General features: G+C 42.2%; 5 protein-coding genes and 1 long non-coding RNA gene across 7 annotated transcripts; all 6 read right to left on the bottom strand.

The window, feature by feature from the left end:
* Nucleotides 1-3,980: 3,980 nt before the first annotated feature.
* On the bottom strand, nucleotides 3,981-5,003 carry LOC130127308 (gastrula zinc finger protein XlCGF7.1-like). Its single transcript, XM_056296910.1, has one exon. It carries the CDS (start codon nucleotides 4,928-4,930, stop codon nucleotides 4,190-4,192), a length of 741 nt encoding a protein of 246 aa, XP_056152885.1. The 5' UTR covers nucleotides 4,931-5,003; the 3' UTR covers nucleotides 3,981-4,189.
* A 50,091-nt stretch (nucleotides 5,004-55,094) lies between these two features.
* Nucleotides 55,095-65,725, bottom strand: LOC130127302 (zinc finger protein 660-like). The gene is made up of 2 exons (XM_056296902.1): nucleotides 65,288-65,725; nucleotides 55,095-56,582 (listed from the first exon to the last, which is right to left on the bottom strand). The coding sequence occupies exons 1-2, from the start codon at nucleotides 65,454-65,456 to the stop codon at nucleotides 55,366-55,368; spliced, it is 1,386 nt and encodes a 461-aa protein (XP_056152877.1). The 5' UTR covers nucleotides 65,457-65,725; the 3' UTR covers nucleotides 55,095-55,365.
* A 2,369-nt stretch (nucleotides 65,726-68,094) lies between these two features.
* Nucleotides 68,095-72,864, bottom strand: LOC130127310 (uncharacterized). The gene is made up of 3 exons (XR_008811803.1): nucleotides 72,634-72,864; nucleotides 70,466-70,737; nucleotides 68,095-68,813 (listed from the first exon to the last, which is right to left on the bottom strand). It is a non-coding gene; the product is annotated as an uncharacterized LOC130127310 (long non-coding RNA).
* Nucleotides 72,865-74,804: 1,940 nt separating this feature from the next.
* Nucleotides 74,805-91,831, bottom strand: LOC130127108 (gastrula zinc finger protein XlCGF7.1-like). Its single transcript, XM_056296684.1, has 4 exons — nucleotides 91,828-91,831; nucleotides 91,461-91,664; nucleotides 83,399-83,563; nucleotides 74,805-75,385 (listed from the first exon to the last, which is right to left on the bottom strand). The coding sequence occupies exons 1-4, from the start codon at nucleotides 91,829-91,831 to the stop codon at nucleotides 74,805-74,807; spliced, it is 954 nt and encodes a 317-aa protein (XP_056152659.1).
* A 1,285-nt stretch (nucleotides 91,832-93,116) lies between these two features.
* On the bottom strand, nucleotides 93,117-102,696 carry si:dkey-172k15.5 (protein diaphanous homolog 1). Of its 2 annotated transcripts, none has more exons than XM_056296907.1 (6): nucleotides 102,467-102,696; nucleotides 95,885-95,987; nucleotides 94,401-94,615; nucleotides 93,879-94,078; nucleotides 93,608-93,767; nucleotides 93,117-93,321 (listed from the first exon to the last, which is right to left on the bottom strand). In XM_056296907.1, exons 1-6 carry the CDS (start codon nucleotides 102,645-102,647, stop codon nucleotides 93,206-93,208), a joined length of 975 nt encoding a protein of 324 aa, XP_056152882.1. In that variant the 5' UTR covers nucleotides 102,648-102,696; the 3' UTR covers nucleotides 93,117-93,205. The 2 variants fall into 2 exon arrangements, with proteins under 2 accessions (XP_056152882.1, XP_056152883.1); XM_056296908.1 differs by having other exon boundaries at nucleotides 95,885-95,984.
* Nucleotides 102,697-109,008: 6,312 nt separating this feature from the next.
* On the bottom strand, nucleotides 109,009-118,700 carry LOC130127305 (zinc finger protein OZF-like). The gene is made up of 2 exons (XM_056296906.1): nucleotides 118,482-118,700; nucleotides 109,009-111,200 (listed from the first exon to the last, which is right to left on the bottom strand). Exons 1-2 carry the CDS (start codon nucleotides 118,648-118,650, stop codon nucleotides 110,149-110,151), a joined length of 1,221 nt encoding a protein of 406 aa, XP_056152881.1. The 5' UTR covers nucleotides 118,651-118,700; the 3' UTR covers nucleotides 109,009-110,148.
* Nucleotides 118,701-129,939: the final 11,239 nt, after the last annotated feature.

Raw genomic sequence — 129,939 nt, 5'->3', positions numbered from 1 at the left:
TAATTTCAGTGATCTTTTCTGGGCTCTGAAAGTACCACCATTACATTACCTGTCCCATCATCTGGGCTCTGAATTTACTTCCGGGGCAGGAGGTTGTCTCTTCTTCTTCTTCTTCTTCTTCTTCTTCTTCTTCTTCTTCTTCTTCTTCTTCTTCTTCTTCTTCTTCTTCTTCTTCTTCTTCTCGTACTGTTCTTAGCCTACTCTGTTGTTTGAGGTATACTGGCTTTGTTTGACGTGTTTGTATATTTGAAGTCTTGATTAAAAAAAAAACTCTTCTTCTTCTTCTTCTTCCTGTTCGTCTTCTTCTCCTTCTCCTCCTCCTCCTAGAGGCTTTGGGCAACAAAGTTGCGGATGACGCCACACTTTTCTTAAAAAATGCCTCCCAGATCCCCTTGGCCCTTAAATCAGTTGAGCTCTTCACTAAAGCATCAGGTTTAACTCTAAATATTACCAAATGTGAACTTCTGGCTGTACATAAGCATCATTCTAGGTCTCTATTTGGTGTCCCTGTTAAAACAGGTTAAATATTTAGGCATCAACTTAAGTAAAAACTATGAATCAAGAGAAGAGACGAATATTCAGAATAATATTACAAAATGTAAAGCTATATTAAACAGCTGTTTACAGAGGGACTTTACTCTGTTTGGGAGGACTCTTCTCACCAAGATGGAGAGTCTTTCTAGATTTATTTATCCTGCTTACTCATTGGCTATTTCATCAAGATTCATTAAATCCATAAACCAAACTAATTTCAATTTTATTTGGAAAAAAGGGGTGTCATTATATCAGAAAAAGTGACTTCTTGAAAAGTTATGAAAATGGTGGGTTGAATGCCACTGAAGACATGATAGATAGATAGATAGATAGATAGATAGATAGATAGATAGATAGATAGATAGATAGATAGATAGATTATTTTATTAGCCACACGACCAAGGCTGGTGGGATTTGTTTTTGGTACATTTTACACTGTGCAGCACAATACATACATGGACAACAGCAGACACCCTGTGGGAGTGCAGGAATGAGAAGATGGAGAGATCGAGTCGAGTCAATTCCGTTTACTCGCCACACAAAACAACACCGATACAGCTCAATCTCTCGTAGCAACCTGCTAACCGCTAGGCTGCTGCAAACATCACTAACCCCGGAAACCCTCTGCAGTGCCTACGTCAGCACTCCGAATGTCTGCCTTAAAGGAGCAGCAGCCCCTGGTGAATCTACCCTCATTTGTGTATCACCACAACCCCACATATTATCACGAACAATACAGTTACACAATAACAGAAATAAACATATCAGGCAAACCAGGTGAATGGTGGTATTTATGCCAATGGTGTGTGAGGAGGGGACTACTATAGTGAGGAATTCGGAGTCCTTACCCAGCAAACATGCCTTTGGGGCCCATGTGGGGCCACTGCGGGCAGGAACAGAGGGCCCACTGTGGGCAGCCAACTGTGGGCCCTGTTATTGGCATGAAATGCGGGGCACGTGTGGGCCCCACACTAAAGGCCCCTGGTGGCGTGGGGCCCCAGTGGGCGAAGAGTGGTGTAATGGACTACATGCCCACAGAGGTGCTAACATATCGGGGAGAAAAAGATAGCAAGCAAGTAAGCAAGCAAAATTTTATTTAAACAGCACTTTTAAAAACATACAGTTACAAAATGCTTTACACACATAACACAAAATACGAATAAACACATAAAATAAATTGAATGATTATAAAACATGGCATAGGGAGTAACAGACCAAGTTAATAACGAAACAAAACAGGGTGGGGCTCTATAAAAAGGCTTGCCTGAAAAGATGTCCCCCCCCCCCCAAAAAAAAAAATTGGTGATGGCTGCTAAACCCACCACTTGCATACATGTCCCCTTCCTCGCTGAACTTGTTAGGCCTTTGGCTGTTTTTTAGGAGTCCCTATATTACATTTGATTAACTCGCTAATGACATTTTCCTACTACCTTTAAGAACCACTATTAAAACCCTAACTGTGAACCATGGGTAATTAATAACTAGACTGATTTCCAGCCTTAATTTCTGTTTGAAAATACTTGCCAAAAAAATAAAAAATAAAAATCAAGGCTTAAAAATATACTTCCTTGATGCACATTTTTTCTAATGGAAGTGAATACTTAATTTTTTTTAAAAAACAATTTAATTTTGTTTATGTAATTCAAATTAGTTTCTTCTTTTACACAAAATCTCAAGTCAAAAGTTCCATTTCTTGGACACAAGTGTAACTTTTCCATTTCACAGACAATATCAAACAGGGGGTTTTGGATTTTATTGGCGATAATGCATTCTATAAAACAAAATTAAGTAAATCATCATGTTGGTGACATGCAAATGAATCAGGTTTCCTAGAAATAGCAAATCTCATTGGAGCTGTTTCATTTATTTTTTTATTGTTATGGCTTCAAACTCTCAGCTACTGACTGGATGAAAAGCTACCTATTCAACAGACAACAATGTGTCATGTTTAATGGAGCTTTTTCAAGTATTAAGACACTACAATGCGGCGTTCCTCAAGGAAGTTGTCTATTATACTCAATATTTGTAAATTATATGCCGCATATTTTAAAAAATGCTCGCACTGCCATTTACACAGACGACACTACAATATATGCTTCCGCAAAGAATGCCACAGACCTGAGCAGTCTAATTCAAGATGAGTTAATGCAGATTTCTGAATGGGTCACTGAAAATAATCTGAAACGGAATATATCCAAAATGAAATGTCCTGTTATTTGCTCAAAGCATGCTCAAAGAAAGGAACACAGACTATGTATTTCTATGCAAGGTGCTGATATTGAACAAGTTAGGGATGTCAGATTGCTGGGGGTTACAATAGATGAAACACTCTCTTGGGCTACTCACATTAATAATATTGTAACAAAAACGAGCAGAAGTATTTCAAACATTAGAAGGAGTGCCTACTTTCTAACTAACACAACTACTAAGCAAGTCCTACAATCCCTATACTATACTGCCCAGCAATCTGGTCAAATACATCTAAACAAGAACTAAATAAGATCCAGCTTACACAAAATAGAGCTGCGAGACTCGCTCTGCATTGCTCAATTGGAAACAGTGTTGAAAGAATGCCTACTGAATTGTCATGGATAAGAGTACATGAGAGACTAGCTTGTAGCCTGATTCTGTTTAGGAAAAACATTTATACGTTACGTAAACCTGCTTGCCTCTTCTTTCAGCTGTTGCTTACTAGTGATGGTCATGACTATGGCACTAGACATGCCTTGAGGGGTCATTTCACCATGCCTAAACCCAGAACTGATGCCTTAAAAAAGATTGTAATGTACAGGGCAATTACCTACAGGAACGGACTTCCACAACATTTGATTCCAATTACTAGCAGAATTTGATTCAAGAAGAAGCAGAGAGAATATGTAATGCAGGGAGAGACTGTTCTAGATTAGGTCTAATTTTTATGTTTGTTTACTGTATTCTGTTATGAGTTATCTCTGCTTTAATTAATATTTTTTTCTCATTTACGGTAATTGTTTTTGTCTAATTGGGTATGATGGAATTTTGTGTAGTGCTCAAAGCTGTTTGATAAGTTTAGCTTTGTGTGAAGTTTCTGGTTATTGCTGTTATATTGATATATGTTCTGTTTTTGCTTGTTGACATTTAAATTGTTGCTGTTGTACTGTTTGACCCCAGGGAGAATAGTCGCTGCTGAGGCAGTGATTAATAGGGATCAGAAATAAATAAATAAATAAATAAATAAATACATAAATATTCATACTGGATTTGACATGAACATTTTAGGTTGATTTAATGAGAATAGAGTAACTTTAATTCACTTGAAGAAATGATCAAAAATTGAGTAGATACTTGACTATTATACACCAATTGGCATCGAAGAGAAGTTTGCTGTCAAGAACAGAACTCATGTTAAAGTGAATGAATTCATTGCAGTATCCTCCTAATTAACTGTAAAATATTCTATGCCCCAACAATTTTTTAAACGTTTATTGGGAAGGGACAATATACATTAATCAACTTTCGAAACAAATGTAGAGATTCATATGATGATCTGATCATGGAGCGTGAACAAATTATTTTTTTTGTTTCCACAAGAAGAGACAAGTAATCTCGTATTGTTCTCTGTGATATGTCATGTTTCCTCTGACTGACCTTCTGACTAAAACCTTCGCCAGATTCATCAAGGCTTCTTCTCTGTATGTATTCTCATGTGTAAATTCATATATGATTTTCTAGCAAAATTTTTACCACAGACTGGACAACTAAAAGGTTTTTCTCCTGTATGTATGCTCAGGTGATTCTGCATATTTTCTCTTGAAGAAAAGCTCTTCCCACAGACAAAGCAACAAAATGGTTTATTCCCTGTATGTATTATCATGTGTTTATTAATGTGTGCTCTTCTAGTAAAAGATTTACCACAGTCTGAGCATCTAAAAGGTTTCTCCCTTGTATGTATTCTCATATGTGTGCGTAAATTAGCTGTTTGAGAGAACCTTTTGCCGCAGTCTGAGCATGAAAAAGGCTTCTCCCCTGTATGAATTCTCATATGTGATTGCACATACTCTTTTCGAGAAAACGCTTTACCACAGACTGAGCAACTAAAGGGTTTCTCCCCTGTATGTTCATTCATGTGTATCAGCATACGTCCTCTTCTAGAAAACCCTTTACCACAGACAAAGCAATTGATGGTTTTCTTCTGAAGAGATCTTTGATGATTTATTTCAGTGTTGTCTGTTGTGTCCAAACTTGACTGTGGTTCTCTAGTCTTGCTACAGCCATCATCACTGTCTTCAGCCTCACTTTGATAGGAGTCTGAAGAAAGGGGCTGACCATAACTAGATGTTTCTAAATCACCATCTTGATCTCGGTTTCTAACTAGTTCTGATAGTCCACATTTCTCTCCATCAGGTTCTGTTTTCATCTCTTCAGTTAGGGTGCTGGCTGGAGGCTCCACCACTCCGTACTTCTCTGGTTGGCTTTCATGAAGCTGTATGGACAAAGGTTTTTCGTCATCATCATCATCATCATCATCTTCAATCTTCACAGAGACAACGGTGAATGGGAAGTCGGTTACACGATCCTCCTCTGGTTGCTGAAGCTGCTCTTCCTCCTGACTGGTCCAAAGTTCCTCCTCTTCCTCTTTGATGCATGGGGCCTCTGGTGCCTCCTGGCCCCAAATGGGGCTCCATTCCTGATTCACCATGGGATCCTCCTTTTCAGAAGCTAACAGCTGCTGGAGGTCTAGAGATGAGAGACAAAATACATATGTTACAGAAAAATATTACTGTATGAGTTTAATTGTACGCTTTAAATTGAGTTATGAGCCACGATATAGTAAGTGATATCTTTTTTATTCAGAAACAACTACTTTGCCTGTTAATCTAAATCTTGTGACAAAACCAAAAAAACCCTATCTGTAGCATCGATACTTTGAGCATTTCTTTAAAGCAGGGGCACTTTTTTCAATTTATAAGATTTAGAGAGTTGTTGAGCACAACAACTGGCTGGCTGGTGTGACAGAGGAAGATGCAGAGGACAGAAAAAGATGGAAATGGATGATCCGCTGTGGTGACCTCTAACGGGAGCAGCCGAAAATAGTAGTAGTAGTAGTAGTAGTAGTAGCGGAGAGTTGTTGAGCACAAATCAACAGTCCAACTACGTGGAATAGAGGAGTGTTCAGTTTTATCAAACAAACTGAAGACTGCATCAGGTCCTGACCATGGAACAGATGAGCCCTCCTCTCTGTAGACATTTGATCAGGGAATAGCTTAATAGCGTAAACCCTCTTGGTGTTGGAGGTATTCCAGTAAATGTGTCTCTCAAATGAGCTCCTCCTCTGGAGCTCTGAAGAAAAAGAGGAATAGAGGTGTTTTGAAAGACACTGTACAAGTTTCACTATGGATCATTCTTTTATGGAGATGTATGGGTAACCTACTTTAGGGTGGCAGGGTCTTGGTGGGTCTGGATAGGGATGGGTATCGTTAAGATTCTTTTTTAAATGGAATTTCCCCCCTTTTTCTCTCCGGCATTTTACCCCACTCTTCTGAGCCGTTCTGGTTGCTGCCCCACCCCCTCTGCCGATCCAGGGAGGGCTGCAGACTACCACATGCCTCCCCCGATACATGTGAAGTTTCCAGCCGTTTTTGACCTGACAGTGAAGCGTTTTGCCAGGGGAACGTAGCACATGGGAGGAACACGCTATTCCCCTCAGTTCCCCTATCCACAGAACAGGTGCCCTAACTGTCCAGAGGAGGCGCAGTTGAGACTGAAGAGGTCACTTAGATGAGTGATGAAACATTTCTCTCAATAAACATGTCCAGATGCTGTAAAAAAAGTTAAACCATGGCAATGCTAATCGCGCTAGCTTGTCTACGTGTTTTCAAATGTTAAGTTAGCATTCATGCTAATCACTAGTTAACTGTTATAGTTAATGACGACTTATAGTGCTTGTTGGTGTGAGCAAGAGGGAAACATTAAAACTGTGAATTTGTACTTTTATTTCTGTATTTCAGTTTCATAGTGTTTCTGACAGTAATTCTAAACGTACCTGCTGTCTCCTGGATGTTTATTAAGGAACCTGTTTAGCTATCTGCCAAGTGTTAGAAGTGATAGGGGTTATATTTGCCTTTTTCCTTCTTCCTTTTCTTACATACTTGGACTGGTTTTCATTGGGAAATGATTGGAGGTGTGGTTAAACAGTGTTTATAAGAGGACGTCACTGTGAGGCACAGGTGCATCCCCTGGAGTTAGTTAATGGCGGCAGTTTGCATAAATACCTCAGGATATGCCACTTTGAAAACGCTGTTCAGGACAATACAGGTTCACACCATTCTAGCTCAAGGACTTTGAAGAAAACCAACTTTCTTTTATTTTTGAGGATCCATACACCATCAACCTAAACTGAACTAAAATACCAAGACGCAGTCTGCCGCTTACGGCAGCTGCGACCCACGGTCGAGGCCTTGTCGGAGGAACCTGCTAACTGCTAGCCTGCTACCTCGGTAAGGTAGCCCACCTCCCGGCTATTTCTCTAGTCTTGGAAATCAGTTCTTCTTTCTGTTTCTTCCCTCATTTCAATCTTTTCGACACTCTCCAGGTTAGGACTAGTATTGCGTGTTTAACCCTTAACCCCTAGACCCAACTAGTCCATAACACAAGCTAGCAATCATGTCTACATTCTAGTAAGGGCAAAATAGTGAAAAGTCAGATGCCTAACAGGTTACCTACAGAAAAGTGGATCTTCACAGAAATACACAGCATTCTTCTGCCAATCACAATGCTCCAACACCTCACGTACCAGTCAGTTGTCCTCAGCCAGTGCCATTGCAGCAAGAGCACATGCAAAAGCGGAAGCAGCACATGCGCAAGCATCATTTGTGCATAGAGAAGCAGACATGATTAAAGCGCAAGCATACACTGAAGTGGAACAACAAAAGGCTGCAGCGGAGGCTGCCAGAAAGAAAGCAGAGCTTCAAGACAGTCTGCACACACTGCAGCGAGAGAGTGCAGCTGCAGCTGTCATCGCTGAAGCCGAAGTTCTGGAAGCAGCTGCTGAGGATGAATTTGGGGTCTAGATCGTGCAAGCCTAAAGACTGAATATGCTTAGCATAAGTACATATTGAATTCAGTACCCGAATCTCACCAAATCCAAGACTCAAAGCTACGAGAACCCACATCCACACCAATGCACCAGCTAGCAAATGACGATGGTGAGGCACCTGAAAGCTACATGGGGAAAAGTAATGTGCAATCAAGTGAGATCGGCGACCATTAATATCAGGAATTACTTGCTCAGCATGCATTCAGACAGAAGGTTTATGCCCCTCCGAATTATCTTCATGCTCAAAGCTCATCCAGGAACACCCACTTCGAGTTACAGTGTCAGTGCCGTCCAAGTCTATACAAAGACAACTACAGCCACTAAGACCGGTCACACAATACAAGACCATACAGCAGTGGTTACCAACCTCCTTAGCCACATCCCAGTGTTGCACCCAGAGCTAAAGAGTCCAGTTCGTCAGTTACAACAGATTTGGCCAAGTATCTAATACATCGTGAAATGGTAACCTCCGGGCTATTATAGTTTGACGACCAACCAGAAAATTATTGGGCCTGGAAAGCATCTTTCCACAGCTCTACGGAGGGCTTAAACCTGACATAAAGAGAAGAACTCCATTCTCTGTGTAAAGGGTTTGGGCCAAAATCATCTGAGCACGCAAAGAGAATTCGAGCAGTCCACATCCACAATGCATCAGCAGGTGTGAGCATGATCTGATGTTTGAGCAATGATCTGATTCTTGAACATAGTTTTGATATGATTGGGTTACGTGAAACATGGCTGAGACCAAATGTTTTCCTTCCCTTAAAAGAAGCTTCCCCACCTGACTATACGTATGCCCATGTAGCTCTGGCAAATAAACAAGGTGGGGTGTTGGCTTAATATATAAATCTATTTTCAATCTGACTTCTAGACTTGAATCTAAATTCCAGTCTTTTGAGGCTCTTGTTCTTGGTCCATCTCCCTCAGCCATGAATAGACTCGGCTCAGTCCAAATTGTGATAATCTACTGGCTTCCTGGCTGTTACTCACTGTTTCTTGTAGAATTTGGAGAATTTGTCTCAGGCATTGTTACTCATTCTGATGAAATTCTAAATCTTGGTGATTTCAATATTCATCTGAATAAGTTTGCTGATTCTCTAAGTAAAGCCTTTCTGGCACTAGCTGATACTTTTGGGTTCGCTCAGTTTTTTCAGGAGTCGACTCATTGTAGTGGTAACACCCTTGATTTGGTTTTATCTAAAGGGATAGATGTTTCTGATCTGAATGTCTAGCCAACCACATCTGCTATGTCAGATAATTTTCTCATCAGAGTTGAAGCATTATTTGCCTGTCCAGTTAATATCGGCATGGATGTAATTGCCACTCACCACATTGGTCCCTCCACCATAGCTGCATTTGGCCAGCAGTTGCCAGAAGTCTTTGATCCTTTCACTGACTGACTCTGTTGAAAATTTTACAAGTGACTTAAATGTGGCCCTCTCTATTCTCCTCGATTCAGTTGTACCTCTAACTATCAGAGCTAGGAGACTAAAGAGGCCTACACCCTTGTTTAACGATGAGACATGTGCTCTTAAGCAGGCCTGCAGGAGACTGGCATGTAAATGGCGAGAATCAAAATTGGAAGTTTTTTTACCTATCATGGCATGAGTGTTTATTGAAATACAAGTGTGCTTTATCTGCTGCAAAAGCAGCGTATCTCTCTCACTTAATCAATATTAATAAACATAACTCCAGATTTTTTTTGACACTGTCTAAACTTACTAAAAAGCAGCTGTCTATTAGCTGCTCACCATTCACGGCCCATATGAGTTTCTAGACTTTTTCTGCAATAAGGTTGATGAGATCTTAAACAAATTAGTTCTTCATCTCCAGCTACTCCTGCAGATCCCGTCTTACCAAATTCATATCTATACAATGAGTCACTGATAGTCCCTATTATTACAGCTTTTGAGACTATCTCTCCTGATACTCTGACTAAGCTCGTGTCAGCTTCTAAACCAACTACTTGCCAACTTGACCCCTTATCAGCAAAACTTTTTCAAGACCTCTGGCCTTTTCTGGGACCTACAATGCTAGAAATTGTTAATTTGTCGCTTACTTCTGGCATTGTTCCCAGTAGTTTTAAGACAGCTGTGGTTAAACCATCCATCTATCCACTGTCTTATCGGCTTATCCTGCTCTCAGGGTCGCGGGGATGCTAGAGCCTATTCCGGCAGTCATTGAGAGGCAGGTGGGGAGACACCCTGGACAGACCACCAGGCCATCACAGGGCTGTGGTTAAACCTCTACTTAAAAAAACTGCACCTCAAGCCATAGTCTCTTAATAACTATAGACCAGTCTCTAATCTTCCATTCTTTTCTAAAGTACTAGAGAGAGTTGTGTATCAACAACTTCCGACCCATATAAAAGAAAACCATCTATATGAACCCTTTCAGTTGGCTTTCAGGCCTGTCACACAACTGAAACTGCTCTGACCAGAGTGGTGAACGATCTTTTACTAGCTATGGACCCTGATTCCACTTCTGTGCTTCTGATACTGGAGCTCAGTGCAGCCTTTGACACTACTGATCATTGTATACTATTAGACAGATCAAATCGAAATTTTGGTGTCTCTGGCTTAGCTCTCTCTTGGCTTAAGTCCTACTTATCTGGAAGAACACATTGTTCCTGCTATAGTAATATTATATCAAAATTCTCTGACATTAAATGTGGTGTACCTTAGGACCCAGTTCTTGGCTCTCTACTTTTCTCTCTTTATATTTCACCTCTTGGCCAAATTATACGCAGTTATGGAATAAATTTCCATTGCTATGCTGATGATCATATTCAAATGGCTAATTTAGAGGCCTGCTTGGCTGCTGTGAAAAATTGGATGTCAATAAACTTTCTGCTTTTAAATTTGGATAAAACGGAGATGCTGGTCATTGGCCCTGCTCGACACAGACACAATTTGATCAAGTAACGGCAACAATCGACAACTCTGTGATTTCACAAAGTGTGCCAGCCAAAAACCTTGGGTGTTATCTTTGATCCCAGCCTTTCCTTTGATAAGCACTTTAAAGAAATCACCAAGACTCCCTTTTTTCATTTACGTAACATAGCTAAAATTCAGTCTTTTCTGTCCACGGCTGATGCAGAGACTCTAATACACGCATTTGTTTCATCCAGATTTGCTACTGTAATGTTCTGTTTTCAGGTCTGGCACATTCTAGTACTAAAAGTCTTCAGACGATTCAGAATGCTGCTGTTAGAACCCTAACTAAATCTAGGAAAATTGACCATATTACACCAATTCTTGCCCCCCTTCATTGGCTTCCTATCCATGTTAGATCAGAATTCAAGGTGCTTCTGCTGACTTATAAAATCCTAAATGGGCTTGCATCATCTTACATTGAAAAAAGGGGAGAGGTGGGGTTGCACAATTTACAAAAATGCATTTCGTATAAATGACGATTAATTTATGTTACTTCTCTGATCATATTTCAGTCATGTAGAATTCTTTTAATTTTGATGGATGTAAAATCTAAAAGTTTCAGTCATGTTAAGGACGAATGAAAAAGTTATGTTTTGTCTGGAAACTCTGCCCCCTCCGAACAGCAAAAACTTCTGCAGTGGTATATTGTTAAGATATCAGTGGTTACTACTCACTATGCTATTTCATGAAGAACATGTGCATCAACATGCGTCCAAACAGCATCTGTAAATGCGAGCAGCTTTTATAAACTTTTTTTTAGCATTTGCTAAAATGACCCCAGCTCTACCAAATGACAGAAACTAAGGAGATATGGGCTTGGCTATTACTTGGATGGGAGACCTTCTGAGAAACTACTAAAGTGGTATATAGTATATTAAAAATAAATTATTTTTAGAAAACATAATTTTAATATGTGCAACCGATGTACATACATTTTTTTATGCAAATCCAACAGACTTTTTTTTCAGTGTACCTGTCTGATCTCCTTAAACTGTACATTCCATCTCGAGCTCTTCACTCTCAAAATCCAGGGCTCCTGTGTGTACCCAAAGTTAAAAAGAAGTCAGCTGGTGGCAAGGCCTTTTCCATTGGGCCCCGTTCTTGTTGAATAACTTGCCTGCTGCCACCAGACAATCAGAGTCTGTTGAATCCTTTAAACTCAAACTTAAAACTCATCTTTTTGCCTTAGCCTACAATTAGTTGCCTTTAAGTTGAGTGCTTCACAACCTGTACTGCATGGCGGGTCGGTTTCTGTCTCAATGATTTTACCAACCACTGTTCTGTCACCACCTGAACGCTGCTTGGCATTCCCCTCATCACGTTTTCTTTTTTATATATCTTTTAATTTTGTTATCCTTTTTCAATGTTATATCCTTCTTTCACTAAGATCTGTGACTTAATTTTAAAAAAAACGTTTTTTAACATGGTGATGCTGGTCACGTGGCTTGGGTCCTGGGCTGTTCCGGTGGCAATACAGGTTGCTTACTGAATGTTATCTTTACTATCTTATTACAATACATAGTGCCTGCGGTAATTTCTTAATAATCATAATCCCAGTGTGTGTCGGCCCTGTGATCGCCTGGTGGCCTGTCCAGGGTGTCTCTTCTCCTGCCGCCCAATGACTGCTGGGATAGGCTCCAGCATCCCTGTGACCTTGAGAGCAGGATAAGCGGTTTGGATAATGGATGGATGAATTCTGTTATCCTCTTTCAATGTTGTATTCCATAAATTGTGTAAACACAACATCAATTGCACATTGTCCATCTTGGAAGAGAGATCCTTCCTCTGTTGCACTCCCTGAGGTTTCTTCCTATTTTTTTCTCCCTGTTAAAGTTTCTTTTTTTTTGGGAGTTGTTCCTTATTCGAAGCGAGGGGCTAAGGACAGGGTGTTGCGTTGCTGTAAAGCCCCTTGAGGCAAATTTGTAATTTGTGATATTGGGCTATACAAATAAAATTGACTTGACTTGACTTGATCTTAACTACCTGGATACATGTCGTGGCATCACTCCAATTGTCCAAAAGTTGCCATACCACCTGCATGACAAATGGGTCTCTCTGGCATCTTGTTACAAAGAAAACCACGAAATATCTTACCCACCATTCTTTTTCTTTGCAAAGTTTGTTTGTGACCAAGCCAAGACACTCAATTATCCAAGCTTTGCCCTACTCACAGGTGGTTTCAGTACAAGTAAGATGGAGAAACCTTTTAAACACAACATGAAAACGCGTCTTTCTGTCAGAAGGACGGAGGTCTCAACAGACTCTGACGGTAGCCATGACAACCCCTCAGAAAAAGGGGTGGCCGACCCACACAAGCAATGCCCACTTCACAACAAACCACATCCCCTTAGGAAATGTCATGGTTTTAGGAATAAATCCTTGGATGATAGGAAAGCGTACCTTCCATCCATTTCATTCATCCATTATCCAAACCGCTCACCCTGCTCTCCGGGTCACGGGGATGCTGGAGCCTATCCCAGCAGTCACTGGACTGCAGGCGAGGAGGCACCCTGGACAGGCCGCCAGGCCATCACAGGGCCAACACACACTGGGATTATGTTTATTAAGAAATTACTGCAAACACTACTCGTTGTAATAAAATAGTAAAGATAACATTCAGTAAGCAACCTGTGCATCAATCAGTCACCTAGCCAAAAACTTTGACAAAAATTTTCAGTGCAGAGAGTGCAACAGTGAGAGCCACCCTACTGCACTACATCCAGGGTCAGCTCCATGGGTAACTAGGGCCTCTGTAACCACAAGAGATCAAGGCGGGGAGCAGAAAGATGGCACCCCTCTAGCCATCACATTAAAATGCACCGACATCTGTGGGACTGCATTCAGGTCAAGGTCATGCTCCAAAATCTGTCTGGTCAGAGTTTATTCAGCAGGAGAGAGAGAGAGAGAGCGAGAGCGAGGGAGAGAGAGCACACCTTGCGGCACAATATGTGTCAGAATACCATAGCCTAAAGGTCAGTGAGTGACCAAAACACTGTCAATTACTGTCAGTTGCTGTTCAAGTGCTGTTCTATGTTTCTGCCAGATCTATGTATTGCTCTTTTTTTTGCTTAGTACTCTGTTGACCTGTTTTGCTTTTGCAACATTATAATTAATGTCGTCACACCAAAAAAGCATCATGAATTGAATTGAAACTGAAAGAGAGAGAGAGAGAGAGAGAGAGAGAGAGAGAGAGAGAGAGAGAGAGAGAGAGAGAGAGAGAGAGAGAGATGTTAAAACCATGTTAAAACCTATGCTGTCTTTGATGATGAGAGCAACAAGTCCCTGGCTTTTGAGCTCATTGGTATTAAGGAGGGCTCAGCACCATACACCCTGAAGACATGCTCAGGATTCACCGAAACTATAGGACGGCGAGCTAACAATTTCATTATGGAGTCATTCGATGGCAAAGGAGTCATTTGATGGCAAAGCTCACATTCCACTCCCCACTCTGATCGAATGTGATATGCTCCCAGATGACAAATCTGAAATCCCCATGCCTGAGATTGCCAGACACTATAAACACCTGAAGCGGGTAGTGGACAAGATCTCAACTCTAGATCACACAGCAGCCATCCTTATCCTGCTTGGCCGAGACATACCATGAGTGCACAAAGTTTGAGAACAACGCAATGGACTCAACAACCCGCCCTACGCCCAGCGTTTCGACCTTGGCTGGGTGATTATAGGAGAAGTCTGTCTCAGAAGAGCCCACAAGCCAGACTGTGTCAATGTCTACCGCACTAACATGCCAAGTATTCACACCCCTTCACTTTCCCCACATTTTGTTGTTACAGCCTTATTCCAAAATGGATTAAATTCCTTTTATTTCTCATCAATCTGCATACAATACCCCATAATGACAAAGTGAAAAAGGTTTTGTAGAAATTTTAGCAAATTTATTAAAAATAAAAAACTGAAATATTGCAGGTACATAAGTATTCACACCCTTTGCTATGAAACTCAAAATTGAGCTCAGGTTCATCCTGTTTCCACTGACCCTCCTTGAGATGTTCCTACATCTTGATTGGAGTCCACCTGTAGTAAATGCAATTGATCGAACATGATTTGGAAAGGCACACACCTGTCTATATAAGGTCCCACTGTTGACAGTGCATGTCAAAGCAGAAACCAAGCCATGAAGTCAAAGGAATTGTCTTCGGATCTCCAAGACAGGATTGTATCGAGGCACAGATCTGGGGGAAGGGTACAAAAACATTTCTACAGCTTTGAAGGTCCCGAAGAGCACAGTGGTCCCCATCATTCATAAATGGAAGAAGTTTGAATCCACCAGGACTCTTCCTAGAGCTGGTCGCCCAGCCAAACTGAGCAATTGGGGGAGAAGGGCCTTGGTCAGGGAGGTGACCAAGAACCCGATGGTCACTCTGACAGAGCTCCAGCGTTCCTCTGTGGAGATGGGCGAACCTTCCAGAAGGACAACCATCTCTGCAGCACTCCACCAATCAGGGCTTTATGGTAGAGTGGCCAGACAGAAGTCTCTGCTCAGTAAAAGGCACATGACAGCCCGCTTGGAGTCTGCCAGAAAGCACCTAAAGGACTCTCAGACCATGAGAAACAAGATTCTCTGGTCTGATGAAACCAAGATTGAACTCTTTGGCCTGAATGCCAAACGTCACGTCTGGAGGAAACCAGGCACCTCTCATCACCTTGCTAATACCATCCCTATAGTGAAGCATGGTGGTGGCAGCATCATGCTGTGGGGATGTTTTTCAGCGGCAGGAACTGGGAGACCAGTCAGGATCGAGGGAAAGATGAATGGAGCAAAGTACAGAGAGATCCTTGATGAAAACCTGCTCCAGAGCGCTCAGGACCTCAGACTGGGGCAAAGGTTTACCTTTCAACATGAAAACGACCCTAAGCACACAGCCAAGACAACGGAGTGGCTTCGGGACAAGTCTGTGAATGTCCTTGAGTGGCTCAGCCAGAGCCCAGACTTGAACCCCATTGAACATCTCTGGAAAGACCTGAAAATAGCTGTGCAGCGACGCTCCCCATCTAACCTTACACAGCTCGAGAGGATCTGCAGAAAAGAATGGGAGAAATACCCCAAATATAGGTGTGCCAAGCTTGTAGCTTCATACCCAAGAAGACTTGAGGCTGTAATCGCTGCCAAGGGTGCCTCAACCAAGTACTGAGTAAAGGGTGTGAATACTTATGTACATGCAATATTTCAGTATTTTATTTTTAATAAATTTGCAAAAATTTCTACAAAATCTTTTCTGCTTTGTCATTATGGGGTATTGTATGTAGATTGATGAGAAAAAAAAGGAATTTAATCCATTTTGGAATAAGGCTGTAACATAACAAAATGTGGGGAAAGTGAAGGGGTGTCCGGATGCGTTGTTCATCTCTTTTTGACCCTTGCACTAATAGTCTCCATGTCAATAAGAAGTTTGACACTCCAGTGCTTCACCATTTTTCCAAAGACCACTGAGACGAACGACCCGTTTGATGAAACTGGTAGTCTTGGTAAGGGAGTTTTTCAGCGAACACCACATGACAACAAGCCTGCCATGTCTGTGGAAGACAAACCCTTCCTGGAAATAATGGACAGGGAGGTCTTCATGAATGACTCAAACAGCTGGGTGGCACGACTACCCTTAAGAGAACCAAGGTGAAAACTCCCCAACAATAGAGCACAAGTAGTCAAGCGTCTTATGATGTTACGCCACATGCTTGAAAAAAGGCCAGACATGAAGGAACACATGGTTAAGGTCATGCAGAAGATCTTTGAGTCAGGTCACACTGAACCAGCCCCACCACTCAATGGAGAACAAGAGTGTTGGTACTTACCAATCTTTGGAGTTTATCATCCGCGTGAGCCTGGCCAGATATGAGCAGTGTTCAACTTCAGCACCAAGCATGATGCTGTCTCCCTTAATGACATCCTGTTGAGTGGCCCTGATCTAAACAACAAACTCCATGAAGTCCTCACTCACTTGCATAAGGAACCTGTTGCTGTGGCAGTGGACATAGAGCAAATGTTCTACTGCTTCAAAGTCTGTGATGAACACCGCAATTTCTTACGCTTCCTCTGGTTTGAGGATAATGACCCTGCCAAAATGATCGTAGAGTACTGCATGACCATCCATGTGTTTGGCAATATCCCCTCTCCAGCTGTTGTAACATACGGCTTGAAAAGAGCTGCCTTGCAAGGACAGGAAGAGCATTGCATGAAGGCAAAGCAGTTCATCCTAAGGAACTTTTATGTTGACGATGGACTTACTTCATTCTCCACCGACAATGATGTCATTCACTTCCTGAAAAAGAAAAAGAAATGTTAGCTGACTCAAACATTCGACTGCACAAGATAGTCTCCAACCATAATTCAGTGATGGAAGTGTTTCTGGTTGAGGAACACGCTAAAGAGCTGAAAGACCCAGAGCTAGGTGTAGATCCCTTACTCCTGCAGAGAAGCTTGGGGCTCAACTGGAACCTTCAAACTGACAGCTTTACCTTCCTTGTCTCTAGACAGGAGAAGCCATTCACTCATAGGGGTATTCTCTCAACAGTCAACAGGCTATTCGACCCGTTGTGTTTTGTGGCTCCAATAACAGTACAAGGCAAGGATGCCCAATTGCCTGCTGAAAAAGAGACACATTGGAAGTCTTGGAAAGACTCACTCATGGCACTTAAGCAACTTCTGATTCCAAGACCATACAGTACTTACCTGTTTCCTTGATCTCCACACAGCACAGGGAACTATGTATGTTTTCCAACGCATCCACTATGGCCATTTCCACAGTGGCCTACCTCAGAGCAGTCGATGACAAGGGACATATTCATGTTGGATTCTGCATGGGGAAATCCAAATTGGCACCACGCCACTACCATACTGTGCCCCGTCTGGAGCTTTGTACAGCCGTGCTGGCAGTTGAAGTAGCCAACATGTTAGTGGATGAGCTAGATATCAAAATTAACACAGTGACATTCTACACTGACAGTAGAATTGTGTTGGGCTATATTTACAACACCAACCGGAGGTTCTGTGTACATTTCTAACAGTCACACACATCTGGAAGTCAACACATCCTGAACAGTGGCACTTCATCAGCACAGAACCCAATCCTGCAAACCATGGTACATGGCCTGTACCAGCTACACTTCTGGGAGATACGAATTGGTTTTCAGGACCCTCCTTTCTGAAAAAGGATGATGGAGCTACACCTCCTCAGCAAAAGTCCTTTGAGCTAGTTGAACCAGACTTGGATGCAGACGTGCGTCCGCTAATTACAACTTTAGTTACAAAAATTTCAGAACCCTTGTTTGGTTCACACAGATTCGAGCGTTTTTCCAGTTGGAAGCTACTTACGCATGGATTAGCCAAACTCATTCAGAAAGTCAGATCCTGTTCTGGAGCTCTGGAGGGAGATATGCCAAAAGCAGATGAGCTCATGCAGGCGAGAACAGTAATCGTCCAGAGTGTTCAGCATGAGGCCTTCAAAATAGAAATCAAGAGCCTGTCCAAAGGAGAGATTGTCTCAAAACACAGCCCTCTCAGAAAGCTGGATGCCATCCTGGATGCAGATGGTGTGGTGATGATTGTTGGCTGCATGTCATCAGCTGCAATTTCTTGGGAAGAGAAACATCCAACAATCATCCCTAAAAACCACCACATTGCTACACTGTTGGTACAGTATTACCATGAACGAGTTGCACACCACTGGCACATCACTGAAGGCACATCACTGAAGGGGCCGTCAGGTCTGCTGGGTTGTGAATCTTGGGAGGAAAGGGACTGGTATGGAGCATCATACACAAGTGTGTCACATGTCGGAGGTTAAGAGGAAACATGGAGAAACAAAAAATGTCCAACTTACATGCTGATCATCTCACCCCAGCCCCTCCATTCACACACTTCGGATTAGATATATTTGGGTCATGGACCATCTGTGCTCGTCGTACCGGGGAGGCCTCTTAGAAAGCAAGGCTGTTTGGTCACAAGAGCAGTACTTAAAGAGGTAGTTGAATCTCTACCTACATCAAGCTTCATAAATGTGCGCAGAAGAATCACTGCAATCAGGGGTCCAGCAAAGCTCTTTCGTTCAGACCGTGGGACAATCTTTGTTGGTGCATGCAAAGAACACCAGAAAATGCAGAGCTTCAGTCTTACCTCAAAGAACAGGGCTATATTTAGGATTTCAATCTGCTACACTCTTCCCACATAAGAGTGTGGGAAAGAATGATAAGGGTTGCTTGCTGCATTTCAGATGCTATGTTGCTCAAGGTGCACTCACCTAGTCTTTCACATCAAGTCCTCATCACGCTAATGGCAGAAGTCACTGGCATAATGAATGCATGGCGAACAGCTCCTGTGTCATTGGATCCAGACATGCCCACTGTACTCACTCCTGCCATGCTTTTAACACAGAAAATCAACTCAGTGTCCACTCTTACGGGTGACCTTGACCTTAATGATCTCTACCGGAGTCAGTGGAAGCAAGTCCAGAGCCTTGCTGACTCTTTCTGGGGACGATGGTGTCAAGAGTACCTTGAACACTACAGTCAAAGAGGAAATGACAAGCAGACCAATCTAACCTGCAAATTGGAGATGTCCTCCTGAAGGTCAGACAGGCCAAAAGGAATGAATGGCCTATGAGACATAGAAAAATACCACTCCTGGTCAAGATAATAGGGTCCATAAAGTGGAGGTAAGGGTGATTAAGGGGGGCTCCCCCAGGGTGTATACAAGACCCAACCCAGAAGTTTTGCTACTAGGGTGTCCGGGTAGTGTAGCAGTCTATTCCGTTGCCTACCAACACGGGATTGCCGGATCAAATCCCCGTGTTACCTCTGGCTTGGTCGGGCATCCCTAAAGACACAATTGGCTGTGTCTGAGGGTGGGAAGCCAGATGTGGGTATGTGCCCTGGTCGCTGCACTAGCGCCTCCTCTGGTAGGTCACAGCACCTGTTCGGGGGGGACGGAGAACTGGGGGGGGGTAGCGTGATCCTCCCATGTGCTATGTCCCCCTGGTGAAACTCCTGACAGGTAAAAGGAATCGGCTGGTGACTCCACATGTATTGGAGAAGGCACGTGGTAGTCTGCAGCCCTCCCTGGATTGGCAGAGGGGGTGGAGCAGAGACCGAGACAGCTGGGAAGAGTGGGGCAATTGGCCAAGTACAACTGGGGAGAAAAAGGGGAAAAAAAGGTGTTGCTACTTCTTAAAGTGACATAGTGGTATAGTACATTATACCAGGCGGGGAGTGTGCTGCCCCTTTAAGATAGTTGGCAGAGTGTTCACTGTGTGACACTGTTTGTCTTATTAGCTTGCTGTAGTTTGATTTGTACTTGAAGATCTTTGCAAGCTGTTGTTCTTTCTCCTCTGTTCATTTTTCTCTACCTGAACCCTAGATAGCATATGTCTGTAAGTAATCAGTGTTATTTTTTTTAAGTTCTTACCTTTTCGTGACAATCACCTGTGATGGTTATTTGTAGCAGTTATTAGTTCCTGTAAAAAAGTTAAACCACGGTGATGCTAATCGCACTAGCTTGTCTGTGTTTTCTAATGTTACGTTAGCATTAATGCTAATCGCTACATAGCTGTTATAGCTAATTAATGATGACTTAGTGTTTGTTGGTGTGAGAGCAAGACAGAAACACATAATTGTGAATTTGTATTTTTATTTCTGTATTTCAGTTTCACAGTGCTTCTGACAATAAACATCCTAAACTTACCTGCTGTTTCCTGGATGTTTATTAAGGAACATATTCTGCCAAGCTAGCAATCATGTCTACACTCTACTAAGGGCAGTATAATGGTATGCTTGATTGCGACATGTGAGTGACGTAGGGCAGAGCGGTATAGCCGTAAAGTGGGTTGGAGGGGGCAGAACGACAACTGTGATATGTGAATGTAGTGCTTGAGTTACACTGAGTAAAGGTTAACAAAATGAACATCCTAATACTGGACATTGGATTATTTTAACAATAAACACCAAAAGGGTTTTTAACATTGGTGTCAGAAGTGGTGGAAAGAAGATGGCAAAGTTTAATCCACCGGACAATTTCTGCTTCAAAAAACCAGCGGAGTGGGCAGACTGGAAGAAATGCTTCACGCACTATTGAACAGCTATAAAGCTAGATAAAGACGATGGAAGTGTGCAAGTAAGCACTCTTATCTATGCATTAGGTAGCAAGGCAGAAAATATATGTACTTCGTTCACTTTTGAGGACGGTGAGGACACGGACTATGGGGTGGTTATGGAGAAGTTTGACACCTACTTCATACCGAAGTGTAACGTCATTCACAAGAGAGCCTGTTTTTACCAGCGGGTGCTGCGTGCAGGGGAGAGAGTGGAGACATTTATTCGCGCTCTTTATGAGCTTTCGGAGCACTGTGATTTTGGAGCACAACGTGAGGAACACATTAGGGACCAAATCGTGGTAGGAATCCAGGATAAGGAACTGTCTCACAAGCTACAATGCATCTCAAACCTCACCCTGGAGTTGACGGTGCAGGAAGCGTGTCAACTGGAGGAGGTGAAAGCCCAGGTTAACCAGCAAGGGGAGGGGACATGCGCCATACAGGAGGTAGCGCAGGGGCACACAAAGCACAGAAATTGGCAGAAAAAAAAAGACAGGGAGAGGCGCTTCAAAGACAATGACCAAGGCAAAATGTGCAGTAGATGTGGTAAAGCAATGCAGAAGAAGCAAGATAAATGGCCTGCAGCCACATCCACATGCCACAGGTGCAAGAAAACAGGACATTGGGAAACGATGTGCAAAAGCAAACTGGTGAGTGAAGTCACAGAGGGTGAAGGCGATGCATCTTACTTTCTGGGCTCAATCAATAGCACACTCTCAATCAACAAACAGTGGACTGTATAACTGGACATAGGTAGCACACCTGTTACGTTCAAAACAGACACTGGGGCCGATGTGTCTGTCATGAGTGAGGGGACTTTCAAAACACCAAAACCAGAGAGAAAATTACATCAGGCTAAGCCTGTACTGTGTGGCCCAGGCGGCTGGTTGAATTGTGTAGGCCAATTCAAAGCACACACGGTGCACAAGGACAACAACTATACGTTTGAGGTCTATGTTGTCAGAGGAGAGAGCTTGAGCAATTTACTCAGCCAACCAGTAACACAGAAAATGGGCCTAGTGAGCAGAGTTTATGCAGTTCACAGCACAGCAGAGTTTGGCCTGCTCAAGACACAGCCAGTAAAAATAGTGCTAAGGGAGGACGCACAACCCTACGCAGTCCACACAGCACGCAGGGTGTCCATCCCTCTTATGAAGCCAGTCAAGGAGGAGCCGGAAAGGATGGAGGCCAACTGCATCATTGAGAAGGTAAGGGAGCCCACGGAGTGGTGCGCCCCCATGGTGCCAGCCCCAAAGAAGTCAGGCAAGGTGCGTATCTGCGTAGACCTTAAAAGACTAAATAAAGCCGTTAAGAGGGAGAGATTCGTCCTGCCAACGACAGAGGAGATCACAGCTGAAGAGACTAACAACTTTTATCACCCCTTTTGCCAGATATTGCTTTAAACAGCTCCCTTTTGGTGCCCAGGTAGTGTAGCAGTCTATTCCTTTGCCTACCAACACAGGGATCGCCAATTCAAATCCCTGTGTTACCTCCGGCTTGGTCGGGCATCCCTAAAGACACAATTGGCCATGTCTGCGGGTGGGAAGCCGGATGTGGGTATGTTTCCTGGTTGCTGCACTAGCGTCTCCTCTGATCAGTCAGGGCGTCTGTTCGGGGGGGAGGGGGAACTGAGGGGAATAGCGTGATTTCCCACATGCTACGTCCCCCTGGTGAATCTTCTCACTTTCTGGTGAAAAGAAGCGGCTGGCGACTCCACATGTATCGGAGGAGGCATGTGGTAGTCTGCAGCCCTCCCCAGATTGGCAGAGGGGATGCAGCAGTGACCGGGACGGCTCGACAGAGTGGGGTAATTGGCCAAGTACAATCGGGGAGAAAAAGCCCCCCCACACACACACACACACAAAAACGGCTCCCTTTCGGCATTAGCAGTGCCCCAGAAACATTCCAGACTGGAAGGCAAGCAGGGGACGGCTGTGTACATAGATGACATCATCGTTCATGGGAGGGACACGGCAGAGCATGACCAGCGCCTACAGAGGATTGATGCAGATGGTGTGCGGCCTGACCCAGCCGAAGTGTCAGCCATAAATGAGCTCTCCCCACCCGAGAATGTTCAGGAGCTCAAGAGGGTCCTTAGCAATACATCCCCAACCTGACCACTGTGGGCCAACCACTCTATGAACTGCTGAAGTCTAAGTCAGCGAGGACGTGAGATCCAGCGCAACAGTCACCATTCCAACAGATCAAAGTGCTCCTCACAACCTCACCTACCCTGACATATTACAATGTCCACAAGCCCACGGCAGTCTCTGCAGATGTGAGCAGCTATGGGGTCAGGGGTGTGCGGATGCAGTTCCACGGCAAGGACTGGAAGCCGTGGTATACTGCTCCCGACGTCTGAGCGAAGCAGAAACCAGGTATGCTCAGATTGAGAAAAAGTGTCTGGCGAGTGTCTGGGCCTGTGAAAGGTTTGTAAAATATCTGAACAGCCTAGAGGGATTCAAGTTGATCACAGATCACAAACCCCTAGTCCCGCTGATGAACTCCAAGGATCTGGACAACGTACCCATCCGCTGCCTAAGGTTGCTAATACGGCTGATGAGGTTTAACCCCACAGCGGAGTGCACACCCGGGAAGACCCTGGTTGTGGCAGACACCCTGTCCAAGAGCCCCTTTAGAGACAACAGCCAAGACAACACGGATGTCAAGTGCTATGTCACATCCATCATCGACGGCATGCCAGCTACAGAGCAGAAGATGGACAGAATCAGAGCAGCCACAGCAGCAGCTGACAAGCTACTAGCCCTAATCAGGTACATACAGTCTGGATGGCCAGAACACATGTCAAACACATCCGACTGTTAGAGAGTTTTTCCCCATGAGAAATGAACTGTCACTACACAATGGGTTGGTGACGAGGGGTAACAGAATAGTCATTCTGGAAACGTTGAGGGCAGACGTAGTATCAGACAGAATACATGATGGCCATCAGGGCTTGACTAAACCTCCAGCCCACACTATCCTCAAGGAAACGGGCACACTGAAAGGACTGTGCAAACAGCGAAGAGGATCTTAAAACAAAAAGACCCTCTTCTAGCACTCGTGCTATAGATCCACTCCATGCAACAGCATAGGTGCTAGCCCTGCAGAACTCTTCATGGGCCAGAAGATCCGAACAACCCTGCCTACCCTTGACAGCAACCTGCTACCCAAGTGGCCAAGTAGGCAGCACATCAAGGCCAAGGATGCTGCAGAAAAAGAAAAACAAGCACATTACTACAACCAATGTTACGGGGTGAGATGCCTACCTTCCTTGCAGCCAGGGGACCATGTCCTCACCAAGCTGGACAACCAAAAGTCTTGGCGTACACCCGCAGTAGTGACCAACAAGAGTGTCACACCGAGGTCCTACCTCATTGAGACGGAGCAGGGATCTACACTTCACCGTAACAGGCGCCACCTCCAGGTGGTGCCCACTGCAGGATCACCGGTGCCAGAGACCACACCCATACTTACCCCAGACCAGTCACCGGACACACCTGTAAGGCCAAAGAGTGGTCATCCTGTCCTGAGCAGGAGTAAACCCAAAGACACTGATGGACTGATACAGACCAGATCTGGCAGAGACAGTAAACCAGTCAAGAGACTGGACTTGTGAAAAAAAAAAAAACTAATGAGAAAAAGGGGCCTGTCTAGGGTGCTCCCCACCTGCTGGAATAGGCTCCAGCATCCCTGCGACCCTGAGAGCAGGATAAGTGGTTATAGATAATGGAATGGAATGGATGGAGAAAAAGGGGGTGGGGGATATGGGGCAAGAAATTGGCTGTTGAAAATACTGGTTATGTAATGTAAAAAAAAAAAGAGTTCCAGAGAAAACTGTAAACTAATGAATGGTTACTTATTATTCCTGTAATGAGAGAAAGAGTTCCAGCAACAAGTTGTAAACTAATGCTCATTTACGTACTGGATAGAAAAGTAAAAAAAAAAGTAAAAGTAGCCCAACTGGAACAGTAAAACTCAGTAACAGAAATGAAATGTTCTTGTTCAGGTTATTTAATGTTTTGTAGTGAACCAGAATATGCTTTATTGTTACTTAAATGTTGAGCAGTTGCACTATGGTGAGAGGGGAAAGAGTTAAAGGCGGAGACATAATGGTATGCTTGATTGCGACCGTGTGAGTGACGTAGAGCAGGCGGTATAGCCGTAAAGGGGATTGGACGGGGGCAGAACCACGACTGTGATACGTGGATGCAGTGTTTGAGTTATGCTAAGTAAAGGTTAACAAAACGAACATCCTAAGACTGGACATTGGATTATTTTAACAATAAACACCAAAAGGGTTTATTACAGGCAGAATAATGGGCACAATGTTTTCATCCATCCATCCATCCATCCAAACTGCTCTCAGGGTCGCGGGGATGCTGGATCCTATCTCAGCAGTCATTGGATAGGCTCCAGCATCCCCGCGACCCTGAGAGCAGGATAAGCGGTTTGGATAATGGATGGATGGATGAAAACATTGTGTCGGTTATTCTGCCCTTACTAGAACGTAGACATGACTGCTAGCTTGGCCGAACATTGTGCTAAATAAATGATATCGATGATGTGAATAAGAATAATTTAAACGTTTTAATTGTACATACCTAATCTGTATACCCGTACTTCAGGTTTATAAATAGCGTCCAGTTTTTTCCTTTGTCGATAATTTTCCATTTTGAGACGCGAAATTTCATCCTCATACTCTGCGATCCTTCTCTCAAACGCCTCAGATATTGCACTGATCAAATGATTAATAATCGATCTCGGTGGTTTGATAAAAGACATTTCCTGTCAATAGTAATTTCTGTTATCTCAGTTACCGGGCTCTGACTGAATCGGCATTACATTGCCTGTCCATCGTCTGGGATATGAATATACTTCTGGGACAGGGGTCTTGTTTTTTTTTCTTTTCTTTTTTTCTTGGGTTTAGCCTTTTCTTCTTTTTGGTGTTTATAGCGGCATTACCGCCACAAAGAAAATGAAAAAAGACATAATATTAAGAAAATAAAGTTATATTGTCTTAAAATATCTCCACTCACTGTAATCATACAACTCGGGCTGCTCGTGTACAATGATGAATCCATTTACTTTTTGCATACAACAAAAAGATATGCGGTATTTGGTTACTGCTTGACAATCCTTCATACTTGAGGAAAATGGTGCATTACAAAGCCACATATGAGCAACAGCAATATTCAATGTTTGTTGCACATGAAGAAAAAAAAAACAAACAAACAAAAAACCCAGACTATCAGCCTACAGTTTACCCGTTGCGTTTGTACATTTTTTCCTTCCATTTTTATTTCATATCCTTAAACAACGATTAATACCAACGTCAGATGACATCACTGGTGGTCTCTGGCGGGGGGGGGGGGTGAAATTGAATGCTCACATGTTCGAAAAAACACCGCAAACGTGCCCTCTTGGATGCTCCTATGGTAGATAAAACGTGGTAAAGTGCCCTCCAGGGTGCCCTTCCAGTGTAGAGAACATGATCCAGTGCATTAATGGGTATCCTTCCAGTGGACCATAAATGCATTGCCGCTCTCTGTGCACTGGTGCCCCACCGCATACAGGTGTTGTCCTTTACCTTTTTTGCCCCTCAAGGTCTGGATGACTTTTTGCTCCTTTATAAGTCTCTTCTTTGTGAACTTGGGTATCATATTATAAAGAAAAGAAAAGAAAAAAATTGTGCCGTGCATGTGGAGTCAGTAGATGCCAGGGAAAAACCAAAATCATAGAGAAATGGCGTTATTCTCATTTGCATTAGAATAAACACATTCATCATTCGTATTCATAAGATAAATCTATTCCTCTCTACCACATTGGAAAATACTCCACTTTAGGGCATTTTTTTCTGTACCATGGTAGCACACCAAACACATCCAGCACTAGTTTGTCATCTCTTTATTTTTCAAATACATTTTCCATCGGCAGTCCCTTTGCCTGATGTTGTTAGGCAAAAAAATAAATAAATAAATTCAACATCCACTTTTAGGCTGCACTTTGACCATTCGGTAAGTCCAATGTAGAGATTCATATGAGCTGATTGTGGCACATGAACAAATGATTTTTGCCCCCTTCATTTCCACAAGAAGAGCCAAGTAATCTTGTTTTGTTCTCTGTGATACGTCATATTTCTTCTGACTGACTTTTTGACTAAAACCTTCACCAAAGACTCATCAAGGTTTCTTCTCTGTATGTTTTCTCACGTGTGTATTCATATATGCTTTTCTAGCAAAAGCTTCACCACAGATTGAACAACTAAAAGGTTTTTCTCCTGTATGTATGCTCATGTGATTCTGCATATTTTCTCTTGAAGCAAAGTTCTTCCCACAGACCGAGCAACAAAAAAGCTTCTTCCCTGTATGTATTCTCATATGTCTATTCACATGTGTTTTTCTAGTAAAAGCTTTTCCGCAGTCTGAACATCTAAAAGGTTTCTTCCCTGTATGTATTCTCATATGTGTGTGTAAATTACTTGTTTGAGAAAACCTTTTACCGCAGTTTGAGCATCTAAAAGGTTTCTCCCCTGTATGGATTCTCATATGTGAGTGCACATACTCCTTTCGAGAAAACGCTTTACCACAGACCGAGCAACTAAAGGGTTTCTCTCCTGTATGTTCACTCATGTGTATCTGCATACGTTCTCGTCTAGAAAACCCTTTACCACAGACAGGGCAATTGACGGTTTTCTTCTGAAGAGATCTCTGATGATTTATTTCAGTTTTGTCTGTTGTGTCCAAACTTGACTGTGGTTCACTAGTCTTGCTACAACCATCATCACTGTCTTCAGCCTCACTTTGATAGGAGTCTGAGGAAAGGGGCTGACCATAACTGGTCGTTTCTAAGTCACCATCTTGATCTCGATGACTAACTAATTCTGACAGTCCACATCTCTCTCCATCAGGTTCTGTTTTCATCTCTTCAGTTAGGGTGCTGGCTGGAGGCTCCACCACTCCGTACTTCACTGTTTGGCTTTGATGAGGCAGTATGGACAGAGGTTTCAATTCATAATTTTCACTCTTCACAGGGACAGGGGTGAATGGGAACTTGGTTGTACACGCCTCCTCTGGTCGCTGGAGCTGCTCTTCCTCCCGACTGGTCCAAAGTTCCTCCTCTTCGTCTTTGATGCATGGGGCCTCTGGCGCCTCCTGGCCCCAAATGGGGCTCCACTCCTGATTCACCATGGGAACCTCCCTCTCAGAAGTTAAGAGCTGCTGGAGGTCTAGCAATAAGAGACAAAATACATATGTTACAGAAAACTATTACTGTATGTTTTAAATTGTATGCTTTAAATTGAGTTATGAGCCATGGTAGACTAAGTGATGTCTGTTTTACTCAGAAACAACTACTTTGCATGTTAATATAAACCTTGTGACAAAACCAAAAACCCCTATCTGTAGCATCGATACTTTGAGCACTTCTTTAAAGCAGGAACACTTTTTTCATTTTATAGGATTTAGAGTCGTTGAGCAGAAATCAACAGTCCCGCCACGTGGAATAGAGTAGTGGTCAATTTTATCAAATAGACTGAAGACTGCATCCGGTCCTGACCATGGAACAGATGAGTCCTCCTCTCTGTAGACATTTAATCAGGGAATAGCTTAATAGCCTAAATGCTTTTGGTGTTTGAGGCACTCTAGTAAATGTGTCTCTCACATGGGCTCCTCCTCTGGAACTCTGAGAAAAAAGAGGAACATAGGCGTTTTGAAAGACATAGAGCCTTTATAAGTTTCACTATGGATCATTCTGTCATGTGGAGATGTATGGGTAACCTTATTTAGGGTGGCAGTGTCTTGTTGGGTCTGGTTAGGGTTGAGTATCGTTTTGTTTTTTTTTTAATTTTCCCCCTTTTTCTCCCCAATTGTTTCTGGCTAATTACCCCACTCTTCCGAGCCATTCCGGTCGCTGCTCCACCCCCTCTGCTAATCCGGGGAGGGCTGCAGACTAACATACGCCTCTTCCAATACATGTGGAGTTGCCAGCCGCTTCTTTTCACCTGACAGTGACAAATTTTGTCAGGGGGACATAGTGCATGGGAAGATCCCGCTATTCCCCCCCAGTTCCCCCTCGCCCTGAACAGGCACCCACACTGACTGTCCAGTGCCTGTTCAGTGACCTCTTCAATTGATACTGAAGAGGTCACTTAGATCTGGGGTCCCCAACCTTTTTTGTACCGCAGCGTGGTTTACTATTGGCAATAGTCTGGCGGACCAGGGGAGGGGCAGCGGGTAGGTTAATAACAACCGGAATATAGGTTAGGCTTATAAACAATAGAATCATAACATTTAAAGTAACGTTTGGATATTAAACACACAGCACATATTTTCCTCGCATTAACATAACATACATATAACAACATTGCAACTCACCAATTTCATCAATTCTCCTGTGGTAGCTGAAAGAGGAACCTTTGCCACCTGTTAGCTGCAGCTTCCCCCAACAGTTCACGGCACATGTCCTTGGCAGCGGGCACAATCAATTCTTCGTCGATAGTGAAAGGCTTCTTAGCCTTAGCAATACGACTAAGTACTACGCTCTCAGAGCAGCAGCATTTGTAGAGGTGGTGGCTCTCAGCACGTGCTTTTGTCCCGCTTGCTCGCGTTGTTTTCGATCAAAGAACTCCATGGGTTTGTCTTTAAGTGCAGGGTGCTTGGACTCAAGGTGCCGAAGCAGTTTTGAGGGCTTCATTGTCTCATTAGACAGCTTATCTCCACATATCACACACAGCAGACTCGGAGCATGCGAGTCAGCGGGCGCAATAAAGCCGTATTTTAGGTACGACTCGTCGTGTTTCCTATTGGCCTCTGCTGTCTCTGTGTTATCATCGTCATTAGACCTTTTATCTTCCCTGCCTCTTCTGAAAAAACTCCTTTTAATCGGTACTCGTGGTAACCGAGTGATTTTCTCGCCCGGTGCGGGATTTGATCCAATGTGTACTGCACCACGATGCGACATCAATCAATCAATCAATCAATCAATCAATCAATCAATCAATCAAGTTGCATTTTTGACATCGCTAACCGCTCAACTAAAGGGGCCGACCCCCCCAATCCCCATCCCCATTGGTCAGCGAGTCTTTTGTAGTTTACAGTAGTCACCTTCTCCCAGAAGTGCCCTTCGTTATTCCCGCGCTCCAAAGAGACTTCTGAGGATCTGCATGCTTCCTGATCCCACAGCTGTCACTGATAAATTTTCTCGCCCGGTGCGGGATTCAATCCGCGGTGTACCACACCACGAGGCGACATCGCTAACCGCCCGACTAAAGGAACCGATCGGCCAGTGAGTCTTTTGTAGTTTATAGTAGCCAACTAGCTGCTAGTAGCGAGTTGAATGAGTGCGTCTCTGAGTTAGTTACCATTAGTCTGCCGAAAGCTACTTGAATGAGTGATAAAATTACATCATTGTACACAATTCAAGTATCAGTTTCAAATTAAAAGCCCTGGTGCATTACACAGTCTAGCCGCTGGATCGGGCTTTTATTTGAATATTGTATATCATATTGCTTCCTTGCGGCCCGGTAGCAAATGCTTTGTGCCCCGGTGGTAGGGGCCCCCTGACTTAGATGAGTGATGAAACATTTCTCTCAATAAACGTGTCCATATGAGGTAAATCAGTTTTCCTTTTATTTTCTTACCTGGATTATTGAACATGCATAAAGATACCTGATTGGGGGTTACACGGTCCCAACTGACCTTTCACAAAGTACCGCCCCAGAACGGTGCTCGTCCAATCCTACCTTAGCAACGGTTTCTATGTTAGGGAGGTCCGTCAAGCTTTCAAACAGACAGCAAAATGCTGAAACGGTGTGCCTATGGGATCTGCAAATCGGATTCTAGATATCTGAAAAGTCTGGAGGGGGTGTAATTTTCTTTCCCTTCCCGAAACCCAGAACGCAAGAAGCACAATGTCGGCAATGGATTTCGGAGTATAGCACACCCCATGGCCAGCTTAATCCATCCAAAATCAACAAAAATACCTGTCTGCTCCAAGCTAAGCTTGCTACTAGCTATTATTGATAGCTAATACAGCTAACGTATTATTACTGTTACTTTTACCCACACAATGATTATTACCATTATCAACATATCAGCATATTACTGACTACCAAAATAACATTATTAATGTACCCGTTGAACGTAACCAGCTTAGTCTGTGGCCAGAGATACATAATTTAATAATAGCTAATGATAGCTAGCCCACTAACATAACTTTGTTATGCTAGTCACAAGTTAGCCAGGTTCCACCTTTCATTTCAGAGCATAAAGACCCGCGGGGAGGTTCGGCTGGGATGGTCTCTGGCCAGTCTGACCTCACCATATCTGGCCTATTTTAAACATTTCTCTCCCTCTGTGAGCTCCAGGTGAGGACCGGCCATTCGATAAAGTCATCCTGCCCACGGAGGCATCTCGTTTGCCTTATTTTGTTGAAAATACCAGTGCTGGTCCAAAGGTAAAATTTTTTTTACAAAAATGTAAAAAATCATGAGGCGGTTCCCCCGGCCCCGGGTCATGTCCCTGGTCACCCTGCGACCCCACAGGACCAGGGACAGAACCCCCGAAAAAGCCTGGATAAAAGAACGCCATGGGGAACCTTGGCCAAAATCAAAACTATAATACGGTGATGTTGACAATGGATTATTAAAAATATACCAATAATAGCTGAAATATTTAACTTACCCTACAGTGCAATAGCACAATTGGTTCACAATGTGTTACAGAATTAGATGGTGGGGTTTCTCATTCTTTGATTGCGACCGGTAAGCTTTACCCTCAATTACATTCGCACCCGGCAGCCCGGAGTCCACGCAAGTCAGTTTTACTTTTAATATTCTGAACGTATCCCTCCTGCATACTGTAACCCCTTCTGCTTTTCACGGGATGATATTAAGGATGAATTACTCCAAAATACATCACTTATTTTCTCTGGGAATGCACTGTTTTCTTCGTTCATGTTTTGGTTTTCCGGCTACTTCCTGGATGGTTCTGATAAGCTTGATGGGCATAGCAACAGTAACTAATGGGGGGGGGGGGGGGCGAAAGGTCTAACTATATTGTAAGGCAGGTGCTGGAAGTGCTACCCTCACCCTCCCCCATCAATTCAAGTGGATGCGCCCATCCATGTAAGAGGTCAAGCGGGACATAATCAAATCAAGAGAGAATGAATGAAAACTAAAAGCTAAAAGTTTAATCAAAATAAAGCTAGCCTCAAATGGATAAAGGTCCCAAAAAGCGAAAAAGGCACCAATGTATCTCTCAACGAGCACTTGACAAAGAAAAACGAGGACATTGCAAGACAAGCACACATCTTGAAGAAGCAAAACAGGATTCAATCAACACGGACAACAAACTAAAGTGTTCCTAAAACTGAATGGATCTCCAGAGGAAGCTAAAGTACTGGCCATCAAGGACACTGCAGAGCTGAACAAGTATCAGATGACAACCCTTGGAGAACAGCAAAGGTAATAATTCTGACACCCATGACAATTACAACCCATGACAAGCCTCATTGACACATGTCATTTATCTCCAACTGGAGATATTAATCAACAAGTACTAATCTCAGAATATGAAACAGTTGGACTGAAAACCTTTGAATTCACTGAAGATAAAGGACATGATATGGAGAATGATATTGATCCTGAGAACAATTTCTACATCAACACACACAATCATTGTGAATACTATACTGAAGAACGGTTTAACAGAAATTCAAAAATGAATGGAGTAATATCAATAATACTTTTCAACAGTAGGAGCCTGAATTCAAACCTTTCAAAGATCCAACACTGTTTAAGACAGCTGAAGAACCAATTCACTGCAATAGCAATCTCTGAGACTTGGCTTAATGAGGAACAAACTGCCATGGTCGACATTGAGGGATATGAGATGTATTCTATGAATAGGAATCAAAAAAAGGGTGGAGGAGTTGCTTTATACATTGACAAAAACTATAATTGTAAATCTATCAATAGTATGTCACAAGTAGTAGACAATATCATGGAATGTATTACCGCAGAAATAGAACTAGAGAAATCAAAAAACATACTAATAAGCTGCGTATATAGAACTCCAGGATCATGTATTGATACATTTAGGGAAATGTTATTGGAGATGTATGAGAACATAAATAATAAGAAAATGGTTTTTGTTTGTGGGGACTTTAATATTGATTTGTTAAACCCACTTGAACACAGTACCACTACAGAATTAATTAATTCAATGCACAGTATGAGCCTGTATCCCTCGATCACACGCCCGACCAGAATAACAACTCACAGTGCTACACTAATTGATAATATATTTACTAATGTAACTGATAGGAAAATAATACGTGGGTTAATAATAAATGACACAAGTGACCATCTGCCAATGTTTGCAGTCATTCAGAGCTGTACTGGGGCAAATAAGGATGTTACAACACACAAAATAATTAGACAAAAAACAAAAGGGACAATTAATTCTTTTAAAAACGATCTGATTGTACAAGACTGGAATAAAATATATGTGGAAGATGTAGACGAAGCCTATGACAAATTTTTGTCAATAACAACGGCTCTTTATGAAGAAAAAAAAACTGTCCTCTTGTTAAGAAAGTAGTAAAAGAGAAAATTACTGAAAAGTCAAGGTTAACTAAGGGATTATAAAACTTATGTAAGAAGAAAAATGTATTATATAAAGACTTTTTTTAAAGAAGAGAACAAAAGAATCGGAACACAAATACAAGACATATAAAAACAAATTGACAAAAATTATGAGAAACAGCAGAAGGGATTACCACAGCAAATAACTAGAGGACAATAAAAACAACATAAAAGATACATGGATGGTATTGATTGATAGTATCAAAAAATAAAAAAGGAAAAACTGGATAACCAAATTGCTTCCTAACCAAAAATAATAAAACTATCAACAATATGGCCTTAATTGTTAATGAATTCAATGAATTTTTTTGTTGGTGTTGGTCCTGATGTGGCTGGGGAGATTGCAAGCACTGGCTGTAGAAATGACATGGCAAGTAAAGATGTACAGCCAAAAGAATCTTTGTTTTTAAAGGGAACAGATGAAAAAGAAATTACTGACATTGTCAAAAGATTTAAGAGTAAGAAGTCAACAGACTCCAATGGTATTCAAATGTCACTAGTTAAAGATATTATTGCATGTGTGGTGAAACCTCTTATATATACGTATATGCAAGCAATCTCTGAAAACTGGTTTTTTTCCATGTAAAATGAAAACGGCTAAAGTCATACCCATATACAAGGCTGGCGATAGACACACACTCAAATTACTGATCTGTTTCTTTGCTTTCACAATTCTCTAAAATACTAGAAAAAATATTCTACTCAAGGTTGGATGACTTTATCACAAAACATAATGTACAGCGTGAACAACAATATGGATTTAGAACCAATAGGACTACATCATCTGCACTCACTGATTTTGTGGAAGAGATAACTGCTATAGAAAAGAAAGACTATGCTGTAGGAGTATTCTTAGATCTAAAAAAAGCATTTGATACGGTTGACCATGACTTATTGTTAATAAAACTACAAAAATATGGAATCAGAGGAGTATCTCTTTCTTGGCTATCCAGTTACCTAAATAATAGGAACCAATATGTGCAAATTAATAATTACAAATCACAATTAATGAAGGTTAAGTGTGGAGTTCCTCAAGGCTCAGTGTTGGGGCCATTGTTGTTTATTTTGTACATTAATAATATATGTGAGGTTTCAAAAACACTAAAAAGGATTTTATTTGCAGATGACACAAACCTACTTTGCAGTGGGGGCAACTTGGAACAACTTTTGGATACAGTAGGAAATGAATTGAAGAAACTAAAGAGTTGGTTTGATTCAAATAAACTAACACTAAATCTAAGCAAAACGAAATTCATAATATTTGGGAATCGGTCAACAAACTCAAACAAGAATCTCATGATAAATGATGTAGAAATCAAAAAAGTGTCAGAAATCCAATTTCTTGGAGTAACAATAGACAATAAATTATGTTGGAAACCACACATAAAGTATATTAAAGCAAAAATATCAAAGTCAATTACAATACTATATAAAGTCAAAGATCTCCTGCATCAACCAGCACTATACACCTTGTACTGCTCCTTCATACTTCCATACATCACCTACTGTGTGAAGTGTGGGGGAACACATACAAAACAAACACAGATTCAATTTTCATCCTTCGAAAAACAGCCATAAGAATTGTAAACAAAACCACTCTTTATCAAACTGAAAGCACTAAAATGTAAGGATTTGGTTGACTTCAAAACAATTCAAATCATGTACAGAGTAAAAAATCAGCAGTTACCAAACAGTGTTCAAAGGTTGTTCCAAAGGAAGGAAAGTAAACACGATCTCAGAGGAATATGTATATTCAAAAAACAACTAGTGAGGACAAATGCAAAGCTTCATTATATGTATATCCATCAAAGGAGTCAATCTATGGAACAACTGTAAAAAAGAAATTAAGATGTGTACATCAATAATTAAGCTTAAACAACTCTTTAAAAATAACATACTGAATAGATATAGGATGGATGAACAAAGAGGTGGACTGGGATAACATGACATGATACATGACGTGTAAGGTGCCTTGTTTGACTTTTAATGTTTTGTTTATTTTTATCTCTATGCATTGGCATTTCTTTTCTTTTTTTTCCATTTTTGTTTTGTCTTGAAAGTTTTGGTTTGGTTTGATTTGATTGATAACGTATAAGAAAGGGGGGTAGGGCCAGAAAAGTTCTTTACTTCACCCTACCAGTTATTACTTGTGTTGTTACAGAGAGTTTGCAAAATATGTTTACTGTTGTTTCCTTTTGTTCTTGTATTCCTGCCTGTGTATTTTATTTTGTTATTTTAGCATGCTCGAAATAAAATCAATCTGAATCTGAAAAGGCGGCGCGGAAAAGGTCAGAGAGATAAAGAAGAAAAAAAATCCGAGGCTGATGCTGCAAAATGTTTTAAGTTAACACATTTATTAAAAAATACTAAGGCCACTGGTGAGCGCATGGACGGGATGTTTTCTCACCACCTAGTTGCTGCTTAAGGCCACAGCGCTGTGTTGTTTTTCTAAATGCTGTCAAGGCAGGAGTGCTATTACGGCTCAGCTGATGAGTCACTGTGGGTGCAGGCTTGCTGCTTGTCACAGCCTGACAACAGCGGTGAAAGAACCCCATAAGAGTACCGTTAACGTACCGGATCGATAAGTAGTATCGGCGCGAGTAGTAGCACAATTAAAATCTTAACGATCAAGGCCGCCCGGGCAGCGTAGCGGCCTATTCCGTCGTCTACCAACACGGGGCTCGTTGTTTTAGAGTTACTCCATTTGCTTTGTTAATGTCAGTGAAAAGCTGCACTTTTCCAACCAGTTCCTGCAGTCGGAAGGACCTGCTTTACTCCTCTTCATGATCACACAACTTCCACAACCCGTCCTAGAGAAAGACTGCGTCTTTACGCATACCCAGTCATCCGGGCAAGAACATTAAAGTTGAATCAGTTCATCTGGACACAACGTTTATTGACAGAAACGTTTCGTCACTCGTCTAAGTGACCTCTTCAAGTCTCAGCTACCTGCAGGTGCCCCCCCCCGCCACCCCCCACCCTTATAAACGATACAGCGGCATAACGCCCGAAACCAACAATGCAACGCGAAGACGTCACCTAATGACTGCACGTCGGCAGATGTATTACAGGAAATTCAGATTGTGTTATTATGATCTTATTCGTGCAAAAAAAAAAGTTAATCTTTAATCCGACACTCACGTCTTTCACTGAGATGGGCATAATATTCCAGTTTTGTAATCCAAACATGACCGCACCGTGTGCAGCTCCTCTCCGATTTAGAGGCAGCGTTGGCTGCAGCACGGCACAATGTTTTCAATCCAACACCAGAAAACATTGCACTAAACCAACGATGTCGATGATGTGAAAGGGAATAATGTCTGAATTGTACATACCTAATCTGTATATCCGTACGACAGCGTCCAGCGTCTTCCTTTGTCGATAGTTTTCCTTCTTTAGACGCGAGATTTCGTCCTCGTACTCTGCGATCCTTTTCTCAAACGCCTCAAATATTTCACTGATCGAATGATCAATAATCGACCTCAGCGGTTTGATAAAAGACATTTTCTGACAATAGCAATTTCAGTGATCTTGGTTACTGGGCTCTGACAGAATCGCCATTACATTGCCTGGCCATATGAATACACTTCCGGGGCGGCGGGGGAGGGGGGGTCTTCATTTTTTTTCTTCCCCCCTTGGGTTTAGCCGCCTTTTCTTCTTCTTTTTGGTGTTTATAGAGGCGTTGTCGCCCCGAAGAAAACGAGAAAAGAAATAATATTAAGAAAATAAACTTATATTGTCTTAAAATATCTCCACTCACTGTAAGCATACAACTCGGGTTGCTGCTGTACAGCGACGAGTCCATTTATTTTTTGCATAGGACTGAAAAGTGTGCGGTTCTTCTTCACTGCTCCGCAATCCCGCATGCTTGAGGAAAATTGGGCATCACAGAGCCACATAAAAGAAACAACAATATTTAATGTTTGTTGAACATGAAAAAAAACCCAAGGTATCAGCCTATAGTTTGCCCTTTTGTACATTTTTTCCTCTCGTTATCTCATATCCTTAAAAAATGATGACTACTGACGTTAGATGACGTCACCGCAGAGGTTTCTATAAGACAACAGGTGAAGCGGTGCTTAACCAAAAAAAAACAAAACACAAGATACATATCACATAAAACATCTTTTTTAGATGCCAACATTTCATTAAAATGACTATTTCCTCCGTGAATCAAACAAAAAAGTGTCGCTGTTAAAAAGAAATGCGTCGTGGGTATTGCGCAACACAGTGCCTTCTTCAGGTAACATGGGGGAGTGCTCTGCTTCACTTTTCTTTTTTTTTATTGAAAAGAATACAAATGAACATTGTACTTATATGTCATCAGACCAATCAGATATAAACAACTTTACACCTTCACATTAGATGGTCATCACACAAGTAAATAAAGAAAATTAACACAGTGACTTGTTCCATTTATGTAATTTTATTGTGTTTACTCTGTGTATTGTCTAGGGTTTGTCTTTTACCTATTTGTCTTTGTCTGTTATGGACCCCGAGTCTGCAAGAAAGTTTTGAATTTAATTGAATTGAATGAGTGGGCGAGGTCCCCATTAGGTGTTAAACGTGCTGATTTCCCTTACGCCCTTGAACTTTTAATACTCCCCACAAAAGACATTTCATTGCGGTTATCTGTAATGTGCCGCCTACACATTTTGGAAAGGTCACTTGGCAAATGAGTCGTTGGTAGAGTAGACCTTGCGGGCTTTAATTTCAATTTTGCCATGTTTTAATCTAGCGTCAGCCAACGTGCAATGACTGATTTTGCTGACTGAAAAAAATAAAATTTTAAAAAGAAACAGCATCAAAAACGACAGCATATTCTTTAGGTGAGACAGCTAGGTTAAATTTAATGTTGATCTCTTCATATTTCAGTAAAAGACCCTCCTTGTTGAAGAGCTGACCCACCAAGATTATTTTGTTGTCATACCAGTTCTGCAAAAACAAAGATTTGTTTTTATAAAGTATATATTTGCTGTTCCAAATGAAAAATTTGTGGGGTGAAAAATTGTGTTTGTAGATTAATGCCCATGAGAGAGGTATCTGTTTATGGAATGCTGAAAGTTTCACAGGGATTTTATCAACATTATAATTACAAAGAAGAATAACATGAAGACCACCATGTTTTGAAAATATATAATGAGAAAGGATATTCCAAATAGAGGTAGGATTTTTTATATAGAACTTGATCCAATTTATTTTGAATGTGTGATTTAGGGTTGTAAAATGTAAGAAATGTAAGCCTCCCTTTTCATAAGAATTCATCACTACTGATTTCCTTAGGTAGTGTGTTCGATTCCTCCAAACAAAGTTAAATAACAGTTGGTCAATGGATTTCAGCGTCCGACTATCTAACTACAAAGATAGGGCAGTATATGTGAGCCGAGCTAGTCCTTCTGACTTTGATAGCAAAACTCTACCCCTCAAGCTCAGGCCCCCTTGGACCCACTGACTGAGATGTTTTTAGTTTTGTCAATTATGGGGTCAAAGTTCAGTGGACATCTTGCTATTTGATCTTTTGCAATAATTATGCCTAAATATGTCACACTATCTCGGACAGGAATGTCACAAATAAATTCCATTGAAAAATCTTTGACAGGTAGGAGTTCACATTCATTGATATTAAGATAAAGTCCTGAAGCTTTGGAGAAGGATTGAATTAGGTGAAGGGCATAAGATTTTGACTGCTGTCTTTCAGAAAAATAGTAGTATCATCTGCTAGCTGGCTAATTACGATCTTTCTTCCTGCAGCAGATTCCTTTTAAATGAGTGATGTTGTGATCAGCAAGGATTTAAGTAGTTAAAAGGAACAAATAAGGTGAGATTGGACAACCCTGTTTAGACCTCTCTTGAGGTCAAACCTTGGAGAGGTACCATTTCTAAGTTTAACGGAACAATTAGAGTTACTATATAATGTTTTGATTGTACAACAAAAGAAAGTGCCAAAACCGAATTTCTCAAGGCAGCTGAAGATAAAATTATGATTTATTGAGTCGAAGACTTTATAAAAGTCTAGAAAAAGGAGAAAGCTATTATCAGATATTAAATGCGAGTAATCCAGAATACCTAAGATTAATTGTTTATTGTTTGAGATATGTCTGTTTTGCATGAATCCAGATTGTATCTCTCTGATTACAGAGTCCAAGACACATTTAATTCTCTTGGCAAATACTGAGGTAAGGACTTTATAATTATTGTTAAGGAGGCATATTGGACGCCAATTTTCAATGAGGAGTAAGCCCTTTTTGGGTTTAGGTATTAGGGTAAGTACGCCTTGACTCAGACTGGGAAGGGAGAGTGCCTTGATTAATACTTTCTGTGAAGACTTTAAGTAAAAATTGGGCAATTTCATTGGCAACCAGTTTATAGAATTCCCCAGTTAGACCGTTTGTCCCTGGGGACTTATTATTTTTCAAGTGATTCATGGAAAAAGTTACATCATTAATAGTTAGGGTAATATCACATATTTTACCATCCACAAGAGATATGCGTGGGTGTTAATTGAACTTAAAATTGCTCTGTGATTCATGCAGAATAATTACATGTATAGAGTTTGCTATAGACAGAACAGCAGTGGTTGGAAATAGTTTTTGAATCTTTCATGATAATATCATCTATTTTTAGTTGCTGAATAGTATTTAACTTAGTATGACATTTTTCTAATTTGAAGAAGAAAGAGGAATTGCTTTCACCCTCCTCAGGCCATTTCAGTCTGGATCTCACAAAGGCTCCCTCTGCCCTATTTTTGTACATTTCATCTAGCTTACTTTGTAGAATTGCCATAGTTACTCTGTCTTCTATTGTGTAGTTAACTGGATTCTTTTTTGAAAGTATCATAATATCATTGATGACTGCAGTTTCTTCTGCCTTTTTAAGTTTAGCCAAATTAGAGCTATAGTTTCTCAAAAAACTTGCAGCCTCAAATTTTAATAATTCCCAATGTTTCCCATAACAGTTTTCATTTTTGGCTTTGTTAAAAAAGTAATAAATTCATTTTGTAATTTTGTGCTTTACAATGTCTATTCTAAGCAAGGAGTTGTTTAAAATCCAATAAGTTTTCCTATTGAAAGATTTATTATCTTCACCAGACAACTTAATTGTAATGTAAATAGCCTTATGGTCTGTATAAAGGGTGGGAAGAATATCAACAAAACTATCATTTGTATGTATATTATCAGACACTGGCCAAAAACCAATATGAGACTGTTTAGAACCATCGTTATTTGTCCAGATATAAAATTTATCATTAGGAAATGTATCTTTCTAAACATCAATCAAATTATATCTTTGCATGAGTAGCTTTAGGTCACTTTTTGAGGAAAGAGTTTGTGGTGGCCATCTATCAATTTGGGCATCTACAACCATATGGAAATCACCTCCAATTATAATAACTTCATTAGGAAACTAAGTTAGCCCTTGATTAATATTATTCTCCAAAGAAGATAGCAGTTGGTAGTTTTCAATTTTTGTGTTGTAACTGTAAATGTTCATGATGAAAAGCATCATATAGGAACAAGAAATAATCATGAAAGTAAAATGCCTCCTTTGGTCACATTTGGTTAAAGGATGTGTCACCTTCAAATCTGTTCTTCAGAGTAAGTGTACCAGCTGAGTGTTAAGTATCATGTGAAAACCATACATCATCTCCCCATTGAGATTTCCAGAAATTGGCATCATTAAGAGTAGAATGGGATTCCTGAAAGAAAAAGAAATCTATATTTAACTGTTTAGAAAATAAAAATAACGCTTTACGCTTATTATTGTTTTTTAGCCCCCTGGCATTAAGTGAACCTAAAGATAAAGACAAAGTGTTTTAAAGAATGAATTAACTTCAGGTAAATGTGTGTGTGTGTGTGTGTGTGTGTGTGTGTGTGTGTGTGTTGTATTTTTCCCAAGCTATGCAACAAGTTTGCAATACTAAATGAAGGAAAAGAAATTGTCAGTTATGTAAATTATCACGGGACGGGAAGCTACTTATTTGGAACATGTGTCTACTACTACTACTACTTTCAGCTGCTCCTGTTAGGGGTCGCCACAGCGGCTCATCCGTTTCCATTTCTTCCTGTCTTCTGCATCTTTCTCTGTGACACCAGCCACCTGCATGTCTTCCCTCACCACATCCATAAACCTCTTTTTTTGGCCTTCCTCTTTTCCTCTTCCTTGGCCGTTCCATATTCAGCATCCTTCTCCCAATATACCCAGTAAATCTCCTCCACACGTCCAAGCCATCTAAATCTTGCCTCTTTTGCTTTGTCTCCAAACCGTCCAACCTGAGCGGTCCCTCTAATATAATCGTTCCTAATCCTGTCCTTCTTTGTCACTCCCAGTGAAAATCTTAGCATCTTCAACTCTGCCACCTCCAGCTCCACCTCCTGTCTTTTCGTCAGTGCCCCTGTCTCCAAACCATATAACATAGCTGGTCTCACAACCATCTTGTAAACCTTCCTTTTAACTCTTACTGGTACCCTTCTGTCGCAAATCACTCCTAACACCCTTCTCCACCCACTCCACCCTGCCTGTACTCTCTTCTTCACGTCTCTTCTGCACTCCCCGTTACTTTGGACAGTTGACCCCAAGTATTTAAACTCATATGCCTTCATCACCTCTACTCCTTGCATCCTCACCATTCTGCTGTCCTCCCTCTCATCCACACATAGGTATTATTTGGAAAATGTGTAGTAAAACATATATCTTATAGGCCTATACAAAGAACAATTGACTAGCTCCGTAATATTTTATGAAGAAAACAGACATCCCTAACAAGAAAATAGCATTTTCCCCTACCAGACAGACCAAAACAGCAGCGTTCACAGCCTTAGAGTCAGTCTTTCAGGATGTGTATTTCTTTGCCGTTCACAAAGGCTCGAGCACCAACCAACGTAGTAAGCGATCTTTCCCTCTCTCCTCGCCTTAGCTCGGGTCTCCCTGTCAGTTAGACACAGGTCCTCTGCGAAGCGGAGATGATGATCTTTAAGGAAGGGGTGATTCTTCGCTGCTTACCATACTGCATTTCTGTAGGATCTTGAGATGAACAGAAGAATGATCCTCTCGGTTTCTGATCATTTTCTTGCATCTTCCCTAAACAGTGCACAATATCAATGTTCTCTGGCAACTTATGTTTCTCATCTGGAAGGATCGTTAGCTATATTTTGATGGTTTCTTTCTTTACATCTTCCTTGGACACAGACTCTGGTACTCCATAAAGTTTCAAGTTCCATCTTCTTAAGTATCGTTCAGATTCCACAATTCTTTCCTACATCCTGGAAGAAAGCAAATCAGCTTTGTTGGTTTTGTTTTCAATGATGTCAACCCTCTTCTTTATGTCTTGTATCTCCTGAAAGGCGAAATTGACGGTTTTCTTTAGACTCTCAGTTTTCAGCGAGTTATCTCCTATCATATTACAGCGAATTGGGGGTCAGCCCGGGAACCGCCACAGCCGGGACGTGAACCTGTATCTCCCGCACCGTGGGCGACAACGGTAACCAGTCGACTAAAGGGTCCGACTCGTTAGCCAAGGGCTAAAGTATCTAGTTATTCGTGTGTTACACTACCCCCCTCTTTCGGGAAGCATGTCCCCCACGCTTGAGTATACCAGCTCCCTCACGCCTCTGGGCGTATGCGCTTCTGATGACCTCACGGTCTCATCATCCCACTTCTGACACCGATGCAGTGAATTCAGGGGGTCAGTCCGGGAATCGCCACAGCCAGGACACGAACCCGTATCTCCTGCACTGCGGGCGACAACGTTAACCAGTCGACTAAAGGGTCCGACCCGTTAGCCAAGGGCCAACATGTCTACTTACCGTGCACGTAACACTACCCCCCTCTTTCGGGAAGTTCAGCATATCAACTCCATCACGCCTCTGGGCGCACGTGCTTCCGATGACCTCACAGTCTCACCATCCCACTTCTGACACCAATGCAGCAAATTCTGGGGGCAGCCCGGGAACCGCCATAGGCCGGGACGCGAACCCGTATCTCCTGCACCACGGGCGACAACGTTAGCCAATCGACTAAAGGGTCCGACCCGTTAGCCAAGGGCTAACGTGTCTACATATCCGTGCACGTTACAATATTTTCAATGGCGTCAATGCGTGGGTTAATAAGTTGAGAGAGAGTTCCAATAATATCTCGAGTTTGATCAGTATTGTAATGTGCATGGATAAGTAGACGCGTTAGCCCTTGGTTAACGGGTCAGAACCTTTAGTCGAGCAGTTAGCGACGTTTCTCGCGGTGCAGGAGATACGGGTTCGCGTCCCGGCTGCGGCAGTTCCTGAGGTTGCCCCCCGAATTTGCTACATTGGTCTCAGAAGTGGGATACGCGCGGATGCGCTTTCCCGAAGGAGGGGGTTAGTGTAACGTGCAGCGATAAGTAGACACGTCAGACCCTTTAGTCGAGCGGTTAGTGATGTCGCTGGCGGAACAGGAACCCCAGGTTCGCGTCCTGGCTGTGGCGATTGTAACGATCACGGATGAATAGGCTCGCTAGCCATTGGCTAACGGGTCAGACCCTTTGGTCGAGCGGTTAGCGATGTCTCCCGCGGCGCGAGAGATACGGGTTTGCGTCCCCGCTGCGGCAGTTCCTGTGGTTGCCCCCCGAATTCGCTGTAGTATTGTTGTTCTTCTTACGGTATTCAAATAGAGGTTTTTGAAAGCTGGTAATTTACAGGGAGTACCCTCAGTAGATAGCGTAAAAGCTGGAAAATCTTCTTTAGATGGCGTTGCTATCCCATCATCGGCATTAGCATTTTAGCATAATGTAACCGGTTATTTTCTTGCCCGGTGCGGGACGTACTGCACCACAAGGCGACATCACTAACCGCTCGGCTAAAGGGTCTTATTAGTAGTTTACAATATTTTTTGCCTGCTAGTGGGTCTTCGAGCGCTGCAGTAGTCTCTTTTGCCCCTTTCGAGGATCTTGTTCGGTCACGAGAGACCATTGGTTTCTTTGTTACGGTTTCCGAATCTTGTGTGAACTAAAGATAACATTTAAGTAGTCTATAAACAGTTATTTTCCTATTTTTTGTAAAGGTTTGGTGCAAACGGACGTCCTTTGTTCAAGCCGCCATCTTGGAAGCCCCTGTGTTCCATTGCACTATCACCCCCCCCCAGGTTTTTTTTTATTTTCTTAAATTTATTTCTGTTTTTTCCCTTTTTTCTCCCAATTTAGTGGCCAATCGATCCCTATTTTAATTCAAACACCACCCTCCTACTGCATGCGTTCGCCAACTGCATCTCTCCGGCCCGCAGTCTCGAAGGAGACGCCTCCCCGCTTTCGTGACAAGGCGACTCCAGGCCGAACCACTGCTTTTTCCGACACCCCCAGAGACACATTCATGTGACGAACACAAGCCGACTCCGCCCCCCTCCCGAAGACAGCGTTGCCAATGATCGCTGCTTCATCGAGTCCGGCCATAGTCGGATCTGACGAGACCGGGGCGCGAACCCCAGTCCCCAGTGGGCAACTGCATCGACACAAAGCCGATGCTTAGACCGCTACACCACCGCGGACCCCTTTTTAAAAAAATTTTTTTAATGGCATACCAGCTGCCACTCCCAGTCAAAAAGATTGGAGACAACTGTGGTTAAATGCGACAAGACGAAAGGATTGGACTGAGGAGATCATCAAGATCATCGTGTTTGTAGCGCACACTTCATATCAGGTAAGTAAGGTAATGTTAAACTATACTTTTGTCTGTTGTAGGTATGGACAGTTGCCTCCAGCTAAGCTCCGCCCACAAAGACGTCACTAAGTTTACTAACAGAAAAGGAGTATATAGTTTAACCATTACACTCATTTGCATTAGAATAAACATATTCATCAGCTAAATGTATTCGTCTCTACCACATTGGAAAATACTCCACTTTATGGAGTTTGTTCTGTACCATGGTAGCACACCAAACACATCCAGCACTAATTTAGTCATCTATTTATTTTTCAAATACATTTTCCATCAGGAGTACCTTAGTCTGATGTTGTTAGAGAAACAATTATTATTATTATAATTTTGATATTCAGCATCCACTTTTAGGCTCTACTTTCACCATTCGGTAAGTCAAATATAGAGATTCACATGATGAGCAGATCTTGGCATGTGAACAAATTATTTTTTTTTCCCACAAGAGGAGCTAAGTAATCTTGTTTTGTTCTCTGTGATATGTCATGTTTCTTCTGACTGACCTTTTGACTAAATCACCAAAGACTCATAAAGTTTTCTTCTCTGTATGTTTTCTCATGTGTGAATTCATATATGCTTTTCTAGCAAAAGCTTCACCACAGACTGAACAACTAAAAGGTTTTTCTCCTGTATGTATTATCATGTGTCTCTGCATATTTTCTCTTGAAGCAACGTTCTTCCCACAGACCGAGCAACAAAAAGGTTTCTTCCCTGTATGTATTCTCATATGTGTGTGTAAATTACTCGTTTGAGAAAACATTTTGCCGCAGTCTGAGCATCTAAAAGGTTTCTCCCCTGTATGTGTTCTCATATGTGTGCGTAAACTACCTGTTCGAGAAAACATTTTGCCGCAGTCTGAGCATCTAAAAGGTTTCTCTCCTGTATGTATTCTCATATGTGTGTGCACATGATCTTTTCGAGAAAACGCTTTACCACAGACTGAGCAACTGAAGGGTTTTTCTCCTATATGCGCATTCATGTGTAGCCACATACGGCCTCTTCTAGAAAACCCTTTACCGCAGACAGAGCAATTGATGGTTTTCTTCTGAAGAGATCTCTGATGATTTATTTCAGTGTTGTCTGTTGTGTCCAAACTTGACTGTGGTTCTCTAGTCTTGCTAATACCATCATCACTGTCTTCAGCCTCACTTTGATAGCAGTCTGAGGAAAGGGGCTGACCATAACTAATTGTTTCTAAATCACCATCCTGATCTCGGTTACTAACTAGTTCTGATAGTTCACATTTCTCTCCATCAGGTTCTGTTTTCATCTCTTCAGTTAAGGGGCTGGCTGGGGGCTCCACCACTCTGTACTTCCCTGTTTGGTTTTGATGAAGCTGTATGGACAGAGGTTTCTCTTCATCATTTTCACTCTCCACGGGGACAGAGGTGAATGGGAACTTGGTTATACAAGCCTCCTCTGGTCGCTGAAGCTGCTCTTCCTCCCGACTGGTCCTAAGTTCCTCCTCTTCCTCTTTGATGCATGGGGCCTCTGGCGTCTCTTGGCCCCAAATGGGGCTCCATTCCTGCTTCACCATGGGAACCTCCTTTTCAGAAGCTAAGAGCTGCTGGAGGTCTAGAGATGAGAGACAAAATACATACATTACAGAAAACTATGACTGTATGCTGTAAATTGTATTCTTTAAATTGAGTTACGAGCCATGATATATTAAGTGATGTCTATTTTACTCAGAAACTACTACTTTGTATGTTAATCTAAACCTTGTGACAAAACCAAAAAAACCTTATCTGTAGCACCCATACTTTGAGCACTTCTTTAAAGCAGGGACACTTTTTTCCCCCTTCAATTTATAGGATTTAGAGTTGTTGCGCAAAAATCAACACTCCAACTAGGGGAAGTAGAGTAGTGGTCAGTTTTATCAAATAGACTGAAGACTGCATCTGGTCCTAACAATGGAACAGATGAGTCCTCCTCTCTGTAGATATTTAATTGGGGAATAGGTTAAGAGCCTAAACCCTCTTGGTGTTTGAGGTACTCCAGTAAATGTATGTGTCCCATGGGCTCCTCCTCTGGAGCTCTGAAGAAAAAGAGGAACAGAGGCACTTTGAAAGACATAGGGCCTGTACAAGTTTCACTATGGATCATTCTTTCATATGGAGATGTATGGGTAACCTACTTTAGGGTGGCAGGGTCTTTGTGGGTCTGGTTAGGATGAGTATCGACATGATGGTGTTTTTTTTTTGTGGAATTTTCCCCCCTTTACTCCCCAATTGTATCCGGCCAATTACCCACTCTTTTGAGCTGTTGCGGTTGCTGCTCCACCTCCTCTGCCGATACGGGGAGGGCTTCAGACTACCACATACCTCCTCCGATACATGTGGAGTCGCCAGCTGCTTCTTTTCACCTGACAGTGACGAATTTCACCAGGGGGATGTAGCGCATGGGAGGATCACGCTATTCCCCCCAGTTCCCCCTCTCCCCCGAACAGCCGCCCCGACCGTCCAGAGGAGGCGAAGTTGAGACTGAAGAGGGCACTTAGATGAGTGATGAAACATTTCTCTCAATAAACATGTCCAGATGAACTAATTCAACTTTCTTTGATATTCTTACCTCGATTATTAAACATGCATAAAGACATCTGATTGGGGGTTACACACAGTCCAACTTGTCAATAGGCTTAGTATACTATAAGGCAGATGCTGGAAGGGCTACCCTTGCCCTCCCCCCATCATTTCAGATGGATGCGTCCATCCATGTAAGAGGTCAAGCGGGAAATAATAAAAACAAGAGAGAATGAATGGAAACTAAAAGTTATAAGTTTAATCGAAAATAAAGCTAGCCTGAAATGGATAAGGTCCCAAAAAAAGTGAAAAGGTGGAACGGAAAAGGTCAGAGAGATAAAGAAAAAAAATTGAGGCTGATGCTGTAAAATGTTAAAAGTTAACACATTTATTCAAAAATACCAATGCCACTGCTGAGCGCACTGATGAGATGTTTTCTCACCATCTAGTTGCTGCTTAAGGCCGCAGTGCTATGTTGTTTTTTAAAATTATGTCAAGGCAAGAGTGTTATTATGGCTCAGCAGATTAGTTACTCTGGCTGCAGGCATGCTGCTTGTCACAGCCTGACAACAGCAGTGAATGAACCCAATAAGAGTACAGTTAAAGTACCGGATCGATAAGTAGTATTGGTAAGAGTAGTAGTAGTACAATTAAAATCGTAATGATAGGGGTATTCCGGTAGTGTAGCGGTCTATTCCGTTGCCTACCAACACGGGGGTCACCAGTTCGAATCCCTGTGTTACCTCCTGCTTGGTCGGGTGTCACTACAGACACAATTGACCTTTCGCAAAGTCCCGCTCCCCTTAATTACTGTTGCTATGCCCATCAAGCTTGTCAGAACCATCCAGGAAGGAGCCGGAAAACACCAAAACATGAAGGAAGAAATCAGCGCTACAGAATTTCGTTGTAGCGAAATTCTGGGGACAACCACAGCAACTGCTGCAGCCGGGACGCGAACCCGTATCGCCCGCACCGCAGGAGACATCGCTAACCGCTCGACTAAAGGTCCTGACCCGTTGACGAAGGGCTCGACCCGTTAGCCAAGGGCCAACGTGTCTACTTATCCATGCACGTTATAATAGGTTGATAATGGTAATAATCATAGTGTGGATAAAAGTAACAGTAATAATACATTAGCTATATTAGCTATCAATAACTAGTAGCAAGCTTAGCTTGGAGCAGACAGGTATTTTTGTTGAGTTTGGATGGATTAAGCTGGCCATGGGGTCTTCTATACCACGAAATCCATTGCCGACATCGCGCTTCTTGCGTTCTGGGTTTCGGGAAGGGAAAGAAAATTACACCCCCTCCAAACTTTTCAGATATCTAGTATCTGATTTGCAGATCCCATAGGCAGACCGTTTCAGCATTTTGCTGTCTGTTTGAAAGCTTGACGGAGCTGCCTCACATAGAAACCGTTGCTAAGGTAGGATTGGACGAGCACCGTTCTGGGGCGGTACTTTGCGAAAGGTCAATTGCCCGTGTCTGCGGGTGGGAAGCCGGATGTGGGTATGTGTCCTGGTTGCTGCACTAGTCGGTCGGACGCCTGTTTGGGGGGGGGGGCACTGGGGAGAATAGCGTGATCCTCACATGCGCTACGTCCCCCTGGCGAAAATCCTCACTCTCGGGTGAAAAGAAGCGGCTGGCGACTCCATAATAACACTACTCCTCTGTCATATCCGGCCTGATATGACAGAGGAGGGCAGAGCAGGCTGGACTTGAGAGAGCTGGGCATGTGGTAGTCTGCAGCCCTCCTCGGATCGGCAGAGGGGGTGGAGCAGCGACCGGTACGGCTGGAAAAATAGAGTTATTGGCTAAGCACAATTGGAGAGAAAAAAGGGGGGGCTCTCAATGATAGGGGGCGTCCGGGTAGCGTAGCGGTCTATTCCGTTGCCTACCAACACGGGGATCGCTGGTTCGAATCCCCGTGTTATCTCTGGCTTGGGCGGCCGTCCCTGCAGTCACCAAATTCCAGTTGGAAGGACATGCTTTACTCCTCATCATGATCACACAACTTTCACAACCGCTCTCAGAGAAAGACTGTGAAGACTTGTCTGTATGCATGCTCAATAATCCAAGTAAGAAAATCAAAGAAAGTTGAATCAGTTCATCTGGACACAACGTTCATGGACAAAAACGTTTCATCACTCATCTAAGTGACCTCTTCAGTCTCAACTGACTGCAGGTATCCCCACCCTTATAAACAATGCAGAGGCATAACGACCGAAACCAACAGTGCAATGTGAAGACGTCTCCTAATGACTGCACTTCGGCAGATGTAGTACGGGAATTTCAGATTTTGTTATTATGATCTTATTCGCGCAATTTTTTTAAATCTTTTATCCTACACTAATGTCTTTCATTGAGATGGACATATATTTCAGTTTTGCAATCCAAACATGTCTGCATGTGTGCAGCTCCTCTTCAACTTGGAGGTAGAGGAAGACTTGGCTTCAACACGGGCACAATGTTTTCATCCAACACCAGAAAACATTGCGCTAAATAAATGATATCGATGATGTGAATAAGAATAGTTTAAACTTTTAAAGTGTACATACCTAATCTGTATATCCGTACTACGGAGTCCATGTCCTTCCTTTGTCGATAGTTTTCCTTCTTTAGACGCGAAATTTCGTCCTCGTACTCTGCGATCCTTCTCTCAAACTCATTAAATATTTCACTTATCGAGTGATCAATAATCGATCTCAGTGGTTTGATAAAAGACATTTTCTGACAATAGTATTTTCAGTGAGCTTGGTTACTGGGAGCAGACTGAATCGTCATTACGTTGCCTATCCATGGGCTGGGCTCTGAATTTACTTCCGGGGCAGGGGGTCTCGCTCGTTCTTGTTATTTTTTTTTCTTCTTCTTGGAATTTTCCTTTTCTTGTTGACGTTTATGGCGGCATTACCGCCACGAACTGTAATGGAGTATGGCTTGGGAATCTAACTATACATTCAACAATTTTAATAATGAAATAAAAGAAAATTAACAAAATAATAAAATTAAGAAAATAAAGTTACATTCTCTTAAAATATCTCCAGTCACTGTAATCATACAACTCGGGCTGCTCCTTTACAATGATGCATCCATTTACTTTTTGCGTAGGACAAGAAAGTATTTGGTTTTTGGTTTCTGCTCGTTAATCCTTCATACTTGAGGAAAATGGGGCATTACAGCGCAGTAGCAGCTGCTGGCCAAAATGTTTGGTGAAGTAACCACCCAACCAACCCCCCCCCCATTATATTTCTAAAACATCCCTCACTGTACGTGTAAAAACAACAAAGCAGCTAAATCCTAGCATGTTATTTCAATGACCTTTTATTCGAAAGACGTGACTGACATAACAATCTCTGTCCTTTGATTTAGACATTTCCATTTCATGCAATAATTAAAAAAAACAATCAAATAGACATTTCAGGTTAGGAGTTACTTGGACTTCTGACAGTAGTAGATTATCTGACAGGGAGGAGGGCAGAAGGAAGGGTCTGCTGGTCTTCTGGTGCTTCTGTGCTGCAAATAGAGACATAAAACATATAGAATAGTTCAAGTAAACAACTCGTCACCGTCGATAGATTAGAAGCATAATAAAATTAAGTCACCCCGATGAAGGCCAGTGCTGCCGCAGCACGTTGGTGTTTTTTTTACATTTTCACTTGAGTCATGCACATTAATAAAGGATTTTCAATTTTTTCTTCCTTAACAGTGCCTTGGTCATTTCTTTTTTTTCTTCTTTTGCATAATAAAATTAATTTGACACACTAATACCTACCAATGGTAAGAGCTGTTGGTTCTCTGCTAGGATAATGCTGAGAGCAATGGGAGGGGACTGAGCTGGTCTGGACTGTGCTTCACATGAGAGTGGAGGGCTGAGCTGGACTGGACTTGACTGAAAACAGAAGTGTAGCCTGAAAAACATAAACCCAGCATATGTTCATGACCTTTTATTCAAGACATGTGACTAATTTAACAGTCTCTGTCCAAATAGGCATTTCTATGTGATGCAGTAATTAAAAACACAAACAAATAGACATTTCAGGTTAATGGACAAGGACTTACTTGGACTTATGACAGCAGTGAATTATCTGACGGGGGAGGGCAGAGGAAAGGGTCTGCTGGTTTTCTGGTGTGCTGGAAACGGAGACATAAAACACATAGATTAGTTCAAGTGAACAAATATCTAAGTTTGAATATTTGAAGCATAGTAAAATGAATTACTGGGTCGAGCAGCTCAAGGAAGCGTGTGTTAACCATGTTAACATAATGCTGGGTGACCTGGTCAATCAAGTTGTTCAAGACATAGACATCCCTGCCTGTGATGCTGCTTGGGACCTTGAGCGTTCCCTCCTAGGACGGTTCTCTGGCTCCTCTGTCATGCCAGCAGCTTTTGCATAGATAGCTTGAACGACAATAATAAAGATAGCTTGATAGATAGCTTGATGCCTCAGACGTCTCCTTTGCAAAGTACAGAGGAGGCGCAATCCTTGATTTGCAAAAGACATCACCCGCTGCTTTCTGTTGCACAATAATATGTGGGTGCGTTTTTTTTGGAAGCCTGCTATCACTTTCCTCCAAAGGAAAAAAAAGTCATTCTCTTTGTTGACTCGCTGAAAAATGTTGCAAACCCTGACAAAGCTGCAAAAACAAACAAACAAACAAACAAAAAAACAAATAAATCTTTGCCTTAGCACGAGATTGAGCCGATGCGCATAACAGTGAACAAACTCGACCCGGCGTATGGTGCAAAGTGTTTCCGTTCCGCCGGAAGCCCCTTCAGTGAAGATGTCCTCACAGCCGCGCCATCACACGTTTGACTAACAAGTCTGTGTTTGTAATCGTAAATGGCCATCTCTCTGTCAATGAAATTAAAGACTAAGTCAGCATCCCCGCCTCCTGACACACCAAAGAACCCAAATGAAACGTCCGTGTATTATTCCCGCAGCGTCGACATCGCGGACAATCACGGACAACAGGGCTTCTCTGCATGATCGGTGGTCTCGTCCGTCTGCCATGCAAACAGAAAAGGCGCAGCGGCAATGTCACTTTTTAACCTCCCGCTGAACGGTAGCAGCAACGGCTTCGATCAGACCGTTTTGTCTGGTCTTAGACATCCCAGAGAACACAGTGGACGGTTTCAAATGAGCAGCCAGAACAGCGTCATGGCGGGAAAACACTTCTACCGTCTCTCTGCAGTTTCCTTTATTATAGGACTTTTCACTCTCATCAGGCCCCCTAAATGCCTGCCTGCTCCTGACGACCCGATGATGACACCGAATCAATCACCCTTTTCAGAATGTCGCGGTTTTCCCGGACCGTGTCGTTACGCTTTGCGGGTAGCCATCCTCACATTTCCCAACAGACTTGACTGCACGGCTGCACTGACACGCTCCTTTGATTTTTCACGAAGCTCAACAGATCTGTCAGAATTGCGTAGATCCTCACATCCATCTCTTGCTAACTTTGAAGAACACCCATCTCCTGCAGCAGCGCACTTAAACGTCACGCAAGACCAGCGATACAAGCGGTTTGTTAGCGCACTCCCCGTTAGCCACTCCACCTTGTCATACCCAGAACACTTAAAACTCCGACTTACCGAGCCCACTCTGCACCAGCGGGATGGGCCCAGGGTCTTTAGTCTCTCCTCTGCCTCCACGCCTAGTTTTTCCTCATAGGAGAAAGTGTGGAGAGATTCCCGTAGGATCCGGTCCACGACGTTTGCATCCGTCATAATTCTTCTTTGCAACAATTGCGAGAGACAGGAAAGCAGCTAGCTAGCTAAGCTAGTTAGAACAAGTAACGTTAGCCTACAGTACAGGTCGACTTACACGAGGTCAAGAGCAAAAAATGCAAATATAAAGATGAACAATAAAGATGTGAACAGATTAATTAATTATAATACTTACAGTATATATACACAAGAATCACCAAAAAGTACTATAGTAATCACTAATTTATCTTAGGCAATGCTTTTTCTCATTGTAACCAGTTATTTTCTTGCCCGGTGCGGGATTCGATACGGAGTGTACTGCCCCACAAGGCGACATCACTAGCCGCTCGGCTAAAGGGTCAGACCCGTTAGCTAGGGGCTAACGTGTCTTATTAGTAGTTTACATTATCTTATCTTTCACTGCGCTTGGAATACCAAAAGGTATGAGGAAGATCGGAGAACAAGTCAAGGGTCGTAAAGGCTGAACTGGTGTTCTCTGATTGGCTAGACGGGTGTCAACCATTTTCAGGTCGAGGAAAGACTAGGCGAAGCACTGCTTCAGTGTGTGGGCATTAAAACGCGTCATAAACCATAACTGTCCAATCAACGACGTGTAAGGTTATTATTTAAACTTAAATTCACTTACATTGGGTTAGTGAAGCAGAACACTCCCCAGTGTCACCTGAGGAGGACGCTGTGTTGCACAATACCTACGACTTTTTTTAAGTGACACTTTTTTTTATTCACAGAGGAAATAATCATTCGAACGAAATTTTGATATCTAAAAAAGATGTTTTATGTGATATGTGTGTTATGTTTTTTTTGATGAAGCACTGCTTCACCAGTTGTCTCGTAGAAACCTCATCTGTTACAGCCACATAAAAGTAGCAACAACATTTAATGTTTGTTGAACATGAAAAAAAAACCAAACAGGCTATCAGTCTATAGTTTGCCTATAGCCTATAGTTAACGTGCATTGTTTCCTTTCATTTTTATTTCGTATCCTTAAAAAATGATTAATACCGACGTCAGATGACATCACTGGTGGTCTCGGGTGTGTGTGTGTGTGTGAAATTTAATGCCCTCATGTTTGAAAAAGCACCGCAAAAGTGTCCTCTCGGATGCCTCTATGGTAGATAAAACGTAGTAAAGTGCCCTTCAGGATGCCCTTCAGTGGAGAAAACATGATTCAGTGCATTAATAGGTGTCCTTCCAGTGGACCATGAATGGACCACCGCTCTCTCTGCACTGGCGCCCCACCACATACAGCTGGTTTCCTTTATTTATTTATTTATTTATTTTTGCCCCTGCCCCTCAAAGTCTCTTCTTTGTGAACTTGAGTATCATATTATAAAAAAAAACAAAAAAACATTTGGTCATGCATGTGGTGTCAGCAGATGTCAGGGACGAATCAAAACCACAGGGAAATTCCGACTATGGCCGGACTCGACGAAGCAGCGATCATTGGCAACGCTGTCTTCGGGAGGGGGGCGGAGTCGGCTTGTGTTCGTCACGTGAATGCGTCTCTGTGTGTGTCGGAAAATCAGTGGTTCGGCTTGGAGTCGCCTTGTCACGAAAGTGGCGAGGCGGTCTCCTTCGAGACTGCCGGCCGGAGAGATGCAGTTGGCGAACGCATACAGTGCGAGGGTGGGTGTTTGAATTAAAATAGGGATCGATTGGCCACTAAATTGGGAGAAAAAAGGGAAAAATCAGAAATAAATTTATAAAAAAAAAAACCCACAGGGAAATAGTGTTAATCTCATTTGCATTGGAATAAACATATTCATCAGCTAAATGTATTCGTCTCTACCACATTGGAAAATACCCTACTTTATGGAGTTTGTTCTGTACCATGGTAGCACACCAAACACATCCAGCACTAGTTTATTGTCATCTCTTTATTTTTCAAATACATTTTCTATCAGCACTCCCTTTGACTGATGTTGTCAGGGGGAAAAAAAAATTCAACATCCACTTTTAGGCTCCACTTTGACCATTTGGTAAGTCCAATGTAGAGATTCATATGATGATCTGATCGTGCTGCGTGAACAAATTATTATTTTTTTGTTTCCATAAGAAGAGCCAAGTAATGTCATTTTGTTCTCTGTGATACGTCATGTTTCCTCTTACTGGCCTTTTGATTAAAACCTTCACCAAAGACTCATCAAAGTTTCTTCTCTGTATGTATTCTCATGTGTGTATTCATATATGCTTTTCTAGCAAAAGCTTTACCACAGACTGAACAACTAAAAGGTTTTTCACCTGTATGTATACTCATGTGATTCTGCATATTTTCTCTTGAAGCAAAATTCTTCCCACAGACCGAGCAACAAAAAGGGTTCTCTCCTGTATGTATTCTCATATGTCTGTTCACATGTTTTCTTCTAGCAAAAGCTTCACCACAGACTGAACAACTATAAGGTTTTTCTCCTGTATGTATGCTCATGTGATTCTGCATACTTTCTCTTGAAGCAAAGTTCTTCCCACAGACCGAGCAACAAAAAGGTTTCTTCCCTGTATGTATTATCATGTGTGTATTCATATGTGCTCTTCTAGTAAAAGCTTTACCGCAGTCTGAGCATCTAAAAGGTTTCTCCCTTGTATGTATTCTCATATGTGCGCGTAAATTACTTGTTCGAGAAAACCTTTTGCCGCAGTCTGAGCATCTAAAAGGTTTCTCCCCTGTATGTATTCTCATATGTGTGTGCACATGATCTTTTCGAGAAAACGCTTTACCACAGACTGAGCAACTAAAGGGTTTCTCTCCTGTATGTTCATTCATGTGTAGCCACATACGGCCTCTTCTAGAAAACCCTTTACCACAGACAGGGCAATTGATGGTTTTCTTCTGAAGAGATCTCTGATGATTTATTTCAGAGTTGTCTGTTGTGTCCGAACTTGACTGTGATTCACTAGTCTTGCTACAATCATCATCATCACTGTCTTCAGCCTCACTTTGATAGGAGTCTGAGGAAAGGGGCTGACCATAACTGGTCATTTCTAAATCATCATCTTGATCTTGGTTACTAACTAGTTCTGATAGTCCACATTTCTCTCCATCAGGTTCTGTTTTCATCTCTTCAGTTAAGGGGCTGTCTGGAGGCTCCACCACTCTGTACTCCCCTGTTTGGCTTTGATGAAGCTGTATGGACAGAGGTTTCTCTTCATCATTTTCACTCTTCCCAGGGACAGGGGTGAATGGGAATTTGGTTATACAAGCCTCCTCTGGTTGCTGAAGCTGCTCTTCCTCCTGACTGGTCCAAAGTTCCTCCTCTTCCTCTTTGATGCATGGGGCCTCTGGTGCCTCCTGGCCCCAAATGGGGCTCCATTCCTGCTTCACCACGGGAACCTCCTTTTCAGAAGCTAACAGCTGCTGAACGTCTAGAGATGAGAGACAAAATACATACATTACAGAAAACTATTACTGTATGCTTTAAATTGTATTCTTTAAATTGATTTATGAGCCATGGTAGACTAAGTGATGTCTGTTTTACTCAGAAACAACTACCATGCTTGTCAATCTAAAAAAAACCCTATTTGTAGCATCGATACTTTGAGCAACAGAGACACTTTTTTCAGTTTATAGGATTTAGAGTTGTTGAGCACAAATCAACAGTCCAACTAGGTGGAATAGAGTAGTGTTCAGTTTCATCAAATAGACTGAAGACTGCATCTGGTCCTGACCATGGAACAGATGAGTCCTCCTCTCTGTAGACATTTAATCAGGGAATAGCTCAATAGCCTAAACCCTCTTGGTATTTGAGGTACTCCAATAAATGTGTCTCTCACGTGGGCTCCTCCTCTGGAGCTCTGAAGAAAAAAGGAACAGAGGTGTTTTTAAAGCCATAAGGCCTGTGTAAATAACCCAATTTATGTTTTAGCTCTAAAGAAGAGATAGTCCTGTTGACAAGTCATTTCCGTTGCCTTTATTACGTATTTTACCTGTTTTAAGCTTATAGTGTCTTATTTCCGGTTTTGACTTGGGGGGGGGGGTTATTTTGAAAACTACTCGCTGATACTTACCTAGTTCCTACCGTGAGCGAGACAAGAGAAAATGGTTAAATGAAAGCACAAAACATTTAATGTATTAGAACCCCCCTAAGATGCACAAGGTTAGTATTTGTTGTAATACTGTAATATTAACATATGGTTTGTGTCTTAAAGTAGTGTTGAAGAACTCTTTCTTACAGTTTGTTTAATAGAGTCAGCGTTAGCTTAATGTGGGCTAGTGTTAGGCGATGGTAATGGTCACTAACATATTTGTTGTTTGTAACTAGCTCTTATGTTGGTTTTGGGATTTCCAATAAATCTAAAATAATCAGTTCAATTGTCAGACCATCTTTCAGAGGGAGGAAGAGCAGTAGATGTGGCTAGTTCTCACTACTACTACTACTACTTTCGGCTGCTCCTGTTAGGGGTCGCCACAGCGGATCATCCGTTTCCATTTCTTATGTGGCTAGCTCTCACTGAGGTTTAAAAACCTACTGAGAGCCAATGGTTGCTACACTATAGGAAAAAACATTCTTTATCTAATGGAGCCCAATAACAATAAGGCACTATAGAGGTACCTTGTAGTGATGAGGAGAGTACCTGAAAGCAGGCCTTGGCATCCTTTTAGGAGAATGGGGTTTAGTCTCGGGAACGATGTATTGTCTTGCAATAATAACTATTGTGATTGCCGGTCCCATGTTATGGGTTTTTTATTCCCTGCAAGATAACAATATGGTAACAATGACCCCCATTACATTCTCATTTAACAGCTTTTGCCCCCACCATAGCCAAATTGCCAGACGTAAGGATGACACGTGATTAATGTCTTTTTGTGCAGGAGAGATACGTATGATAGAGATAGCTGTTTACTAACCACTGAACCTACAGTTCACCCTGGTTGAAGTTTGGTTGAAGTTCTGGTTGAATTTTAAGTTTGGTCGAAGTAGGCAAAGTTTATTGGTCAAGGATAAGTGGCAATCACTATCGTGTCACCACATGTGGAGCAGAACACTGTAAAGTGTTAGTCAAAGATCGACTTACAGCTGAGGGCTTGAAACAGTCTGTAGTCTGGTGCCAAAAAGATGGAAACCCCACATGCTGTATAGATGCAGACAGGCCACCAGGACATCAATCACAGATATGTAAAGATATTGCTAACTCCACAGTAGCCCCCATGACTGTTGAAACCCCTCTAATGTGTGTAAGGCACTTTGATACCTATAGGGGAAATCTGGCTATAACTATGATGAAGGAATGGGCCACCTCTCGTAACTTTACTAATTGTTGGATTTGTCAGCAATTACCTACGAATATGTTGGATTTGTCAGCAATTAACTACGAATATGAAGAGTGCATGGCTCAAAAAGAAAGAAAGAAAGAGAGACCAACAAACGCCAAAGTGCTTCCACATAGCAGCATCACTAACACAAGCATTTACAAATGCCACCCAATATGCAAGGGATTCAAGACGATGGAAAGAAATAACTGATGCCATTGCATATTACATCGCCAAGGATGTGGCTCCCATAGCTACCGGCTTAATCACCTATGGTAGTTTTAGTGCCGTTGTCTGCAGCGGACTTTAGGGTGTTGGATATTAACCTATTTGACACCTCCTCAGTATATTATGTGTCAGGGTTTATTCATAATGATCTACCTGATAGTAGGGCTGGGCAATTAACTGAAAATGTATTGAAACCGACAGTAAGAACCTCTCACCGACTTAATCTTGCTCATATTGGTTAATAATTTCCCCAATGCGTGCGTTCATGAACTGTCCCTTTAAGAAAATACTACGTCATGTTCAGTCACATGCCTTCGCCCTGACCAACTGACGCTGGTCCAAGTTCACTCAAAGCAAGCTGGTGGCATGGATGACACAAGCGCTAACACTGAACCAACAAATAGGCCTCAACCTGAGCAGCTTATACCTAAAAAGAATGCCGTGTCCATCGTTTGGACATTTTGGCTTCAGTGAAGAGGACACAGAACAAAAAGAAGTCAAATGTAAACACTGCGGAAAAACAATTTCGGGGACCAAAGATAATACCACCGATTTGTTTAACCACTTGGAACACAATCACATTACTGAATATGAAGAGTGCGTGGCTCAAAAAAAAGAGAGAGACCAACAAACGCCAAAGTGCTTCCATAAAGCAGTGTCGCTAACACAAGCATTTACAAATGCTACCCAATATGCAAAGGATTCAAGAAGATGGAAAGAAATAACTGATGCCATTGCATATTACATCGCCAAGGATATGGCTCCCATAGCTACTGGGGAACACAGTGGGTTTAAACATCTCGTTAAAACCCTCGATAATAGACATGCTGTGCCATCATGAAAATATTTTTTTCTGAAACAGCGGTGCCCAACATGTACAAAAAAATGTTGTCAGAAGGTAGCTGCTGAACTAAAATCTGTTCTGTACTTTGCAGCCACATCTGATCGCTGATCAGGTAGCACGATGGAGCCATACTTGAACCTTACGTTGCACTATACTGATTATGAATGGAACCTGTGCAACAGATGCCTCGAGACGGCATATTTTCCAGATGATCACATGTTGGAAATGATTTGACAGGGCCTGAGAAATATGCTTTCTGCATGTGACCTCACAGAACAGAACCTTGTGGCCATTACAACAGACAACAGCACTAATGTTGTCAAAGCTACACAGCTCAATGGGGGGACACGGGAGCAATGTTCTGGACACAGGTTGCACCTGGCAATCAGTAGGTAGCACATCAGCTGAACAGGCACAATGCTACAGTTGAGCGAGAGCCATCTTTCAGCACACTTTAAACAAATACTGTGACAATAATAATAAACTATTCATATAGCTACTACCACTACTTTCAGCTGCTCCCGTTAGGGGTCGCCACAGCATATCATCAGTTTCCATCTCTTCCTGTCTTCTGCATCTTCCTCTGTCACACCAGCCACCTGCATGTCCTCCCTCACCACATCTATAAACCTCCTCTTTGGCCTTCCTCTTTTCCTCTTCCCTGGCAGCTCCATATTCAGCATCCTTCTCCCAATATACCCAGCATCTCTCCTCCACACATCCAAGTCATCTCAATCTGGCCTCTCTTGCTTTGTCTCCAAATTGTTCAACCTGAGCTGTCCCTCTAATATACTCGTTCCTAATCCCGTTAATAAACTATTCATATAGCACTTTTCTTAATGTTACAGTGTGTTTCATATTACATATTACAATGTTAACTTCACATTACAAATGCTACATTGAGTCATCATTAAAGTAGAAATAAAAATTACTCTAGAAGTGTTACTAATTTGATATTATTTAAGTAGTTTAGAATTAAGAGATTTCTCCTCATCTATTGATTTTTCTTAAGCTATACAGTTTGTAAAATCTTCAGGTATAAGTGAAACCCTCAATAATATAATAATTCATCTTTTCATTTGTGCAAAAAGATTGTCAGTGCTTTTTCCTATTGTTGGAAAAAGAAGAAGGTGCTTGTAAAGGCACAAGAGCTGAACCTGCCACACAAGCTGAAAACTGCATGTGCCACCAGATGGGGATCAATGCAAATGATGACTGCAAGGGTCCTTGAGCAAAAGAAAGCCTTCACACAGGTCCTCGCCGATGATAAGAAATCAAGGTACCTTGTTCCATCTTGGGCTGACCTGGATGTCTTAGAGGCTGTCAACAAAGCTCTGTCCCCATTGATGGAGTTCAGAGATGCCCTGTCAGGGGAGGAGTATGTGACCATTTCATTTGTGTAGCCTGACCTACACATCCTCCATTCATGAGTGCTGGCTGAGGAGGAAGATGACATAGAGCTGACTAAAACAATCAAAAACCACATCCTTAAGTACCTTTGGGAGAAGTTATCAGAACCCATCACAGAAGAACTACTGAACACGGCCAGTTTTGTTTATCCCAGATTTAAAACGGCATACATTTCTGCACATCATGTCCTCATTATTCAGGAAAAAGTGAAAACCGAGATGATGGAGTCAGCAGCTGCAGTCCACAGGGAAAGTACCCCAGAGAGCACAGAGCCGTCTATGTCTTCATCAGAAGCAAAGAAGCCAAGGAGGTCATTAGGAAGTTTTTTCAAAGGAAGTGAGGCAACTCCTTCAACTGCACCCACTGTGTCACTTCAGCAAACAGTAGAAGAAGAGCTGAGCAGCTACTTGGTGTCTCCCATGCTGGATAGTGAGGAAAGTCCACTGGAATGGGGGAGAAAGCATCATGTACACTTTCTCACTCTAAGCAAGGTGGCAAAAAAGTACCTTTGCATACCAGCCACTAGCTCCCCATCCGAGTGGGTTTTCAGTTCAGGAGGAAACATTGTTACATGCCTCAGATCTTGCCTGAAACCTGAAAAGGTAAACATGCCAGTGTTTTAGTAAGAACCTAGAGTAAAATACCTACTAGTACAGAGAGTAACAGGACAAGATCACATGCAACAGCGGTCATGAGTCATATTCACATCTAAACCACTATGAGCACACAGGATAAACAGCCTGCTGATCCATTGGAGGTGCCTTCTCTTGCTCTTAATCAGCAGTGTTGCACTGACATTTTTGCACATGGTGTCATTTAAAATAATTTTTGTTTACAAGAGATGCAAGTTATTATTTTCTACTTTTTAATTCAAATGGCATTATTTGAAATAATCTATTTTGATTGAAAGAGATGCAAGATATTATTTTCTACATTTTTTTAGGGAACTTGCTCTTTACTTTAAAACTAAAATGTGACCTTTTTCACAAGACGTTTTCATTTAAAGCGATGTGTGCTTTGATTTCAACTGTTCGAAAAACTCAATACATAGTTCATCCGTTTCCTTAAATTATTTAAAAATCACAAAGCTATGCTTCATATTTACAGTACAGACCTTGTCAGAGAACAATGAGGGCAGTGTAAAAAAACAAGTGTATAAAATAAATAATCGTTCATTAATTGTAATCGAGGTAAAAGTTTGAAATAATCATAATATTGATTTTCAGTCATATCGCCCAGCCCTACCCGATACTGAGGTAGATATAATGTAATTTGCCTTGTCTGAGTTCAATAAAGTTTACAGGCCGTGTGAGTTGAACTAATAATAATAAATCAATCTTATATAGCGCTTTTCTAATACTCAAAGTCGCTATGCAGTATTATGGAGGGTATCAATTTGAAACAACGGTAAATGCAATGCTTCGATATCGTGTAGCGTTTCTGACCGTGCTTACTAACTGTAGCAACAATGTCGAATGTAAGCCTATAATGGCATCTGGGGTGCATCGGCTTCATGGAATTTACAAATACAGCTGGCATTTTAGGTTTTAACTGTGTAGAATTGCTCTAGGCCTATATTCTCTACTAAGTCATTGGCTTGCAACTGTTCATTCACTTGGCCTGTTCTGTGTGTGCATGCCCTGCCTAATGTTTCTTTGTGTGTACAGGATCCTAGTTATGAAATTACTGCAGACACTACTCGCTGTAATAGGATTGTAAAGAAAACATTTAGTAAGCAACCCATATTGCCTGAAAAAGTCTATGTGATTTGCGGTGATCAGGCTTATAGCTGTTTCCTGAAAGAAACCCATGGTGTTTGTATTTTTGGTGCCTTTAATCAGACAGGCATCAGCATCAGAATTATCATCACTCCATCGCAAAGCTAAACGTGTCTTATCAACTGCTCAGCGTACATTTGGCATATTGATACCCTCGTATGGTATATATGCAGCCCAGGAAGAGATCAAGTCACTCTCTACTGTGTTAGAACGTCACATGAACATCTTTACAGCTGCCGTCATGGCCACGGTGAGATGCTTAGATGATGTTGGACGCGTAGCAACTGAAAATAGGATGGCATTGGATCTTCTGTTAGCCTCACATGGTGGTGTATGTAAAGTGATCTCCACTGTATGCTGTGCATATATCACTAGCAATGATGCTGAAATATCAGAATTGAAACATGATACTGAACAAGGAGTAAAGGATTTACATACTGTTCATGTGTGTGTTTGGCCCCTTGGCATCTGAGGGTGTGTCATTCATGGGTACTCTTTCAGGTATTATCCTGCTTTTTGTCCTTACTTGTATGATTGGGGTGATCTGTAAATATTACTATATTAAGACCGCACTTAATGCTGTACAAGTTAAATATTCTCCTGATCCCTGGGTTCCACTTTAAAACTGTGATGATGATGATGATGATGACATGTGATGATGATTGTCATTTATTCATTGTTTAATGTTACTGGGGAAGATGTTGTGTTTTAGATTGATTTTGAGCATTCACATAAGTTTTTACCAGATGTCAACACTGGGTTTTTTCTTGTGATATAGCTGCTCAAATTAGTGTAGATAACTTCTCGAGTCTTTTACTCATTTCTAGTCAAGAGTGGGGTGAGATGTTTGGCTCGAGAGGACATGGGTTAATTCTGACTTCTGTCTGACTGCTGAGTTTATGTGGAGTGTGTTAATGTAAATCTGATGCACTTCAGCTGGCTTACAACTGACAGACAGACCTCACGGTCATTCTGTGTGAGGTCAGATGTTCCCCAAAATATATATCAACTGTCATGTTTTCTGTGATACTTTATCGAAACGATTTGTTGTTGATTAAAGGTAATCAAAAGAGGGGATTGTGAGGGAAATTTATGTTGTTTACCTTTAATCGCCGACCACAGATCAGCTATACTATGTTTACATTGTCTGAATGGATGCCCGGGGGCTCATGTTTAGCAGGACAAAGGTTGTGTTAAAAGTGCCTCTTCCTGTAAATATGGTAAGGGCCTGATAACAGAGGGAGGTGTGAAAGTCCTTTGAGTGTCATGGGAGAGGGTCCTGGAGGGTCCTGGCAGAAGACAGGATGGGGGAAAGAGATTAAGTACGCACCATTGTGGTAGAAACTACATTCTCTTCATGACAAAAGAGACTCTGGGTACATATCATTGTGATCAAAGCAATGGGCATTGTTCTACTGCAGGGAAAAGATGGTGTGCTCTGAGATCAGGGCATGCACAAGCATCAGAGCTTGTGTGACTGTTCACTGAACATATTAAAATCGTGTGACAATACTGTTAAGAGATTTTTGTCTCACTCCTCATTTTATGTCAAAGTGGAATTAAATAATTGCCACATCACAAGCCAGGTGCAGCCCCAGTACTGCAGAAGCGGCGGTGCAGGAGTCGACGATCAAATAAAATCCACCAGGGGGTTGTTGTTAGTTATTAAAGTTAAAAAGATTAAAATGAAAGCTACAAAGTTAAAAGCAAGCAGGGCAGCAGAAAAACAAACCGTCAGCTGGGAACCGATACTGGGAAGGAGAGGTTGCGATGACCCGGAAATGGGAGGGGTCTGAGCGATGAAACGAATAAAGGGTTTCTGTTTAACTCTGAAGAATTTTTATCTCATTACAGCAAACCAGTTACTCCGGAAGAATGCTCTTATTTAGAGTTATTCAACTTTTGTTTTGTTAATGTCAGTGAAAAGCTGAACTTCCTTCTATCAGTTTACAGTATTTTTGACATAGTTAATTCTCCAGTTGGAAGGATCTGCTTTACTCCTCTTCATGATCACACAACTTTCACAACCGCTCTCAGAGAAAGACTGTGAAGACTTGACTTTATGCATGCTCGATAATCCAGGTCAGAAAATCAAAGAAAGTTGAATCAGTTCATCTGGACACAACGTTTACTGACAGAGAAACGTTTCATCATTCGTCTAAGTGACCTCTTCAGTCTCAACTGACTGCAGGTATCCCCACCCTTATAAACAATGCAGTGGCATAACGACCGAAACCAACAGTACAATGTGAAGACGTCTCCTAATGACTGCACTTCGGCAGATGTAGTACGGGAATTTCAGATTTTGTTATTATCTAATTTGCGCAAAAATGTCCATCTTTCCCCCAACACTAATGTCTTTCATTGAGATGAGCATACATTTCAGTTTTGCAATCCAAACATGTCTGCATGTGTGCAGCTCCTCTTCAACTTGGGGGAAGAGGAAGACTTGGCTTCAACACGGGCACAATGTTTTCATCCAACACCAGAAAACATTGGACTAAACAAATGACATCGATGACGTGAACAAGAACAATGTAAACTTTTTAATTGTACATACCTAATCTGTATATCCGTACTACGGCGTCCAGTTCCTTCCTTTGTCGATAGTTTTCCGTCTTTAGACGCGAAATTTCCTCCTCGTACTCTGCGATCCTTCTCTCAAACTCCTCAAATATTTCACTGATCGACTGATCAATAATCGATCTCAGTGGTTTGATAAAAGACATTTTCTGACGATAGTATTTTCAGTGAGCTTGGTTACTGCGAGCAGACTGAATCGCCATTACGTTGCCTGTCCATGGGCTGGGCTCTGAATTTACTTCCGGGGCAGGGGGTCTCGCTCGTTTCTCTTTTTTTCTCCTCCTTTTTACGTTTACGGCGGCATCACCACCACGGACTCTAATGGAGTATGGCTGGGAAATCTAACTATACATTCGACCATTTTAATCTTCTTCTCCTTTCAGCTTGTTCCCTGTTTTTCAGGGGTCGCCGCAGCGGATTGTACAGCTTTCATCGGTATCCGGTGAGGTCACAGCGGTGGCCGTTGTTAGCGAAGGCCTCAGCCAATCCAGTGCGGAGCCTCGACCGGACAGGCGTCATCGTTTTGTCAACACGCGTAATAATTGGGCAAAATTTCACGCCGGACGCCCTTCCTGTCACAACCACGTCGACGTTAAACAATTTTAATAATAAAAGAAAACGAAATGAAATAAATAAACACAATTAAGAAAATAAAGTCATATTCCCGTAAAGTATAAATTTAAACTGCATTTAAATTTAACGCTCTCATGTTCGAAAAAACAACGTGGTAAAGTGCGCTCTAGGGTGCCTTCCGGTGGAGAAAACATGATCCAGTGCATTAATGGCTGCCCTTCCTGTGGACCATCAATGCATCGCCACTCTCTCTGCACTGGTGCCCCACCACATACAGCTGGTGTGCTTTATTTTTTTCGTCCCTGGCCCTCAAACAGTCTGGATGACTTTGTGTACCTTTATAAGTCTCTTGTGAACTTGAGTATCATAAAAAATAAAATTAAAAAAAATTGTCTCATGCATGTGGTGTCAGTAGATGTCACGGAAAAATCGAAACCATAGGGAAATAGTTTTAATCTCATTTGCATTAGAATAAACATATTCACCAGCTAAATGTATCCCTCTCTACCAAATTGGAAACTACTCCACTTTATGGAGCTTGTTCTGTACCATGGTAGCACACCAAACACATCCAGCACTAGTTTATTGTAATCTCTTTATTTATCAATTACATTTTCCATCGGCACTCCCTTTGCCTGATGTTGTGAGGCATTTTTTATTTTTTTATTTTCAACATCCACTTTTAGGCGTCACTTTAACCATTCTGTAAGTCTGATGTAGAGATTCATAGGATGATCTAATCGTGGCACATGAACAAATGATTTATTTATTTTTTTGTTTCCATAAGAGCCAAGTAATCTCGTTTTGCTCTCTGTGATATGTCATGTTTCCTCTGACTGAACTTTTGACTAAAACCTTCAACTCAAGGTTTCTTCTCTGTATGTACTCTCATTTGCATTCATATATGCTTTTCTAGCAAAAGCTTCACCACAGACTGAACAACGAAAAGGGTTTTCTCCTGTATGTATGCTCATGTGATTCTGCATATCAGCGCTGACTGATGGATCAGGGCTGACTGGAGGGGTGTTTAATCCTTCAAGTACCTTTTTCCTGGCATTACTCCTCTTATGAGCCTCTTTCCATTTCTTTCGCTGGGCATGCTGCTCTCTCTCACTGCAGTCTTCTTGCTTTTTCTTCTTCCCTGATTCTACATCTTTCCTCCACTTCTCTCTCTTTTTCTAAGTACCGCTGTCTCCTCTGTTCATTAGCATCTCGCCTGGCATGGTAGCATCTCTGCTTTTCAGCAGTGCTCAATGGTGTGCCAGAACTCTGTTGAAATCAATTTTAAAAATGTCTTTTAACCTATTGATCTGAACAGGATTGAAACACAGTTGAGTTAATTTTGAGTTAATAATCCCATCCAGGTAGCTGTTGCTCCCTTAACATGCTCAGGCTACATGGTGGCAATAAAATTAAAAAAGACAATTCATATTCTGAGAAAATATGGTAATACATTTAAAAAATTTAGATAATGCTAAATTATACATAAACATTTAATTTGACTATAGATAATAGAGTGAACTGAAGGAGATGCAACCCTGTTACTGTAGTGCAACCCTGTTACTCTAAATACAGCAACAGGGTTTCAAATAACAGGGTTACAAATCAATGCTAATGATAGCTTTTACCTCAGGAATAGATGCTAGCTGTGGAATGTAATGCTACTTTCAAGGCAAGGACAAACTTAGATATATAACTAAAAAAAGATAAGTTGGAAAGGAATTTGTCTCATTCTGATAATATGAGTAAGAGAATTGCGTTGGTTAGTGCCACACTCGATCAAGGCTGAAAAGATTGGAAAAAATATGAAAAATAGAAGAGAGACCTTACCTTTGGTCTACCCATGGTATTAGCACATGGCTTGATGTTGTAATTTCCTCTTTGTCATGTTGACTTACAGTTTTAGCTCTTCCTCTGCCAAGCTAAATAGGTTTCGGTAACAAGGTTGCACACATGTTGTGGGACACACCTTCAGTGGATAATTACTATTATTTAAAATATGTTGATGATTTGAAAATTGTTTTAACCATTACAGGAGACATATATAAACAGAATAATACAAAAAAAGTAGATAAAAAGCCTATTTTAAATGTTATATTTGACATGCATGTTGGCCATCAAGAAGGTGGGACAAGAGAAAAATGAGAGCTAAAGAGCTATTTTATACTTTAAATAATATTTTTGAACCACTTTTTCTACAACTTTATTTCCATTTTGTCTCAGAACAAGTATATTTAACACAACAAGTGCATGTTTTAGTATTTTGGGCATGGATTATTTTAAATTTCATAGGTCAGACTGAAAATGTCCTCAAATTCTGGATAGTACCTTCTCTCCTGTATGTTCATTCATGTGCATCCGCATATGTCCTCTTGTAGAAAACCCTTTACCGCAGACTGAGCAATTGATGGTTTTCCTCTGAAGAGATCTCTGATTAGTTATTTCAGTGTTGTTTGTTGTGTACAAACTTGACTGTGGTTCTCTAGTCTTGCTACAACCATCATCACTGTCTTCAGCCTCACTTTGATAGCAGTCTGAAGAAAGGGGCTGACCATAACTAGTTGTTTCTAAATCATCATCTTGATCTTGGTTACTAACTAGTTCTGATAGTCCACATTTCTCTCCATCAGGTTCTGCTTTTGTCTCTTCAGTTAGGGTGCTGGCTGGAGGCTCCACCACTCTGTACTTCCCTGTTTGACTTTGATGAAGCTGTAGGGGCAGAGGTTTTGCTTCATCGTTTTCATTCTCCATAGGGACAAGGATGAATGGAAACTTGGCTATACAAGCCTGCTCTTCCTCCCAACTGGTCCAAAGTTTCTCCTCTTCCTCTTTGGTGCACGGGGCCTCTGGCACCTCCTCGCCCTAAATGGGGCGCCATTCCTGCTTCCCTATGAAAATCTTCTTTGCAGAAGCTAAGAGCTGCTGGGGGTCTAGAGATAAGAGACAAAATACATACGTTACAGAAAACTATTACTGTTTGCTTTAAACTGAGTTATGAGCCATGATATACTAAATGATGTCTGTTTTACTCAGAAGCAACTACTTTGCATGTTATTCTAAACCTTGTAACAAAAACAAAAAACTCTTATCTGTAGCATTGATACGTTGAGCACTTCTTTAAAGCAGGGACACTTATTTCAATTTATAGAATTGAGAATTGTTGATTACAAATCAACAGTCCCACTAGGTAGAATAGAGTACTGTTCAGTTTGATTAAATAGACTGAAGACTACATCCGGTCCTGACCATGGAACAGATAATACCTCCTCTCTGTAGACATTTAAACAGGGAAAAGCTTAATAGCCTAAACCCTCTTGGTGTTTGAGGTACCCCACTAAATGTGTCTCTCATATGGGCTCCTCCTCTGGAACTCTGAAGAAAAAGAGGTACAGAGGCATTTTGAAAGACATGGGGCCTGTACAAGTTTCACTATGGCTCATTCTTTCATATGGCGACGTATGGGTAATCTACTTTAGGGTGGCAGGGTCTTGGTGGGTCTGGTTAGGGATGGGTATCGTATGTTTTTGGAATTTTCCCCGTTTTTCTCCTCAATTGTATCCGGCCAATTACCCCACTCTCCCGAGCCGTTTCGGTCACTGCTCCACTCCCTCTTCCGATCCAGGGAGGGCTGCAGACTATCATATGCCTCCTTAGATACATGTGGAGTTGCCAGCCACTTCTTTTCACCTGACAGGGATGAGTTTCGCCAGGGGGACATAGCACATTGGAGGACCATGCAATTCCCCCCAGTTGCCCCTCCCCTCCAAACAGGCGTCCCGACCGTCCAGAGGAGGCGCAGTTGAGACTGAAGAGGTCACTTAGATGAGTTGATGAAATATTTCTCTCAATAAAGGTGTCCAGATGAACTAATTCAACTTTCTTTGATTTTCTTACCTGCATTAATGAACATGCATAAAGACATTTGATTGGGGGGTACATGGTCCCAATTGTTAACAGACTAACTATATTGTAAAACAGATGCTGGAAGTGCTACCTTCGCCCTCCCCCACCCTTTCAAGTGGATGCATCCATCCATGTAAGTGGTCAAGCCGGAAATAATCAAATCAAGAGAGAATGAATGGAAACTAAAATTTATAAGTTTAATCGAAAATAAAGTTAGCCTGAAATGGATAATGGTCCCAAAAAGCAAAACGGTGGAGTGTAAAAGGTCAGATAGATAAAGAAGAAAAAAAAATCGAGGCTGATGCTGCAAAACACATTTATTGAAAAATACCGTTGCCACTGATGAGCGCACTGATGAGATGTTTTCTCACCGCTAGACTCACAAGTCAGTCTCTAAACGCTTTGCTGAACTACAGACTGAGGACATTCTCCCGGCTTTCGTTGCTAAAACTGGGTGGAAACAATTAGAGTTAAAAAAATTTTTAATTGCGGAACCGATCCAAAGTCTTTAGGGCGGGACCGTCAAATTGGGGTGGTGACATGCAGAAGTCGTGTGCTTGTAAATACTGTCGTACCAGCAACACTTGCATTATAGGATGGCTCAGGCGCAGTCACCGAAGAAAACTAGACAAACAACACACAGTCAGTGAGCTAACATTAATTATGGTTTCAAACTCACCATTGCACTACAGTGTGTACTTCGTCAACAGCCACTCCAACCAGCCGCTCCCGAAATAACGGCGTTTGTAGAAGCCCTCTCCACTTTGCTTGGCCAACAAAAGTTTCTGGTGTGCCAAACACAAGGGTGAAATCACTGGCGGTGATCTGGTCATCGATGTCCTCGCTTTGTCCCGCGTAGGCGGCAGGAATGCCTTTTGCTTTCAAAAACTGCACCTGCTCCTCCATTATCGACAGCAAAGGGCGTATGACCAGCACCATAGATTTCTGTCCCTGTGTGGACAACAAGTTGCAGACAGTTGGCCAGGCTTGATAGACCACGCTTTTCCCGTAACCAGTTGGTAAACAAGAAAACACGTCTTTCTTGTCCTTGTAGTATTCCTGTAACCTATCACGTTATAGTTGATACGACACGATATGACATATGACGTAGGGAAGTACTGGAGGTCAGAGATGTAATGGGGATGCCCCGATGGAGTTCATTAAAGAAGAACAATTTGAGTAAACTGCCTCATTCATTATACCGTATCGATGAATACAACATGGTGTCAGAGTAGCTGATCGAACTCACGTCAAAGAGAGAGAAGATGGATTGACGATCACTGCCCTTACAAAAGCCCACTCACACACACACACATGCACATTTACAGTACATACACAAAGAAACTGTTCACAACTGACTGTTGGACTGCTCCGTGTCCATTGTTTAAAAACAAAACGTGATTGTGGAGACAATGCATAATGTAATGCTATGTGCCATTATGCTAAATGTGTAAGTTCAAAGTTTATTCACAGAATTGCCTTGCCTATTATTAGTGTGAAATGCAAGACAATTGTTGGGGTGTTTACATGCAACTTGGAGAAGTCGGAGGAAATTGTTGCATTGAGCATTTGATTGCATTTATGTTCCAGAGCTAAAGGAAAAGAGATGTTACAGGCATGTTGAGTGTGTTAACCGGGTTGCCATGACGATATATCCGGTATGTATATATATATATATATATATATGTATGTGGGGAGTTCTGGGATTTTCAAGAAAAAACGTTGAGCTGAAACATCTGTCTCTCTAGCTCTCTCTCTCTCTCTCTCACTGTCTGTCTGTATGTGTGTGCGTCTCTCCCTGTCTGTCAGTCTGGCTCTATCTCTGTCTGTCTGTATGTCTGTCTGTCTTGCTCTCTCTCTACTCTTTCTCTATTACAGAATCAGAGGCTTCAGTACGAACAAGACAGTGCAGGAGTTGATGATCGGATAAAATCCACCAGGGGTTTGTTAAGTTGTTAGTTATTAAAGTTAAAAAGATTAAAATCAAAGTTAAAAGCAAGCAGGGCAGCAGATAAATAAACCGTCAGCTGGGAACCTACAGTGTGAGGAAAAGGTCACGATGATCTAGAGATGGGAGAGATCAGAGTGATGAAACGAATAAAGGGTTTCTGTTCAACTCTGAAGAATTGATATCTCATTACAACAAATCAGTTAGTCCAGAAGAATGCTCTTGTCTGGACTTATTCCATTTGCTTTCTTAATGTCAGTGAAAAGATGCACTTTTTCCAACCAGTTTACAGTATTTTTGACCTAGTTAATTCTCCAGTTGGAAGGACATGCTTTACTCCTCTTCATGATCACACAACTTTCACAACCTCTCTCAGAGAAAGACTGTGAAGACTTGTCGTTATGTGTGCTCAATATGCCAGGGAAGAAAATCAAAAAAAGTTGAATCAGTTCATCTGGACACAACGTTTATTGACAGAAACGTTTCATCACTCATCTAAGTGACCTCTTCAGTCTCAACTGACTGCAGGTGTCCCCACCCTTATAAACAATGCAGTGGCATACCGCCCGGAACCAACAGCACAATGTGAAGACGTCTCCTAATGACTGCACTTCGGCAGATATATTGTGGGAATTCAGATTTTGTTATTATGATCTTATCCGCGCAAAAATGTTAATCTTTCATCCAACACTTATGTCTTTCATTGAGATGGACATATGTTTCAGTTTTACAATCTAAACATGTCTGCATGTGTGCAGCTCCTCTTCAACTTGGAGGCAGAGGAAGAGTTGGCTTCAACACGGGCACAATGTTTTCATCCAACACCAGCAAACATTGTGCTAAATAAATGATATCGATGATGTGAATAAGAATAATTTAAACTTTTTAATTGTACATACCTAATCTGTATATCCGTACTTCAGGTTTATAAATAGCGTCCAGTTTCTCTCTTTGTCGAGTTTTCCTTCTTTAGTCGCAAAATTTCCTCCTCGTACTCTGCGATCCTTCTCTCAAACTCCTCAAATAATTCACTGATCGAATGATCAATAATCGATGTCAGTGGTCTGATAAAAGACATTCTCTGACAATAGTAATTTCAGTGATCTCTGTTGCTGGGCTCTGATTAAACCGTCACTACATTGCCTGTCCATGGGCTGGGCTCTGAATTTACTTCCGGGACAGGGAGGCTTGTTCCTATTTTTTTTCTTCTTCTTCTTCTTTTTGATGTTTATGACGGCATTACCGCCACGAATTGTAATGGGAGTATAGCTTGGGAATTGTTCCTTTTGTGGCAATGTGGATGAAACCATATGTCATTTATTTTGGGATTGTACTTACTCTCATGTTTTTTGGATTGATCTAAATAATCTCATAAATAACAAAATTTACTCTTCTTGTAAACTGAACATCCATCATGTTTTATTTGGTCTGTCACAAAATGAGGAAATAAGTTCAGAAAAAATGTATATTATCAACCTTCTATTAATATTTGCTAAATTTCATATTCATTGTACCAAATTTGCACACCAGCGTCCAAACATTAGTGTATTCAAAGCACTTCTTTCATCCTATTTAGGATCTTTAAAAGAATGCATGAATCCTAAAGCCAGCAAAACCAGAAGACTATGTGAAGAATATAATTTAACTTAAATCCTTATCTCGAGCTTTTTTATTTTGTCTTTTTTTTATGGATATGTAAATTTTAATTGTGAAATAATTTATATTTTTGTAACTACTTTTTGTCCTATTGTGATGTAATATTTTCTTGTATATATGTTTTGTTCAATAAATCAAAAAAAAGAGTATAGCTTGGGAATCTAACTATGCATTCAACAATTCCAATAATAAAAGAAAAGAAAATGAAAAAAATAAATGATAAGAAGAAAATAAGAGTTATATTCTCTTAAAATGTCTCGTCACTGTAATCATACAACTCGGGTTGCTCCTGTACAACGACGAATCCATTTATTTTTTGCATACGACAAAAAAGTATTCGGTTTTTGGTTTCTGCTTGACAGTCTTTCATACTTGAAGAAAATGGCGCATTACAAAGCCACATAAAAGCAACATTTAATGTTTGTTGAGGATGGACCCCCCCCCTCCTCCAGGCTATCAGCCTATAGTTTGCCCGTTTGTACATTTTTTTCCTTTCATCTTTATTCAATATCCTTAAAAAACGAATAATACCGACGTCAGATGACATCACTGGTGGTTTCTGGCGTGGGGGGGGGGGGTAAAGTGAAATGTAATGCCCACATGTTCGAAAAAACACCACAAATGTGCCCTCTTGGATGCCCCCATGGTAGCTAAACGTGGTAAAGTGCCCTCTAGGGTGCCCTTCCACTCGAGAAAACGTGATCCAGTGCATTAATGGGTGTCCTTCCAGTGGGCCATAAATGCACCACCACTCTCTGCAATGGTGCCCCACTGCATACGGCTGGTGTCCTTTTTTTTTCCACCCCTGCCCCTCAAACAGTCTGGATGACTTTTTGCACCTATATAGTAGGTCTCTTCTTTGAGCTTGAATATCATATTATTCAAAAAAAATATTTTTTTTAAATTGGGTCATGCATGTGGTGTCAGTAGATGTCAGGGACAAATTAACCCACAGGGAAATAGTGTTCATCTCATTTGCATTAGAATAAACATATTCAAATTCATCAGCTAAATGGATTACTCTCTGCCTCATTGGAAACCTCTCCACTTTATGGAGTTTGTTCTGTACCACGGTAGCACACCAAACACATCCAGCACTAGTTTATTATCATCTCTTTATTTTTCAAATATATTTTCCATCGGCACTCCCTTTGCCTGTTGTTGTTAGGCAACAACAACAAAAAAAGATTTTTTTTAATATATATATATATTCAACATCTACTTTTAGGCTACACTTTGATCAATTGGTTAGTCCAATGTAGAGATTCATATGATGATCTTATCATGGCATGTGAACAAATGATTTTTTTTTCTTTGTTTCCATAAGAAGAGCCGAGTAATCTCGTTTTGTTCTCTGTGATACATCATGTTTCCTCTTACTGGCCTTTTGACTAAAACCTTCACCAAACACTCATCAAGGTTTCTTCTCTGTATGTTTTCTCATGTGTGTAGTAACATAAACTTTTCTAGCAAAAGCTTCACCACAGACTGAACAATAAAAAGGTTTCTCTCCTGTATGTACGATCATGTGAGTCCGCATTCTTTCTTTTGAAGCAAAGTTCTTCCCACAGACCGAGCAACAAAAAGGCTTCTCTCCTGTATGTAATATCATGTGTGTATTCATATGTGCTCTTCTAGTAAAACCTTTACCACAGTCGGAGCATGTAAAAGGTTTCTCCATTGTATGTACTCTCAGGTGTATATGTAAATTACCTATTCGAGAAAACCTTTTGCCGCAGTCTGAGCATCTAAAAGGTTTCTCCCCTTTATGCATTCTCATGTGCGTGCGTAAATTACTTGTTTGAGAAAACCTTTTGCCGCAGTCTGAGCATGTAAAAGGTTTCTCCCCTGTATGTATTCTCATATGCAAAGGCACATAATTTTTTCGAGAAAACACTTTACCACAGACTGAGCAACTAAAGGGTTTCTCATCTGTATGTTTATTCATGTGCATCAGCATACATCCTCTTCTAGAAAACCCTTTACCGCAGACAGGGCAATTGATAGTTTTCTTCTGATGATTTATTTCAGTGTTGTCTGTTGTGTCCAAACTTGACTGTGGTTCTCTAGTCTTGCTACAACCATCATCACTATCTTCAGCCTCACTTTGATAGGAGTCTGAGGAAAGGGGCTGACCATCACTGGTAGTTCCTAAATCATCATCTTGATCTCGGTTACTAACTAGTTCCGATAGTCCACTTTTCTCTCCATCAGGTTCTGTTTTCATCTGTTCAGTTAGAGTGCTGGCTGGAGGCTCCACCACTCTGTACTTCCCTGTTTGGCTTTGATGAAGCTGTATGGACAGAGGTTTCTCTTCATCATTTTCACTCTTCACAGGTACAGGGGTGAATAGGAACTTGGCTATACAAGCCTGCTCTTCCTCCCGACTGGTCCAAAGTTCCTCCTCTTCCTCTTTGATGCATGGGGCCTCTGGAGCCTCCTGGCCCCAAATAGGGCTCCATTCCAGCTTCACCATGGGAACCTCCTTTTCAGAATCTAAGAGCTGCTGGGGGTCTAGGGATGAGAGACAAAATACATACGTTACATAAAACCATTACTGTATGCTTTAAACTGTACGCTTTAAATTGAGTTATGAGCCATGATATACTAAGTGATGTCTGTTTTACTCAAAAACAAATACTTTGCATGTTAACCTAAACCTTGCAACAACAACAAAAATAAACAAATAAATAAATAAACATATCTGTAGCATCAACAATTTGAGCACTTCTGTAAAGCAGGGCCAACTTTTTCAATTTATAGGGTTTAGAGAGTTGTTGAGCACAAATCAACAGTCCCACTAGGTGGAATAGTGTTCAGTTTTATCAAATAGACTGAAGACTACATCCTGTCCTGACCATGGAAAAGATGAGTCCTCTCTGTAGATATTTAATCAGGGAATAGCTTAATAGCCTAAAACCCTCTTGGTGCTTGAGGTACTCCAGTAAATGTGTCTCTCACATGGGCTCCTCCTCTGGAGCACTGAAGAAAGAGGAACAGAGGTGCTTTGAAAGACACAGGGTCTGTACAAGTTTCAGTAAGGATCATTCTTTCACATGGCGATGTATGGGTAACCTACTTTAGGGTGGCAGGGTCTTGTTGGGTCTGGTTAGGGATGGGTACCTTTAAGATTTTTTTTTTAAATTTCCCCCGTTTTCTTCCCAATTGTTTCCGGCAAATTACCCCACTCTTCGAAGCCTTTCCAGTCGCTGTGTCACCCCCCCCCCCCGCCAATCTGGGGAGGGCTGCAGACTACCACATGCCTCCTCCAGTACATATGGAGTCGCCAGCCACCTCTTTTCACCTGACAGTGACGAACTTCACCAGGGAAACATAGCGCATGGGAGCATCAAGCTATCCCCCCCACCCCAAACAGGCACACCGACCATCCAGAGGAGGCGCAGTTGAGACAGAAGAGGTCACTTAGATGAGTGATGAAACATTTCTCTCAATAAACGTGTCCACATGAAGTAATTCAACTTTCTTTGATTTTCTTACCTGGACTATTAAACATGCATAAAGACATCTGACTGGCAGTTACACGGTCCCAGTTGTCAATAGGCTAACTATACTGTAAGGCAGGTGCTGGAAGTGCTACCCTCGCTCTCCCTCATCCTTTCAAGTGGATGCATCCATCCATGTCAGAGGTCAAACAGGAAATAATCAAATCAAGAGAGAATGAATGGAAACTAAACTTTATAAGTTTAATCGAAAATAAAGCTAGCATCAAATGGATAAAGGTCCCAAAAAGCAAAAGGTGGAACGGAAAAGGTCAGAGAGATAAAGAAAAAAAAAATCGAGGCTGATGCTGCAAAATGTTTTAAATTAACCCATTTGTTCAAAAATACCGTTGCCACTGATGAGCGCACCGATGAGATGTTTTCTCACCATCTAGTTGCTGCTTAAGGCCGCAGTGCTATGTTGTTTTTTTAAATGATGTCAAGGCAAGAGTGTTATTATGGCTCAGCAGATTAGTCATTCGGTGCAGGCATGCTGCTTGTCACAGCCTGACAACAGCAGTGAATGAACCCAATAAGAGTATAATTAAAGTAGCATTGGTAACAGCAGTAGTCAATTAAAATCTTAATGATACAGGGTGTCCGGGTAGCGTAGCAGTAGTGTGTATTGTGTAATTCTCTTACAATTTTTTGGTTGTCATTTTTCACAATTTCATCCTGTTCTGTGAAGCACTTTGTAACCTTGTTTAGAAAAGTGCTGTATAAATGGAGTTTATTATTATCATTATTAATGTCATCCACCCATCCATTATCCAAACCGCTTATCCTGCTCTCAGGGTCGTGAGGATGCCGGAGCCTAGCCCAGCAGTCACTGGGCAGCAGGCAGGGAGATTGTTATTATAATTATTCCGTTGCCTACCAATACGGGGATTGGATGTGGTTCTGTGTTGTGGTCGCTGCACTAGCGCCTCCTCTGGTCGGGCGGCGGCGCGGGGGTGGGGGGCGGGGTAGCGTGATCCTCGCAGGTGCTACGTCCCCTTGGCGAAACTCTTCAGTCAGGTAAAAAAAAAATAAAAAAAACAGCTGGTTTTTGCATGACTGTGAATGTTCTCATTCACCCAGGTAATGGTTATCCAAAGGAGTTGAATCAAGTGCGACTGGACTTGGTATGACTTGGTATCATACCAAGTCCAGTCGCACTTGATTCAACTCCTTTGGATAACCATGACCTGGATGAATGAGAACATTCACAGACATGTTGCGGAACAATTTGGGTCTGACACCCTTAAAATGGTGAGGGAATATGAAAGGATGGCTCGGAAGACTGCAGACTACAGAAACCACTTGCGATTCAATCTGAGATGCAGACAACACAGGCTCATACCCACTAGCCTGCGCCTGTGTACCACAATGAAAGGACATAGAACATACAGAATCATAGAGAAGGCACAGAATCAACTCCTGAATGAAAGAGTGAGACAGGTCCATTTCACTATTGAAGGGCCGAAGGAGAAATCTGATCAACTACTCCAGCAAATAACATCCCACTTGCCTGATGCAGTCTTAGAGAGGATCACTGATTTCACCAAGAAAGCCCAACTATCTCAACACCACAAAACCAAAGAAAGGCAGACAAGGAAGTTTCAAAACGTACAGCGACGAACCAACAACACTAGCCAAGCAGATATACTTACCTGGAGACAAAAGACAGAACATCCCACACAAAACGGAACGCAAAACAGATGGATCAAGAATCTGTCGGACAAGGTACTTACCCAACCAGAGAAGGAGGTCTTAGCCAAAGGACTGAACTTCGCCATGACACCCAAACAACTACCTATAGTTGACCTCATCACATCCACAGAATCAGCCATAAGGAAAAACAATCTAACGGAAACCGAGGTGGAACAGCTTAGGTTAAAGGTATCAGCAGCTCTGTCCAATGTGAAGCTCCCTCCTTCCAACCTAACCATGGAGGAAAGGAAAGCCGTGACAGCCCTGAGCAAGGATGAAAACGTCACTATCCTTCCAGCAGATAAGGGGAGATGCACGGTTATCCTCAACACAACATACCAAGTCAAGTCGCACTTGACTCAACTCCTTTGGATAGCTGGTTTTTGCACACTTTTTTTGTGGCACAAACGCAGCACTAATGAATGATAATACTTTTAAGCAGGTTCTGATTACATGGGGTGCCAACTTCACGGAGGTGTCTGCAGCCCTCCCCTGATCGGCAGAGGGGGTGGATGGAGCAGCCACCACAATGGCTCGGAAGAGTGAGGTGACTGGATGGGTACAATTGGGGAGAACATGGGGGGGGGGGGGCGCGCGCGCGCACGCACACACACACACACACACACACACACACACAAAGGGGGTCTTTTTTATGGAGTTCATCGGAAAGCGTTCAAACATCCTCTTCAAAGTCAGCGATCTTTCCATTTGCTTTCATTAGTAGCTCACAATCCTCACGGGGCAAGGGTGGCATGGTCGTTTGGTTAGCTTAGCCAACAAGCTAGAAACAAGCCACACGCAGCCCCACTACAGAATCGGAGGCGTCAGTGCGAACAAAACAGTGCAGGAGTCGATGATCGAATCAAGTCTACTAGGGGGCTGTTGAGTTGTTAGTTATTAAAGTTAAAAAGATTAAAATGAAAGTTAAAAATCTAAAGGAAGTGTAATATGTAACTATTACATTAGTGAACAAAATATATTTGGTCATATATACATTTTGTTTTTTTAGTGATTGATTCAAATAGTGTGATATTATTTAGGCGATTGATTTTTTTTCTCTTTTATGAACTACCTGTTTCAACCTGGATCTACAGCTATGGTTCACACTAAACAATGAACGTGTTTATTTGAGTAAATAAGAGGGACAGCATTGTGTATTGTTGTTTTGTTTTCACTTGCCAGTTTTGACAACAATGCTGTATGTTGTTCTGTACCATAATAAATCCTCCTGCCGTTAAGTTGACACCAGCTCAACGTGTATGTCTGCTATTCTTCAACACAATACAGGACAGGCAGGTTTGAGAACTTGTTGCCTCCTGGCCGGCAGGTTCGGGAGGTAACACATGCTCAATAATCCAGGAAAGAAAATCAAAGTTGAATCAGTTCATCTGGACACAACGTTCATGGACAGAAACGTTTCATCACTCATCTAAGTGACCTCTTCAGTCTCAACTGACTGCAGGTATTCCCACCCTTATAAACAATACAGCGGGATAACGACCGAAACCAATAAGACACTATGAAGACCTCTACTGATGACTCCACTTAGGCAGATGTATTACGGGAAATTCAGATTTTGTTGTTATTATCTTATTCGCGAAAAAAAAGCTAATCTTTCCTCCGACACTAATGTCTCACTGAGATGGACATCCATCCATCCATTATCCCAACTGCTTATCCTGCTCTCAGGGGCGTGAGGATGCTGGAGCCTATCCCAGCAGCCATGGGGCGGCAGGCGGGGAGACACCCTGGACAAGCCGCCACGCCACTAAACAGGGCCGACACACACACACACACACACACACACACACACACACACACACACACACACACACACACACACACCTTGGGACTATTTAGTACGGCCGATTCACCTGACCTACGTGTCTTTGGACTGTGGGAGGATGCCGGAGCACCCTGAGGAAACCCACGCAGACACCGGGAGAACATGCAAACTCCACGCAGAGGACGACCCCCAAAGTTGGACAACCCCGAGGCCCACACCCTGGACCTTCTTGCTGTGAGGTGACCGCACTAACCACTGTGCCACCGTACCACGTCAGATGGGCATATATTTCAGTTTTGCAGTCCAAACATGTCTGCATGTGTGCAGCTCCTCTTCAACTTGGAGGCAGAGGAAGAGTTGGCTTCAACACGGGCACAATGTTTTCATCCAACACCAGAAAAAATTGCGCTAAATAAATGATATCGATGATGTGAATAAGAATAATTTAAACTTTTTAATTGTACATACCTAATCTGTATATCCGTACGTCAGGTTTATAAATAGCGTCCAGTTTCTTCCTTTGTCGATAGTTTTCCTTCTTTAGACGCGAAATTTCATCCTCGCACTCTGCGATCCTTCTGTCCAAGTCCTCAGATGCTTCACTGATCGAGTGATCAATAATCGATCTCAGTGGTTTGATAAAAGACATTTTCTGACGATAGTATTTTCAGTGAGCTTGATTACTGGGCTCCGACTGTATCGCCATTACATTTCCCGCCGCTCGTCTGGGCTCTGAATTTACTTCCGGGGCAGGGTTCTTCCTCTTCCTCTTCCTCTTCTTCTTCTTCTTCTTCTTCTTGGGATTTGCCTTTTGATATTTCTGGCGGCGTTACCGCTACGAACTGTAACAGAGTATGGCTTGGGAATCTAACTATACGTTCAACAATTCTAATAATAAAATAAAATAAAATGAAATAATATTAAGAAAATAAAGTTATATTCTCTTAAAACATCTCCAGTCACTGTAATCATACAACTCGGGCTGCTCCTCCAACGATGAATCCATTTATTTTTTTGCGTACGACAAAAATTATTCGGTTTTTGTGTACTGCTTGTCAATCCTTCATACATGAGGCATGAGGAAAATGGCGCATAACAGAGCCACATAAAAGAAACAACAATATTTATTGTTTGTTGAACATGGGGGGGGGGCAGGCTATCAGCCTATAGTTTTTCTAAAGCCTATAGTTAAAGTACATTTTTTCCTTTCATTTTTATTTCGTATCCTTAAAAAATGATTAATACCGACGTCAGATGACCAGTGGTGGTCTCTGGGGAGGGGGTGTGTGTGTCTAAATGAGTTGAATCAAGTGCAACTCCTTTGGATAAACATGACCTGGATGAATGAGAACATTCACGGACACGGTGTGTGTGTGTGTAGTGTGTGTGTGTGTACATACACACAGAGTGTTGTGATGCGTCTAGTGCAGCAGTGTGTAGTTGGAGGGAAGGTGCACGTGTTCTTCCAACCCGCTTGTGTCCTTCCTGCCCTTAGCTTGCTGCCGCTGGCTAGCCTTTGTGGCGAATAGGGAAGCATTCTAGCGCGTAAGCCTTCCCTTGCCAGTACATAGCCTCTCCTTCACCAAGACTCCTGCCAGGCCTCCCCGTGGCCACACATGGTAACTGGGGTCTTGCGGCCCCAGGCTAACTTGGCAGGGGATCTCGGAGCAGCAGTGGGCCCCAGAGATATGGTGTGCAGGCCCACCCTGGTGGACCCACCCTGGCACCTATCAACCACTGCCCCGCTGCCTTGTGGGTGAGTCTGGAAGACATAAGGCTAAGGGAGCTTACCCCAACAGAAAAGCAAGCTGTGGCGGCACGCTTCGAGGCGGTTTCCAAAAAACTGGATTTCCGGCAGCCCCCTGCAGTTGTCTGGAGGTGCCGGTCGTCTAGGGATCCCCCTTGCCATCGGAACCATCTCCTCTACAATCAAGTCATGTGGCGTTGGGAGAAGCGCACCCCCCATGCCACTTTAAAAACCATCTCTGCGCAGGTATCTTCTGCTATCTGAGTCCTCAAAGGACCCACAAATAGAAGAAGATGGTCATCATCGGGCACGATGGACAACCAGCAAGCAAGCAAGCAAGTGTGTGTGTGTGTGTGTGTGTGTGTGTGTGTGTGTGTGTGTGTGTGTGTGTGTGTGTGTGTGTGTGTGTGTGTGTGTGTGTGTGTGTGTTTGATTCAGTGCCCTCATGTTCGAAAAAACACAGAAAAGGTGCCCTCTTGGATGCCCCTATGGTAGAGAAAACTTGCTAAAGTGCCCTCCAGGGTGCCCTTTCAGTGGCGACAACGTGACCCACTGCATTAATGTGTCCTTCCAGTGGACCATAAATGCATCGCCACTCTGCACTGGTGCCCTACTGCATACAGCTTGTGTCCTTTATTTTATTCGCTCCTGCCCCTCAAAGTCTGGATGACTTTTTGCATCTATATAGGTCTCTTCTTTGTGATCTTGAGCGTCATATTATTATCAACAAAAAGAAAAAAAAATGTCATGCATGAGGTGCCAGTAGATGTCAGGGACAAATCAAAACCATAGGGAAATAGTGTTAACCTCATTTGTATTAGAATAAACATGTTCATATTCATCAGCTAAATGTATTCCTCTCTACCACATTGGAAAATACTTTATGGAGTTTGTGCTGTACCATGGTAGCACACCAAACACATCCAGCACTAGTCAAGTCATCTCTTTATTTTTCAAACACATTTTTCATCAGCACTCCCTTTGCCTGATGCTGTTAGGTAAAAATTAATATTCAACATCCACTTTTTGGCTCCATTTTAACCATGTGGTAAGTCCAATGTAGAGATTCATATGATGACCTGATCGTGGCACGGGAACAAATAGGGATTTTTTTCCACAAGAGCCCAGTAATCGCGTTTTGTTCTCTGAGATATGTCATGTTTCCTCTGACTGGTTTTTTTGACTAAAACCTTCACCAAATACTCATCACGGTTTCTTATCTGTGTGTATTCTCATGTGTGTATTCATATATGCTTTTCTAGCAAAAGCTTCACCACATAGTGAACAACTGAAAGGCTTTTCTCCTGTATGTATGCTCATGTGATCCTGCATATTTTCTCTTGAAGCAAAGCTCTTCCCACAGACCGAGCAACAAAAAGGTTTCTTCCCTGTATGTATTATCATGTGTTTATTCATATGTGCTCTTCTAGTAAAAGCTTTACCGCAGTCTGAGCATGTAAAAGGCTTCTCCCTGTATGTATTCTCATATGTGATTAGACATGCTCTTTTCGAGAAAACACTTTACCACAGACTGACCAACTAAAGGGTTTCTCCCCTGTATGTTCATTCATGTGTACCAGCATACACCCGCTTAGAAAACCCTTTACCGCAGACAAAGCAATTGATGGTTTTCTGTTGAAGAGATCTCTGATGATTTATGTCAGTTTTGTCTGTTGTGTCCAAACTTGACTGTGGGTCTGTAGTCATGCTACAACCACAACGCTACAACGTCACTCTGTGTTCCTCCCTCTTCTTGAAATATGTATTCACCACAGCCATATCCATCCTTTTCGCAAAATCCACCACTATCTATCTGTCCTTCCACATTTCTCTCCTGGAAACCCATTTCTTCTGCAAACCCAAAACAATGCCTTAACAAGAAAATAATGGTGTATAGTGGGACATAATCTGGAGTCAAAGGCGTGGTTAAACTCCACAGTAGGTGGGATCAAGCTACAGTATAAAACAGAATGCTTTAAACAGGTTGTTTAAGTTGTTCCATGGAGCAACTCGGTATATTGTTGAACCTATTTTTGTTATACTAACAATAAACCTATTCACATCAGACTCGTAAGTATTAGACATTGATTGATTGACCATAGAAAACAGTGTGTCGAGAATAAAATTCTCCCACATCATCATCACCTACTACTACAACTACTTTCGGATGCTCCCGTTAGGGGTCGCCACAGTGGCTCATCCGTTTCCATTTCTTCCTGTCTTCTGCATCTTCCTCTGTCACACCAGCCACCTGCATGTCTTCCCTCACCAGAGCCATAAACCTCCTCTTTGGTCTTCCTCTTTTCCTCTTCCCTGGCAGCTCCATATTCAACATCCTTCTCCCAATATACCCAGCATCTCTCCTCCACACATGTCCAAACCATTTCAATCTTGCCTCTCTTGCTTTGTCTACAAACCGTCCAACCTGAGCTGTCCCTCTAAAATAATCAATCCTAATCCTGTCCTTCTTCATCACTCCCAATGAAAATCTTAGCATCTTCAACTCTGCCACCTCCAGCTCTACCTCCTGTCTTTTCATCAGTGCCACTGTAACATAGCTGGTCTCACAACCATCTTGTAAAGCTTCCCTTTAACTCTTGCTGGGACCCTTCTGTCACACATCACTCCTGACACTCTTCTCCACCCACTCCACCCTGCCTGCACTCTCTTCTTTACCTCTCTTCTGCACTCCCCATTACTTTGGACAGTTGACCCCAAGTATTTAAACTCATATGCCTTCGTCACCTCCACTCCTTGCATCCTGACCATTCCACTGTCCTCCCTCTCATTCATGCATAGGTATTCCGTCTTGCTCCTACTCTCCCACATCATCCCCAATTTTGACGATGTTTTCGAGTCGGAAGGTCTGCAATTGTTCAAATACCAAATTGGCTTGAGAAACACCAGATGACCTCTCTGCAAAATAATCTGTAATGTGGGGGAAAAAAACTCTAGGAAATTGTGTCGTAAACGAGGAGCAGTTGGTAGATTGTTTCTGAGTAAGGGTGCATTCGAATACATTAAAATGAACCTATATTCCACTCCTTTTCACTTTTCATTAACCTTACATGCGTGATAAGTCTCGGGTCATGAAAGCTGCCAGAAGCAAGGGTCAAATATCTTGTCATAACCAGATAGTCATGTTTCCCCGACGTTTCTGCCGAATAGCTCAAGCGAAGGAATGTTTTTGACACGGCGAAGAAGGAGCTGGCCTCCCTCCCTATCCCGGACCTGCGATACGGAATATTTCACCCTGCTGAACTTCTGGTGACGTTCAAGGGGAAACGGCGCATCTCTGACACGGCGATGGGAGCGGAGACGTTTGTGCGTGGACTGAAGGTTTACAGTCAGGAGGCTGGGGCAACACGCTCTGAGCATCGACTTTATGTACGTATTACCGCATGGACATAATTTAATAATATCGACATTAGCTGTAGGCTAATAACGGAATTGGTTTAAATCTTGCAAAGTGTTTAGGCTGTTTGGTTGTAATAGCTTCCACTACTGATAATGTTACACGTGGGGCTCTGTTTTGATTGCTAAGCATGCTGTTCCTCTCCATGATATTGACATGGGCGGACCAGCTAAGCGCCATAGGTAGGCTCCTTTTTGGGGCTGTTTGGATATGTTTATTGTGGGAGGGGGTGGGTGTATTTCATTTGGGGAAGTACACTTTGTTGTGTTTACAATGTTCTATGGCACATTTCTTTTGATTTTTTTTCTTCTGCCTCCCAGCCCATCCAAATTTGCTCAACTCATCTTGGTTGATATTATAACAACATGTCCTCTGAGCTTCAGTTCACCTCTTGGAACGTAAGAGGTTTGAACAAACTTGTCAAGTTAAAGCAAGTCATGAGTAGGATAAGAAAATTAAAAGCCAAAATAGTTTTTTTTCTCCAAGAAACTCATTTGACCTCTGGAGATGTAGTTAGACTGAGGAGAAGATGTCCGGGTCGAGTATTTTCGGCTTCATTCAGTTCACACTCACGTGGGGTACTCCCTCTGATACATAATTCTGTACCTTTTCACATTATTAGTGTTAATGAAGATCGATTTGACAGATACCCCATTAATCAATTTCAAAATTGTTTCAGTTAGATTAAATCAGGTCAATGTATATGGAACGAATAATCACGATCCATCCTTTTTTAGACACCTGTTTTTATTGCTAGCTGATTTACCTGGCACTTTTATCATAGGTGGGGATTTTAATTGTGCACTCCAACCTGAGATAGACAGATCTACGGGGACAGATACCGCTCATCATCAGATAAGAGAGGAGTTAATACAGTATATTAAAGATTTTAATTTCGTTGATGTGTAGCAGAGAGAATATCCTGATCAGCTAACCTTCTCGTGTTATTCCAGTACTTGTCAGACATTCTCCAGAATTGATTACTATTTGGTCTCTGCTACTTTAGTATCTACAATTACACGTTGCTGGTATGAAAGCGTAATGATTTCGGACCATGCTTCGGTTTCACTTATTTTGAATATGCCCAACTCTTTCTATTACTCCCCAAGATTGTGTCTTCAGTCATTTTGGCTTAGGGACCCAGAATGCATGGGTTTTATTGGAGCACAAATTGATTATTATTTTGAATATAATAAGGACCAGACATCTGCTGCTGTACAGTGGGGAGCTTTTAAAGCCTTTTTTAAGAGGCCAGATTATAAACTTCACGAGCTTTAAGCAGAAATCTTTTAGATTGGAAATGGAAAAAACTTGAAAAAGGGAATAAAGGAAACTGAAAGATTTTTTTCTAGAATCCCTCCCAACAGAAATTTGTGGAACTAAATGAGCTAAGAGCTAAATATAATGTTCTATCTATAAATAAAGCAGCTAAAAGCCTGATGAAATTGAGGCAATCTTATTGATTATGAGCAAGGTGAAAAAGCTAGTAAGCTCCTAGCCTATTAAACAGCTGGAAGCTGAAAGGGCAATCAACCCAATTCAAGCAGATAAGGGTGTGGTGACTGCGGATCCCGAATAAATTAATGAGGCTTACTTGAGTTTCTATCATAATTTGTATAGTTCAGACTATTCAGCCTCTGCTCGGCAAAAACAAAAGGAATTTCTGGATTTGTTAGACGTCACACCCCTAAATAAAGACTCCCTGGCCTCTCTAGAGCTCGACCTAAAAGCTGAAGAATTGTCTGAGGCTATACGTAGTATGGGGGGAGACCCCTGGATGAGATGGGATCCCAATTGAAATATATAAAACTTTCCAGACAAAACTCATACCGCCTCTACTTGATATGTTCCAAGAATCTTTTGATAACGGATCCCTTCCTCCCTCTCTCAAAATGGCAGCAATTACTCTACTGCTAAAAGCAGGGAAAACACCAACCCTTTTTGGATCTTATAGGCCAGTTTCGCTTCTTAATAATGATACCAAAATTCTTTGAAAGGTACTAGCTAGAAGACTAGATATACTCTTGCCAAAAATGGTTCACTCTGACCAGAACGGATTTGTCCAGGGAAGGCAAGGCTTTCACAATATTCAGAGTACTTAATATAGTTTTTGAAAAATCTGGCAGCACGGATAATGCTATTCTGTCATTGGATGCCGAGAAGGCCTTTGACCGAGTGGAGTGGCAGTATTTATTTGACGTCCTACAAAGATTTGGTATAGGGGGAAAGTTTCTTAGTTGGATCCAGCTCCTTTACGCTCACCCACAGGCTGTAATTTTAACTAATGGTCTTTCTGCGACACCCTTTAAACTTCATCGGGGAACAACACATGGTTGTCCCCTTTATCCCCTGTTGTTCACCCTGGCCATCGAGCCACTTGCCATAGCAATTAGCAAAAATACTAAGATAATGGGAATAAAGACAGGAGACATAGAACATCGTATAGCCCTGTATGCAGATGATATAATTTTGTTCTGCTCCAATTTGAAACAGACTTTACCTAATTTACTTGACCCGATGAGCTCTTTTGGTGACTTTGCAGGCTACAAAATAAATAACAGCAAATCTGAAATATTATTTTTAAACGAAATTTGAAAGGTATAACCCTCCAACTCATACGCCTTTTATGGTCTCAGTAAGTGGTCTCACCTATTTGGGTTTTGAGATCTCCCCCACTATTGATAAAATTATACCAACCAATTACAACCCTCGCACAAATAAGGTTATTCAGCTTATAAATAAATGGGCAAAATTGCCCATATCTATGATTGGACGTATCAACATTTTAAAAATGTCAATTTTGCCTAAGTTTATGTACCTTTTTCAATCTATTCCACTTTCTCCCCCACCTCCTCTATTTCATTCATTAAAAAAAGTTTTTTCAAACATCATCTGGAACAACAAGTGTGCTAGGCTCAGGCTTTCTCAGTTATATTTACCGTATGATAGGGGTGGATTAAATTTACCAAATTTTATATGGTGCTATTGGGCAGCTCAAATTAGAGCAAGAATGTTTTACTTTGTGAAGGACCCCCCCCCCCAGCTTAGGTCTCAAGGGAATCCCGATTAATGAATATTCCTCTAAACTTATATTTGTACTCAGCAGATAAGGGCAAGATAATCAAACAGAATAAAAATCATTTTCTTAAAAATACATTAATGATTTGGCATAGTGCTCTAATGTATTTGGGAGAGACTACGCAATTATCTCAATTTACTCCAGTCTTTGGTAACGATGATTTGCGGCCAGGAAGAGCGGACCCAGGATTTAAGACTTGAGCAGCTCAGGGTATAGCTAAGGTATCTGACCTCTATAATGGCAATGGTTTCATGTCATTTGAAGAACTTAAGGTCACATATGGAATTCCTTCAAAGCACTTTTTAAAATATCTTCAACTGCGAAGTTTTATATTGGCCAAACAGTGTAATAGTTTGAAACGTCCCCCTCTATCCACCCTAGAAGATCTTATTCTAAAATCTTTACATTCTAGGGGACAGGTGTCATTATTATGCAATCTTTTTGTGAGTAAGAGCAAAGAGTCTTCACACAATATATTACAAGCGTGGAGAACAGATTTACAAGAGAATTTAACAGTGGAAGAATGGTCAGAAGCATGCTCTTTAGTTCAAATGCAATCTGCAAACACATATTCTAAATTACTGCAGTAGAAAGGGATAAGCAGTAATGTACATTACTCCAACTAGGTTACGTCGCTTTAACCCTAATATTCCCGACACTTGTATTAAATGTAACCACCAGAAAGAGTCTTTACTCCATTGTATGTGGTATGCCCCCAGATAATCGGTTTTTGGAAGAAGGTGCTGGATCTGTCCAGTCAGATCATTGGTAAAGAGGTGCCTCTTAATCCCAAATTAAGTATATTGAATATTTACCCAGATAGTTTTGTGACCTCTAAAACTGTAAGATCTCTACTCAATGTCTGCTTTTTGGAAGCTGAATGGTGTATAGCCTGCTCATGGATGAAACAAACAACCTGTGTAATTTCACAATGGCTGAAAGGAATTACTTTTTACTTTGCTTTAGAAAATATAAGTTAAATCACAAAGAATAAGCTTGACAAGTTTTGGGGCATTCGGAACATCTTCTGGAACTTCCCGGAGAATTGTAATATTGAAGAAGATGGATGGAACGCCGAACTGTATTGAACTGGTAGCCATTTAGGGCTGTATCACCCCCCCTTTTTTCTCTTTCTTTCCTGTTTTTAACAACAATAATTATTTGAATTTATTAATTATAGTTTGCTCATCATCTGTGCTGTATTTCTGTACACATATATACCTTGTTCTGTGTTCATTTTTCTAAAACAAAATAATTCAATAAAGAAATGTTTAAAAAAAACACAGGGAAATAGTGCTAATCTCATTTGGATTAGAATAAACATATTTGTCAGCTAAATGTATTCATTTCTACCACATTGGAAACCACTCCACTTAAGGGAGTTTGCTCTGTACCATGGTAGCACACCAAACACATCCAGCACTAGTTTAATTTCATCTCTTTATTTTTCAAATACATTTCCCATCGGCAGTCCCTTTGCCTGATGTTATTAGGCCAATAATAAAAAAAATTCTTTGTTTTGTTATTCAACATCCACTTCTAGGCTCCACTTCAACTACTTGGTAAGTCCAATGTAGCCATTCATATGATGATCTGATCGTGGTATGTGAACAAATAATTATTTTATTTGTTTCCACAAGAACAGCCAAGTAATCTTGTTTTGTTCTCTGTGATATGTCATGTTTCCTCTGACTGACCTTTTGATTAAAACCTTCACCAAAGACTCATCAAAGTTTCTTCTCTGTATGTTTCCTCATGTGTTTATTAATATATGCTTTTCTAGCAAAAGCTTCACCACAGACTGAACAACAAAAAGGTTTCTCTCCTGTATGTGTGATCATGTGTCTCTGCATATTTTCTCTTGCAGCAAAGTTCTTCCCACAGACCGAGCAACAAAAAGGCTTCTCTCCTGTATGTATTAATATGTGTGCATTCATATGTGCTCTTCTAGTAAAAGCTTTACCACAGTCTGAACATCTAAAAGGTTTCTCCCTTGTATGTACGCTCCGGTGATCACGTAAATTACCTATTCGAGCAAACTGTTTGCCGCAGTCTGAGCATCTAAAAGGTTTCTCCCCTGTATGTATTCTCAGGTGTGTATGTAAATTATCTATTTGAGAAAACCCTTTGCCGCAGTCTGAGCATCTAAAAGGTTTCTCCCCTGTATGTATTCTCATATGTCTGCGTAAATTACTTGTTTGAGAAAACCTTTTGCCACAGTCTGAACATCTAAAAGGTTTCTCCCTTGTATGTACTCTCAGGTGTGTACGTAAATGACTTGTTCGAGAAAACCTTTTGCCGCAGTCTGAACATCTAAATGGTTTCTCTCTTGTATGTATTCTCATATGTGCACGTAAATAACCTATTTGAGAAAACCTTTTGCTGCAGTCTGAGCATGGAAAAGGTTTCTCCCCTGTATGTATTCTCATATGTGTGCGTAAATAACATCTTTGAGAAAACCTTTTGCCGCAGTCTGAGCATCTAAAAGGTTTCTCCCCTGTATGTATTCTCATAGGTGAGTGCACACAATTTTTTCGAGAAAACGCTTTACCACAGACTGAGCAACTAAAGGGTTTCTCTCCTGTATGTTCATTCATGTGTATCTGCATACTATGTCCTCTTGTAGAAAACCCTTTACTGCAGACAGAGCAATTGATGGTTTTCTTGTGAAGAGATCTTTGATGATTTATTTCAGTGTTACTAACCAGTTCTGATTGTCCACATTTCTCTCCATCAGGTTCTGTTTTCATCTGTTCAGTTAGAGTGCTGGCTGGAGGCTCCACCACTCTGTACTTCTCTGTTTGGCTTTGATGAAGCTGTATGGACAGAGGTTTCTCTTCATCATTCTCACTCTCCACAGGCACAGAGGTGAATGGGAAATTGGTTATACAAGCCTCCTCTGGTCGCTGAAGCTGCTCTTCCTCCCGACTGGTCCTAAGTTCCTCCTCTTCCTCTTTGACGCATGGGGCCTCTGGCACCTCCTGGACCCAAATGGGGCTCCATTCCTGCTTCACCATGGGAACCTCCTTTTCAGAAGCTAAGAGCTGCTGGAGGTCTAGAGATGAGAGACAAAATACATATGTTACATAAAACTATTACTGTAAACTTGAAATTTAGTTATGAGCCATGGTAGACTAAGTGATGTGTTTTACCCAGAAACAACTACTTTGCATGTTAATCTAAACCTTGTGACAAAACAAAACCCCTATCTGTAGCACCCATACTTTGAGCACTTCTTTAAAGAAGGGACACTTTTTTCAGTTTATAGGATTTAGAGTTGTTGAGCACAAATCAACAGTCCCTCTAGGTGGAGTAGAGTAGTGTTCAGTTTTATCAAATAGACTGAAGACTGCATCCGGTCCTGACCATGGAACAGGTGAGTCCTTCTCTCTGTAGATATTTAACAAGGGAATAGCTTCACAGCCTAAACATTCTTGGTGTTTGAAGTACTCCAGTAAATGTGTCTCTCACATGGGCTCCTCCTCTGGAGCTCTGAAGAAAAAGAGGAACACAGGCATTTTGAAAGACATAGGGCCTGTATAAGTTTCACTATATATCATTCTTTCATATGGAGACATATGGGTAACCTACTTCAGTGTGGCAGGGTCTTGATGGGTGTGGGTAGGGATGGGTATTGTTAAAGATTTTTTTTTTTTAATTTTCTGGCCAATTACCCCACTCTTTCGAGCCGTTCCTGTCGCTGCTCCGCCACCTCCTCTGCCAATCCGAGGAGGGCTGCAGACTACCACATGCCTCCTCTGATACATGTGGAGTCTCCAGCCGCTTCTTTTCACCTGACAGTGACGAATTTCACCAGGGGGACGTAGTGCATGGGAGGATCATGTTATTCCCCCCAGTTCCCCCTCCCCCCTGAACAGGCGTCCTGACTATTCAGAGGAGGTGCAGTTGAGACTGAAGAGGTCACATAGATGAGTGAGGAAGACAGCACACACGCGTCTCGCCGACATCGGCCTGATATATAAAGTTACATCGCCAAGACATAGCATGGAGAGCGTTTGCTAATTGGCAATATGTCGCCGAGACGTCGGCATTTAATCGAAGATGACCACCAGACGATGTTTGAACGATAAATCAAAGCTGTAGCGCCCGGCCACCCAGCAAACATGTCTCTTTGGGGCCCATGTGAGGCCACTGCAGGCAGGAACAAAGGGCCCACTGTGGGCAGCCCACTGTGGCACGTGTGGGCCCCACACTAAAGGCCCCTGGTGGGGCCCCAGGCAGCAGCCCACACTAAGCAGAGTGGGCTTTCAGTGGGACCCATTGTGGGCCCGCAGCATGCCCATAGTATGCCCAGACTTTGACTTGGCTGGGAGCAGTGGTCCCACACGGGCCCATAGTGCCCCATGTGTACCTGGTATGCCAGTGACATTTATTGACAGCTAGCTCAAACAAAAAAATGAAGAACATATAAATTATACGAAGAAAGAATTTATTGAAAATTGGAAACAACTGGAATTGAAAAACAAAACTATCTACCAAATTAAATGCTTTTATAAAACAGAACAACAAAAATAGAACCACATTTGAACACAATAAGAACATTAAATCTAAAAAAAACCCAAACATTAAATCTATTTATTTTTTGCTCCTTCTGCTCCTTCCTCCGTCTCTGTCCCTGGCATTTCTGAGCCACAGTTTGATGGCAGCTTCCACCTCGAATGCTGTGGCCTGGCAGCTTCTTGTCACAGCATCTGAAGAAAACAACAATTGAAATGTAAGTGCACAGTATGAGTTAGCCACAGGTAGAGCATTTAATCTAGCCTGGGATCAGAAGTTAAAATCAAATTAGAAGTTAGATTAAGATTAAATTACTTAATTTAGCTAGGCTAATCTGTCTTTGTATGCCTTTTTTCCCTAGTGTAATCAGAAACAAAAATGATCACAAAATACTCTCATTTGGCCTTTACAATTAAATTTAAACTTTTGATTTTGTTCCCCTTCTGAGGTCTTATTGCACATGAACATTACATACTGTACCTATGACTGCTCTGCACACCAGCATATCCCCAAAAGCCAACTTCTGGCCAGAGCCCCGCCAGCACAGTTGTTGGGCCAGCGGGGTGGTTAGCAGGCGGACAAGGATCCATCTTGTGTTGGAGGATGCATTCGCACCCCCAAGCGTTGCCAGATACTTGGCCTAAATAGAGGTAATAATATATTGTGTATTGACAAGACAGCAACAAATGGTAATGGAAAATGTAATGAACTTGTGATCATAGAATACGGTATGTTAGGAAACCAAATGTACCACTTCACTGTAACAGGCCTCCTCCTTCAGCATGGTTTCCACCTTGTTGAGGTCCTGCAGATTGCCCATTGGCAGATGTATGCCCTCTGGCAGGACGGCAGCTGGAGACGTCCGACTATTACGGGACAGCAAGAGCTGCTTGATAACAGCCACCTCTTCCTTTAGATTTTCCAGCTGGCTTATTATGTGCCTTTCTGTTGCTGTTGACGCAATAAGTTATAACATGTTATATATAAAACCCCACTGTATTATTACAGTAGTAAGAAGCAACAATAGGATTTACTATTGTAATTTACAAATAAATAAATAAATCTGAGACTTGAAGGTGCCGAGAGAGAGAGAATATTTTATTTTTTGGAAAAATTTAACATAAAAACATATGAGTGCTAATTAATTACAATACATTTACAATTTTGTGAATTTTATTTCATTTGTGTAATTTGTTTATTTTAACTTTTGCGACTAATTCAACAATATCAAATTTGTTAAAGTGATACATGAAAGCCTAAAACAAATGCTTACGAGTAATTGTCTGCCTTCTGGAGTGGAGTGGTGGAGTTGGTGGAGCAGGTGGGGCTGGTGCGGCTGGTGGAGCAGGTGGGGCTGGTGCGGCTGGTTGAGATAGTGAGGATGGTGAGGCTGGTGGAGATGGTGGGATTGGCACACAGTGCTTCTGAGGTGGTAGGCCTATGTCTTCCTCTGAAGAAGACTGGTACTCTGTGTACCTTGAGTTTGAACTAATGTAAATAAAAATAAAATGTTTTTACAATTTTACAATAATGAAATATCTTAATTATGTCAGTGATTGTAAAAGAGTTGTAAGTACAATATTATTTAGTGTTAGACAGAGAAAGAATGAAACTAGTACATTTACTTGTACTCTACTTGAGTATTTTCATTTTATGCTACCTTTACTTAGTTTAGTTTGGTTTATTAGTTTATTTAACAGGGACCATGAACAACACAACCACTGGGCCAGAGTTAGCTGTATAGCTAATTTGCATCTGTGGTCCCTGTGGCAGGAAAATATTTAAAAAAAACAATACAGTACAATACAACAATTAACAGCAAACAAATTAAAAAATTTACAAACAGCACATCACATATAAAACATCATACAAAATATACATAACATAGTCTCCATATTGGAAAACAGTTGGTTCCATACAAAGGTTTAAATCACCTACTTCACTACATTTCAGAGAGAAATACTGTACTTTTTACACAACAACTACATTTGTTTAACAGCTATAACTACTAGGTACTCACTACTCTTTCGTATTATTTTTTCACTTATTTTAGGAAAGGATTCGTTTTGACGTCTCACTATGGGGATATGTCACCTTGCATATTCACAGAAGCACTTAGTCTGTCACAATCTGCTCCTCAGTCCTCTCTACAGCCACACTCTCTCTCCCAGCCCTCTGGCCTCTGTCCCTGTCTCTAGCTCTCAGTTCTCCCAGGCTATGTGCTTTCTTCCAGTTCCCCAGACTTGCATCCTCCACCAGAACCCCTCGGACTTTCCTTTCTTTCCCCATCACCTAACTGACGCACCCATCTACACACCTGTTCCCACTTCTCTCAACAGCCCTTTCCTTGTCAGATTGTGGAAGTTGCCATGTGCCCTTTTTTTCTAGCCTCTGTATTCTGTTTATCTATATTCTATTCACCTTCACTTCAGTCATATAAGGCGCAGGGCCCTGACGCAGACATCACGACTGCTGGCCATTCAAGGCTGTAAGTGCTTCTGTGAATATGCAGGGGGGAGACAATTCACTCATACTACTCAGACAACTACTTACAACCATCTCCACCTCAACACAACAACACTAAAAGGCTGCTGACACATTTATGAAATATTAATAATAATCCAATAATATAATTTTGAATCAAGGACTTCAACTTGTTACTTGTTTTTACATTTTTGTATTATTACTTTTTAAAAGGTCTGAGTACTTCTTCCACTGGTGTTCGTAAATAATCAATGCGAAAAGAAAGAAACTCACTGCCTTATTTGATTGAACCTTCCCAGCATGCTGTCACTTTCGGAATTGAGACAATTTGTTGTCTCAGCCCTCTTCGCTTTCCTTCTGGCTCTCTCATAATCTGCTATGGAAGAAGAAAAATAAACATAGTGTAGCTGCCATCAGTGTCAGTCATGACAGTGACCTCTAATTACACTCAGAACCGACCCATGCACTTTGTCTCTCTAAATACTAAAGGCATAAATAATTGGATTAAAAGACAGAAAATTATGTCCCGCTTACAACACTTAAATGCAGATGTAGCCTTCCTACAAGAAACTCATCTTGTAAATAGACGGGTTTCCTGTTTACAAACATTACTGGGTGCGTGCGCAGCCAGGGGGCATAACCACTTTGGTAGCTCTCAAAAGATTATAATCAACAGTTGTAATCAACGTAGATTTCGCATTGTTTTTAGTTCTTGTTCACTCAATATCCAAAGGAGTTGAATCAAGTGCAACTGGACTTGGTATATATAACAAGTCCAGTTGCACTTGATTCAACTCCTTTGGATAACCATGACCTGGATGAATGAGAACATTCACAGACATGTTCACTCAATAATAAAATATTAGAGATGGGTCTGTCTGCTTGTTTGTCTTTCATTTGTAGATTGATATAATTTTCAAAATGTTAGCTAGCAATAGTTAGGCTATCTAGTGCTAGTTATCAGTCTCTGAATGAAATTGCCCCACTAAGTTAATCAAATAAATTTTTTTGCTAAAAAGAGCCAGCCAAATCACAGAAACCTTTATGGGTTGCTGACATCTATGAATTTTGCTCATCTTACCTGACTGATTATTGAGCCTGTTTATCCTCTTGCTATCTGATCACATCAGGAGCTTGGTGATAATGTCAAAAAGCTAACTAAATCAAAGGAAAAATGTCTACGACAGCCTACTTTATGACCTGCCACATTTGAATAAAATTTGACAGCTACTGTAAACATACTGTACATGATATGCATGACAGCTAGCAAGGTCTAGGACAGTGAAGAAATGGCTGGCACAGATTACATCAGAAGCCTGAGTAGCTTGGACCTCGCTGATTACAATAATACATTAGTTCTCAGTAATGGTGAGAAATGACCAGATCCCTATGCTATCCCAGACAACAAATGGGTTTTAGATATGTCCAAGTGGTCAGCAATCGTATGGCCCGATATATACACCTCAGTGTTGTAGTATTCGAGTCCAGGACTCGGACTTGAGTCCGACTCGACTCGTGACTCTACTTGGACTTGAGCACTGATGACTCGGACTTGGACTTGAACACTGGGGACTTGAGAATCACTTGGACTCGAGGTTTAGTGACTCGACTACAACACTGGTGTGTGTGCACATGCTTGCAAGTGCATTTGTTTGGCTATTGTGTCACAAAGTAAATAAACTCCCTTTGAAATGGTGACAGCTGTGTCATTTTTGTTTAATGTAGATCTTTTTTATTTGTATGTCAGCTTTTTTACGGTACCAGAGTGGAGCACTGGAGCCCATCTTGGAACTCGACTCAGACTCAACCTTGATGACTCGGACTTGGACTCAGGTAATGGGGACTTGACTCGGACTGTTCTCTGGGGACTTGGACTCGGACTCGAGGTTTAGTGACTCGACTACACTGATACACCTATCTCATTGAGAAGCCCAGTATTTATACCAACGAAAATCTGCAAGCATACAAATCCCTAGAGGCATATAATTACGTACTTTGTGGTGATGTGCTAATGTTAGCATACACAAACTTACCTGACACAAAGTGGGCGCTTCACAGACTCTCATTGCCTTTCGGACCATCGGGACCCCAATCCGCCCTTTTAATAGCCTGAATCCGTAATTTCCTTCGATTCCTTGCAAAAGGCATGTGATCCCTTTGGAATGTTGAACATTTTCCACCCATCCTTTTGGCGGTTTGTGCAGTTTATTGCACAACAACTGGCCATCATCTCTGCTGTATCTGAGCTCTATCTTGGTTAAAATCTCTGCGCTGTAGTTGCTTTCTGCCCCCTAGTTGCGCACGCATCTCTGTGACGACGTTGCACGGAAACCCTCCTATAATCATGCCGTTTACCTTAAAAGAGGATGGATTGGTCAAGTATTTCATTCGCGAATCAATGCTAAGGCCAGAGGAACAGCAATCCTCATACATAAAGATATCCCATTCCAAGTGAGAGGTAATTAGTGATCCAAACAGGAGATTTGTTATTGTCTCTGGGCAACTGTTCACCAGTCTTGTTATTTTGGTCAAAGTTTATGCCCCAAACAGTGATGATCATAATTTTTTCAACAAGCTATTCTCTATTATACTCGAGCATAATGATTATAATTTGATACTGGGAGGCAACTTTAACTGTGTTCTCAACTCCATTTTGGATAGATCATCAAACAGAGCTCAGCCTCTCTCTAAGTCTGCTATGGTTATCAATGATTACATCACTCAGAATGGCCTTTCAGACATTTGGAGATTTAAGTTCCCTGGCCAAAAAGTTTTTTCTTTCTTCTCTAAGGTCCACACATAAACTCGCATTAACTACTTTCTTCTTAATAATAGACTACTGGGGAATGTAAGCTCCTGCTCATATCACAGTATTATCATTTTAAATCATGGTGCCATTTCATTTTGTTTAGCTCTACCTAACTGCCTCAGGGCCTCTCGTTGCTGGAGACTCAACCCTCTCCTATTAGCTGATGAAGAATGCATACACTTTGTCTCTTCTCAAATTAGTTTTTTTTCTTGCAACTAATGTTTCCTCAGAAACGTCCCATTCAAACTTATGGGAGGCACTCAATGCCTATCTCCGTGGGCAGATAATTTAATACTCTTCTAGGGTAAATAAAGCTAGAGCTTCTAGACTTGAAAATACCTCTAGATCCATTACTGACATTGACAGATATTACTCCTCCTCCCCTATTCCAACCTTTTTCAAAGAAAGATTGTGTCTGCAGACCGAATATGACTTACTTTCTACAGACAGGGTGGCACATCTACTCACAAAAGCTCAGTACAATACTTACGAATCAGGTGACAAGACCGGCAAGCTACTAGCACAGCAAGCACTCCATAGTAATCAACAAAAATTTTAAGCAATATTACAGTAAGTTATATGGTTCTGAATGTGATGGAAATTGTCCACAACCTGACTCCTTCCTGGAGAATCTAACCTTCCCCTCAGTCTCTGTCCTACAAAACCGCTCACAGGGTGGTGAGATTTCTCAGACAGAAATTCTAGAAGCTATTAAATCCAAAATAATAAGACACCTGGACCAGATGGCATCACCTCTGAATTTTACAAAAAAATTGCTTCCAACTTGTCCCCCCTGCTTCAAGCCATGTTTAATGAATCTCTGTCAGTGGGGCACATTCCGCAAACCCTACGACAAGTGTTGATAACACTTCTGCCAAAAAAGGATAAAGACCCACTTCAGTGTGCTGTTCTGTGAAGCACTTTGTAACCTTATTTAGAAAAGTGTCATCTAAATAAAGTTTATTATTATTATCATTATTATTATTACGTTGCCTACCAATACGGGGATCGCCAGTTCGAATCCCCCGTGTTACCTCTGGTTAGGTCGGGCGTCCCTACAGAAACAATTGGCCGTGTCTGCGGGTGGGAAGTCGAAATATGGGTATGTGTCCTGGTCACTGTACTAGTGCCTCCTCTGGTCGGTCGGGGCGGCGTGTGTGTGTGTGTGTGTGTGTGTGTGTGTGTGTGTGTGTGTGTGTGTGTGTGTGTGTGTGTGTGTGTGTGTGTGTGTGTGCGTGTGTGTGTGTGTTTAATAGCGTGATCCTCCCACGCGCTACGCCCCCCTGGCGAAACTCCTCCCTGTCAGGTGAAAAGAAGCGACTGGCGACTCCACATGTATCGGAGGAGGGATGTGGTATTCTGCAGCCCTCCCCTGATCGACAGAGGGGGTGAAGCAGCGACCGTGACGGCTATGAAGAGTGAGGTAATCGGACGGGTACAATTGGGGAGAGAAGGGGGGAACAATAAAAACAAACAAAACAAAAACCCAAACAAACAAAGGGGGTCTTTTTTATGAAGTTCATCGGAAAGCCGTCGAACATCCTCTTCAAAGTCAGCGATCTTTGTATTTGCTTTCATTAGTAGCTCACGATCCTCACAGCGCAAAGTTGGCATAATCGTTTGGTTAGCTTAGCCACAAGCTAGAATAAGCCACACGCAGGCCCACTACAGAATCGGAGGCGTCAGTGCGAACAAAACAGTGCAGGAGTCAATGGTCGAATAAAATCTACTAGGGGTTGTTAAGCTGTTAGTCGTTAAAGTTAAAAAGGTTAAAATGAAAGTTAAAAAGTTAAACCAAGCAGAGCAGCAGAAAAACAAACCGTCAGCTGGGAACCGGTGGTGTGAAGGAAAGGTGACGATGACCTGGAGATGGGAGGTGTCTGAGCGATGAAATGAATAAAGGGTTTCTGTTTAATTTCTATCTCATTACAACAAACCAGTTACTCCAGAAGAATGCGCTTGTTTTTGAGTTATTCTATTTGCTCTGTTAATATCAGTGAAAAGCTGCATTTTTTCAATCAGTTTCCAGTATTTTTGACCCTGTTGATTCTCCAGTTGGAAGGATCTACTTAACTCCACTTCATGATCACAAAACTTACACAACCTCTCCCAGAGAAAGACTGTGAAGACGTGTCTTTATGCATGTGTAGAAGGTTGAAAACAGCTAACCTCAGAAGCCAACCCCTATTTCACTACACTGCTATTTCATTTCCAGACCGCTAGATGGCGTATTGCGCTTGCGTGTTATAGAATAGCATTTTCAGCATACACGGCAAGAATAAATCCTGCCATTAAATTAACACCAGCTTAGCGTGTATGTCTTCTATTCTTTAACACAGACGCCTTAAATTGAGTGTATATGCTAGATTCTAAGAGTTACATATGTACTATGTTGTATATCGTTTGCACACGTTGGTCGAAGAAACGATTGTTACGCATGTAAACGGAGGTAGAGGGCTGTATGCTAACTTGTTAATGCTAGCGGACTTGTGTAGTGCGGAGTAGTGTGTGTGTGGGGAAACTAATCCAAAACAGAAAAACTTGCAAATTCACTAAATGCTCTTCGTTCAGTATGCACTTAATTTATGAAGCAGTCTCCATGCAAGAAGTTATTTCCTGGTTATTATCCGAAGCTAAATTGACATACTTTTTTTGTAAACTAAATTGACATATTTGGTTTATAGCCAAAACCAGAAAACGCTATTGTGAAGTTAGAGCATACAAAATGACGACTGCACAGCGGGTGTAAAAGGTAACAGAAACAGCGCCATTAAATGAGCAAATATAGTTGAATGTAGTTGTTGTTTTTGAACTCAGTGGGAAAATGTGTTTGTTTATGGAAAAAGGGAAATGTATTGGGTTGTGTTAAGAGAATGAAAAAAAAGCATTTATTATTATTTTATGGAAACAGTGAAAATGTATTAGATTAGTGAACAAGATATATTTGGTTATACACACACACACACACACACACACATCTATACATCTATATATATATATGTATGTAACCGGTTATTTTATTGCCCGGTGCGGGATTCGAAACGGAGCGTACTGCACCACAACCCGACATCACTAACCGCTCGGCTAAAGGGTCAGCCCCGTTAACTAGGGACTAACGTGTCTTATTAGTAGTTTACATGTATATATCCAGTGAGTCAAGTAAATTCTTTGAGACTGTCTCATAAAGAATTTACTTGACTCACTGGATTTTTTTGTTCCTTATTTATTGAGCACTTTCCCTACCGTTGAGTGTTTCTTTTAACAAAGTTTATATATCTATACATGGGATGGGTTCCAGCATCCCCGGAACCCTGAGAGCAGGGTTATAAACAATACACCGACCGAAACCAACAAGACACTATGAAGACCTCTACTGATGACTCCACTTCGGCAGATGTATTACGGGAAATTCAGATTTTGTTATTATTATCTTATTCGCGCAAAAAACAAAACAAAGAACAAATTTAATCTGTCCCCCGACACTAATGTCTCACTGAGATGGACATCCATCCATCCATTATCCGGACATCCATCCATCCATTATCCGAACTGCTTATCCTGCTCTCAGGGTAGCGCGGATAATGGAGCCTATCCCAGCAGTCATTGGGCGGAAGGCGGGGAGACACCCTAGACAGGCCGCCAGGCCAAGCCAGGCCACCCCACCCCACACACATCTAGGGACAATTTAGTACGGCCGATTCACCTGACCTACGGGTCTGTGGGAGAAAACCCACGCAGACACGCGGAGAACATGCAAACTTCACACAGAGGACGACCCCCAAGGTTGTACAACCCCGGGGCTCACACCCTGGACCCTCTTGCTGTGAGGTGACCGCACTAACCACTGCGCCACCGTGCCACGTCAGATGGACATATATTTCAGTTTTGCAATCCAAACATGTCTGCAGCTCTTCAACTTGGAGGCAGAGGAAGAGTTGGCTTCAACACGGGCACAATGTTTTCATCCAACACCAGAAAACATTGCGCTAAATAAATGATATCGATGATGTGAATAAGAATAATTTAAACTGTTTAATTGTACATACCTAATCTGTATATCCGTACTTCAGGTTTATAGATAGCGTCCAGTTTCTTCCTTTGTCGACAGTTTTCCTTCTTTAGACGCGAAATTTCCTCCTCGTACTCTGCGATCCTTCTCTCAAATTCCTCAGATATTTCCCTGATCGAATGATCACTAATCGACCTCAGTGGGTTGATAAAAGACATTTTCTGATAATAGTTATTTCAATGATCTTGGTTACTGGGCTACAACTGAACCCCCATTACGCTGGGCATTTACTTCCGGAGTAGGACAGTGTAAAGAAGTGGAAGTGACGTAATAATAGCGGAACTCCAAATTTGTAGTCTTTTTTTGTTGTTAACGTTACATTAACGTTCATTGCAAGTTGTTCATTCATTGCACGTTACTTCACAAGTAACGTGCAATGAATGAACGTTTGTCATGAGGAGAGTCCTCTTTTTGATGTCACTTTGAACTTTCTAGGTTCAAAGTAACATCATAGATATTCTGTCAGGGCAGTTTGAATATGACTGATTATGACCAAATCTGAATCAACCAGTAATGTATTACTGATAAGACACCAGGCCACCAAGTAATTGGATTATTTTCTCTGGTATTAATTTCAATCCTGATATAACAGAGGAACATTTTGCTAAAATTGTAAGTTTCTTTTTTAATGATTTAAAACAGAAATATAGTTTGTTGTTGGTATTTATAGTTATATAGTTGAGCCCTTATAACAAGCTGACGTGTTCAAAATGATGTTATGCTTTGTAAGTTCATTGATACACATTGATAAATTATGCCATGTAACGTTACACCCAAATAATATGAAATGATGAAATGGTTTAAACAATAAAAACGATACATGGGGAAATAGTCACCATGATTTGGGCAGCATATTTTTAATGCCTATTAGGGCCAACGTAACTGAATCAATACCTGGGAGAATGCAGCAACATACGTTAGCTCGCACTCACTTGAATACATGCATGCAATAACGTTTAGCAACGGTGCTTTGTAACTAGAGAAATCGAATACCGGCATTAATACTGACGGCGAAATATACATTCGCCTAAGCCACAGGTTAGACGTATTCTGCTGTATTCATGTGTCACGACGAGCTATTAGCCTACTTATTGAAGTAATACTTGGGGTAGTATTGGTCGAGGATCAATGACCACACCGGGTTATAGAACTCAGGTTTAATCGTGGCTCAGTAGGTAGACGTAATAACCATACATGGTAGTGGTGTAACCATAATAACAGTCCGGGTAGTACATAACACCTGGTGTAGTTCCAGTGGATATACATGGCATTATATCACTACATCCCCCCTGTTTAGTTTTCAATTTTTACAGTATCAAAATACTCTAGAACATTCGGTTATATAAACCAACATATCACACAATTCCAATGTGGTACAATCATTGATCAGCATTGTACAGTCATTACACAGAGGTTGCCTTCTCTCTCTCTTTTTTTTTTTAGACAACACACTCAGAATTGTCCATCTCAAAAAACAATAAACATATGTGTGTGATTGTCTCTACTCATAGTCCTTGTGGTGAGCTGGTTTGGAAACAGCTCTTCCATATCTTGTGCGTACTGTCTTGTGTGTTTCACAGGTTTGGCTGGAAGAAGTTCCAGCTGCATGAGTGTCCCGTTGAGGTTCTGTGAAGCGGGTTCTTGTGCTCCTCAGTGCATGGGGGTGGTGAATTTCCCGCAGGTGGCTCCTGCCACGTCTGAGTTTGTTCCCATTTGATGTTTGCACAATGTAGCTCCTTGGCTCATCGCACTTTTGTACGACGGTGGCTGGATACCAAGTCCCTTTTTCCTTGTTTAGGACAGAGACGTGCTGTCCGGGACCGAGTGGAGGTAGTTCTCTGCCGCTGCTGCAATCATGATGTTCCTTCATGTTTGCTGTTCTCTGCTCCAGGTGGAGTCGGTTTTCCTCCTTGCCTGGGTCCCCTCGACTCGGCAGCAGGGTGGTGACTGGCCTTCCGAAGATCAGTTCTGCTGGTGACGGTAGTTTACTGTCGATGGGTGTTGCTCTGACCTGTAGTAAGGCCACTTGTATGTTACCTCCTTGTCTCATGGTTTTCTTCACAATGGATTTGATGTGTCGCACATGCCTCTCAATGAATCCATTGCTTTTTGGATAGTGGGGTGAGCTTGTCACGTGCTTGATTCCCCAGTCAGCCGTGAATTTCTGGAACGCATGCCCTGTGTACTGGGGTCCATTATCTGTAAGTATCTCGTCAGGCCTTCCAAAAAGAGACATGTACATTTCCATTTTTTGTGCAACTGCCCGGCTGGACACAGGCATGGGCATTTCATCCACTAGAGGGAACTTAGAATATCTGTCCACAATCAGTAAATACTGATGTCCATCGATCTTGAATAGATCAGAAGCTAGGGATTGCCATGGTTTTGACGGTGTGTTGTGTGGGTTGAGAGGTTGCTTTGGATTTGCATCCTGATGTTCCACGCATATGCTACATGACCTGCAGACTCTTTCGACGTCATCGTTCATTCTGATCCAGTAGACACTTTCTCTCGCCAGTCGCCGTGTCTTTTCGATGCCCTGGTGTCCTACATGCAGCTGTTCGAGTATAGAATCAGTCATGGAGTCTGGGATGAGCACCTGTCTGCCTTTGAATATGACTCCTGCTTCAACTGCGAGCTCATCTCTGAATGACCAGTACTCACGTAGTTGTCTTGGTAGAGCTTTGATGTTGTCTGGCCATCCCTGGTGGATCAGCTCTTTCAGTGCATTGAGTCTGGGGTCGCTGGTGGTTTCCGTGCGGAGTGCGTCCTGTTTCTCAGGAGAGAAGTTTATCATTGCAACAGTGAGCATCTCTGGATCCTCGACTTCTGCCTCTATTCCGTCAATGCGCTCGTCCAGCTCGATGTTGCTGTTGTTCTCAGGGTTGGGTAGTCGGCTGAGTGTGTCTGCCAGGACCATCTGGTTTCCTGTTCGATACGTGACCTCGTAGTTGTATCCTTGTGTTTTTATCAGCATTTGCTGAAGCCGTGGCAGGGCGGCATGCAGTGGCTTTGTGCATATGGTAACGAGGGGTTAGTGGTCTGTAACTACAATGAATGACTTCCCATACAGGTAGGTATGGTATTGCTGCATTCCATAGACTATGGCCAGCATTTCTCGCTCTATGTTGCTGTACCTGGATTGGCAGTCGTCCAGTGTCTTTGAGCCAAAAGCTATGGGTCTTTTGTTCTGCACTAATGCCACGCCCAGTCCTTTCTGTGATGCATCGACCTCAAGTGTCAGAGGTGTGCTTGGATCATAGTACTTCAGGCAGTCATATTCGTTGATAACTGATTTCAGGTCCTCAAAGCTCTTTTGGTGGTCAGTGTCCCATGTCCAAGGCACGTCACTTTTCAGCAGCACCCTCAGTGTGTGTGCTTTGTCTGCGAACTTTGGGATGTAGGGTGACAGGTAGGTCAGCACCCCCAAGAATCTGCTCAGTTCATCTTTGTTCTGGGGTGTCGGCATTTTCTGGATGTCCCTGATTTTGGCTGGGTCAGGTTTGATACCTTTGTCTGTGTACAGGTTGCCAAAGAATGAGATGCTTGTCTGTTTGATTGTGCACTTGTCACTGTTGAACACAATACCTGTCTTGGCTGCTCTCTCCATCAGGTTGGTCAGGTTCCTGTCATGCTCCTCTTCGCTTGCTCCGTAGACTGCGATATCATCGGCTATGCTGACGACACCGTCGAGCCCCTCCAGGATTTGGTCCATCTTTGCCTGGAAGAGATCTTGAGAGACACTGAGACCAAATGGCAAACGTTTCCAGCAGTATCTACCAAATGGAGTTCAGAATGTGGTTAGCAGTTGTGACTCTTCCTCTAGGTGTATTGACCAATATCCAGCTTTTGCGTCAAGTTTGTTGAATATTTTTGCATTTGCAAACTTCGGGTTCAGTTCCTCCACAGTAGGAATCTTGTGTGGGCATCTCCTAAGGCTGGCGTTAAGCTTTTGGGGTCTAAGCATATACGAAGGGAACCGTCTTTCTTTGTGCTGTATGCCAGACTCGAGCACCAATCTGTGTGCTGTTCTACTTTTCTTAACACATCTTGTTCGACTAGGTTATTCAGTTCATCTTTCAGTTTGTCTTTGATGTGAATGCTGCACTTATGTGGTGGGTCTATGAATGGTTCAGCATCCTTTTTCAGGAAGAGCTTGGCCTTTCCACTGAAGTTGCCAATTTTGTCAAACTGGTCTGGGTATGCTCTCTTTAGGTCTGCACTGTTAGATATGGTCATTTTGGGTTTTGTCTGTCTTGTGTTGACTTTTTTCTGGTTTGCATTTCCTTTCTCGGTCACTGCATCTATATTGACAGTCACTAGGTTTAACAGTTCACATGTTGGCAGCCCAACTATGGCTGGCCCTGGTACGTCTACAACATAGAACTTTGCATTGATCCATTTGGATTCTTTGTACTGGCATGGAATGTCAATGGTGCCTAGGCAGGGGATGGCGTGACCACTGTATGCAGACAGCCTCCTGTTGGTTTTTTTCAGTCGTTTCTGGGTGCATGCATTTTCACCGTACATCTGCTTGAAGGTACGCAATTGGAGTGTGTTGCCTGACGCACCTGTGTCTATCTTCAGACGTAGTGTGTATCCACGACCAGGTAGGTCAGGTGGTGTCACCTTCAGGACTGTGTACGCCTCCTCTCTGGCCGGCTTGCTGTCTATGCTATGCATGCACTTTTCACTGATAGTTATGGAGGGGAACTGTTTCTGGTAAGTACTTTCGTTCTCACTGTCTGTTTCACTGCTACTCTCTACAGCATGTATGCGAGTCCTGCTCTGTTGCTTTTTGTCTTTATAGGTTTTGCGCTTGTGCTGTTTGTCTTGTGGTGTGTCGGACTTACTTCCCCCGCTCCTGCTCTGGCTGGAGTGTTCCTGGCGCTCTCGTTTGGCCTTCCTGCAGCACCGCTCCCAGTGACCTTTTGCACCACACGCATTGCATTCATCATCATATGCAGGACATCGACGTGGTTTGTGGCTTCTCCCACAGTTACGACATATGCGGTCCCTGTCCACAGCGTGGATTCTCTCATTGTGTGACAGGCTAAGTTTGTCTAACTGTCCATTGCCTGCTGTCAGGGCTTCATATTTTCGTCCCTCGGCCAGAACCTCTGCTAAGGAATATCCTTTTGGTTTGCTGTATAGATCATTCCTCAGGGCATCATGGGGAATGCTCGCAATAATAAGCTCAATCATACGCTCGTTAAGCTCTTCATCTGAAAACTGACATTTCTGTGCTAGTGTTCTGGCTCTGGTCACAAAATCATCAATATTCTCATCTGGTTTCTGTCTGTGCTGCATCAGCTGCAGTCTATGGATTCTGAAATTTACGCTCAACTTTAGCTGTTTTTCAAAGAAGTCCCATAGTTTGGCAGGCTTTTTCTTTTCATAATCGGTGAGACCACTGGCGTTGTCTTTTTAATCCTTCATCTCCGATTCCACGACATATTTTCCTAGCTTGTTTAGCTGCGCCATTTATTTCTTCATCTTCTAAATACAGAGTCATTTTCTGTTTATACAGTGAAATTGCCTCACCCAGGTCCGGGTCTGACCAATTCATCGTCGGTAGTTGCGATGCCATGACGTCTCCTGTTGCTAGCTAGCTAGTTAGCTTTGCGGCTAGCTCAGCTCCTGCGCACTCTTGCTTGAATGATGACAGAAATTATCCACGGACAATTTTATCAGTCTATCTTCATTCTTCATAGAGAGCACTTTACCGCTGCCACCATGAAGTAATACTTGGGGTAGTATTGGTCGAGGATCAATGACCACACCGGGTTATAGAACTCAGGTTTAATCGTGGCTCAGTAGGCAGACGTAATAACCATACATGGTAGTGGTGTAACCATAATAACAGTCCGGGTAGTACATAACACCTGGTGTAGTTCCAGTGGATATACATGGCATTATAGCACTACACTTATCTAGTTACGTTACCGAAATGTACGAAGCCTGCCTGTCTAGCCCGCTAGCTAGCGGCACAAGGAGTGTCGTGTATTGTGCTTCTTCTTTCTCGTCACTATAACGTCACTTCTACTTCCGTACACCGTCCAACTCCTCTACAGTAACCACCCACGTAGCTATGGCTGTGGGTGGGCCCACTTAGCACCCAAGCCCACCCAATCAGAAGACTTCCTTTCTTTTCTTCTTTTTTTTTAATTTTTTTGTTGGGTCATCCCGTGAATAGCAGTTAGTGCGATCAATAAAAATAAATGCCTGACGATGGACATCGTCTGGACTCTGAATTTACTCCCGGGGAGAGGGGTCTTGTTTTTTTTCCCCTCTTTTCTTCTTCTTGGGATTGGCCTTTTCTTGTTTTTGATGTTTATGGCGGCGTTACCGCTACGAACTGTTATAGAGAATGGCTTGGGAATCTGACTATACGTTCAATAATTCTAATAGCTGAATAAAAGAAAATGAAATAATGTTAAGAAAAATAAGCACATTATCTTAAAAATATCTCCAGTCACTGTAATCAGACAACTCGGGATGTTCCTGTACAATGATGAATCCATTTATTTTTTTAATTTTTTTTTTGCATACGACAAAACATATTCGGTTTTTGTATACAGCTTGTCAATCCATACTTGAGGAAAATGGGGCATTACAGAGCCACATAAAAGCAACAATATTTATTGTTTGTTGAACATGAAGAAAACCCCCCGCCCCAAAAAAACCAAGCTATCAGCATACAGTTTTTCTATAGTTATAGTTAAAGTACATTTTTTTCCTTTAATTTTTATTTCGTATCCTTAAAAAATTATTAATACCGCCATTGGATGGCATCAGTGGTGGTCTCTGGGGGAGGGGGTGGGGGGTAATTCAATGACCTCATGTTAAAAAAAAACACACCGCACAAGTGCCCTCTTGGATGCCCCTATGGTAGATAAAGCGTGGTAAATTGCCCTCCGGGGTGCCCTTCCAGTGGAGAAAACGTGACCCACTGCATTAATGGGTGTCCTTCCAGTGGACCATAAATACATCGCCACTCTCTACACTGGTGCCCTACCACATACAGCTGGTGTCCTTTATTTTATTCGCTCCTGCCCCTCAGTCTTGATGACTTTTTGTACCTACTAGGTCTGTACTTTGTGATCTTGAGTATCATATTATTAAAAAAATAAAGAAAAAAATTGTCATGCATGAGGTGCCAGTAGATGTCAAGGACAATCAAAACCATAGGGAAATAGTGTTAACCTCATTTGCATTAGAATAAACATATTCATATTCATCAGCTAAATGTATTCCTCTCTACCACATTGGAAAATACTTTATGGAGCTTGTTCTGTACCATGGTAGCACACCAAACACATCCAGCACTAGTTAAGTCATCTCTTTATTTTTCAAATATATTTTCCATCAGCACTCCCTTTGCCTGATGTTGTTAGGTAAAAATTGATATTCAACATCCACTTTTTGGCTCCATTTTAACCAACTGGTAAGTCCAACGTAGAGATTCATATGATGACCTGATCGTAGCACGGGAACAAATTGTTTTGTTTTTTTTTAGTTTCCACAAGAACAGTCAAGTCAAGTCAATTTTTTTTGTATAGTCCAACATCACAAAGCCAAGTTATCTCGTTTTGTTCTCCGAGATACGTCATGTTTCCTCTGACTGGCCTTTTGATTAAAACCTTCACCAAAGACTCATCAAGGTTTCTTATCTGTATGTATTCTCATATGTGTATTCATATATGCTTTTCTAGCAAAAGTTTCACCACATACTGAACAACTAAAAGGTTTTTCTCCTGTATGTATGCTCATGTGATCCTGCATATTTTCTCTTGAAGCAAAGCTCTTCTCACAGACCGAGCAACAAAAAGGTTTCTTCCCTGTATGTATTATCATGTGTTTATTCATATGTGCTCTTCTAGTAAACGCTTTACCGCAGTCTGAACATCTAAAAGGTTTCTCCCTTGTATGTATTCTCATATGTGTGCGTAAATTACCTGTTCGAGCAAACGTTTTGCCGCATTCTGAGCATCTAAAAGGTTTCTCCCCTGTATGTATTCTCATATGTGAGTACACATATTCTCGTCGTAAAAATGCTTTACCACAGACAGAGCAAGTAAAGGGTCTCTCTTCTGTATGTTCATTCACGTGTAACCACATACGTCCTCTTCCAGAAAACCCTTTACCACAGATAAAACAATTAATGGTTTTTTTCTGGCGACTTTTTTTTCTCTTACGATTTATTTCAGTGTTGTCTGTTGTGTCCAAACTTGACTTTGGTTCACTAGTCTTGCTACAACCATCATCACTGTCTTCAGCCTCACTTTGATAGGAGTCTGAAGAAAGGGGTTGACCATAACTAGTTGTTTCTAAATCACCATCTTGATCTCGGTTACTAACTAGTTCTGATAGTCCAAATTTCTCTCCATCAGGTTCTGTTTTCACCTCTTCAGTTATGGGGCTGTCTGGGGGCTCCACCACTCTGTAGTCCCCTGTTTGGCTTTGATGAAGCTGTATGGACAGAGGTTTCTCTTCATCACTTTCACTATTCGCAGAGACAAAGATGAATGGGAAGTTGGTTATACAAGCCTCCTCTGGTTGCTGAAGCTGCTCTTCCTCCTGACTGATACAAAGTTCCTCCTCTTCTTCTTTGATGCATGGGGCCTCTGGCGCTTCCTGACCCCTAATGGGGCTCCATTCCTGATTCACCACAGGAACCTCCTTTTCAGTAGGTAAGAGCTGCTGGAGGTCTAAAAATGAGAGACAAAATACATACGTTACAGAAAACTATCACTGTATGCTTTAAACTGTATGTTTTAAATTGAGTTAGGAGCCATGATATACTAAGTGATGTCTGTTTTACTCAGAAACAACTACTTTGCGTGTTAATTTCAACCTTGTGACAAAACCAAAACCCCCTATCTGTAGCATCGATACTTTGATTACTTCTTTAAAGAAGGGGCACTTTTTTCAATTTATAGGATTTAGAGAGTTGTTGGGCACAAATCAACAGTCCCACTAAGTAGACTGAAGACTGCATCCAGTCCTGACCAATGAACAGACGAGTCCTCCTTTCTGTAGACATTTAATCAGGGAATAAGCTTAATAGCCTAAAACCTCTTGGTGCTTGAGGTACTCCAGTAAATGTGTCTCTCACATGGGCTCCTCCTCCGGAGCTTTGAAGAACAGGAGGAACAGAAAGACATAGGACCTGTACAAGTTTCACTATGGATCATTCTTTCATATAGAGATGTATGGGTAACCTACTTTAGCGTGGCAGGGTCTTGTTGGGTCTGGTTAGGGATGTGTACCGTTCATTTTTTAAAATTTTTTAAAGCCTGAATAGTTTTTCCAATGTGTTTGTAAAGCCCCTTGAGGCACATTTGTAATTTGTGATATTGGGCTATACAAATAAAATTGACCTGACTTGGAATTCCCCCCCCCTTTCTCTCCAATTGTATCCAGCCACTCTTCTGAGCTGTTCTGGGTCGCTGTGCCACACCCTCTGCTAATCTGGGGAGGGTAGCAGACTAACATATGCCTCCTGTGATACATGTGGAGTCGCCAGTCAATTCTTTTCACCTGATAGTGAAGAATTTTGCCAGCAGGACAGCGCGGAGGAGGCAGAGTCTGAAGACTCAGGAGAAGCCCCACCCTATCCCTGGCAGAGGTCTCTGAGGTAGTTAAAAAGCTCCTCAGCGGCAAGGCCGGGGTGTGGATGAGATTCGCCCTGAGATGCTGAAGGCTCTAGACATTATTGGGCTGTCTTGGTTGACATGCCTCTTCAATGTCGCATGGAGATCGGGGACAGTACCTGTGGAGTGGCAGACTGGGGTGGTGGTTCCCATATTCAAAAAAAGGGACCGGAGGGTGTGCTCCAATCATCGGGGCATCACATTGCTCAGCCTCCCTTGGAAAGTCTACTCTAGGGTGCTCGAAAGGAGGCTCCGACCAATTGTCGAACCTCACATCCAGGAGCAACAATACGGATTTCGTTCTGGCCATGAAACAACGGACCAAGTCTTTACCCTTGCGGAAGTGCTGAGGGGGGCATGGGAGTTTGACCAGCCAGTCTACATGCTTTTTGTGGACTTGGAGAAGGCTTACGACCGTGTACCCCAGGGCACTCTGTGGGGGGTACTGCAGCAGTATGGGGTACCGGGGCAGTTGCTACAAGCCATCCGGTCCTTGTATAACCAAAGTGAGAGCTGTGTCCGCATTCTTGGCACAAAGTCAAATACACCTCGGTGGGTGTCGGACTCCGCCAAGGTTGTCCCTCATCTCCGATTCTGTTTGTGATATTCATGGACAGGATGTCAAGGCACAGCCAAGGTGAGGAATGTGTCTATTTTTGGAACCTCAGAATCGCATCTCTACTCTTCACAGATGATGTGGTTTTGTTGGTTTCATCAGAACGTGACCTTCGGTGTGCACTGGGGTGGTTTGCAGCTGAGTGTGAAATGGCCGGAATGAGAGTCAGCACCTCCAAGTCTGAGGCCATGGTTCTCTACCGGAAAATGGTGGATTGCTCCCTCCGGGTTGGGGATGAGTTGTTGCCCCAAGTGAAGGAGTTCAAGTATCTCAGGGTCTTGTTCACGAGTGAGGGTAGGATGGAGCGGGAGATTGACAAGATGGATTGGTGCTTCATCAGCAGTAATGCGGACGTTGTACTGGACCGTTGTGGTGAAGAAGGAGCTGAGCCAGAAAGGAAAGCTCTCAATTTACCAGTCAATCTTCGTTCCAATCCTCACCTACGGTCATGAGCTTTGGGTAGTGACCGTAAGGGTGAGATCGCAGATACAAGCGGCTGAAATGAGTTTCCTCCATAGGGTGTCTGGGCTCAGCCTTAGAGATAGGGTGAGGAGCTCGGACATCTGGAGGGAGCTTGGAGTAGAGCTGCTGCTCTTTTGTATCGAAAGGAGCCAGTTGAGATGGTTGGGGCATCTGATTAGGATGCCTTCTGGGTGCGTTCCTTTGGAGGTTTACCGGACACGGCCAATTGGGAGGAGACCCAGAACTCACTGGAGGGACTACATGTCCAATCTGGCCTGGGAATGCCTTGGGATCCCCCAGGAGGAGCTGGAGGGCATTGCTGGGGAGAGGGATGTCTGGAGTGCTCTACTTAGCTTGCTGCCACTGCAACCCGACCCCGGAAAAGCGGCTGAAGATGAGATGAGATAAGATGAGACATAGCGCATGGGAGGATCATGCTATTCCCGCCAGTTCCCCCTCCCCACCAAATAGGCTCACCAACAGTCCAGAGGAGGCACAGTTGAGACTGAAGAGGTCACTTAGATGAGTGATGAAACATTTCTCTCAATAAACATATCCAGATGAACTAATTCAACTTTCTTTGATTTTCTTACCTGGATTATTGAACATGCATAAAGACATATCATCGGGGGTACATGGTCCCAATTGTCAATAGGCTAACTATACTGTAAGGCAGATGCTGGAAGTACTACCCCCCCCCTCTTTTCAAGTGGATGCGTCCATTTATGTAACACAAACCTATTTTGCAGCGGGGACAACTTGGAACAACTTTTGGATACAGTAGGAAATGAATTGATGAAACTAAAGAGTTGGTTTGATTCAAATAAACTAACACTAGATCTAAGCAAAACGAAATTCATAATATTTGGGAATCGGTCAACAAATTCAAACAAGAATCTCATGATAAATGATGTAGAAATCGAACAAGTGTTGGAAATCAAATTTCTTGGAGTAATAATAGACAAATTATGTTGGAAACCACATATAAAGTATATTAAAGCAAAAATATCAAAGTCAATTGCAATACTATATAAAGCCAAAGATCTCCTGCATCAACCAGCACTATACACCTTGTACTGTTTCTTCATACTTCCATACATCACCTACTGTGTGGAAGTGTGGGGGAACACATACAAAACAAACACAGATCCAATTTTCCTTCTTCAAAAAACAGCCATAAGAATTGTAAACAAAACCACTACAGAGAGCCTACAAACCCACTCTTTATCAAACTGAAAGCACTAAAATTTAAGGATTTGGTTGACTTCAAAACAATTCAAATCATGTACAGAGTAAAAAATCAGCAGTTACCAAACAGTGTTCAAAAGTTGTTCCAAAGGAGGGAAAGTAAACACGATCTCAGAGGAATATGTATATTAAAAAAACAACCAGTGAGGACAAATGCAAAACTTCATTGTATATCCATCGAAGGTGCCAATCTATGGAACAACTGTAAAAAAGAAATTAAGATGTTGTGGTGACCCACATCTATATAACGAGAGACATTCACCTAAGAGGACGGTGTACCTTTAAGGGAAGAGGCGAGGGGTCAGATAATACACTTCCGCTTCCGGTTGACAGTTCAGTGTCGTTGTCGAATGTATGACATGCTAAGTTGGAGCTAGTAAACTACCTCGACTGCGTCTACTCTCACGTCTCCTGTCTCGTTGTTTTCTAACTCCACATTGGTGACCCCGACGTGATCGAACTACTAATACGAGTATGTCTGACAACGAAGACGTCGGGAATAATGCTGCCGCGGTACCCGCTCCCGACGCCGGTGCTAACAACATGGCTATTGCTAACGCTAGCATTTACACCGCTACTGTGAAGCTACCCGACTTTTGGCAGCATAATCCACGGCCGTGGTTTCAACATGTGGAAGCCCAGTTCCAGCTGAGAGGGATAACGCAGGATGCAACGCAGTACTTCCACGTAGTGGCGGCGTTAGACGCATGGACAACGGCGCGAGCAATGACACTGTTGGAAGCTCCGCCAGCTGCTGGCAAGTACGATGCTATAAAGACATTCCTCCTGAAACTATTTGAACTGTCGGAGCTGGAGAAGGCAGACCGTTTACTGTCCCCGAATGGCCTCGGCGACGGCAAACCGTCTGAGTTAATGGAAAAAATGCTGTCTCTGCTGGGATCGGCTTATCCGGCCTTTCTTTTCACACATTTTTCTGAGGCAGCTCCCCGCACCTGTACGCACAGCACTGGCCAGTTCTCCTCTCGCCGCCTCCAAGGACTACCGTTCTCTGGCTGCTGAAGCAGACAGGGTTTTCCTGGCCAACCGGCAACAGTTTGTGCATGCCCTGCTCCCCCCCAGACCGCCCCACCACCACCTGTGTACGACTATATGGACACCGCGGCTGCGGTGACAGCCCGCCGCCAACCTGACGACGGGCTCTGTTATTACCATGCCAGGTTTGGGGCAAAAGCAAAACAGTGTCGCAAACCCTGCAGTTACAGGGTTCAGGGAAACGCCAAGGCCGGCGCTCGTTAACGGCTATGGGCGCCGGCCGTGACTGCAAGCTGTTGTTCATCAGAGACTCCTTGTCGGGCCGGCGGCTGCTGGTTGACTCTGGCGCTCAACGCAGCATACTACCAGCACAAGCTGTGGACACGATGACCGACAGTCACGGCCCCCAGATGGACACCGCCAACGACACGTCCATTCGGACGTACGGTATCAGGCATGTGGACGTGTGTTTTCACTTGGGACTCGACTACGCCGCTATGGCAGCGGACCAAGCCAAGGACGCGACCGTTCAAGACTACCGGTCGACCCCTACGGCGCTACGGCTGGAGGACGTGACGTTCGACGCGGCCAACACCACCCTCCTCTGTGACATCTCCACCGGTCAACCGTGCCCCCTGGTTCCGGGGGAGTTTCTTCCGGATGCTACGGCTCCCTGGTCGGCCGCCTCTCACCTCAGTGCGTCCCGGAGCGCTGCCGGTGCCTTCGTTCCCGTTCCGATGTCTCAACACTGCCTCCCCCGGTCCTACGTCCCCAAGGATCTGCCATCGGCGAGGTACGTCTTCATTAGGCACGACAGCCATCGGTCCCAGCTGCAGCCCCCATACGACGGGCCCTTCCGCGTCCTGGAGGCGGGGGATAAGAACTTTGTGGTGGACATGGGGGGCAGGCCGGAGCGGGTCGCTATAGACCGTCTCAAGCCCGCTCACTTGGACATTGGGGAGCCAGTGCAATTGGCCCTACCCCCGCGGCGGGGGCGCCCTCCTAGGTCGGCCCCGGCACCTGCCTCTGCCTCTGTTCCTGCTTCGGCCCCGCCTATGGCCCGGGTTTCGGCCCCATCTGTTTCCCCTTCTGTGAAGCGCAGCCGTTATGGCCGCAGGGTCCGCCCCCCGACTCGTCACCTGTTTTCCCCGTGACTTTGCACTATGTCATTGACTGTTCTGTTGTAGAGTCTATTTTTATGTTCATGACTTGCACTTTTGCTGTTTTGCATTGTTTTGTGTAGGTGAATTCTGGGGGGGCCTGTGTGGTGACCCACATCTATATAACGAGAGACATTCACCTAAGAGGACGGTGTACCTTTAAGGGAAGAAGCGAGGGGTCAGATAATGCACTTCCGCTTCCGGTTGACAGTTCAGTGTCGTTGTCGAATGTATGACATGCTAAATTGGAGCTAGTAAACTACCTCGACTACGTCTACTCTCACGTCTCCTGTCTCGTTGTTTTCTAACTCCACAATGTGTACATCCAAAGGAGTTGAATCAAGTGCAACTGGACTTGGTATATATCCGTGAAGACGTTTCGCCTATCATCCAAGAGGCTTCCTCAGTTCGTGACTTTCTGACTACACCAAGCTAGTCTGACTGGCTGGTGATGAGACTCAGACTTTATCGTCTTTGGAGTCGTTGTCAGAGCTATTGATATGCGTGGCTCTCCTGTGCTCCGATGTCCAGCCGCGCCCGTCGCCATCGGAGCTATTGATTTGCATTTGTTTAGCAGCGATGGTCGTTGGGGGTGTTAGTTTCGACTTCATTAATCAGTGGTCATGAGAGTCGTTGGAGCCGTTAGTGACCGACTGTTCTTGGAGGCTAAGCTTCTTTCCTCTCTCACCCGGGCTACACATGCATCAGCGTGCACTGTGAACATCCGACAAGTTGGAGGGCGCAACACACACACACACACACACTTACATATATAAAACTTAGCACAAAAAGTAAGGAAATGTGTGTTTGGTAGATTATTTCTTTGTTGTAACAATGCTTCTTGGCAATAAATCTTATATCAGGCAGCTGACTGTCAGCACCTGGGGTACCAGAAGCTCAAAACAAGAGTCAATAGCAACAGCAAAATAAGCTGTTTGCATTGGCAGAGAAGATTTGGCAAATTTTTCATGGGCGCAACCCACATACTCAGCTCTGCTGCTCATCTCACAAATGCATGTTCCTTACAAATGTGGCACCATTTAAAAGGGAAAGAAACAGGCTTTCCAACGGTATAAGATTCATTGCCAAGAAGCATTGCTACAACAAAGAAATCATCTACCAAACACAAATTTCCTTACTTTTTGTGCCAAGTTATATCTATATCGGAAACACAGCCGATCTTTCAAAAAATAAGCTCCAAAATTAAAGCTCATGTTACATCATCAGTGAAAAGCTGCACTTTTTCAATCAGTTTAGTGTATTTTTGACCCAGTTAATTCTCCAGGTGGAAGGACATGCTTTAATCTTCTTCGTGATCACACAACTTTCAGAGAAAGACTGTGAAGACTTGTCTTTATGCATGCTCAATAATCAAGGTTAGAAAATCAAAGAAAGTTGAATCAGTTCATCTGGACACAAAGTTCATTGACAGAAACGTTTCATCACTCATCTAAGTGACCTCTTCAGTCTCAACTGACTGTAGGTTTCCTCACCCTCATAAACAATGCAGTGGCATAACGCCGGGAACCAACAGCACAATGTGAAGACGTCTCCTAATGACTGCACTTCCGCAGATGTATTACGGAAAATTAAGATTTTGTTATTATGATCTTATTCGCGCAATTTTTTTTAATCTTTCATCCGACACTTGTGTTTTTCATTGAGATTGACATATATTTCACTTTTGCAATCCAAACATGACTGCAACGTGCGCAGTTCCTCTTCAATTTGGAGGTAGAGGAAGAGTTGGCTTCAACACGAGCACAATGTTTTGATCCTACACCAGTAAACACTGTACTAAATACATGGTATCGATGATGCGAATAAGAATAGTTTAAACTTTTAAATTGTACATACCTAATCCGTATATCCGTTCGACAGCGTCCAGTTTCTGCTTTTGTAGACAGTTTTCCTTCTTTAGACGCGAAATTTCATCCTCGTACTCTGCGATCCTTCTCTCAAACTCCTCAGATATTTCCCTGATCGAATGATCACTGATCGACCTCAGTGGGTTGATAAAAGACATTTTCTGGTAATAGTTATTTCAATGATCTGGGTTATTGGTCTCCAACTGAACCGCCATTACAAAGGGTGGTTACTGCGGAGTAGGTCAGTGTAAGGAAGTGGAAGTGACGTAATAATAGCGGAACTCCAAATTTGTAGTCTTTTGGTCGTTAATGTTACATTAACGTTCATTTCAAGTTGTTCATTCATTGCACGTTACTTCACAAGTAATTGCACGTTACTTCACAAGTAACGTGCAATGAATGAACGTTTGTCATGAGGAGAGTCCTCTTTTTGATGTCACTTTGAACTTTCTAGGTTCAAAGTAACATCATAGATATTCTGTCAGGGCAGTTTGAATTTGATGGATTATGACCAAATCTGAATCAACCAGTAATGTATTACTGATAAAACACCAGGCCACCAAGTAATTGGATTATTTTCTCTGGTATTAATTTCACTCCTGATATAACAGAGGAACATTTTGCTAAAATTGTAAGTTTCTTTTTTAATGATTTAAAACAGAAATATAGTTTGTTGTTGGTATTTATAGTTATATATTTGAGCCCTTATAACAAGCTGACGTGTTCAAAATGATGTTATGCTTTGTAAGTTCATTGATACACATTGATAAACTATGCCATGTAACGTTACAGCCAAATAATATTGTAACGTGGATCGATAAGAAAACACGCTGGTCTGCGGGTCTGATCTTTTAGTCGAGCGGTTAGCGATGTCTCCTGCGGTGCGGGCGTTACTGGTTCGCTTCCCGGCCGCGGAAGTTCCAGTGGCTGCGTTGTCCCCCGAATTTGCTACAATATGAAATGATGAAATGGTTTAAACAATAAAAACGATACATCGGGAAATAGTCACCATGATTTGGGCAGCATATTTTTAATGCCTATTAGGGCCAACGTAACTGAATCAATACCTTGGAGAATGCAGCAACATACTGTAACGTGCATTGATAAGTAGACACGCTGGGCGCTGGCTGGCAGATCTGACCCTTTAGTCGAGCGGTTAGCGATGTCTCCTGCGGTGCGGGCGATACGGGTTCGCTTCCCGGCCGCGGCAGTTCCTGTGGTTGCCTCCCGAATTCGCTACAATACGTTAGCTCGCACTCACTTGAATACATGCATGCAATAACGTTTAGCAACGGTGCTTTGTAACTAGAGAAATCGAATACCGGCATTAATACTGACGGCGAAATATACATTCGCCCAAGCCACAGGTTAGACGTATTCAGCTGTATTCATGTGTCACGACGAGCTATTAGCCAACTTATCTACTTACGTTACCGATATGTACGAAGCCTGCCTGTCTAGCCCGCTAGCTAGCGGCACAAGGAGTTTTTTTTTCCTTCAATTATACAATATACCGTTATTGGATGAACAGCAGGATATATAGGACAAAGCATACACATAAAGAGAAAGAAGAAAAGAAAAAAAAGAAATATACAATGGCTCGGGGTCTCATCTCAACAGTTATGGAGGCAAAAATACATTTTCATAAATTGTGTAGGTCTTGCGGCACAAGGAGTGTTGTGTATTGTGCTTCTTCTTTCTCGTCACTATTACGTCATTATTACGTCACTTTTACTTCCGTACACCGTCCTACTCCTCTACAGTAACCAACCACGTAGCCTGTGGCTGTGGGTGGGCCCACTTAGCACCCAGGCCCACCCAATCAGAAGACTTCCTTTCTTTTCTTCTTTTTTTTGCTGGTTCATCCCGTGAATAGCAGTTAGTGCGATCAATAAAAATAAATGCCTGACGTCTGGACTCTGAATTTACTCACCGGGGGAGAGGGGTCTTGTTTTTTTTTTTTCCTCTTTTCTTCTTCTTGGGATTTGCCTTTTCTTGTTTTTGATGTTTATGGCGGCGTTACCGCTACGAACTGTAATAGAGAATGGCTTGGGAATCTAACTATACGTTCAATAATTCTAATAACCGAATAAAAGAAAATGAAATAATATTAAGAAAAATAAACATATTATCTTAAAATATCTCCAGTCACTGTAATCAGACAGCTCGGGCTGTTCCTGTACAATGATGAATCCATTTATTCATTTATTTTGCATACGACAAAAACATATTCGGTTTTTGTATACAGCTTGTCAATCCATACTTGAGGAAAATGGGGCATTACAGAGCCACATAAAAGCAACAATATGTATTGTTTGTTGAACATGGATAAAAAAAACCAAGCTATCAGCATACAGTTTTTCTATAGTTATAGTTAAAGTAAAATTTTTTCCTTTCATTTTTATTTCTTATCCTTAAAAAATTATTAATACCGCCGTTGGATGGCATCAGTGGTGGTCTCTGGGGAGGGGGTGGGGTGTAATTCAATGACCTCATGTTAAAAAAAAAACACCGCAAAAGTGCCCTCTTGGATGCCACTATGGTAGATAAAGCGTGGTAAATTGTCCTCCAGGGTGCCCTTCCAGTGGAGAAAACGTGACCCACTGCATTAATGGGTGTCCTTCCAGTGGACCATAAATACATCGCCACTCTCTGCACTGGTGCCCTACCACATACAGCTGGTGTCCTTTATTTTATTCGCTCCTGCCCATCAATGTTTTTTTAAATAAATTTATTTCTAGTTTTTCCCCTTATCCCACCCGATTAACCCAATGGCATATGGCCGGAACTCTTGTCGAATAACTCCCCCGGCTCACGTTTCCACAGGAAGGAGATAGTCGTTACACCAGCTTCCTTCAAACTCGTGTCGGCTGCTCACGTTATTTTACACGCTGAAGCCTCGCATGGATTGCATTACCTTCAGGCCGCGAAGGAGGCGTACGGAGAATGCTTTCAGTTGCTTGCCTGCAGGCGCCCGGGTGGGCCAGAGAGGTCGCTGGAGCACGACGAGTCCCCGAACACTACACCGACCTACACCCACTATCCCTCGGGTAAGGGTGGCCTAATGAATGCTTTACCCCGTGGACGCTCTGGCCGTCACCGGTTATGGCGAGTCTGGGATACGAACCTCCCAGTCACATGACGAGCGGGTTGCAAGAACGGCGGTTTATTCCGCTCGGCCACCAGAGCCGCCTCTGCCCCTCAGTCTTGATGACTTTTTTGCACCTACTAGGTCTCTTCTTTGTGATCTTGAGTATCATATTATTATTAAAAAAAAGAAAAGAAAAAAATTGTCATGCATGAGGTGCCAGTAGATTTCAGGGACAAATCAAAACCATAGCGAAATAGTGTTAACCTCATTTGCATTAGAATAAACATATTCATATTCATCAGCTAAATGTATTCCTCTCTACTACATTGGAAAATACTTTATGGAGTTTGTTCTGTACCATGGTAGCACACCAAACACATCCAGCACTAGTTAAGTCATCTCCTTATTTTTCAAATATATTTTCCACCAGCACTCCCTTTGCCTGATGTTGTTAGGTAAACATTGATATTCAACATCCACTTGTTGGCTCCATTTTAACCAAATGGTTAAAATGGTACAGAAACAAATTGTTTTTTTTTTCCACAAGAACAGTCAAGTCAAGTCAATTTTTTTTGTATAGTCCAACATCACAAAGCCAAGTAATCTCGTTTTGTTCTCTGAGATACGTCATGTTTTCTCTGACTGGCCTTTTGATTAAAACCTTCACCAAAGACTCATCACGGTTTCTTATCTGTATGTATTCTCATGTGTGTATTCATATATGCTTTTCTAGCAAAAGTTTCACCACATACTGAACAACTGAAAGGTTTTTCTCCTGTATGTATGCTCATGTGATTCTGCATATTTTCTCTTGAAGCAAAGCTCTTCCCACAGACCGAGCAACAAAAAGGTTTCTTCCCTGTATGTATTATCATGTGTTTATTCATATGTGCTCTTCTAGTAAATGCTTTACCACAGTCTGAACATCTAAAAGGTTTCTCCCTTGTATGTATTCTCATATGTGTGCGTAAATTACCTGTTCGAGCAAACCTTTTGCCGCACTCTGAGCATCTAAAAGGTTTCTCCCCTGTATGTATTCTCATATGTGAGTACACATAATCTCGTCGTAAAAATGCTTTACCACAGACTGAGCAAGTAAAGGGTCTCTCTCCTGTATGTTCATTCACATGTAACCACATACGTCCTCTTCTAGAAAACCCTTTACCACAGATAAAACAATTAATGGTTTTTTTCTGAAGATTTTTTTTTCTCTGATGATTTATTTCAGTGTTGTCTGTTGTGTCCAAACTTGACTGTGGTTCTCTAGTCTTGCTACAACCATCATCACTGTCTTCAGCCTCACTTTGATAGGAGTCTGAAGAAAGGGGCTGACCATAACTAGTTGTTTCTAAATCACCATCTTGATCTCGGTTACTAACTAGTTCTGATAGTCCACATTTCTCTCCATCAGGTTCTGTTTTCACCTCTTCAGTTAAGGGGCTGTCTGGGGGCTCCACCACTCTGTACTCCCCTGTTTGGCTTTGATGAAGCTGTATGGACAGAGGTTTCTCTTCCTCACTTTCACTCTTCACAGGGACAAAGATGAATGGGAAGTTGGTTATACAAGCCTCTTCTGGTCGCTGAAGCTGCTCTTCCTCCTGACTGGTCCAAAGTTCCTCCTCTTCTTCTTTGATGCATGGGGCCTCTGGCGCCTCCTGGCCCCTAATGGGGCTCCATTCCTGATTCACCACAGGAACCTCCTTTTCAGTAGGTAAGAGCTGCTGGAGGTCTAAAAATGAGAGACAAAATACATACGTTACAGAAAACTATCACTGTATGCTTTAAACTGTATGTTTTAAATTGAGTTAGGAGCCATGATATACTAAGTGATGTCTGTTTTACTCAGAAACAACTACTTTGCATGTTAATTTCAACCTTGTGACAAAACCAAAACCCCCTATCTGTAGCATCGATACTTTGATTACTTCTTTAAAGAAGGGGCACTTTTTTCAAGTTATAGGATTTAGAGAGTTGTTGGGCACAAATCAACAGTCCCACTAAGTGGAATAGAGTAGTGTTCAGTCTTATCAAATAGACTGAAGATTGCATCCAGTCCTGACCAATGAACAGACGAGTCCTCCTGTGAGAGCTGTGTCCGCATTCTTGGCACAAAGTCAAATACATTTTCGGTGGGTGTCGGACCCCGCCAAGGTTGTCCCTCGTCTCCGATTCTGTTTGTGATATTCATGGACAGGATCTCAAGGCACAGCCAAGGTGAGGAGTGTGTCCATTTTGGGAACCTCAGAATTGCATCTCTACTCTTCACAGATGATGTGGTTTTGTTGGTTTCATCAGAACGCGACCTCCGGCGTGCACTGGGGTGGTTTGCAGCTGAGTGTGAAATGGCAGGGATGAGAGTCAGCACCTCCAAGTCTGAGGCCATGGTTCTCTACCGGAAAATGGTGGATTGCTCCCTCCGGGTTGGGGATGAGTTGTTGCCCCAAGTTAAGGAGTTCAAGTATCTCAGGGTCTTGTTCACGAGTGAGGGTAGGATGGAACGGGAGATTGACAAGACGGATTGGTGCAGCATCAGCAGTAATGCGGACGTTGTACTGGACCGTTGTGGTGAAGAAGGAGCTGAGCCAGAAAGGAAAGCTCTCAATTTACCAGTCAATCTTCGTTCCAATCCTCACCTATGGTCATGAGCTTTGGGTAGTGACTTTAAGGGTGAGATCGCAGATACAAGCGGCTGAAATGAGTTTCCTCCGTAGGGTGTCTGGGCTCCGCCTTAGAGATAGGGTGAAGAGTTCGGACATCTGGAGGGAGCTTGGAGTAGAGCTGCTGCTCCTTTTTATTGAAAGGAGCCAGTTGAGATGGTTGGGGCATCTGATTAGGATGCCTCCTGGGTGCCTCCCTTTGGAGGTTTACCGGACACGGCCAACTGGGAGGAGATGCTGGGGTAGACCCAGAACTCGCTGGAGGGACTACATGTCCAATCTGGCCTGGGAGTGCCTTGGGATCCCTCAGGAGGAGCTGGATGGCATTGCTGGGGAGAGGGACGTCTGGAGTGCTCTACTTAGCTTGCTGCCACTGCGACCCTGGAAAAGCGGCTGAAGATGAGATGAGATGAGATAAGATGAGACATAGCGCATGGGAGGATCATGCTATTCCCGCCAGTTCCCCCTCCCCACCAAATAGGCTCACCAACAGTCCAGAGGAGGCACAGTTGAGACTGAAGAGGTCACTTAGATGAGTGATGAAACATTTCTCTCAATAAACATATCCAGATGAACTAATTCAACTTTCTTTGATTTTCTTACCTGGATTATTGAACATGCATAAAGACATATGATCGGGGGTACATGGTCCCTATTGTCAATAGGCTAACTATACTGTAAGGCAGATGCTGGAAGTACTACCCTCCCCCCCCCCTCTTTTCAAGTGGATGCGTCCATCTATGTAACACAAACCTACTTTGCAGTGGGAACAACTCGGAACAACTTTTGGATACAGTAGGAAATGAATTGATGAAACTAAAGAGTTGGTTTGATTCAAATAAACTAACACTAAATCTAAGCAAAACGAAATTCATAATATTTGGGAATTGGTCAACAAATTCAAACAAGAATCTCATGATAAATGATGTAGAAATCGAACAAGTGTTGGAAATCAAATTTCTTGGAGTAATAATAGACAATAAATCATGTTGGAAACCACATATAAAGTATATTAAAGTAAAAATATCAAAGTCAATTGCAATACTATATAAAGCCAAAGATCTCCTGCATCAACCAACACTATACACCTTGTACTGTTCCTTCATACTTCCATACATCACCTACTGTGTGGAAGTGTGGGGGAACACATACAAAACAAACACAGATCCAATTTTCATCCTTCAAAAACAGCCATAAGAATTGTAAACAAAACCACTACAGAGAGCCTACAAACCCACTCTTTATCAAACTGAAAGCAGTAAAATTTAAAGATTTGGTTGACTTCAAAACAATTCAAATCATGAACAGAGTAAAAAATCAGCAGTTACCAAACAGTGTTCAAAAGTTGTTCCAAAGAAGGGAAAGTAAACATGATCTCAGAGGAATATGTGTATTCAAAAAACAACCAGTGAGGACAAATGCAAAACTCCATTGTATATCCATCAAAGGTGTCAATCTATGGAACAACTGTAAAAAAGAAATTAAGATGTGTACATCCAAAGGAGTTGAATCAAGTGCAACTGGACTCTTGAAAGTTTTGTTTTGGTTTGATTTGACTGCTAAAGTATAAGAAAGGGGTAGGGCCAGAAAAGTTCTTTACTTCATCCTACGCCCTTTTCAAACATGGTCCAGTTATTACTTGTGTTGTTACATAGAGTTTGCAAAATAACTTTACTGTTGTTTCCATTTGTTCTTCTATTCCTGCCTGTGCATTTTATTTGTTATTTTAGCATGTTCGAAATAAAATCAATCTGAGATTGAAAGCAGTGGAATCCCACTTGACTCGAGACCTTCGCTCAACAACTCTCTAGAACGCCGCCTTCTTCTTCTCTAAAGTTCTCTCTACTCCCGCCCCCATCCAATCACAATAAAGATTTGCCCTTATTGACATTTGACATCAACCAATAAAACACTCTTACATGCCATACAGAATGGGCTGTACACTCGCTATGCCGCATGTGTGCCCATGTAAATTCCAATCGAACTTTCTTAGGTTTTTTTTCTTTTCTTTTTTTAGGGCAGACGGGACGCGAACCTCAGACATTAGCAAATCCCTAATGACACAGTAAAACTACATGCGTTTAACAACTGTACTAAACCCAGCCTTTTCTCACCCGGGCTACACATGCATCAGCGTGCACTGTGAACATCCGACAAGTTGGAGGGCGCAACACACACACACACACACACACACACACATATATATATATATAAACTTAGCACAAAAAGTAAGGAAATTTGTGTTTGGTAGATTATTTCTTTGTTGTAACAATGCTTCTTGGCAATAAATCTTATATCAGGCACCTGATTGTCAGCACCTGGGGCACCAGAAGCTCAAAACAAGAGTCAATAGCAACAGCAAAATAAGCTGGTTGGCATTGGCAGAGAAGATTTGACAAATGTTTCATGGGCGCAAAAGCTCTGCTGCTCATCCCACAAATGCACGTTCCTTACAAATGTGGCACCATTTAAAAGGGAAATAAACAGGCTTTCCAATGGTATAAGATTTATTGCCAAGAAGCATTGTTACAACAAAGAAATAATCTACCAAACACAAATTTCCTTACTTTATGTGCTAAGTATATCTATATCGGAAACACAGCCGATCTTTCAAAAATTAAGCTCCAAAATTAAAGCTTATGTTACAACATCAGTGAAAAGCTGCACTTTTTCAATCAGTTTAATATATTTTACCCAGTTAATTCTCCAGGTGGAAGGACGTGCTTTAATCTTCCTCGTGATCACACAACTTTCACAACTTTCAGAGAAAGACTGTGAAGACTTGTCTTTATGCATGCTCAATAATCAAGGTTAGAAAATCAAAGAAAGTTGAATCAGTTCATCTGGACACAAAGTTTATTGACAGAAACGTTTCATCACTCATCTAAGTGACCTCTTCAGTCTCAACTGACTGCAGGTATCCCCACCCTTATGAACAATGCAGTGGCATACCGACCGAAACCAACAGTACAATGCCTGTTTTAGGTGTTTCAATATGGAATGGTGCTAATATTAATTTAAGAAGGTGTACATTTCAGATTTTCAAAAGGATGGTTTGTAAAGCAATTTTCGAGGGCTATAAGTGTCCATGATTTTGTAAAGGGGTTTTTGTGTTCTTTTTATGATTTTATTTCATTATTTTTTTCTACAGACTCTAACTTTATTTGGTCTTGTAAAAACTGTTGATGTGTAGCTTAATTTGTCCTAAAGGACAGGCTTAAATATAAGCATTATGCTTCTGCCTGTGCGTTTTCAGTCACTGTTTTGAGTACATTGTTTGTAATGTAAACATTTGTATTGTAAACATTTGTTAATTGTGGGTGACTGAATAAAACTGAAACTAACTAATGTGAAGACGCCTCCTAACGACTGCACTTCGGCAGATGTATTACGGGAAATTAAGAATTTGTTGTTATGATCTTATTCGCGCAAAAAATGTTAATTTTTCATCCGACACTTGTGTTTTTCATTGAGATGGACATATATTTCACTTTTGTAGTCCAAACATGACTGCATGTGTGCAGCTCCTCTTCAACTTGGAGGTAAAGGAAGAGTTGGCTTCAACACGAGCACAATGTTTTGATCCAACACCAGTAAACACTGTACTAAATAAATTATATCGATGATGTGAATAAGAATAGTTTAAACTTTTAAATTGTACATACCTAATCTGTATATCTGTTCGACAGCGTCCAGTTTCTTCTTTTGTCGACAGTTTTCCTTCTTTAGACGCGAAATTTCATCCTCGTACTCTGCGATCCTTCTCTCAAACTCTTCAAATATTTCACTGATCGAGTGATCAATAATCGATCTCAGTGGTTTGATAAAAGACATTTTCTGACAATAGTAATTTTAGTGATCTTGGTTACTGGGCTCCAACTGAATCGCCATTACATTGACTGTCCATCGTCTGGGGTGTGACTTTCCCCCCCTCCTTCTCCTTCGTCTTCTTCGTCGTCGTTTTCTTCTTCTTCTGCTTCCTCCTCTTCTTCTTCTGCTTCTTCTTCTTCTTCGTTTTCTCTTCTTCTTCTTCATTTTTGCGCTGTAATATTACTATAATGCCCGTGACCCTGAGAGCAGGATAAGCGATTTGGATAATGAATGAATGAACTGAATGTATAGACGAAATCTAGCATTGATGCCCTACCTCCATTTCTACCAGAAATTGTCAAATTTGGAATGTTTATAGAAGATAGAAATACAGAATTCTTATTGAATAATGTAATTATTTTGGCAAAATATTTTAGACACAAATGTAAATATTGCAGAGCGCAACCCTGTTTAGCAGCCTTTAAAACGAATTAGTAACATTTTTCAAATCTCTAAAATGTATGAAAAACAGAAATGCCCAAAAATTATTCTTTGCATTTGAACAATTTAAGGTAATGTAAACTACTAATAAGACACGTTAGCCCCCTAGCTAACGGGTCTGACCCTTTAGCCGCGCGGTTAGTGATGTCGCCTTGTGGTGCAGTACACCCCGTATTGAATCCCGCACCGGGCAATAAAATAACCGGTTACATTGGTGGCAGCGGTGGGATCCGGAAGTGTGCAGATCCTGAGAAGTCTTTTCGGAGCGCGGGAATAACAAAGCGCGAGGGCACGCTTCCGGGGAGCGTGACGACTGTAAACTACTAATAAAACACGTTAATCCCTAGCTAACAGATCTGACCCTTTAGCTGAGCGGTTAGTGATGTCGCCTTGTGGCGCAGAACACTCCGTATCGAATCCCGCACCGGGCAAGACAATAACCGGTTACAGTAACTTAACCTCTTAAATATTGTATCGTCCTGTTCTATTTTATTATTTATTTTATCTCTTTTTAATTTACTCTTTCTCTTTCCTTGTTTTGTTCTCGTTGTCTTTGACATGTTCGATGTACTGTTCTTTGCCTACTCTGTTGTTTTAGAGTATACTGGCTTTGCTGATGTGTTTATATATTTGAAGTCTTTAATAAATTCATTCATTCATTCATCAGCCGCTTTTCTGGGGTCGGGTCGCGGTGGCGGCAAGCTAAGTAGGGCACTCCAGACGTCCCTCTCCCCCATCAACGCCCTCCTGCTCCTCCTGAGGGATCCCAACGCGTTCCCAGGCGAGATTGGACATGTAGTCCTGCCAGCGAGTTCTGGGTCTACCCCGGGGTCTCCTCCCAGTTGGCCGTGCCCGGTAAACCTCCAAAGGAAGGCGCACAGGAGGCATCCTAATCAGATGCCCGAACCATCTCAACTGGCTCCTTTTGATGCAAAGGAGCAGCGGCTCTACCCCAAGCTCCCTCCGGATGTCCGAGCTCCTCACCCTGTATCTAAGGCTGAGCCCAGACACCCTACGGACAGTGGCGCCCCCAAAGGGTGGCCAGGGGTGACCATGGCCACCATGATACTATCCCTGGACCCCCCACTGGCCCCCCCAGCCACGAGTCGCATATGCAGAATATGCTTCTGATTATGCATAATATGCGTTTATCTGATATTTTACATTAGGTGCTGTTCATTTAAATCAATAATGTATATTTTTCATAATAATTCATGTCAAAGGAAATAACAAATGCACAGCCAGGCAGCCAGGCAGCCAGCCGTCACTGCGTCACACTCCCTCCCTCATGCACAGTCTGCCTCTGACAGCAGCTTAACTTAACTCTCATACTGACAGTTTTCAACTAGCCTATACAGTACACTATAACAGCAAAATAGAATTCCTGA

This window comes from Lampris incognitus, chromosome 17, assembly GCF_029633865.1.
Source record: "Lampris incognitus isolate fLamInc1 chromosome 17, fLamInc1.hap2, whole genome shotgun sequence".
Taxonomy (NCBI): Eukaryota; Metazoa; Chordata; class Actinopteri; order Lampriformes; family Lampridae; genus Lampris; species Lampris incognitus.
This window is presented reverse-complemented; position numbering and strand designations above follow the sequence as displayed.

What these genes read in the sequence shown, in the direction of transcription:
- si:dkey-172k15.5 (XM_056296907.1), bottom strand. Translation starts at nt 102,647, where the DNA reads ATGTCTTTTATCAACCCACTGAGGTCGATTAGTGATCATTCGATCAGG. An exon ending in AGTACGGATATACAGATTAG is followed by an intron (nt 95,988 to 102,466) that starts GTATGTACAATT and finishes CTTCTTCCATAG; the next exon opens with CAGATTATGAGAGAGCCAGA. An exon ending in CAGAAGGCAGACAATTACTC is followed by an intron (nt 94,079 to 94,400) that starts GTAAGCATTTGT and finishes TTGCGTCAACAG; the next exon opens with CAACAGAAAGGCACATAATA.
- LOC130127305 (XM_056296906.1), bottom strand. Translation starts at nt 118,650, where the DNA reads ATGTCTTTTATCAACCCACTGAGGTCGATCAGTGATCATTCGATCAGG. An exon ending in CGAACGGATATACGGATTAG is followed by an intron (nt 111,201 to 118,481) that starts GTATGTACAATT and finishes TCTCATTTTTAG; the next exon opens with ACCTCCAGCAGCTCTTACCT.
- LOC130127308 (XM_056296910.1), bottom strand. Translation starts at nt 4,930, where the DNA reads ATGAAAACAGAACCTGATGGAGAGAAATGTGGACTATCAGAACTAGTT.
- LOC130127302 (XM_056296902.1), bottom strand. Translation starts at nt 65,456, where the DNA reads ATGTCTTTTATCAAACCACTGAGATCGATTATTGATCAGTCGATCAGT. An exon ending in AGTACGGATATACAGATTAG is followed by an intron (nt 56,583 to 65,287) that starts GTATGTACAATT and finishes TCTCATCTCTAG; the next exon opens with ACGTTCAGCAGCTGTTAGCT.
- LOC130127108 (XM_056296684.1), bottom strand. An exon ending in CACCTCTGTGCCTGTGGAGA is followed by an intron (nt 83,564 to 91,460) that starts GTGAGAATGATG and finishes TTACATGCTCAG; the next exon opens with ACTGCGGTAAAGCTTTTACT. An exon ending in AGAAAAGCCTTTCAGTTGTT is followed by an intron (nt 75,386 to 83,398) that starts CACTATGTGGTG and finishes CTATCAATTGCC; the next exon opens with CTGTCTGCGGTAAAGGGTTT.